Below are 127,384 nucleotides of genomic sequence, written 5' to 3' on the forward strand. Positions count from 1 at the left end.
TATCTATGCTGGCACTGAAGTACGTGTAACATGTCTGAGAAAAAAAAATTGGAATCGTAATACATAAATTATGAAAATATTAAAAGTATTTACTTTTATTTGTTTGCAAAATTTTTTTGTGCAGGATCTTGTGATCTGGAGATCTATGCACAGTATGGTCAAACATTGAATATTTTAAATAACATGAAAAAATTGATTGTCTGATATAGAGGTTAGGACTCTCAAAAACACATGTTACAACTTTTAAATAACTACATTTTTTTAAATTGAATGATGGGATTTTATTTTGATGATCCGAATTATTGGACATGATCTATTCTCTTTAAATTATTTATAAAATAAAAATATATATATAATTTGAAAACACTTAGTCATTGCATCAAATGATTAAAAATTAAATAATTTAAATAATATAAAAAAATTGACCACTTAATATATATGTTAAGATTTTCAAAATCACATAATTTTTAGATAAAAATTTAAAAATAATAGATCATGTCCAATAACTCATATCATTGATTCGGGACTCCATCTTTTAATTCCAAAAAGGGCATAACTTTTATAAGAGCTCCATCAGGTGTAACTTGATCTTGACCTATATTTTAACGATCTCTAACATATATATGTACGAAGTTGCTGTAAATTAAACAATAACAGTTGCATTAGTATAGTAAAATACATGGTAGAGCATATAAATTAGAAATTCATTTTATGGATCTTGAGCTACACATCTTAAAATATGAGTAGGTTGATATTCATTAGATTTTGATAATTATGTCATAATGAAATATACCATCATGCCATGCAACTCATCTTTTTTTACGCATGCTTGGTGTTTAAATTAAAAATCATAAAAATATATAAAATTTGATTTTTAAATATTTTTTTTAGTATAGATTATATCCAACCGTTTTGATCTTAAATTTGGATAGCCTATCATGGATTTGGAACTATGAATCTTGTTTTCAGCGAGTCAATATAAAGATGTTCAACACTCTCTTTCTATATATATATATATATATATATATATATATATGCTTAAGTGGATTTTCATTAAGACTTGGTCAAGTCTAGCTTGGATGATAAGAGTCCCATCTTAATGATCTGAGTCATTAAATGGGATCTATTATTTTAACTATTTATATATTAAAAATTATATGATTTGAAGATTCCTAACCTATACATCAATAGTAAAAAAAATAGCTACTGTTTCATATTGTACAAGCTGTTCAAACTTTTGACCACTTGATGCATGTGATATGAATTTTCAAATTATATAATTTTTTTATATAAATAATTTGAAAATAGTAAATCATATTTAATGATTAGATTATCAATGCGGGATCCCCCATCATCCAATATAGATCTGATTGGATTTAAATAGAGTTCACTCTGGTGTAGCCAAGTTAACCTCTCCCCGCTGTCTCTTATGCATGTACGTATGTGTGTGTGTGTGGCTATCATATATAGTCACCGGATTTTATCGTGGGAGAGATTCTAATTTTTTTTGGTTTTCGGACGCCGGTGGTCGTCGCCGGCCACCGATTTGGGACCCTTGGGATGGCGGTGCGCTCTCCTCCGGCTAGCGGCTATTCCTATGCCGGCCAATCACCGGTCAGTCAATCGTACGAGGGGACCATGCGGTCCCCTGTTTCAGTTTTTTTCACCCAGGGAGGCCACGGGAAGAAGTAGAAGAAGGAAGAAAAAAAAGAAAAAGAAAAGGAAAAAGGAAAAAGAAAAGAAAAAAAAAAGAAAAAGAAAAGAAAAAAAGAAAAAAAAATAAATAATAAAATAAAAATGAGAGAGAGTTTCTCTCTCTTCTTTCAATCTGAACCCTTACTTTCTCTCTCTAGAATTGGACTTTCTCTCTCTACTTTTTCTCTCTAAAATTTTCTCTCTCTAGATTGTTTCTCTCTCTCTTGATGGATTTCTCTCTCCAAAGTTATCCTTCTAAGATTAGTATAGTGAAAGGCTTCATTTTGATGATTTTGATTGAGTTTAGGGAAGAATCTGATTCTAAGTGAGGTTTTGATTTGAGATTTGTTTAGATTTAATTTTAAATTAAAATTAATATAAAAATATAATTTTTGGATAATAGGCACTGAAGAATCTCCTAGAAATTAGTCGATCTATTCATTCAGTACTCTGTGAAAGGTAAGTAATGAATCATCTTCTCGAGATATTTCATATTTATTCTGAAAATAAATAATTATTTTCTAAAATTATGCATGATTTATGAAATTATATTTTGAAAGAAATGTGCTTTTGAAATATTATGGTACGTCGATTATGCACATGTTCAGTGAAAAATTATGATATATTATGATACAAAAGTATTTTGATACAGATCGAATTTATGCTCTCAGCCTAACTATGTTTCAGTGGGCCCCGCCAATAGGGATTATACGTTGGTACTCAGTGGACCCTGCCAGTGGGGGTTGTACGCTAGTATTTAGTGGACCCTGCCAGTGGAGGTTGTGCGCTGGTGTTTGTGGATCCTGCCGGTGGGGGTTGTACGCTGGTATTCAGTGGACCCCGCCAATGGGGGTTAAACGTTGGTCATAGTCGAGGCTGTTGAGTTACGAGTGTTTTGAAATCGAATCGGATTTATAATTATATTATATGTGAATATTTGAAAAGATTGGATTTGTATAAAATCAGCATGAAATATATTTTTATGTTTATTTGCAGCATTGTTCTTAAAAATTATATAATATCTGAAATATCTAGTTGAGATATTTGTTACTTACTGGGCTTCTAGCTCATTACCTTTCTTTCTATTTTTCAGATTCAGATAATTAATTACGAGCGTAGGAAGAAATATTGGGACAGAGCTTTTAGAGGCGAGATTTAGCATTGTCAACTTCATTGAACTTAGATCTATTATTTTATTTTTAGTAAAATTTTATTGGATGTAAGATATTTGATTTAATTACTTGAATTAAAGTTGAATAATAATTATTTGAATTTATTCCGCTGTGATGCATTGATATCGTGATGAGATGCCTTGCATGCTTATGAAGAGAGTTCTTCATAAGTATGCGGCAGTTGCTGCGACCTCCTGCTCGCGATCTCGGGCCGGAGGCATGACAATTAATATGGTATCATAGCATAAGTGGATAAATTATGACACATAGAATTAGACATAGTATGAGTGTAGGTGGGTAAACATTAGAAATATTGGGACGTTAAAGTATGAGCATCATAATAAACCCATCCTAACAAATAGATAAATGAATCTAATAAGGTTTTACTACTACAAGGTTATCATGCCTCCCCGTAGAATGATAAGAACTACTCAAGGAATTGCAAGAGAGACATCACAACCACGAGATGGTAACACTCTCCATCTGACTAGTGGCACCCCTCAGGAGGAGGGAGTTGTAGATCCTAATGGGAGTACTTCGAGAGCACGTCAGGAACCAGATATGGCTCAGTTAATGCAAACCCTAATCAGGATGGTACAAACGCAACAACAAATACAGCAGCAAATGCTTGAACAACAGCAGATACAACGAGATACACAACAACATCAGCATCCACCACCACAACATGGAGAGCAACCAGTACAACGGAACAATATTTCAGAATTTAAAAAGCTTGCTCCTTCAGCTTTCAAGGGGACTACTGAACCTTTGGAGGCTGATAACTGGATAATGGAGATGGAAAAGGCCTTCGCTGTCCAAGAGCGTCTTGATGAAGAAAAGATTCGATATGCAGTTTATTTACTACAAGGAGAAGCATACAACTGGTGTCAATGACTACAGCGCAAGTATGAACAAGACGGCGAAATACTTACCTGGGAAAGATTTCGGATTGCATTCTACGATTAGTATTTTCCTCGGAGTATAAGGATCCAAAAAGAGCAAGAGTTTATTTATTTGAAGCAAAAGGGTATGAGTGTGACTGAATATGAAGCAAAATTTACAGAGTTAGCAAAAATTTGCTCCGAGATTAGTGGATGGTGAGCTAGAATGTGTTCACAAGTTTGAGATGGGACTGAGAACTGAGATTCGAAAATAAGTGGTTCCATATGAAGTGACAACTTATGCAGATGTGGTAAACAAAGCACTGATAATTGAAAGAGAAGTCAATGAAGAACGCATGGAAAGGGAAAGAAAGCAAAGAAAGAGAGCAAAATCAAATGATACACAAGGGCAGAATAATAAAAACATCAAAAGTTCAGCTAAGGGAGGAATAGATAATAAGACTCAACAGATTGATGGTGAGCAGTGCTCCAAATGTGGTAAAAATTATGCAGACAAGAATTGTCATTGGAATACAGGTGCTTGTTTCAAATGTGGTCAGATGGATCATAAAATTGCTAGCTGCCCGCTAAATACTGAAAATCAAGTTGGCCGAAGAACTTATGAAGGACAACATAAGGGTGGTGGACAGATTTCTAAAACCCAGGGAAGAGTTTATGCGTTTACTCAACAGAATGCACAGGCTTGCAATACAATGGTGACAGGTAAGAAAAATTTCGAGGATAAAATTTATTTTTAGGAGGAAAGAATGTAACATCCGGCCCATTGGGCCTTAAACCCAGCCCACAAAAAAAAAATGAAGAAGACTCCCGCAGGGAGTCTTCTTCTCCCGACCGGCTCCTAATCGGAGTCGGAAACCTCATCAGAGAGGAGTCAAACTCCTCTCCTCCGGTTCTATTTAAAGGGGAGACCCTTCTCCCTTCTTCCTACCAAAGAATCCTGGAGCGAAATGGCGAAGATCGTCGAAAATCATTCGCAGAAACCGTCACTGTGCCCGCCGCAATTCCTCGCCAGAGAGGTCGCCGGAGCTCGAGGTAAGCATGTGGTTCTCTTCCTCTTTTCTCTCCCTTCCTTTCCGTGCCGGTGTGCACACTCGTCGGTGATCGGAGTCGCCGGATTTTGTCGTGGGAGAGGTTTCGATTTTTTTTGATTTTCAGATGCCGGTGGTCGTCACCGGCCACCGATTTGGGACCCTTGGGATGGCGGTGCGCTCTCCTTCGACTACCGGCCATTCCTGTGCTGGTCGATTGTCGGTCGGCCAATCGTATGAGGGGACCATGCGGTCCCCTGTTTCAGTTTTTTTCACCCAGGGAGGCCACGGGAAGAAGTAGAAGAAGGAAGAAAAAAAAAGGAAAAAGGAAAAAGAAAAGAAAAAAAAAAGAAAAAGGGAAAAGAAAAGAAAAAAAGAAAAGAAAAGAAAGAAATAAATAAATAATAAAATAAAAATAAGAGAGAGTTTCTCTCTTCTTTCAGTCTGAACCCTTACTTTCTCTCTCTAAAATTGAACTTTCTCTCTCTACTTTCTCTCTCTAAAATTTTTCTTTCTAGATTGTTTCTCTCTCTTGATGGATTTCTCTCTCCAAAGTTATCCTTCTAAGATTAGCGCAGTGAAAGGCTTCATTTTGATGATTTTGATCGAGTTTAGGGAAGAATTTGATTCTAAGTGAGATTTTGATTTGAGATTTGTTTAGATTTAATTTTGAATTAAAATTAATATAAAAATATAATTTTGGATAATAGGTACTGAAGAATCTCCTAGAAGTTAGTCGATCTATTTATTCAATACTCTGTGAAAGGTAAGTAATGAATCATCTTCTTGAGATATTTCATATTTATTCTGAAAATAAATAATTATTCTCTAAAATTATGCATGATTTATGAAATTATGTTTTGAAAGAAAAGTGCTTTTGAAATATTATGGTACGTCGATTGTGCACATGTTCAGTGAAAAATTATGATATATTATGATATAAAAGTATTTTGATACAGATCGAATTTATGCTCTCAGCCTAACTATGTTTCAGTGGGCCCCGCCAATGGGGATTATACGTTGGTACTCAGTGGACCCTGCCGGTGGAGGTTGTGTGCTGGTATTTAGTGGACCCTGCCAGTGGAGGTTGTGCACTGGTGTTTGTGGACCCTATCAGTGGAGGTTGTGCGCTGGTATTCAGTGGACCCCGCCAATGGGGGTTAAACGTTGGTCATAGTTGAGGCTGTTGAATTACGAGTGTTTTGAAATCGAATCGGATTTATAATTATATTATATGTGAATATTTGAAAAAATTAGATTTATATAAAATCAGCATGAAATATATTTTTATGTTTATTTGCAGTATTGTTATTAAAAATTATATAATATCTGAAATATCTAGTTGAGATATTTGTTACTTACTGGGCTGTCTAGCTCATTATCTTTCTTTCTATTTTTCAGATTCAGATAATTAATTACGAGCGTGAGAAGAAATATTGGGACAGAGCTTTTAGAGGCGAGATTTAGCATTGTCAACTTCATTGAATTTAAATCTATTGTTTTATTTTTAGTAAAATTTTATTGGATGTAAGATATTTGATTTAATTACTTGAATTAAAGTTGAATAATAATTATTTGAATTTATTTCGCTGTGATGCATTGATATCGTGATGAGATGCCTTGCATGCTTATGGAGAGAGTTCTTCATAAGTATGCGGCGGTTGCTGCGACCTCCTGCTCGCGATCTCGGATCAGGGGCGTGACAATAGCCTTAGCTCCTCTACTCCCCCCCCAAAAAAGGCTGATTCTATGCTATTCTGAACTAATTATACGCCTCTCTATCAAGTTCTACAGGATCTCTATTGCATACTTGGGTTCTAATCCTTATCCTGCATGCATCCTTTCATCATGTGCAACTTTGTTTGCAGGATCTCTATTGCATACTTGGGTTCTAATCCTTATCCTGCATGCATCCTTTCATCATGTGCAACTTTGTTAGACTGCAATAAGTTTTCCTCACATCCATTGTCTGATCTTGGCTTATCTCTCTGCCCACAAACTTTCAAGTATTAGATTAAATGCCTTTGATATTGAGAGTTGAAAGAAGCTTAGCAGCTTGGAAAAGCAAACTTCTTTCCTATGAGGGTAGGCTCACTCTTGTGAATGCAGTTCTAAACACCCTCCCTAGTATTTCATATGTATCAGTTTATGAACTTCCAACATGGGAGTGACAAATATGGAAGAGCATTTCTTTGGAAAAGAGCATACTAATTATCGAAATTATCTTGCTCAATGAACTGGAAACCTAGGGTAGGCAGGTTGCCTTGGTAAAGAAGCAAATAACTTGTATGAGTTGGGCAATGACCAGGAATCAGAACCCTGCTGGAGGTCTTTCTTTTATGAAAATGAACCCTGTTGAAAGATTTGCTTAGAAATATGCAAACTTTGAGCATTGCAAAGCACAAGAAAGCAGCAGGGAAAGTGGTCGTAATCCATGCATGCAAAACTTAATTTTCCACTTCCGATAGCTACCTTTTCTGTTTCTATTTAGAAAAGAGATGATAGTGAGCTAAGCCAATGTGGATTTGTTTAGCCAAGAAGATGGGAGAGATCAAAGTGTGATTTCTTGTCGGGAGTCTGCTTTGTGACGTAAAGAGATGAATTAATGGTTCAACCTCCCAATTATTAAAGCAAGAACTGCTGCATGCGAAGATATTTGTTTCAAAGCGTCAATCTGCAAGAACATTTAAACACACTATAACATATATTCAAGGGATGACAAGATTTATGATTTCTAATTTAAACCCAATGAAGGCAAAATAGGCAAATGGATACTCGCTAGAGAAGGCCTTCATGTTCACAGCTGACATATGAGAGTTGATCCTTTTTCTTCTTGAATGATGGAATCTGCCTTCGGCGGCTCGATGGTTAGGATACCATCTCTATGATGAACTATGAATGATGTAACCCAATTTAGATTCACGAAAATGACCGCAATACGGCAAAATGGTAAGCCTAGACATTATCTTTGAATATATCGAAAAAATATAAGAATATCCAAATTCCTTTGGGGCAGGTCTTAGAACAAGAATATTGTTAAAGATCCTGCGCCAAAAACCGTCGTAGCATAGAAAACATGACACCGATTGAACTTTTCGTGCGGCAAGACAACATGATCTTGATATGTTTAACAGCAGTAAAAGGTACGTTCTTGCTCAAACTTTAATTATTACGGGTATTGATCAACAAGATATCCTGTCTCCTTCCCAATCAGTAAGCATCCATTGGACGTCATACGTGACATCATGTCTGGCAGTGAACATGGAGCCTCTTGCCGAGATAGAGAATCTTTCGGTCATATGCTCAACAGCTGTAAGGTCATTATAGATGGCAGTAACTTGAGATTTGTTTAATAAATTACAGCAGATTGTTAATGGTTAATTTAGCTCTGTTTGCCGGCTACCTCTCATAACTATTATTTAAGTTTTGGTGCAGTCCAAACATATTAGAAGGTTTGAGACAAAAATTAGACTTCAAAATTTCGCAGTCTCATTGAGCTGGAGATGATCCTCCTATTTCTGCTTGCTGAAAAAGTTTAAAAGTTGCCAACTTTCACCTTGTTCTTTTCCTTCATACATATCTCTGCCTTCTCGGGAACTCCGGCATAACAATGCTATTTTAGCTGTTTTCTGGATGCTAGTGTGCTTCTTTCCACAAAGCATGGCAAAGTTGCTGTCAGAGTGGGGTCCATCTTTTGCTATAAATAACCTTCTGAGGGCTTGGAGGTGAGGGTCTTTGAAGCTGTGATAGCAGGAGACAAGTAGTGCACCTTTAGATGTCTCATGGACCCTACTTGCAGCTTCAACAGCAGCAACTCCAGCAACTAGCCTACAATGAGGAAGGAGAGGATGAGAATGGCCTTAAGCTCACCCTTTCTCACATGGCTAAGATGGCCCCCTACCCCTCCACTTGCCTCCTCCCAACTTGGGATCATTCCTTCCCCCTATCTCTCCCACCACCACCCTTGGAGCTCACCAGGCGATGCAAGAAACCAAGGATCAATTCTGATACCATGACACCAAACCAAGTCAACAATGGCAAGCAATCCAACCCCCTCCGAAAGCTCCAATTCCGGGACCATGTTCAAAATTACAAGCAAAAATTTGGAGTCCTGGAGGCTCTTGAGGAGCCGGTGGAAGGTGAGCTTGTCGAGGAAGGCGGCATGCGCTTGGTGCAACTGCTCATATCTTGCGCCGAGGCCGTCGCCTGCCGTGACCGGGCTCAGGCCTCGACCTTGCTCCATGAACTGAAGGCCAATGCACTGGTGTTGGGCACCTCCTTCCAGCGCGTTGCTTCATGCTTCGTCCAGGGCTTGTCCGACCGCCTGGCGCTGGTGCAACCGCTCGGAGCCGTCGGCATTATCGGACCAGCAACGGTCCCCGCCACGGCCTCCGGCAGGAAGGAGGAGGCCCTCGCATTGGCCTACGAGCTGTGCCCCTACCTCCAGTTTGGGCACTTCGTGGCAAATGCCTCCATCTTGGAAGCCTTTGAGGGAGAGAATTTGGTCCACGTGGTGGACCTGGGAATGACCATGGGCCTGCCTCATGGCCATCAATGGCGAAAGCTTATCGACAGCCTCGCCGACCGAACCAGCCCCCGGCCCCGGCGCATCCGCATCACCGGCGTCGGTGCTCAGGGCGATCGACTTAAAGCCATTGGCAATGAGCTCGAGTTCTGCGCTCAGAAACTTGGAATAAACCTCGAGTTCTTTGTCATCGAGAGGAACTTGGAGAATTTCAGCCCTGAGGACTTGGAGCTGGAAGAAGGGGAGGTTCTGGTCGTCAATAGCATGCTCCAACTGCATTGTGTGGTGAAGGAGAGCCGAGGAGCTCTCAACTCGGTGCTCCAAATGATTCATGAACTATCGCCGAGGGTGTTAGTCTTGGTGGAGCAGGATGCGAGCCACAATGGGCCATTCTTTCTTGGGAGGTTCATGGAGGCACTGCACTACTACTCGGCCATCTTCGACTCACTGGATGCGATGCTGCCGAGGTATGACACGAAGCGTGCCAAGGTGGAGCAGTTCTACTTCGCAGAGGAGATCAAGAACATTGTGAGCTGCGAGGGGCCGGCGAGGGTGGAGAGGCATGAGAGGGTGGACCAGTGGCGTCGCAGGATGAGCCGGGCCGGTTTCCAGCCGGCGCCGATCAAGAGGATGGCTCAGGCCAAGCAGTGGCTGGACAAGGTTAGGGCCTGCGAGGGTTACACCATTGCTGAGGAGAAGGGCTGCTTGGTGCTTGGGTGGAAGTCCAAGCCTATCATTGCGGCTTCATGCTGGAAATGCTAGATCACAGACTCGCATGGCTTTGAAACCGGAGACCTTCTAGTATGTGAGAGCAGTAGAATGACAGTCTTAGCTTATAAGCAGCAAACTCTGCTTCAGTTGGAGAGACTGGAGTGTGAGAGAATAAAAGAGCTCCACTAGGGTTTGGGCTCGTTGTTGAAGGTCATGTTTGCCTGAACAGTTGGAATAAAAGACTGGCATTTGCTCTTTGGTTACCATAATTGCCATTTTCTCATCTTCTGACATCCATTATACTGAGGACAAGCTTTGGCGCGACACTTAGATTGCTCTATTGTGATCTGGACGTTGCAAGTTTAAGATAAGAAATAGTCTCTCAGCATGTGAGGATTAGGCTACGTATATCTAACCCTTTCCATGCTGGGATGCCTCTCCTCAAATCTTTTGTATTGGTTACCAGCTACATCTAGCTGGGTTTATGATGTAATCTTCGCTTTCCTAGCAAAGTGACTCAAATTTTCAGAGAAATTCAATACTTCATATGATCTAGTGCTATCGATGTTCCAGGGTAAATTGCATCATTGTTAAGATTGCAGTCAAGTTGGACATTTTCTGAATTGTTTTTGAATGAAGACATTTTCTGAGTTGTTGAAAAGTTGGTGGTGGCCATGGAGCAATAGGAACAAGAGAATAATCCAGGAAATGAAATAGTGGGGTCCACAGTGCGGTTGCTCACTGTTGAAAAGTTCAACAAACAAAAAAATCTAATAGAGAAGGACTTGGGATATTCCAAAAGGCATCACTTCATCTTCCATGGAAACAAGATTCTAGCATTGCTCCTCCAGGTCATTATCCTATGATTCCAAGATGTGACAACCAGTTTGGGGCTGTCTGGTGGACAATTGGTATTGTCATGGAGGTGAGATAAACAGATTCAGACGTACAATTCTATTCAGCCGAATGGAGATATAGCTGCCATGTGCAATGAAGATTTGGACGATGATATTTTCCATTGTTGTTCATTATTAGATGCCTTCAAAATTTTTTATATCCTATGGAAAGCAAACCAGCCAGCGAATTGTCTCGCGAGCTTTCATCATCATCACGAGTTTGCCTCAAATTTCATGCTGCCACAGAATATTCGTCAGGCCGTGTTTGCTGATTTTGTTGGAACGGTTTTTTCTCAGGCGCTAGTTTTTGGTTTCTGAATATTTCTATTTCATTGGGCTTAATCCCTCTCTTCTATCAAAAAAAAAAAAAAAAATGGACAGAGGCCAACATTTATGCCGACACGAGACAAGCATCTGCTGTCCTTAACCAGATTCACATATGAATATGGATCTCTAATTTTTAATGTTATGAAGAGAACATTAGAGTTTGGACTCTGCTTCATAGTTCAACTTCAATATTTTATTTCAGGGATAGAAATTTCTGTTGCTCTAGTAATTAACATTTTATTTACGGCTACATATATCAAATATGCCCATGATAATCAAACTTAAGTACCTCAAGATGTGGTCATCATCAGACTTTTGATTTTTTTTTTTTTTGTTTTTTAGATCCAACCATTTGTTTGAGTTAGTGAGCACTTTTGCAGCAACAAAGATATCCAATCTGAGAATTTTAGCGTATTAGATATGGTTTATTGTTCATACCAGGATAAAGAATGACAAAGATATCCCATATGAATTTCATATAAACCAAGTATGGTTATTGCTTGTATGTGAATAATCTTTGTTTTAGACATCAATTTCAAAAATCAAATGACATATTCATGTATATGCAAAAAGCAAATTACGCGTTAACATGAAGCGATCTGCGCGTGATTGAACTCTATCCGCTCCATTTGCATTGTTAAATTTGATGCCAAAATAATTTGTTTCATAAAGCCTAGGATAGGATTGAAAATGGATAGAATATGGATCAGATATCAATATATCCATATCCATATCATGTTTATATTTGGCAAATATGGATGCAGATTTAGACATCAATCGGATGCAAAGATTCATATCTTTAAATGGATATGGATGTATATCTATATTGACATTATAGATATAAATATAGATATAAATCAAATAGTTAAATTTTGAGATCTTAAAACCAAAAATATTATTAAATAGAAGGTACGTTAAGTTAGTAACATGTTAATATGATCATTTATTTTTTAAAAAATTTAATAAGTTATATATAGGTTTAAGCAGAATTACAAATAAAATTAGGTATCTGAAAATGAGTTGAATAGTTATCATCCATATCTATTTTTCTTTTAACAAATATGGATAGGAATACAAATAGTAATTGGATGCTCAATTTTATATCCATATTCAAATAAACTCAAATACAAAAATAGATCTAAATGAATATATTCTATTCAATCCGATTTTACCTAAAACCTAGGATCTGATGGCCAACAACTTGTTACAGGATTCCATCCAAGAGTTGTATCAGACTAAGGCCAACAGCTTCAAGCACTAATATCTATGACACTGCTTGATCAATATGGTGAGCTTGAAATGAGCAAGTTTCAAATACTCCCTTCAATCCCATGGTGACATATGTAGCATGACTTGACAATTGCATATAATGTTAAAAGAACAACAAGATAAATATTATAATAATGAATATAAAATTGGCAAGAAGCTTTCTGGATTATAAAACATGAAGACGATCTACTGGTTCTCTTCAATCATTAGAAAAGTAAATAATTAAGTGATAATCTTTTTGATATAAAGTCTTTTCAAGAATTAAAACTAAGAAAATCTATGCTTTGAAATAGAAATGATAAAAGAAAATTTACGTAGAGGAAATTCTAGTCCAAATGCAAGAGATTTACACTAGGGTAGAATTGCGATAGGAGTGGTAGAGATTTACCTTATTGCAATGCATTGGTAGCTATCTTTTTTGTTCTTCTTTTTATTTTTTGAGCGGGTAGCTTGGTATTAGATCTGAGCCTTGAGCCTTTTTTATAAGACATGGTCTTTTAATTAAGCCATATCTTTGAGCATAAGGCTCAGAGTCCGATCCCAAATTACCCACCAAAAAACTTCACAGAATAATCAATAGAGACAGAGAGGAGGGGCTCTGGTGGTTTAGAAGAGAGACGGGAAAGGAAATTTATAGGCAAAAAGAGCACAAGAAGATAGATGAAGGTGCATGCATGTATACAACTTAAGATTTTTCTAGATGATTTATGAAAGGCAAATAATTAATCATAGAGGATTCTCAAAATTTAGTGAAATAATTTCCTTCCAAAAGATAAAGGTGAGATGCATCTATACACCTTGGGATCTTATGGAAGGTTCATATAAGGAATACATAACGATGTAATATTTTTTCTAGATTTTGTGAAATAAACATCATAAAAATAAAGAAAAGCTAGTTGTGTCATTTGCCTACAATTTGAAGATGATGACTAGTCAACCACAAAATTTATTTTCAATCCCTTATAAGAATCTATAGAAATTACTATAAACAAGGCATGAATGCGTATAAAATGTATATCTATTATATATACTAAAAGTTTAAAACGGAGGCCGTACAATGCAACTCTTGTATGCTGCCATGTTGTAACTCTCACATGAAAGAAAAATCGCACACCCACGGAGATCGAAAGAATTTCTTAGGTTCCGATTGGAATTTTTCTCGGACATATAGGTTTTTGTGTGGGTTGTGACGGTGTGAGCGGACACTGTTCGGAAGAAGGATTTTAAAACTCTAGCTCTCCCTCTGGCGCCTCTAACCATGACGTCTGGACAGAAGTCAGTGGGGATGATGCATATGGACTTCATCACCTTTGATCCTTCAGTGGCGACCGCCAGTTTCTCTACAGTAGCTCCCTCCACGCTCGGCAAGCTGATGATCACAGAAAAGAAGTTAAAAAGGACCATCTTGATGCTGATCCAGAGCGACACCATCTCCACGATCAAGGCTTTCAACCCCACTAAGATCAAGCTATCCACAAAAATAGAAGAAGAAGGTCGCTTCATTCCCCCCCCTAATTTCCCTCATCCTCCTTTTTTGATCTTGTTAGCAATTTATTTCTTTCGTTGATCTTTTATGGAAGAATTGGGTTCCTTATATTGATATATTCATTTTCCTATTTCTTTTACAAGTGTCGCTTTAACCCTTTACTAATCTTGACCTCGAGCAACCGGTATCGTATGCTTAGTTATTGTAGAGCATCCATGAACTCGCTGCCACATCTGATCAGGTTTCCACTACTATAATTCTTCGATCTGAATAGTTTTTAGGGTTTTTGATCTAACTTATTTCTATTGTTTTATTTAGAAAAATTTCCAAAGATAGTTAGTGCCGTTCTTGACTCTTTTCAATCTCAAGATTTCATTATTTAATATTACATTAATTGGTGTTAAGATGTTAATTGCATCACGAGGGCCTTGGGAATGGAAGCATTCTTATTTCCGATTCTTTTTTTTAGTACCAATTTTTCATTTTAACTTTAAAATTAAAATTTTAATTATTTTTAAATATATATAAAATAGATATTAATAAATTAATAAAATAAAATATTTTTTTAACAAATTGCACCCTGTGTATGGCACAGATTTATAAGCTAGTTAGGGATTATATTTAGGACTATAAGTAGGCATTATGCCCCGATTTGAATCCGATCCAAAATTATTTTTAACCTTTGGGCTAAAAGTTTTATTTTAAAAAGTTTTGGCTCAAACCTAACTGGGCTAGTTTGAATTAGTCATTTGGGTCTAAAATAGGTCTAGCCCAAATCTGATTAAAATTTAATATTTCATAATGTTGCTTTATAAGTAAATAGGCTAGCTAAAAATTGTGTCCTCTTTTATAACATAAGAAGATGATACATGATATATCATTTTTAGTTAAAGCCATTCTAATTTGTCCTTTGCTTCCTCATCATTCTTGATAGATAACAATATATAAAAATAAATAGGTTTGGGTTTGAATTTTGGCTATGTTTCAAGCTCCGTTCGCACTCGAGCTTCGATCAAACTAATAATATACTCAAGCCCGGCCATACAGATAAATAAGCTCTATATTTAAGCTCAAATCTAGTTTAAACTTTTCAGATCTAGGATGTAACCCAACGGAAGTTGGCCTAGCTCGAGCTTATTTTCATCTCTAATTATTTTCATCTCTAATTATATCCTGAAAAATTCTTTTGTTGGTCATGGTATATATTATTAAAAATTTCTAGAAACAAAAAGGTCCTGCATTTCAGTGGTTGGAAAGGGATAATATTTGAAAGCAATATAAAGATGCTTGCTCGTGTAATAATTTACAAACTATTTTTCCATAGGACATGTAATTCATGATGGTGTTTTTAGGTATCAAGTAACTTGATCATGATATCATACCAATCCATCATCCAACAAATCCCTCCATCGGCTAGAAATATTATAGTTATAGTTCCTTTTAAGAAAAACTTGGGAGATTATAGTGAACAACTAGGAAGTCAAATTGGAATTACTTTTGCATTTCACATCCTCAGTGCCACCCTAATTCAAACTCAACCATATAACTCTCTCACACCCCATCATCATCCCCACCATAATTGGAAAATTCATCAATTTCGTTCGAATGAACTCCAATGTTGAACAATTGATAAAATGAAGCAATGGTCCAACAATTGGACGGTCAGGTTTCTTTCAATCAGTCACCCATCATCACGCAGAGAGTGGGAGAGGGGAAGAGAGAATGGATACTCTTGCTGTTCTCGGGAGGAGCCCCTGCGCTCTATCATCCAAAACCCTTCAATCTCGGAGCCACGGAGTCTCTTCGTTCCCCGGCGGCGCGCAAACCCTCTGCTTCCTCTCCCACCGCCACCTCGCTGCGCTCCCGCCGTCGCCGTTCCTCTCCCTCTCTTCCGGCCCCGCCCGCGCCAAAGCGGGCGACGGGAGGACCGTAACTGGCATCTTTCTTCCCCACCTCGTCGCCGCCATGGTGTGTCCATCCTTTCCTTTCTACGCCTTGGATTCGGTGAAAAATGGAAAGAAATCGATCTAGGAAGGAGTAAAATTCAAATTTTGTTGTTGTTTTTTATATTAAATTGTGAAAATCCACCTAGGAGCAACGCATGTTTTGCTTTTTCTCACAGCTTTGACGTTTTCTTCGATTTTTTTTTTTTTTTTTTTGGGTGCAGAAGGAGGTCGAGGAGACTTATATCATGGTAAAACCCGACGGTGTTCAACGTGGCCTGGTATGACTCTTCTTGTCGAGTTTTTAATGGAAGTTTTTGTTTTGCCTGATTTTAGTTAATTTCTGCTTTTATGTGAATATTTGGTTGGATGGATGTAGGTTGGAGAGATTATTTCTCGGTTCGAGAAGAAGGGATTTTTGCTGAAAGGCTTAAAGCTTTTCCAGTGCCCCAAGGAGTTAGCTGAGGTTTGCTTCCCAAACTGCTGCTGTCTTCACTGGTTTATAATAATTAAAAAAAAAAATCCTTGCTATATGAATAAAAGAATTATTATGTGTTCGTGTGGAAAATTACATTTACATGAAAGAATATGAAAAAAAAAAAAAAAGGTTATTCTTTAAACTGTTCTGGTGGAGCTGTTTGACTAAATATTAATGTGGCATTATAAAAAAGTGATGTTTAAGACACTTGTGTTGTTTCTGTGGTGTGAATCTCGCATCATCTTGTGATCATCTTTTGTGGAGAGAGAGAGTAGTCTGCCACTTTTCTTATTCATTTGGATGAATCATTTGTTGCTTGAAGGAATTTCACACTCGAGAAGCCAATTCTTAGCAAAGAGGATGGTCCAGAGTAATGGGCCTGTGAATTTTGTTGACCTAACTAAAGATAGAAGTGTAGGAATGGACAGAATGATTTTTAAAAGTTAGATGCATTAATATAGATAATGTAGATTCCCTACGATAAAATGAGTCGCTTCTGTTCTATTTCTCCTTATTTAGAAGCATTTGTTTCTTCCATTTGCTAAGATGTATTTGTATATTGAGAAATCAGTTTTGAAGGTTTCAAATGAAATTAGGAACAATATTTTCTTTTTTCTCCTTTTCTCCGTGTTTTCCCCCAATTGAAGAATAGATTATCATAGAATCAGACTATCCTTGCTGATCATATTCAAGAGTTGCATCATTTCTCCAATTTATTTTGTTAACAAAAATATAGTAACACATTTTTTTCTCTAGGATTGTGTACTTGTCTGACAGTTCTCAGTCTACAACATAAAATTCACTTTTAGCAGGAATTAAATGCAAACAGGATTTTCATGACATTAGTTTGGGACGAAGTAGGGTGATTGTTGTTGCTGTAATTGAGAATTAGTTAAGTTTGATGAGTAGTGCCTTCAATTCTATTGCTTTTCTAGCAAATTAACCTTGTAAACCTAAGCGATATGGGTGTGGTGGGGGAGGGGGGTTCATGTTGAAGGCCCAAGGATGAAGGAAAAGTTCAGGTTGAAGGCCAAGGATAAAAGTAAAGGTGCAAATATAGTAGAGGAATTTAATAGTTTTAGTATTTGGAGGTTTTATGGGTTGATTTTGATGTTTAGAAGTCTTTCTTTGCAAGTTTCAGGTATTGTTATGAGGAGATGGCATTATTTTGTATATCTGCTTATCTTTGTGCATGTAGTCACTTGCATATCTGTTCCTTATGAAAAGGAACTGAAGTACAGTAGACTAGTTATTTTCTGATGGTCTTTTCATGGACAGGAGCATTACAAGGATCTGAAGGACAAGTCTTTCTTTCCCAAGCTGATAGATTACATCACTTCTGGCCCTGTTGTTTGTATGGTATATTTCTTGGCATTTACCTCTACATACATATAAATATGGTATAGACATACATATGTATATGTATGTATCTCTCTCTCTCTCTCTCTCTCTCTATATATATATATATATATATATATATATATATATGCATGATGCATAGATAATGCAAATCATATTAATATGTTCACCTTTTCCTTCACTCTTTGTTTTCATGTTCCTTTGAATAATGAAAGGCTTGGGAGGGTGTTGGTGTTGTTGCATCAGCTCGTAAGCTTATAGGATCAACAAATCCTCTTCAAGCTGAACCAGGCACCATACGAGGTGATTTGGCAGTTCAAACCGGAAGGTTGTGTTCCTAAGCCCTTTTCCAATAAAATTATTCTCTAATGCACCAAAGTATTTCTTTATCATCTCGTTTTCCAAGCAAAGGGCTTTACAGTGACCTTTTGCAGGAATGTTGTTCATGGAAGTGATAGCCCTGAGAATGGCAAGCGTGAAATTGGTAAGCCATACAACACCTTTGGTAGGCATAATCATAAGATTGCCAATATCTTAGTGTTGAAAGCAAGCCCCATTAGTACTCATTTGTTCTTGTTTAGTTTTCTCATTCTATTTTTAAGGTGCTGGTGATTACTTCGTTCTATATTCTTAGAGAAGTAAATGCGAGGTTTGGTTGATTCCTTTCAATGAACGTAAATAGCAAACATGAATTATTAGCTAGAGTCCTTGTCTGTTAAACTCCAGATAGATTATTCTTTAATCACATATTGAGCTTGAGTTTTTGTTTCCAATCGCACGCACGCACGCACGCATATTCATGCGGTAAGTTGAGATATTCCATCTTTTGTTACCTGTCACTAAAGTCATCATCTGCTCAACCATCAACCACATCTGGAGGTTTTCTGTGACAGTCTTCAATTTTTGCTTCTGCTTCAAGGTTTTAAGTTCTGGCCAAAATGGGTCGATATCAACAGAGATCAAATCAAAACTAAATCCCAGTTTTGGGTTTCAATCAGTTTTGTCTTTTTCGGCTAGTTTCAGCGTGTTTCGGTCAAAACTGATTGGTTCCGGTCCAGATTCAGGGGTTTTAGCTTGTTTCAGCCAAAATTGGCTGAACCTGCCTACACGCACTTCTTTGGAATATTATTTTGTTGTTTAGTCATTTCTTTATTTACTCAAGTATAAGGGCTATATATAATATTAATTTTCAATTATTTTCTTTTGCTTTCTTGAGTTCATAGATGAAATAGATAATGAATATAACCGTGAAAGGGCCAACGCTTCCAAAAAAGGGCTCTTATTGTAGTCTGTTACATTGATATTTAAATAAACACTTATACCATTTGGCAAGGAACTGTTCATTTTAGACTGTCTATGAGCATGTACCACTGGACTATTTTCACCTTATACCAACAGTCAATCTAGCTAACCCAGGAAAAGTAATCAAGGAATTTGTCCACCACCATTTTTCCATGACCATAAGTAGAGTTCATGATGTTTGTCGAAAAGCCACAGAGCAAAAAGAAATTGGATGATGCATGTCATCTTTAAATGATTTCAAGGAAGGATATGTTGTATTCACATAATAAAAGAAAGAAAAAACATCTGGTGGGATGTATAACATGCTTAAAGATACAAAGGTTGGTCCATGGTCAATGAAGTCTGACTAAAATGACTTTGTGGTACTCACTATTAGCTAATCTTTGATATGCAAAGATTTAATCAAGTTGCTTAATTTCAAAGTCAAATGCAAGTTATCTCCAAATTAGGGAGGATAATCAGGTGCATGTGCTATATCTTGCTATGCCCGATTTTGAGTTGGTTATTACTTGGAATAATATGGTGAGCAATTGTATTTTTGTAGTTAGCCTTTTGGTTTCCCTGTCCTTTCCCTCCTCCAATGTCTGTCTGATTTTCCTCTTTCAAAATTTTTTTCTTGGTTTCTGGATGTTTTGCATGGACCTCCAAAAAGTTTCACCAATAAATTGGAAACACAAACAGTGGGCTATAGTTGACATGGCTGTGGTAAATTTCTAAAATAGAATACCTATAGCTGCAGTAAGTGAACTAGTGACTGAATTGAATTAGGAAATTTAGTTGACATTCATCCTAATGGTATGCTATTGAGTTATTCGCTGCAGTTGGTCATTATCTGTGAGATTTCTTTCATTGTCAAGCCTCTAACCTTGATTTCGTTCCTTTTTTACAGCCCTATGGTTCAATGAAGGTGAACTTTGTTCATGGGTACCCGTTCAAGCACGTTGGCTTAGAGAGTAATGTTCTATCTATTGCTTCAAGAAGCAATTTGTGGGGCTGATTAGCTCCATTCTTTAGGATCATTCTTTAAGGTCAGTTTATTCTTTACGGCATGGTTTCATGCAATTCCATTCTGCGGCTTGTATGAAGGAGGCTATAATGACCTCAATGAGGGCATGAGATAATAAGTCTTTCAATTCCATGCTGCTTCTGTATTAGCCTTATCATTGCATTACCTCGAGCAAGAGTTGAGGCAACGGAAACTATGAATTCCTCCTTTGAGGCAGCTTGGCCTCATCTTCACGCTGTGAAGGCACTGATATATGCTTGAATTATTTTTGAAGTTTTAACATTCATCGGCCTTTCACTTTGAACTTTCTCTGCATCACCATGTCTTTGCCATTCTGATCCATGAACTCTAATTAAGGCTTTTGAGGTAGATCAAGTTCTATCATGACGAGTACTTAATTTGAAACACCTCAGCAGTTTTAATTCCAATGCCTTTAGAATTTCAGCATGTCTAAACTGTTTTATTGTCATAGTAGATGGCGAAATAGAGGAAGGATGCTGAAGGCACTCTGCCTTGCTTTGTGTTGCCAGGAACAGTGATGTGGTTTACATTTTGTACTATGCATCACAGATAAATTGAAGCCACGTAAGCCAATGCAGATAATTTGAAGCAGTTGCATCCATGCCAGAGCATTTATCTCAAAAAATTTGTTGGTTAGGTTCAGTCTTTCATAGCTCAATAGCTCAGTAACTTTCCTTGAGCGGTGGAAAGTTTTACTTATGGTGCGCCGGATAATTTGAAGCAGTTTCATGCATGCCAGAGAATTCATTTTGAGATTTGATGTTGGTTAGGTTCAGGCTTTCATAGCTCAGTAACTTTCTTGATCTCTGGAAGGCATTACTAGCTATGTTTTAAAGCAACAGAAGGTAGTGTGAACAAGAGTAAGGCAAGAATTCCCTTTGCGTTTTGACAGGCTGCTGCTACTAATTGAGACGCTGTTAAATTGACATGAGTTAATAGCACTGCAGTGGCCATCAAAAACAAGTCTCAACAACACGTCGGGTGAGATATAGAGTGGCCAGGTACAATTTTAAGTCAATATTGAGGGACCGGAGAAGGCCATGGAGGCCAAGAGATGAGATAAAGAAAGCAGGAACAACAGAAGGGAGCCAAGGAGTGGCTGAGGGCCAACCATTAGGAGACTGGTGAAGCAGCAGGGCTGGAAACGTCCATGATTGCAGCACTTGTACAAACCGGTAAAACAGAGCACCAAAGAATACAGTATGACAAGTGGGGATCAAATCACTACCAATTTCTAAACAAGAAAATGATCAGAATAACATGGGAAAAGCAGGGAAATGGATGCTCAATTTGAAATGAGTGAACGGAATTCCAAATTCTTATTGGTGGATGTATAAAATTCTATGGAAAGCCATATAAGATGAAAGTGAGGGAGATCTTCCATATCTTTTGATATTTGCACTACAGTATGGGGTAAAAAAACCAAAACAAGTGATTCATTTTTAGCCCTTAACGAGAGGAAGGCATTCATGCGCACATTTTCAGCCTATGCATGGTTCAAGTGGTCAAATTCTCGTAAGTAGTGAAGTTGTTATTCATGGAAACATATCACCTCTGAAATTTGATTTGGATTGAACTAGTTTAGGAGCAACCAAGATATTTAACTGTTTGTTTAGGTTTAGCACTTTATTTACTGGACTAGTCAAGTTAATTTAAATTCAGTTCAGGATGAATTAAGTTGGGTTGAAAAAATGGAATGGAGAACCTCCCTACATATATGTAAAGTATGTCAGGTCTGGTCCGGCCATGGACAAATAGTTCATTTTGGTTCGGTTTGGATGTGGTTTTGTGATTTGCAATGGACCCTTTCTTATTGAAGTAGGTTACACTTCAAGTAGAACAAAAAATATATCCTTTTAATGATGATAGAATCTAAACCCAACAGCACTTTGATCTGCTTGTTAGCACTCTTGTATCAGCGAGAAATCTTGGTTTGAACCAGGACAGTGACATTTCCACACCATGCTTCTCATGTAATTAACATTATGAATTTTCTGTAAATCGAAGTCAAAACAGAATTTACTAATGAAATTAAATCTTGTTTGGTTTTGATTTACATAAGACATATTAATAGCACAGTCTAGCATCACCAGAGATACCAAAAACATAGAATGGTAACATTTCGGTTCTGAAACTATAAGGAGAGAACCATGACAAGGAATTTGATAAATGAAACAATCCAACAAAAAGTTCTTAATGCACTAACCTTTTTATATTAGAGTGAACAGTATTCTAAGCTCTTTCATATTAGACTGAACAATGTTGTAAACCATTATGTTTAGTGATAATCTGTGATTTACTCATTGTTCAGCATCAAGATTAGGCCAGCGTAATAATGCCTAAGGATTTATGGGGTTGTTTTATGTGCAATGGTAGCTTGATGTTTTCTGTGGTCAACCTTGTTACCCAAACCAAGATGAAGTCGGAAGTACAAGAGGATAATGAACTGTGTAGTGAGAGTAAAGATGCATGAGAATTTCAGGGGTTGTTAGACCCCTCCAAAACTTGATTTAATTATTGGGTAAGAACTTGCTTTTGGCTTGCCAAGAGGAGCTTAATTTTTAGTCCCTTAAACATCAATATAAGCACAAATTTATATAAGCTAGACAGCCCACAAAAATAAAGATGAAGGCAGTCCCAGATCCAGTTTTGTTCTCAGTCAATTTGTGCTCCATATTAAATCAAACACGATCTTGATTCTTGTCGTTTTGTAAACTCAAGTCTACTCCTAAAAATGTTACAAATATCACTGTCTTTGAAATCTGAATCCAGCAAGTGGCTAAGGAGAATGACAACAGACTACAACATTATACTGGCCATTTGTAAGTGCAGGTAAATAACAAAGCAACAGGCCACCGCCTATGTTACAAATAAAAAAAAAAAAGTCTTTTATTACCAATCTAATGAACAGACAACATGAGCTCATGCAGACCAATAACAGCAGTTCAATGTCCATCATTGCTTGCTTCTACTCGTTTTGGATTGACAGTGGATGGATTGTCGCCGCCATTCGAACAAGCGTTTCCAGCATTAGATGTCATCTCACACTTCTTGCCCTCGACCGATGACGCAAAAGCAAGGCGAGAACCATGTCTTAGCTTTTGAAGTGTAGCCTCTACAAACAGAGAAGACAAATCCAAAACCAAGTTGATCAGAAATAGCACTAAAAAAAGCCAGCAAAAGCTACCATATGGTTGCATACTTCTTTAAAGCAATATATTGGAAGAATGCAAGTGTGGACTGAATAATTATAGTTTCTACAGGACTTGTCTGTACATTGAAAATTCCAGAAGCATTTCAATCCAATGACGATTGAAACAGGAACAATCAATCAGGCTTCAAGCAGATTGCCTTTCTATCTATAAATATAAAAAAAGATGTAAACAGCCAAGAAGCAAACTGCACCCAAAGAGGAACATCCTCCATCCTATAAGTAGCAGCAAGCTATAGAATATGACAAAGCTTCCACATTCTCTCTTTTAATTGTGGAATGTCTGCTTGCCAGCAATTTTACAATATGAACTATTAGCTAATTGCGGGATTCGAAGCTAAATATGAATTCCAGATCCCACAATCTTTCCGATCGTCCAAACTAATTCCGGCATTCTAGAAATTATAATTAATTTACATTGCACTCGAGTTGATTGCAAGATTCTGGAGCCCGTAATTAGTTCAAATCATTTGCTCTACAGTCTCTATATAAAGACCCCGGCTTTTAAATAAAACACCCCATTTGGTTCATACAAAAGTACAAACAAGAGGAGTGCACGGGGAGATTTAAGAGGAAATCGTGCCCAATAGAAATCCAGGTATATAATTTCCAACGAACAAAATAAATGCAACTTGATAAGAAGCTAGAGGGTTCACATTAGCGATGAGGACAATTGGAAGGAAACAAGACAATTTGATGACCAAAGCAAAAATCTATCTCCACCATCATCAAGAAAAAAAAAAAAAGCAATAGATAGATTGATAGGTAGAAAGATAGAGCGAGAGATTGGTTACCGTAGATGGAGAGGGCATCGTCTTTGGGGAGTTTGGAGGGGGATCGTTCCGACTCCACGTGACGGAGAGGAGAACGCCGCCGCGTCCCAAGCATCGTCTCCTCCTCTTCCGGCTTTCACTCGCTATTATTCTTGAGCTTTTATAGCCCGTCGTCGAGGAAAAGAAGCGGCGGGAATTTGGACGAAAGAGCGGGAGATTTTTGATGAATTCGATGGATGGAATGATCGGTCTCGCCGGGCGACGCCTGGATTTTGGGGTTGGTTGGATGTCCCCGAGACTTGGAAATGGATATTATACCACCCAAGGACCCAATGGGCCCGGTTTAAGATTCGTAATTTGAACCCCAACTGACTTATTTCTTCAGATGGTAGGATAATTTGACGTGTTTAGCCCATTTAATAAACAGGCTAGGTTAGTTTGAGTTTGAGTTGATTAATCTATTAACTAGTGTTAATTTACTGATCTTTTTTCATCTAATTACTTGATCAATTTATAGAACATCTTATTGATGTGAGCTTAGCATCTAATTAAATCCATTATAAGGTTAAAGAAGCTGCATTTAATTATTAAACAAGCTGATCCAAAGCTTCCAGGTAAAAAAAAAAATCACTAAATCTAATTTTTACGGTCTATTTATGAAGTTTCTATCAGATCAAGGAAAAAAAAATATCAACCATACAATGCACGAAATTTGCAGCAAAGGATGTTAAACTGTATCAAAAGGTCATGATCAAAACTTGCTGTATCGACCAATATCGTCCCATACCGAATGCACCATATTGACATCAAATGGATGTATGATATTGTATCGATATCGAATTGATATGTGATAGCATATTCGATATATTGAACCTCACCATACTCTACTATATACCGATATTATAACAAGATAATATCGATATATGATCCGATACTGAGATAGCAAATGTTTATCAGGACTGTAGTTTGTATAAACTATGACTAAACTGGAATGAATGATGCAAAACCATGATCATTGACATTTGTCAGAAAACCTTTTTGACCTCAAGCAATGATTTTGAGGCAACAGCTTACATAAAGGGTGTTCTCCCATAAAACCTCTTCTCTCGTGCACCTCTCTTCAGAAGAGTTTTCCTCCTCTATTTAGAGAAATCACGGGGATAGCCTGCTCGAGCATCTGAACAAAATGGAGGAATTTCTCATTACGCATTCAAGCTGTGCTCTAATAAGGCAAGTAAAAACACTAGGATGGATTTTCCAAGCATCATGAAAAGGAACATGTATTAGCGAGAGAGAGGCAATAAACCTAAAAACTTAAATATTTGAGCATTTCCCACTCAAACCAAATTTTCCAGTTCCATACTAAACTACCGTGAACCAAAATCCAGAATGAATTGCGAATCATGATCTGAGATATTAATCGGGAAAAAAAAAATGCTACTAAGCATGTAATCTGCATCAGTTTATACTGTCGACAACATAAATACTACCATAATTGAGATAACCAAAAGTAGGTTGATCATTGGACATGAAAAAAAAAAAAGAATCATATAGAAACCAAAAGAAAATTCTCTGCAACAGATGTAATAACATTTATGAAGAATAATTCAGTTTAGATTATACAAGAGGAACTTTCATGAATCACCCCAGACTTTAATATAACGTCACATATACAACAGATGAATCGCTGCAGTAAATACTCTCCGACCGAAGATAGTCAATTTGGAGATTTTGATAGCGTTCTTATACAATATTTTGAATTTTAAATTGTACACCAGTCATATTCCCTCTTTCTTCTAAACATTTGTCTCAAGAAGCCACGTCTCCGTGCTTTGCCAACTGAAACATTTCATGGAGGGGAAAAAAGGTTACATAGTCTGCATTCGAGGAAAACCAAACTTAAACCTAGAGGCATGCCATGCAAGAATTAGACATCTGCCATCAGCAGTACATGGCTAAGAGAATTCAGAAAACCAGGCATCTCGAATATGGTAGAGCACATAACATATACATGCATGAGCAACTGGAATTTTTATAATGAATTATGACCTTGCAATGAAACTATTTTGTATATACAAAAAAAAAAAAAAAAAAAAAAAAAAAAAAAAGAGGGGCAAATGTAACCATTTTTGGAAGCAACAGTGCTGCGTGATAATCAAAACACCTTTTAGTCTTCCAGCCCTGAAGAGAGCTTCTTCTGCAATGGGTCTCCATTGTTCTGCACAGGAGTAGTTGATGCCCAGCCCTACACTAAGTCCTCTTAAAAGCTGCATTGTTTTTAGAACGGAAAAAAGCTCCTCCGGAAAATTCTATAATCCACAGATAAAGTAACATCAGAACTCCCACATTTATGTACAAGGCACGAAGGTTGCAAACTAAAATTATATCATAAGAATGCAGGAACCAACCATTAGGTGGTTGTCCAATGATGGTACATGCACATTAAATGGACCTCATAGAATGACTAAAATGGTTAGAGGGGCATTACACATGTCAACCACAGCAATGTACTCACTTTACCTAGAAAATGACAATGATTTGAAGTAAAACAAAACTAAATCATGATCACTATTATCCTCTATGGACATTTTAATTGTTGTTCATCATAATATTTGATGTGAATCCTCTATATAAACAGGCAAACTTGAGTTTCTAATTGATAGAATTTGGTTTTGAATCATCCAGAAAAGATTGTAGTGCCTCTTTCTCACGCACACCCTCACTGACACACACATTAATCCAACTTTGGATTTGGGTTTATGTCATCATGACCAAAAACATTTTGAATTTAAATAAACTGAACATGAGTTTCTAGTTGATGGGATTTGAGATCATATCTGTCAAATGGGATAATAGGTCCACCGTTGAATGTCTATGGTAGATTTCTTGTTTTAAAAGACTCTAGTGGTAGACAAGTGGACATGGGGGCAGCCTAGCACCTAGGTGCCAGGTGGGCACCTAGAGGCCAATACAGCCCAAAAACGAAAGATTATGAAAAGAAATAATGATAGACAAAAAAGATCATAAGAAATCAAATAAGATGTAGTAAGACAATAGTAAGTATTGTTGAGAGGCTATGCCCATCCTTCATTTCAAAAAAGGAAAAAGTCAATGATAAGTATTATCATGGGAACATCTGATATTACTTTATATATCAATCTTGTCCTCCACACTCAATAATGATGCAAAATGTTCAGGCAGGCATCTGGGTGGCGCAGGCTTGGTAAGAAATCTAGGAAGCAAAGGAACTCAAATTTTAATTCAATGATCAATACTTATAGTTATCTTTGTTTTTATATACTTGACTTTTACAAGTCATATATTGATCTTAGGGGTCAAATTGCCATTGTGTTCTGTTCCAAGGGTCCTTTCATCAAGACTGTTTTGCTCAAGAATTTTTTGAGAAAAAAGAAGCAGGGAGGGAAAGTTGTTCCATCTGGAATTGCTAATTCCAGTTCTTGTGGGGTCAACATTTCTTAGCATTAGCAAAAATTTGCCAGAACACATTAGGGACCCTGGAATAAACAACGTAGCCATAAATAGGAGAAACCCATAACTAACCAGCTAAAATTATTATTTTATGAATGACCATGTTTGATTGGAAAAGTTAATTCCTCATTATTCCCATTTTCAAAAGCTTTTCAGCATAAAGCCTATTCAATCCTTATGCTCAGACCAAACTCAGCCTAAGTCTTTTCAGTGTTTCTTGTAGATGATTGGACTTAGATCACAATGCGGGCTTTTTACAGAGATTGAGAACTTATCAGTGTAAGAAGGGCAAGTGGAACTCTAGGGTCTATTGTTCTAAAATGCAGTGCATGAGGCTTCGTATGCATCCCTTGACCTCACCTCATTGCCTGTATATGGTTATTATATATATGGTCATACCATTTACGGACCGAAATTAGCATTATATGGCCATATATGTGACTAAATTAGCATTCTACAGCTGAATATATGGCTAGCCTAGTATTAGAGTACCATATATGCGGCCCTCTCTCACATGGACCACAGCAGAAAGAACATGTTCAAAACTGATGGTCAGGTTGGATGTGGGTTTCAATCATGTTTTAACTATTGCTATTAGTAAGTACCAACTAGTAAACTAATTGTTAGTTGATATTACTTATCCAAAAATATATATTATTATTATTGTGGTCTTTTATTGTACTTAATGTGTTAGACTTATTTTTATATACTTAAAGAAGATGAACTGCATATACAGGCATCAAGCCTCAACATATGGATGGTCCCTTGACCGCCTGTACCGTAACGACCATTTGAAACACTACAAGGGCCCTAATCTACATATATACGGTAGGGCATCCAACCTCCCCATCCCAATCCATAGTTTGTGAAGCCTACCGATATTAATATTAGGCAGAAAAACAGAGGATAAGAAGGACAAGAAAAAGAAAGAATATAAAGAAGAAAAGAAAATTTATTATGACTTCTTTGCTGTCAGAACCACTTGTGAAACCGCAATTTTATGGGCTCATTGTGATTATTGTTTCCAATCAAAGCCTAGATGTTTTGCTCCTGCTTTTTCAAAAGGGCTTTCCAGGCAGCATTTATGTTTGGTGTTAGGTAAACAAATTATTGCAGAGGCACTTTTTAGCGAGGAGGGGGAGAAAGAAAATGAAATAATACCTATGGGCAGTGATGGTGACCATAAATGCTTGTAGCAGTTTCGAATCTAACATGTTCTAAACCTGACCCAAAATGGAAATGGATTTACAAGTCAGATACAGAGCCAACTCTTCACACATCTTGGATCAAGGCAACTCCAGCTTAGCTTGGTTCTAGTTGGAATTATATGGACCTTACCATCTTAGAATATAGATCAGTATGAAGTCTATTTGGTTTCTAAAGGGTTGGATGCAAGTTTCGAACATTTTGCAAGTCAAGTTAAACAATGGGATCTAGATTAGGGAATCAAACCAAATAGTAGGTTCAAGTTTTTGGTTTCGATTGGGTTATGATGAGTTGGACTACATCTGGATCTGCTAATTCTCTTGCAACCCCAGTGAGCAACCCAATGAATGTACTCACAAACAAGCTGATTTCATTTCTAAGAAACAAAGCAGTAGCTACAAACAAAGATAAGCCAAAATTTTCTTAGTTTCTCCTAAAAGCTGCTTTTAACTTGTAAGAAACATTTCACACTGTGCATTATAACACATGGTATTTCTACAAGAAACACTCTTTTGTTCTAAAATTAGTAGAAGGATTTATTTTTAAAGCAGTCCATAGGATGCATTTATGTCTTAATTTAGGAAAATCATACGCACTACATATTGTTACATAGCCATAACATCAAGATAATTTAAAAAAAAATTATCAATGAAGTACAAAAGAAGAAAAAAATAAATGGATGGCAATTTTTTGAAAAAAAATGTTAATGTAGATAGCACTGAAAATAACCACACACCTGGACAGCGACTTTATTTAAGGAAGAACCTTCGCAAAATGGTGAAATCATAGTTACTCCTGGTGGAAGTTTAGTATCAAACATTCTTACAGCTAATTCAAACAGTTCCTTTTCTTCATCAGCACATGTACTCAATGTTTCTATTCCCAGCTCCCTAAAAAATGATGTTAACTAGTAGGCCTCACAGTTATAAAAAGAAAATTGAATTTCATTCAGCAATTAATAATATCTCACGGGATAATAAATTTATATATGTAAACTATGAAAACATAACAAAATCAACTTGCAGTTAGTGTTTGATGTTGCATAAACATCTTAGAATCTCCCTGCATGCAACTAGGAGAATTAAGTACAGTACTTGTAACTCTGTGTAGCCCTTGAAGGGTCTTTGTCAGCAAGTGCAAGAACAAGATTTGCATATCCAAGCCTCAAGTCATCAGGAAGTTGCTTCACTTGCCCATAATCGAGTAAAGAAACCTAACACAAAATAATAAGGCAACACAGTTTTCAGAAATACATTGAGGTCCAGACATCAGCAAGGAAATTTATTGGATGTAAAAGCGTAAGAGACAACTGCAAGTAAGAAATGAGAGATTAGATGTGCAATTTTTTTCAATACAGTATTAGTAGCATACTTGCCTCTGAGTCCTTGCAGATAAGGATATTTCCTGGATGTGGATCTGCATGGAAGAAACCATCCCTCAAGATCATTTGACCATATGCTAGTGTCAGATTTTTCAAGATTTTCCTGCATCAACACAAACACAGAGAAGGAAATCAGGGCATTATTCTTACGGAACTAATCAATATGGTCTGTACAAGAATGTAAAGAAATTTTCACAATCAAGTTATGTACAAACTGAAAAAGAGGAAATTGTAAGAATAAGCGCAACCAGTTTCTTCTCTCTCTGTTTTGTTTTAGTGAAGAGGAAGCCCAACCAATTTATAATTGACAGGTAACTAAATAATGGATCATAGGACCTCAATTAGCAAGATATTTTAGTAATAATTGTTGTTCATAGAAAAAGAAAAAGATCTGGAATTATAGACATGCATAATTTGGAAAATATAGAAATTGAGTGCCCTATTTACCCAGTAGTAATATGCTTTCATGTATTATTAATTAGAAAACAAGAATATTGAATCTTGGGCACCTGCAACTTTCACCGGATAATAATACTATTTGAAAGGGCACAAGTATAATCATAGGTAAGGTCATGCATTTGCCCAGAGACTTAAAATTGAAGGAAATGAGGCATCATACTCTCAAGGATGATCTAGGGGCTTACTGCTTTGCCACCGCTGCAAGCTTACCACGAGGATCTATGCCCCTTTTTGCTATTTCATCACCAAGATTCATTATAGGGATTCCATTTATAAACTCCATTACTACGACATTCCTAATATAGCAAAGCAACATTAGAAATGTTATTCATTGGAAATTTAAATAAAATGATGCTCCATCATCAACTGCAAAGACCAGTGAATGAATAAATAAATAATGTTCACTAATGCATCCTAAATAATGCATCATAATATTAAAATACAGATAAAATGCAAGAGCCCTCATGTGTGACATGACAAGATCACCATAAATCAGGCATCAAGAATTAAAAAAAGTAGGCTAAGAGCATGTCACAAGAAATTAACTTTAATGATACTGCCAATCTGCCATACCAGAACCAAGATAGTGGCAATTAAGCATGAAGAATTCTGTAACATGACTCTATAGGATAAGGTGGGAAGAAAACATAAGATAGACATTAGCAAAGTAAAGATTTCTATGAACATAGGAAGTGCTCCAACATAAAGGAACTCAGTCCATAATCACGAATCTGTACATGAAATAAAATTTAAGTAATGAGGGCAAACTAGACTATAAAACCACTAACCAAGCTGTCTATCATATACTAGTATTCAAGGGAATTCAAAAATCATGCTCGATAAGAAGGATCAGGCTACTTCCTCCAACTGAATATACATGATATAGATTTTCATTGGATGAATCAGCTACTCAGAATTTACATGCACATAGAACCTCTAATGACTTATCTTTATGTGAATAAAAGAAAAACAAGGAGAAAGAACTAGTTCATAAGACCAATAATCCTGCTGTTCTGTACTGACTAGTGTCATAGGGAATTCAAAACATCATGCATCACTTGAAAAAGAGCAGGCTGCTGCTTCCAACCAAAAATCTAACTAGAGTTAGGATATGAAAGGTAATCTCTTAAGACATTTTACTTGCATATTAAAAATGGAACAGCAACAAGCCAACCCAGACGTATATGGGCAAATAGTCTGATGCTCGGTTTATCTCACTGCATTACTGCACTATAGTTGTACATCAGTCATCAGTCATTAAGTTTGTAATGTATGAGTTGGCATAACTAACAGCTCCAGATCCACAGGAAATAAAATTGACAATATTCCAAATGGCAGGAGTAGCATTGCATTAGGGATAAGAAGCAACTGGAGAAAAAATTAAATGGCAACAGCTGGAGCTTGGTACAAACCTCTCCTGATAGCAAAATGATGTTACAGTAGTTTATAGGGTAGACCTAGGCTTATAACTGAGATCTCAAGAAATCTAAACAGCATGGCAAGAGAAACCTAAGACCTTTTACTTATGCTTTAAAATTGTAAGAATGAGTAACCCCACTATGATGCTTATGTGCTAATCACATCATGCTCAATTTATCTCATCTCAGTCATGCACCACAGTTGTACCTTGATATTTCAGAATGCAAGTTTATATGTTTGAGTTGGATAAGTTATACAGCTCCAGATACAACAGGAAACTAATTGACAATATTTGAATCAGCTAGAGTAGCCACTGAGGAGCGATAAGGAGCAATGAAGGAAAGAAGTTGTGCAGCAACATCTGAAGTTTAGTGTAAATGTGTAATCCTCTATGAATACTGAAATGATATTACTGTCATTTATAGCATTGGCCAGATTCCTCCACTTAGGTTGCCAAGAAGGTCTCAGGATATCTAAATGGTAAAATTAGAGAGATCATGATGAGGACATTCTCTTTTGCCCAAAATTCACCTTGACACTTCTGCACAAGCTCCAAACTACCAATGACTTCTTCATTATATCTACCAAAGCACATCTTATCACAAGTTTTAAGGAGCATATAGAAAGAAGTTATATAAGGCATTAATCCCTAACAAAGACAGTGCCCAAACTTCAATTTCTTTACAACAGAAAGATTTTTAAAAAATTTAAAAAAGGGTAAAAAAACATGAGTTACAGGAGACAAGTGTTAGTTTCTTCGCTGAATGTACTTAGTTTCTTTGCTGAATGTTGATTAGGATCTAATGTTGCAATCTCATTATGTGCACAAATCACGAGAAAGATCTCCAAAAGGTGCCGTACTGTCATTTAAAGTGACCTAGATGTGCACAAATCATAAGAAGCATCTATATTTCATGCATCATACCTGGTCACCATGTCACGAATTACATGTGGCACCAAAACAGGAACCTTTTTGTTGTTAGCATGAAATGAATGTCGGATTCTTTCCATGGCCTCGGCTTCTCGCAGAAAATCAAATTCATATCCAACCTTTGAAAGCAGATAAAGGCCAAAAAAATGAGAAACAATGGCTAAGAGCAGCAAGCAAATTCAGTAGAATTAGATCAAATAACTATTAAATTAAAATGTCCAAGATACTCGATCTTCTATCAACAATGCTACATAAGGAATATGGTGGAATGAAATACTAGAAAAATGTAACTGCACATGTTCAAAAACACTATGCAATGAATTGACAATTCGGTAACTACCAATACCTTTAAACATCATAAAGTTACCCAAGCAAATGTTCCTTTAATTAGGGAAGTAATAGTCACATTAACAGCCTATGTGTGCCTACACATCAAATCTTCTTGAACTATGAGTCTGACCCCTGATCCTAAGGACAACTATTCAATGTATTCGTTGTTTCCAGTTCTTACAGCCACAACCATGTTTTCACATCCATCTACATCAGTATGTGTGCAATTATCCGTGGTTTTCCCTGCAGTCGTTCAACCATTACAATCTGTTGTTAGTCTGTTAACATGGTTGCATGTCTGCATCTAGTTTTTAACATGAGACTTAGAGAAAGACTTGTAATCCAAAATTTATTTAGATTAGTTGAGAACTATGTTTATATAGTTAAAAAAACATGGCTGCAAATTACAACAAGGCAATTGAAATAGGTCTGTGATTAAAAGACTATCTTAATGTCTTAGTTGCAGTTCTTCGTTATTTCTTACAAACTCATGTGCGCAGATGCATGTCAAGTGTCAGCATAATATGACAGCTGCAAATATTCTAAATGAGTACAATGTGTCATTTAAAAGACCCCAGCTACCAAGCACTAAATACACACAAGCCAGGAGTAGGATTTAGCATCAATAAAAATAGCACTATAGAAAATTTAGACTATACTGCTAGTAGTGTCATGATCCCACACATTGAGGCTTTAGACCTTTGGTTTGGTCTGGACACAAACTAGTCATGCCTGGATTCCCTAGGTCCAATATAACTACAGAAAAAGGAAGCGTATCTTATGAGTCAGCAATTGCTTGATCCATAACTCATATTACATGTTCTCCAAAAACAATTTAAAGATGTAATGATATGATCTAAAATATTGCAAGTATGTAGCATTTCAAAATATAAACGCCAACATAATGATAAACCGATCAGCAGTTCTTTTTATTAGTCAGATATAATGACAGAAATTGATTGATATGCAGATAGAAGTTCTTAGCATAAGAAATACACAGTTGAAATGCAGTAAAGGAACAGTAAACACCTGCTTCTCGACCTCTTTGGTGAGAGAAAATAGATCAAATTTGATGTCTGTCTTTTGCAAAAACAAGACAAATGCTTGCACATTGTGGATATCAATCATCATCAGCTGTTGAACTCCAGGATGTTGCACCTAGAAATCTTCATAGAAGTTAATGAAGTACACATGCATCAAATATTTAAAGAAAAGAAATATTTAAACTAATCCTTACCTTAACAGCAACATCAGTCTTTTCACATCTCAGTCTTGCCCGATGAACCTAAAATTACAGATAAAGGAAACCAAAATAACATTTCGATATATGAACTATGTTGACTGGTGAAATCAAGATTCAGAAAACATACATATGATAAAGAAAAAATTAGAGAATAAATAAGAAGAATTTTAAAGAGATGTAGTTGAATGTGACCAGGTTTTCTTTTTTATTGCAATTAAAATTTTAAGGAAAAGTGAAAATGATCCACTAGTTTGTTTTGGAAAATGATATTGGCCAAAATAAAAGTGGGGGCATGACCTTTCAAAAGAAATAAAAATAGCCCATACTCTGTTAACAAGCAAATAACAGATGGTTCACAGCTATAAAACTGACAATCTTGGTTTACCTGCCCAAATCATGTTTAACTACAATTGGCCGAATAGTCCATTGCTTAAGAACGATAAGAGCAAGCAAGAAAGAAAGCTTAGGCAGTCTAAGAGCTGTGTATCCCATGCTCCTCTCTCACACCTTCCCCTTTCCATAGAGCTTCCCAACACCAGAAGGATCTAACTCACTCTAAAGCTGTATATCCCATTGTTCGCTCACTTGGCCCAACCCCACTCCCCCCCCCCCACCAAAACCCCAACCACAAAAAAAAAAAAAGGAAAAAAAGAACTCCACCCAACCACACGCACCCATCTACCCCAAAATTCAACCCTATTTGCATGTTAAAGCCCTTAGATCCATATCTTCCACCACTGCTTCCTCCACTACATCCAAATGCAGGTTGCCATAAATGCTGGGAAAGTACAGCTGCAGCTGTTGCAACTGCCCAAGAAGAACAAGCACATTTTTACAGGTAAAACCTGTCACCACCACCTCAACTACAGTTAAGCATAGCTAGCCATAAAACTTAGGAGGCTACAGCTGCAAACAGGAACCTGCTTTCGTTTTGCTTTTTTTTCTTTTCTTTGTTGAGACTCAATTAGGTTAACAAGTTGGATTTAGGCTCATATAAAATCAACGAGTTTGGTTTCAGGACTACTTGACCTGACTGAATTTCACTGAACTTGACCAAATGCTACACTTAAACAACAAACAAGTCTACATACTTTATTTTTGAATGATTCTTAAGTCCTAAGAAACTCCATGAAGTGTTTAAATTAAACTTAAACAGAATTTGTTTCAGAAGCAAATTTGGCAAAGATAATCAAAAGTCCAGCTGCAACTGAAAATCTGAATCATTTGAAATTTTAGCAGATCGGAACAAATGGCAATATCAAAATTTGAGACATGTGGTAAGAAATGATGGAAACCAAAAGGATATTCTGAAAATAACATGTAACAAATGGTGGAAGCAGTGTTGAATGCAATACTTGTCTTATGTCTTGAGAAACAAACTCAACATTCTGAGGCTTATCCTTTCTCCTTATCGCCTTTCAATTTTGGCCTTTTACCTTCTTTTTTCCTTTGTTTGACCTCCTAATATTTCACTCCTACTTAAGGATGCTGATTGCAATATTTTTAGTTATTGTACTCTGCTTCTAGTCGTCATAATATTTAGTTAGCTTCTCAACATATTCAATAAAATGTCAATTCATTACTAATTTGATGATATATACTAGGATTTAGACATAACTCAGAAAAAGTGGACTGCCAGCTAATCGAGGTGTAATTAAAAGTATGCAAAAGGAAATTACAGAAAGAAAATTGCATGTAGCAAAATTGGAGCAAAAAGGATGACTGTATGACCATAATTATTAAGCTTCTTCAAATTTTAAGAGTTTTGTGAAATGTTAAAAAGGAACCTGTGCAATTGAAGCAGATCCAATGGGCTCAGCATCAAAGCTTTCAAACATTTTGGTAAAAGTCTGCCCCAACTCCTTCTCCAATATACTGCAGACCACTTCAAATGGGGTTACAGGAGCCTTGTCACATAAAGTAACTAGTCTTCTTACCCAAGCAGCTGGGGCCAAATCAGGTTTCCCCAGAATTTGAGCAGCCTGATGAAAATCCCATATTGTTGAACATTGATTGCTAGAGAAATTGCTTTCACACAAAGAAGCATACTTGTAACAACGAAAACATACTCTAAATATCAGTTTCATAAAGATGAGAAATAACAATTTGAAGTAGACCTGGAATGCAGAAAAGTTAAAATCATAAAATCTGCATGGAAAAGTAGCTATATGGGAAAAAGGAATATTTCATCATAAATACCTCTTTTGTGGCATTCTGTATTGCAGGAAATTAAATTGAAAACTCAATTGAACAAGGATTTATGTGATATGCAGTCTGCCGGTGGCCCGGTGCATATATGGTTTCATATGCAATTCATGTTTTTTTAAAAAAATATTTCAAATAATAAAATATATAAATAGTTAAAAAATAGAAATAAAATCAGAAAATTCAGCAATAAAATAAGCAAGTAAGTATGCATATTCTAACTTATTTGAGATTTTTTAGTGCATATTCAAACTTCCAACATAACATCACACATTAACATAATAAAAATGATAATACTATCCTATGAAATATAGACCATGCTCAAACTTGCAACAAAGAGTAACCAATATGTTGCAAAAACAAATATTAGAAATCTATGACAAAGTTTCAACTTTGAAAAACATACTTCACAAACAAAAGTGACAAAATGCAGGTCTAGACCAAAGTTTAGACTTTGACGTATGTATTTCATAAACAAAAGTGACAAAGCATATAGTACTTCAGGTATGCAGGCACATATGGAGTATAGGGGTGCAAATGCATTCACATATGCAGCCACCCCGGCATATGGGGCCTAGCACATAAAGTAATCTCAATTGGCCTGTACAGTCCGATCCAAGAGCCAACTCCGCATATGTGGCCACATACAGCTTTTCAGCACAGTATTTACTACCTGGAAACTGAATTTTCAAAGAGAAGTATTTTTATCACTTTTGCAGAAAAAACAAAGCTAGGTAAAGAAGAATTACATCTCAAGGAGCATTCTTTTGAGTCAGATTTTAAATGAAATTCTCCCCAAATTTATTAGAGAAAGAGAGAGATTGATGAAAATCATGAAAATATGTTCCAAAATTATAGTCATCGTTCATTATGAAATAGTAGAAATACCAAACAGAGATAGAAAAGATAAGATGAAGAAAAAACTTATTGATGATACAACAAAAGGTAAGCAATCCCTAGATAGATTTATTTTCACTATCATCCGTTACCTACACAAATTATCAAAAAAGAAAAACAAATCTACCTCTCAAAAGTCGTTATTTCTTTCATTATTCTCATTAGGCAACATCAAGCAATCATAAGATAACATATTAAAGAACTGAAAACTAGAAAACAAATCCAAAAACCTTCAACTAAAAGCATAAGAACATTACCAAAGTCCACCCAGAACATCGATACAAAGAAAATAAAACACCCGACTTTAATCCAATCCCACTAAAAAAAACCCACTCTTTAATAGACTACCTTGAGAAAGAGCCCACCGAGGTCGGAGCAGAGGGAATACATCTTATCCGCAGCGAGCTCGTGCTGCCTCTCCCACATTGCTTCCCTCTTCTCCGCATCCTTCACGAATCCCGCCCGAAACTGGCAAACCTGGGAAACCCCAGCGACCCAAAAAAACGTTCAAAGATCCCAGCTTTCGCTCACACAGCAACGACGGACGGAGAAAGCCATACGCACACAGACACATAGAGAAAGAGAGAGACCTTGTAGGTGGTGTAGATGTCGGCGGCGCGGATCCAGAACTGGAACGAGCGGTGCCAAGGGGTGAGGTGGGCGGTGAGGTTTTCTTGGAACTCTCGAAGCCCGGGAGAAAGCATTTCGAGATGACGGAGACGAAGGAGATTAGAGTTTTGTATGGTTCTTGATCGATGGAATATAATATCGGGTTTACGTTTGTTTTGGTAATAATATTGGGTTTCGTGGTTGAGAAATGCAGAGAGTGCGAGTGGAGTTTGGGTTGGGGACCAAGGAGATGGCTGCTGTTCCTTTTTTTTTTTTTTTTTTTTTTGCCCCTTCCTCCAAAAGTTGCAGGGTTTTTCCCAAATGAAGGCTTTTTTTTTTCAAAAGTTGCTGGGTTTTCCCAAATGAAGGCAAAGAGGTACCTTGTGACGGAAAAGGGATTAGCAACAAGCATCCCTTCCGAGTGGGGAGTGTCCCAATTCAGATTACTTTTGGAGGAGATAAAAACACCGTTTTAAGCTCAAAAAGCACTTCCGATGACATACATGGATGTTTGATTTTTGAGAAATCTCACACCTAGGTTCTGTTTGGTTCATGAAAAATATTTTTTTTGATTAGAATATTTTTTTCACTAAAATTAATTAATAAAAATATGATGCCTACAAAATAATTTGATATATTTGGTTTATCATTAAAAAATAATATATTTTAAAATATCTTATATTTGATTGTACATTTATTTTTTTTTTTAAATTATAAAAATTATTAATTATATTTTAAATAAAAAAATATTTTTATCTAATTATATATATATATTTTTAAAAAATATTTTTGAAAATAAAAATATCTCAATTTTTTGCTCATGAAAAAACTAAAATCATATTAATTTTTTTTCTAATAAAATTTAAAAATTTTATCTATGTGAAAAATACTATTTTACATTTTCTCTGCTCTAAAAATTTCAATCAAATAATAAAAATTTCTTCATTTTTCTATAGACTATACTTTTCACTTTCTCTTCTCGCAAACCAAATAAGTCTATAGTGAAATCTATATAGATTTTTGTTAGAATGAGTTTGGTTTTCTTGAAAAATAAGGTATATTGAAGCATTGCTGTTTGAAAATTTTGATTTTATACCCAAATATTCTCTCTATACTCGCGAAAATGCAATATTGCTTTTAACATTTGTTCTATGGTGTGGATTAAAGGAAGCATGTTTAGGATATATGATGATTATCTCATGGCAATTAAATGCAAGTAGCATGATAATATTATGCGAAAATATAGATCTAGTTAGCAGCAAACAGAATCCAAGGAAAATGATTTGTTTGGTTTGGCCTATAGCATTGTCATGGGTCCCACAATGTCCTTATGTTATAAAATAACTAGAGAGACATTCTCTTTGCCCTAAATTCACCATGCTTCTCGTCCATAACCTTTTAGCTACCATGGCTCCATCATATTTGGTAAATCTCGTATCATCATATTTTTAAGCAGCATCTATGATCGGCTATGTAAGGCATTATGATCCTACACAACACAAGGTCTTTTAGCCATGAGCCACAAATTTTCAAGTCTATGTTTCTGTATCAGATGGTTGCCAATGAGGAGATATTTCTATTTGATTACATAAGAAATATTTCGTTCTTGATGGATGTAACTCAAAGATAGTTGATAAAGACATTGCTGCTTATCAACCGGCAAACTCCAAATTTGATTGTTCCCAGATTCTCTTCTATACTTGTGATGTGATGTTCATGTGATGGCAAGCAGACGTTCATGTGATGGCAAGAAGACATTTTTGATGGGGCCTTCAGCACTACAGAATTACTCACCAAGATCTCATCTATTTATCTCTCCTATGTCTTAGACATGTATAACATTTGGCTGTTTTTGCCACCCGAGTTCAATTTGTCACTTCAAACTCTAATCCAACTCAACCCCATCTAGTTTAAGTTGGATTGGCTTGGATGATCTCGAATCAAAAATTTGGTCGGAGTGGCTCCAAATCTAACCTCATCAGTACTTTCATGAGGTGCGTCTTCAAGTAAAAGATAGCCTTTGATGTAAAAATGGATCACTTATTAGCTCTTTTTGCCATGTAAGAGGACCTTGGTCATTTCAGCCTCTAAACCATGTACCAAATGTTCGGGCATCGTTGGAGGTGATGTAAATTACATTCATATGCCTGAAATGTTTCATGCGATGCACTGGCTTTTTAGCCATCATCTATGGAGCTGTAAGTATGAGATAAAATGGTAGCACATGGATGTCCTTTGAGCAGAGACCTCATGGGCCATTTACTTGGCACACTGCCAACAACCCCACATTCCATGAGCAGTGGCCTTATCCGTGCATATCAGCATTTAATTATGAGTGTCTACAGCTTGAACAACCATCATGCAGATTTGAGTACGTAAAGTATGCCATTGGCCAACCAAGCTCATTTCAAGTAAAAACATAGCTCATTGGCTCTCCTTTCTTGCAAAAAAGTTGTTTTGCTTGGATATTCCTCATCGATTCGTACAGGGTTGGTGTTTGATTGAGAGTTAATCATACAACAATTGCAGCTTGCGGTGGACCATACCTGCGATGAAAAAGCCACCAATTCATGATTTGCATGATTAAGTTCAAGGAAATCCTCCATCTACTCTGAATCATATTACTAGGTAGAGAAGAAGCATGACTAAGTGGCTCACCTTATATCTTGCATTCCATAAACTCCTAGTATTAGGCATTATTGCCTCTTTGATCTGATCTTGCATTGCTCCATTGATTCACCATTTCCTCGATCTTTTGTCGCATATCTCCCATGTAACAAAATTTTGAAAGATGGTGTTCCTAGCAATATGGTTTAGCACAAGACCGATCTTATGTTGGGTCCGGTGCTTCTAATAGCCGTTGGTGCCTATAGATTCTCTCTCCTGTTTGTCTTAATGTCGTGTCAGCTTTTCAGGCGGCCCTACATGGTGGAGTCTTTCAGGTTAAGGCCCATGGAGAAAGATACAAATAATGGTCCCAAGACATCCTAAGGTGAGTTACTTGTAAGTAAACCCAGTCCCTGGCAAAAGCAGGATCAGTAGGGAAAGCCCCATTCTTGTTTCAAATGTTAGTTCCACTGCATTGTGCCACCAGAAGGAACAGTTACGGATCTAAATGTGGAATTATAACACTAATATTGCTACTAATAACGATGGGCATACTGAACAAATTTGTACTAAAGAGAGAGAAAAAAAAAAAAAAATCATAGATGGTATCATGTCAAGATTATTGCAATAAGCAAGACATTAATTGTAATCCTGCTTCCACTAGTACTAATTTTGCCAAAAACAATTTATCATGATTATCTATATAAAAAATTCTTATTGTATAGTGGGGAAGTATTAGATTTTGATTAAAAATTTAAGATAACTGACTTCATAGACGGAAACTTTGACGATTACAAAGTCCATGATTTTAAATCATGGTCATTATTTTACATTGACAAGCTCATCAAACCATGAAGAATGAGTAATCCTTCAGATTTTTTTTTTTCCTCAAAGCACTCAAATAAGGTTCCATTGACATCCAACTTTATAGAGAAATAATCATACAAACTCAACAAAGTTTCTATCAATGATGGCAATTCCAACCTAACCGTGGCATGCTTAATGTAACAATGTCAAATGGCTCCCTCCCGTTTCATCAAAAAAAAAAAAGAAAACACCCAAAGGCGACAGTGACATGAAAGAAGTTTCTTAAGAGAGAAAAAAAAAAAAAGACTTGCGTGGAGAGATCATTAGGACTGCCGGATTGGTTAAAAGTCATTTTGTTCATACGGAACCTTCCAACATCGTCAAAAATTCTCAAAAAATAATGCAAGTTGTAGGCCGCTCATAAACACGACAGATGCTACAGCTTAGATAAGTTGTTTTCTCCGTTTTCGTCGATAGCCTTTCCCCTCACGCTACCTCAAAGTCATGGCAGTATCCCCACGCTGCCACCCATCGCTGGCCGGCCCACCATTGTCACACCTAAGTCTTGATGGCAACTACATCATAAAAATGTTTTGGAACGCCGGCCGTTTGGTTCGGGGAGAAGAATGGACCCCAAGCCTCTAAACTCTAATTTCTACTCTATTTAAGGGTGCATTTGTTTCACGATTGGAATAGATATCAGAATGACCATAGTCCTTGAACGTGTTTGGCTCATTATCAAAATTAGAATTAGAATCATAATGAAATTTGAATAATCGGAGAGAATAGAAATTACATTTTACGAGATTAGAATATTTCGATTCCTACTTAAATCAGAATGAAAATACGACTTCCTCCAAATCCAAACAACTAGCATATGAGTTATTCAAATCCACTCCCGATCCAGAGTCGAACTCTCTCTCCAACTAAACATGTCCCAAATACCATTTTGATTTTGGCCACGATCTAAAGGAGTCGAGGGATATGACCATTCTATTTTCTATTCTAATCTATTTCGACTCCGGCCATGAATCAAACATGCCCTTGTTTTCTTCCATGCCCTCCATCAGTAGGGTTACCATTAGAGAAAGTCATTTATGAGCAAGATATATTTGGCCCAAAAGTATAGCTCGACGGGAACTCGCTCTATCGAGTAGTATTAACATCTGCAATCAAAATATAAGCAAGCCAAGCTTGAGATTTGCTGCTCATCTTTAGTCTAATTTAGATCAAAATATAAATATAACAGTCTGTTATTGTATTATTCTAATTATAATTTACATAGATCTAGTTTACATCTAATCATGCTAACATGTTCTGTTTGAATATTAAGAAGATAAAGCAAGCTGTCTGATTAAGTTCTGAAGATGGAGATTACCTTGAATTATGTTTTTGAAACCTTGGAGGACCTCATACTCTCACCAGTTGCTTAAAGTAGATTCCTCCTTTTTCTTTTGATGAAATTAAAGTAGATTTTCTTGACCAGCTCAAGTTTGGCTTGAAACTAAATAAGCTAAGCTCAGCTTGGCTCAAATTTTATTCAGCTAGCGTTCAAGCCCAGCTCAATCATAATTCAAGCCAGGCTAGAGAATGGCCTGGCTTACTCAGCCTCTGATCATTTGCTTGCACCCCACTCTGTCACCATATGATAATAACAAAGGACAGGCTGCATTAAGAACCATGGGGACAACTTCATCTTTTATAGTTTGTTTAATCCTCTTGATTTGGCATGTTTCAGCCTTAGACCCTAATAAACATCTCCTTTTAGTAAAATAGATGGATCAGACCCTAAAAGCAGGACAAGGTTATGGTATCATGCTACTTTGGAAGGAGCTAAAGTAAGAAATTGCATAAGATTTGAGGAAGAATATAGGCCCAACAAGCACATGCCAAAAGTTATAAACTAATCAATCACAAGCATTAAAATCCAGCATTGTAGGGATCTCAAGACCCTTCAATAACATAAGAATGATAAAAAAAAATTAATATATATAGAAAAGGTAGAAACAAGAGAGTGATAAACTAACTATCGAAGTCCACACATTGGAAAAGTCCTAGTCAGGCTTAATTCTGCAGTTTATCCTCCAAAGAGCCTTCTTAACTGTGGGTCCATTAAGAGCTTTCTGGATTTGCTTTTATATGGGAGTCAATCATGAATCCTATTAGATGTTTTGTAGACAGAGGCACCAAGCATAAGTAAAATGATGGTGTGGTTTGATAAATGCATAGAGCCAGCTAAGTATTCTCTTGATACTGTCAACTTAAAACTAAAGGTAAAGGTGAAAAGAGAAAGGAAGAAAAAATGGAGGCTGATAAGGTTAGTTTTCCAGAATGGAATATTGCTTAGAGGAAAACAATGCTCCGTAACTTTCACCTAAGAAAGATTGGATGGTTCTTTCTTGCTTTCTTTTTCCTTAAATAATTCTAAAGCCCCAGATTCTTCAAAGAGCACATGAAGGAAGGTATAGCATCCTTATCTGAAAGATTATTGACAGTTACACTGGACAAAAGAAGTCCAACTCCTTTGAATGGAAAGGTCCTTTGAGACCAAGTTGGTAAACCAAAAAGAAGTGCAGGATAACATCTTTGATCTTTATCAAAGAAGCTAATATTTGATGTCTATAAGCTAGCCACGGATCAATTTAAACCTTAAAATAACAAAAACAGAGAAAAGATATGATCAAAACTAGTGAAAAGAAATAACAAAACCCAAGTCCTCCATCAGTCAATCCCTTCCAACTCCAATGTTATAAGGGACTGTATCATGTCTCTATCTACAAAAGAATGATTTGCCTCTCATCTATAGTTACAGAAGTTGTGAAATAAGAGAAACATAAATGACACCAAAAAGAAAAAGAAAAAGAATTAAAAGTAATCAATCTTCAACAATTTACCCAAGTCCTCTGCTCTCTCGTGTTTCTTTTCGAATTCTACATTCTCTGCACTGATGTGATGAATCGAATCGAACCAAATACAGCTCCTCTCCCGGCTACCATGGAAGAACGCCAGTGTTGGGATCACCAAAAGCCCTCAACACCCAATCCCTAAGCCCAGTGTCATCAACCTCGCAAAACCGGCTCGGCCAATCCGAAGGCTCCACAGCCTTTGTCCCCAATCCAGGTGCCCGGTCCTTGGAACCAACATTCTCCTCATCCTGCCAATCGGCGACATAGGTCGCCACCCTCCTGTAGAACTTCTCCTTGAACACCTCCCATGCCTGATACTTGTAGTGGTTGATCACCATGACTCCCCTATCCATGTTCACATACCTCATCCCATCTTTCAAATGGAAATGATGCACAACATTGATCAAAGAAGGATTCAGTGCCTCCGGACGAACAATTGACTTATGCCGCTCAGGGGTGTTCATCCTGCAAGTGTACCCCACAATTACACCCTCCTGCGGTATCGTCTTCCTCCCTGAAGGTCCAAAGCTATGGCAAGCAGTCCGTAGCTCCCCGACCCGTGGCTTGCGTGAGTAATTCCGGAGCACATCATGCAGCATGACATCGGTCGGAAGGTGCAAGAATTCATCAACATCGATGAATCCAACCCATTCACAATGATCACGGGCACGGAGTGCGCAATGCGCGAATCCTGCCTCCTGTGTCTTGATCCAGGGCCATGGGTGGCGCGTCACATTGTAATTCGAAGAGGATGCCATTGATTCAATCACCTGCTCGATGCCGTCATCGCTGTTGTTGTCATAGATGAACCACCTCTGAACCCCAATTCGTGAGTGGTAAACGATCCATTCTCGGAGGAATCGAGCTTGGTTCCGGACCATTGTGCACACACACATAGAAAGCTCCTTCTTTCTCCGGCGTCGGCGGGACAAGATGGTATCGGGGCGGGCGACCGAGGGGAGGGTGATGCTGCCACGGCCCTTGGACTTGACAGAGACCAATGGGGGGTCATGGTTGGATCGGCGGCGGTGGCGGAGGCGGAGGACGACGCTGAGCGGGGTCTTGCAGCGAATTATCTCCTGAGCGGCGGAGAGGGCGGCGGAGGTGAGGAGGTACCTGGGCTTGAAGAAGTTCCACCCAAAGATACACTCATAGCGGGAGGGGTCAGAGAGGCGGGCGGGGCGGAGGTTGAGGCCTTTGGCGAAGACAATGGTGGAATTGTCTCGGGGATCGAAGACGGCGGCGTAGGCGAGGTGGTCCCAGGGGCGCGGGCGGACGGGAGGGAGGTCGAGGGAGGTGGAGAGGGAGATGGAGAAGCCGCCGGGGGCGAGGGGGCAGCGGACGAGGAGGGGATCGGGAGAGGATGAAGAGATTGGGGGGAGGCGGAGGTCGGGGCGGCCGCCGCCGCCGGCGGGGGAGGAAGGGTAGTAGAGGCAGAGGAGGTCGGAAATGGGGAGCGAGGAGGGGGATTTGAGGAAGAGGAGGACTTGGTCGGGGAAGGAGATGGCTTCTTGGATCTGGAGGGAAGGGAGGGTGGCAGCGGGGTCTCGCCGGGGAAGAGGGAGCTCGCCGGAGACGGCGTTCATGGCGGGGGACGGCCACGTGGAGATCAGCACCGGGCGGAATGAGACTGTCGGAATCCAGAGCAAGATTTGCCATTAAGAACTTCATAAGTAGCTCGACTCGTTACAGAATTCACAGAAAAGGAAAGAAGGGTCAAATTTGAGATTTTTCAAGGAAAAAATTGTATTTTGAAATCAAATTGTGGGGGAAGAACTGCCAAAATTTAAATCTAAATCTAATTCGAGCATTGGAACTATTCTCAAAATTTTAAATTTTAGATTATCCAAAGCAAAAAAAAAAAAAGAAAAGGAAATGGATCTAGATCCATCTAAAACTTTATAGAGAAATAAATGACACACAGCACCACAGGTTGCAATCAGTTCACCATAAAGAACCATTAATTCTTGAAGACAATAATTTACGGATTCCAAAAAAAAAGTCCCATACTTTATTTGGTTTCCATTTCCTAAATTTCTCGAATCTACATTGGATGGAGCTGGGAGTACCTCCAAAAAGGCGGAAGGTGGAGAAGGCGACGGCGGCGAAGAGGGCGAAGCGGAGGAAAACGAAGAGGGCAAACGAGAAGGAGGCGCTGGACGGGGGCAGCGCCCGGGATGGACCCCTCCACGCCGCCTCTTCCCTTCTCCTCCTTTCCTTCATGGCCTCCTCCCTCTCCCTACTTCCGGCGGCGGCGGCGGCGGAGGAGCACCAGATCCGTCCCTTTCCCCTCTTTCCCCCAGTTCATATCCCCAATCCCCTCAACCTTCCAGTAGATAGCGAGAGAAACAGAACAATATCGAGGAGCGTCGAGGCTTTTGGATTTTTAGAGAGCGAGAGAGTAGGAGACCAAGATGGAGTGGTGTCGGTTTACAAGCGGTGGTTATAAGAAGGTGATGGAAGAGACTGGGTGAAGGCGGAACGCAGGATCTGGATTCGTTTGTATGAAATCTTTTGAGAATTCTAACACGAATCCATCCATAAATCTATTTGGCTTCATACAATTCACCCTCGCCCCCTTCACTAGCCTCTAATCTTCGTATCGTTTTTTTTTTTCCCGTTTCACCTTTATCACACGTAATCGGAGCGGTGTTTGCTTTTTGGGTCCAGTTCGAAAAAGCCTTTTATTACCTCTCGGAAATCTCGTCGGGACCACGCGTTTCCCTACAGGGAAACGACCGTCTGATTCTTTTCTCTTACTTAAATTAAGAGTTTCAGTCCTTGAATTGGGCATGGATTATGGGCGACATGTGATTCCCTCTCCGTTTCACGTTCAGTACATTGTCTTTGTTTTTTTTTTTTTTTTTTTTTGTTCTGGACGATGCCTTGAGTTCCGCCGCATTCATGGCTAAGTCTCACAACATTCACAGTCCATGGCCCACCATCCATCCACTTCGTCAAATGGGAAGCTTTCTGTAATCCAACGGCCGTGATAAAACCAGACCAGCGGGACAAAATAATAAAAGCTTCCACCGATCGGACGGTGCTTAGGGGGGCGTGGTGGCCCATCTCGAAGAAACGAGTAATGCCTGACACCTAGAGCCGTGCACAATTCTTGCGGTTATTCTGTGGGTCCCAGAGGGACAGCCTAGAATCGTGCGGCTGCATGGCCGGCATCCCTTGTGGGGCCCAGCGCACGCAAGTTTCGGTGGAACAGTTCATGGGTCTACCAAGCTTCAACTTAAAAATTTTACCTTTTTGTTGATTATTTCTACCTACCGTCGCTGTTTCACCGACATGTGGGCCCTGGATGTGGTGCCCACGTCGGAGAGTGGGTGTCCGTTAGGGTGCGGTAACTGTTGTGGCAATTATTACTACGTATTTGTTGGACAACTGAATGGGTTGTTATGGGCTTGGGCCCGATAGATTTCTACTGGTCTGGAGTCGGGCTTCTCCAAGCCGTGTCACTTCTCATAAACCCCAAACTCTCCTCCATGACCTTCGCATAAACCCTAACCCCGTTTTCTGGAACCCCAATCCCCATATCCTGAAGTAATTTTTGATCTTCTTCTGATTAGTTTTTTTGCTACGTTATCTCTCCTTTATGAGTAATTTTTTATTCTCTGGAATCTTTTCTCTGAAGTAATTTTGATTTTCTACGGATTAATTGTTTTTGCTGCTTAGTTTCCCGTTTTTGAGTATTAGATTTCGATCGCATCCATCTTTCTTGCCAGTTTATGGATTTTACTTTGATGATTGAAGCGGATTATCTAACATAGTGGAGATGGCAGGTGTAGAGATCGGTGGAACATCCAAATCGAAGCCTCTCCCCATGTGTGCTTGGCAAACAGTTTTTCGGCGCCTCCACACCTCCGCCCAGCCTCCCCGTCTCACTAGATTCTCTCTCCATCCCCCTAAATCCGTAAGCTCGCTCTCTCTCTCGCCCTTATTTTTTCATAACATTACTCGGAATAATCGAAAAGGCTGCTTATTTCATCAAAAAGAGCGAAAGATCCGTTTTTGAAGGAAAAGAAAATGGAATTTTTGGTATTTTTCGCTGTGCTCACCTATTTGAGCGTGAATTGATTGTAGTCAACCGGCAGGGTTTATCCTGTTTAATTCATAATGGGAACATTGTTATATGTGTTTTCTGTATTCTTGTAATGAGAATAATGTATGATGATATAGAGTATGATAATGTATAGGTTGAGTGGAGGTAAGCAAATTGTCTTTGGTTTCCATGGTAGATTCTGTTGTTGATTATATTTTAAGTTGGATTACTCCAATGTCCCTTAACTTATTTTGGACCTTTCTTTCAGGTAGAGGTGGAATTCTCTGATGGCAGTGTATTTAATCTTTCAGCAGAGTTTCTTAGAGTATATAGCCCTGCTGTTGACAGCAAAATTAGGTCAATCAATGGTGAAAAGGTAACTGTATGGTTTAATGATACCGGTATATGGCCATCATCATGTAGTAACGCCTCTTTAGAATGGCTATATAGTGTTGTTTAAACTTTTCTTTTACCATCTGTAGTAAGAACCTATGGGTTAAACATCTGGTTAAAAAGTTGTTTTTCTGTTGAAATTGAATTTTTGTTTTGTATCTATTTAATTGCATTCTAGATTGTGAGAGGTCCTTATATAACCACATCTAAAAAGGCTCTTACAACAACTTCCTTTAAATTTCATTGAAAAAATAGAAGAAAACTGCTGTCTTATTACAACTTCTTCACTTTTCTTTATGAGGTCAGACCTTACATTGCCTGATTTACTTTTGCTTCAATTTGTATTTTTTATCCCTTCACGTGTAAGATAATTTAATTGCTACTTCTGTAAGGGAGGAGAAAAAGGAATCTTTCAATCTAGTTTCCTTTGTCTTGCTTTCTACATCGGTCAGAACATAAACTACCATAGACACAACCATCTATATACTCTTCTCGTCACCAAACTTGAAGATATTGATTCTTTTGCTTAATTTTTTTTTTCTTTTAATGGACCGATTTTGTCTCAATCTCTGTTAATGCTTCTGGAGTGTATATGTAAGATTATTAAGCAAACCTCAGGGGAACACTCAAGGAGCATGTGGAGTAAATGGAATACTTATTACCTGTATGACACAACTTAGTTGATATGCAGTAGAAGTAATTTTTTTTTTGTAAATATACAATGATTATCAATAATCTACCAACCCAACATACAGAAGAACAACAAAGTGAATGTGTTTTATGCATTTACACTACTATAATTCACTATATTATTTTATTTCAGACCTCTTGTGAATTTGAGGTTGATCACAAACAAATTGTTTACTACAAGAAAGACAAGCTGATGATAAATTATTTATAGTAGATGGATAGAGAAAGATAGAGTGCTAAATGCTAATGGGGTACAATGACAGCGAAAGAGCAAGGATAACTATTATGATTATAACTATAGGAAGAATCCACACTCTCTATCTTTCTGTTGAAGTATAACAGAAACTTATAAATGATTGTTAAATTCTAATCAGCAGAAATTGTGGTACTAATATTTTCCTCAGTCTGGGATTTCAAGGTCTATAACAGTGGTTACTTGTTGATGTTGCACAGTATGCTGTCTTGCTCAAGTTTCTCTTTGAAAGAAGTATAGGCTTTTGCATGTATGGTACCAAATATTTCTCATCAGAGATTAGTAACATTTATTGCTCACAAGGCGTACTTTCAGTATAGTTCAATGTGTATGACTCTAGTAATTGTGACAAAACAATAGGTCTCCTTTTTAATTTCTATTTCTTTGATGCATAGAAGTCTATGAGGTCAATGGAATTTTTAGATTAATTCTATTTATCATGAAGCACTATGCGCTTTCAATATTACTCGAAAATGAACATAATCATGTGCCACCTTGCAAGTGGTTCTTCTGAACCTATTTTGTTTAGAATATCCACATCCTTTCCTCTTTTTGTTAGGTTTTGTAGTGCTAAAAATATTTTTGCCTTTTGAACTTATCTACTTTCTCATATCCTATTCTTTTTCTTGTTTCTCCATTGCTTCTTAGGTCTATCTCTTGCCGATCAACTCAGCCTAGGCTTAAATTATGTAGAAATTTTTGGGATCTAGTACTGTTAACTGAATGACATTTGTGATATAAACAAGCTGTTCAATGCGTTCACTTTATAAACTGAATCAGTTGATGAAAACTGTAATGTTGTTCAAATGGTCAAAGATGACAATATTTTCTATCCAATTAAAAGACTAAACATCTGGTGAGTGGCCTTGATTATGCTTAATATCATTTAAGTTCCACTCATTTTGTATTGTAGTTGATTCCTTTTTCTTGAACCAGGTGATATCTGGACGACGACATGTTGGTATCATGTCAGCAGAACCTGTAGGAAACTACGGGGTCAAGTAATGCCTATACTCATTTTAACAAACACATTCCTCTATTTGATTTTCCTTGTGACTCCAGTTATTTTTCCAGGATAGCTTTTGATGACTTACACAAGACTGGAATCTACACATGGGATTACTTTTATCATTTGGGTTCCAACAAGTTTACCCTCATGCGAGACTACATTAAAACCCTGAAAAAGCATGGCCTTAGCCGGGATCCCCGGAGAAGGAAATGATGGGGAATTTGTCAGTAATGCGTCAGTGACAGAGGATAATGTGAACAAGGCAGAGAATATGGATGAGGCTTCTGGCTGTATTGAAATTTCATAGTCAAAGTCTAATAATGTTACCAAGGTATAGGAATTTTGCCTTGTGATCTTGTTATAACCTATGCTTGCTCTAGTTTTGCAAGCAGTTGATGTAATTTGATTTCTGTATTGGCTATGCAGAGACTGAGAAAGGTGTGCAGCTGAATTGATTGAGAGGGCTGTTGATCTAGTACTTCTGGAAGCTTTGCATTTAAAGTCAAGGTAACGTTTCTAATCATGGACAAGCTTTTGATGCAGACTTATGAAGTTCTTGTACTTATCAATGAGATGCACTCAATTACAAGACCTCAAAAAGTTTTCAATCTGAGTTTATTATGTTAGCAACGCCATTATGGACTCAGTATTGGGGCTCATGTATCTTTGTTCAAGAAACAGCTGCTAAGAGGCAAGTTGGCTGGAGCCCATTAGGGCGTATTATATTTCTGAGATCTTTCAAGTGAGAAGGAAGTTGCAACTGCAGTTTGATCTATCATGTTAAATAAATCAACCAAGCTGTTCTAGGAAATTACATCATATAAAAATTCATTTGGATCTATGAATTTCCTCTGGAGGCATTTAGAGAAGTGTGGCTGGTGGACCCTCAGGTTCATAAGATACTATGAGAATCTATGTTATCGGTCTTTATACTACAGTTGAGTTCTTATCATTTTTTTTTTATAAAAATTATATTTTGATAATGTTTATGTGGTTGCGGGCAACTATGTTGCATGTGCATATTGCATGCATGCATGTATGTGTGTTTTTTTGTGCGTGCGTGAAGCTCAATTCTTCAAGAACGTTTTTATTATTGTGAAATTAATTATTGTTGCCTTATCATACTGTATTCAAGAAATTCAAGTCTAGCTACTAGAGGACGAAGGAAGATGTTGGATGTGTTTGCCTCGTACTTTTTAGGATAAATTACAGGGTCCACAGCTCATACAAAAGTTTTTCCAAAGAATTTTTCCAAATTTTATGTTTCTTTTGTATAACACGGAAGGACAAATACTAGAACTTTTTTCTTTGGTAATGACCTTATAATCTTTTTCAGGTGTGGACCTTTTTTCTTTGCATTATATAAAGAGTTTACCATCCATTCCCTACTAGACCATGAGGTCCACTGCATGATTAGCCTTTTATTCTCCATGCCATCAAAATCCCAGTGATGATGGAATTGTATGTTGAGTTGATACTTTATCAGTTTTGATTGCTTTAATATTCATTTGTTTTGGCATCGTCTGAAATCCACTTGCTTTTGGGAGCTGGGACCAAGGTCTTTAACAGCTCTTTTGTTGTTAGACATTGACAATTTTGTTCCATTGAGACGTCTGAGACCGAAATGATGGCCACCAACTGTTTGAGGCTGAAATTATGGCCACCAATTGAGAAAAAAAGGGCATGTGCTTGTTGGCTGTCTAGCTAAGACTCTCCGTACCTGTGGGCTTCTCTTGATGTGACTTAGATATGGATGCTTGGACATTGTCTCCGAGATGGTATGAACTCGGACAAATTTTGTTTAGGTTCTAGCTGATAAAATGTTAGACATTGAGAGAATAATTGAGAGATGGTAGCCTCGGCAACTTTCATTTAGAAGCCTTATAACCATATCCATATTGGTAGTAGTAATTGGGAGATTCCATACAGAAACTTCGATAATATTAGTATGAAATCTGGTGGTCAAGTCTTTGGTGGAGGCGGCGGACATCTGGTGGGTGAGGCAGCACCGAGGATGTAACAGGCTGCCGAAGTTGTGGAATTATCTAATCACGGATTTAGGGAGGACAGTAAGGGTGGCAAAAAATGATTTGATCTGTTCCGTCAATCTGATTCATTTTAAATAGATTTAGATTTATATTAAATAGATTTGGATCATAAATAGATTGATCTGTTTAATAATTGAATCAGATTCAGATTTCAGACAGTTAATCCGTTTAATCCATTAATAAATGAATTGGGTCGGATTGGATCGGATTATAATCCGTTTAATGTGTGGCAGTTAGATCCTTCGGGACTTTAGGGGTTTTGAGTTCCGGGTTTGATCATTTAGTGGTTTTGTTGTTCGCCACTTCGGTCTCCTTTCATTTTTTCATCCCATCTCGTTTTCGACTCTCAATGCTTTAGGATTTTCTCCTTCGGTCATTCACAGTTCCACTCCTTCGGTGGCTGTCAGCGGATACTTTCATCTGCTTCGATGCTTCTACCATTCCTCGATTTCTTTCCTCCTTTCATTTTTTTCCTTCGGTCCTTGAGAGGAGGTACTTCATCGGCACTCAATGGATTTATTATCTACGTCATTTTTTTTTCCTTTTTCTGTTTCAGTGGTCAGTGCCTTCTTCTGCAATGGCCATCATCGAGGGGATTTATGCGGTTGTGTCGCTTGGTGCTTTGGCCATTTGAGATTTAGGATTTTTCTCTCTCTTTTTTTCGATGGCCAGTATTTTTTTCCCTAATGACCGGCATCAAGGGGGCTTGTGCAATTGTGTTGTTTGGTGTCTCGACGGTTCGAGATTAAGGATTTTTCTCTCTTTTTCTCTTTCGATGGTCAGTGCCTTCTTCCCCAACAGCCATTATCGAAGGGGCTTGTGCGATTGTGCTATTTGGTACCTTGGCCGCTCGAGATCTAGGATTTTTGTCCCTTTTCCTTTTTCGGTGGTTGGTGCTTTTTTTTCCCCAACGGCCGTCGCTGAGGAGGGTTGGTCGCTCAAGATCTTGAATTTTTTTTCTCTTTTTTTCCTTTCGTACTTTCTTAATCTTTCCGAGATATATTTTTTCATTTTTTCTTCTCATTAGTTTTGTATTCTGTTTTGTATTCTTTTGAGTTTTGATTTTTATTTTTTATGCGAAATGTCAAAATGTATAGGGATTTGTTTTAAGATTTGTATAGAGAGGCTATGATGATTTTGGAATATCTTTTTTTACTAATTCAACTATTTTTAATAGCAATAATCTTGGATGGTTTTTTTCTACAGGCAATCGATTGTTGTTGTTTTGATTTACTTATAGATGAAATACTAAATCTGAACCTCCTCTTTCTCTTCCCTTCTTTGATGTTCTAACTGTTAAACGGGTTGGATTGCGTCGGTTAAATAGATTGTTTATCTAATAAATAGGTTAAACGATAAATAGGTTAAACGGATTGGGTCGATCGGTTAAATAGATTAATTATTTAATAAACAGATTAAATGGATCAGGATGGAAAATCTGTTTATTAAACGAGTCAGATTCAGATTTGAAAATTTGATCTGTTTAATAAATAGGTCGGATTCAGATTTGATATTTTCTGATTCGATTCGTATCTAATCCGATCAGATTGCCACCCCTAGAAGATGACGTTGATGCTATATTTTGATGTCTTTGAGCTGACAAGGCTGCCACTACTGTGGCAGCGAGGAGCAAGAATCGAACATATTGCCGAATCGCTTCAAACCATCAACTAAGCTGGGCTTGTGGATCTTGAATCCATATCCTCTCTCTCTCTCTCTCTCTAATTGAAATACTATTATACCCTAGTAAAATTCTTTGTACACCACCTGCAATGTAAAAAATCTGACGTGGAGCAGCACACCATCTCGCATGATTAATTCACATGGCGCCCTTATGGCTCGATGTGATCGGACGTCTGCAGGTGCAAAAAAAATGGAGACGGTGTGCTGTTCCATCGCTGAATACATTTAATACATGTCATAATCAGTTTTTCAAATTGAACATGATGAAAATGCCCTTTCTTTTCAAGACGATATTTTTACTATTTGCCGTTTGATTGAATATTTCGAATGATGCTCTTCTTTTTTTTCTTCCTCATTTTATTGAACTTCTATCTATCTAAGAAAAAATTTTTCAGTGATGGAACAGTGCACCGTCTTCATTTTCTTTACGTGTGCGAACGTTCGATCACATCGAGCCACAAGGACACCACATGGACCACTCACGTGAGGCAATGCACTCCATGTCAAATTTTCTACACCTACGTATAAAGAATTTCGCTTATACCCTAAAGTGTCATTGTTAAGCTAATCCTTAAGCTTTAACCAGAATATTGAGTCATTTACCTTGTGTGACTTTGGACATGTGACAACAAAGTCTTGCCTGTCACAATGACCATATTGATGAGCTTTGGAAAACAAATGCTTGCACTCCACATGGGACATTAAGGGCATGTTTGATCGGAGACACTAAGGGAATGAAAATAGTAGTTGGAAAAGGTTCCATTCTCATTCCAAACAAATAAAAATGCTTCAATTCTCCAATCCATTCCCAACTCGCACCTAATATTTAAATCTCTTTTCAATTTTAATTTCAATCATGAATCAAATCGAACATAATCAATTTAATTTTTTTTTCTAATTCATTTCAATTTTAATTTCAAAAGAATAAAATACACCGTAGATTGAGAGGAGGAAATCCACTGCATGAGGATGTTGGTCCCACTAATAAAGCCTCCGGTTAAAATATTTCTACTGAAACTTTCAAAATATTGAACTTCCATGTTTCATCACCTTAGCATGCTATAAACTTTTTCAATATTTTTCATTCATTTTTTTTTAAGATGTTAGAACGAGATAATCTTCGCATTCTACATTGTACCTGCCCTCTCTTATATTTTACTCAAAGGCAATTTCACATAGACAACATTTTTCAAATACTTTTTCTTCCATATGAAGATTTTCTATTGCCTAGGATTTGGATTTGAAGAAAGATCTAAATAAAATGGGATCAATGTTTGTGAACTCAAACTCAATTACATCTATGAGATTGGACATCAAAATTACAAAAATAAGTAGCATAAAGATCAGCTCCAGCACCACTGCACATGTAGAACCACTGCAGAGTCTCCTCCCAAAAAGATAAGAGTGGTGTGACTCCAATTCAGTAAAGAAGTTCTCCTTCAGGAAGTTCCCAATTGTCTTCTTCTTCCTCTTTCTTTTTCTTTGGTGCTTCTTGCTTATTTTTTGGAGTAGTTTTTGGCCGAAAACGTCTACCAACATGCAAGAGAAAAAAAATAGGATGCTCCGATCAGCAGCATTACAAAAAGACCCAACAGAATGTTGAGATTGCTTACAAAGACAAACAAATTAGCAGAATCTTATTTACATTCATCTTGGATAATTAATATGATCCAACAATTTAGTTGTAAAATCCAAGAAATAGTGCAATCCACCCATCCATCTGAAAGAAATGGATTGACAAATAATTAAATCCACTTACCTACATGAAAGGGAGAAATTTCAAGACAATCGCAACTCCCTAAATTTCACCAAAGAAGAATTTTCCTTCCTTTCTGAAGGCGGAAGAATTCTAAGAATCCATCTTTGAGTTCATCATTACCATTTCACAACAATAACATTTTCATTATATAATTTGAATAAGAACTAAAATCCACACTTCTACCAGAAAGACATGGCTCACAATGGGCATGGACCCCCTTACAACAATAAATGAGAAAAACCAAAACAATCCCAAAAAACCCAGCACATCCAAAGAAGACATAAATGGCCGAGAAAATATTATAAGCCAATTAAAATTTCACTATGGATAGAGATACCAAAAATAGCGTAAGAAATTTCTTTGAATGAAGAATACAAGAACTCAGATAAACTTTATTTTAAGTTATTCATAAGCAATTCAAAACCCACCTGCCCATCTAAAAAGAATTGAAGAATAAAACAACCACCCAGAAAAATCCTAAAACCTGACCAACATGCAAAAAAGTAACAGGGGACCAAGAAAATTATCAAAACGGAATTCTAGTTTCAATCTGGAATACTGACAACAGAAGTGATAAAAATCTCTTTTTCGAATGAAAAACCAAGAGCTTAAAGAAACCAACTTTAATTTAATCGGGATCTATTCATATCAACAACATGTTTAGTAATAAAAACCCACCCATCTGAATAAATTCACATGAAGAAATTGAATCCCTTAACAAAAGGGAAAGGGAAAACCAAGAATCCCTAAATCCTAAAACCTCGCCAACATTACGAAAGACCGGATAACCAAGAGAATTATAGTTACCAATTCCTAATCTCAATCTGGAATAAATAAAAATCACCATAGAGCAATAAAATCCACCTCCACAAAAACTAAATCCGTAAGCAAATGAAAAAGGGAAAAACCTAGAGGATTCCTAAACCCTAAAATTTCATTCAGATAAACTCGAAAAATATAATTACCAAAACCCTTTCTACCATAAAATGCAGTAAAAACTCCATTTTCAGTGCAGAACCGAGAACCCGAACAATCTCGGAATCAAATGGGGAAAAAAAAAATCAGAAGAAAAGGGGAGCAAACCTCTTTCGATTCCTCCGGGCGGCATCCCGGGCCTTGCGCTTCGTCTTCTCGTGCTTATTCTCGAACCACCTCCGCCGCTTGCACTCCTGGACGACGCCGGCCTTCATGACCTCTCGCCGGAACCTCCTTAGAAGCACCTCCTCGGGCTCGTCGTCGCCGACCACCACCTGGACGTTGTAGTAGCCCGCCTTGTAGAACATCACGTTGGCCCAAGCCAGAGAAGGGAAGCAGCTCCTCAAAACTCCCCCGGCCTCTGGCGCCGCCTCCATGGGAGAAGGAAGGAGCGGGATATGGATGGAAATCGGGAGGAACCCGTCCTCTCTGCTCGTCGAGAGCTTCCGCCATGGGAGATTGGTGATGGGAGAAGGATAGAAAGATGATGTTTCTTTCTTGCTGGGGAGGGGAAGGGAGGGTAAGAAGGAGAGGAGGTTGTGAAGAGAAACTGGCATGGTGGCGGTCAGGCATGGGTTTCATTTTATCATATATTTAAATTTAATATAATTAATCTATTTAAATTTGATTTAATTATTTTAAACTTTTTTAATTTTTTTAAAATTTTTATTTTTATCCTAAATTTCGACCCGTTGCAATTAAATCTTTAAACTTTTATAATATTACAATTTCTCTCCAAGTATTATTTTTATCTCACAACGGCGATAAAAATTTCTAATGATATCATGTGATACTTGATGGAAGCTGGTGTAGAATCTTAAACACTTTCTTCCTCATTTTTTTCTTTTACTTAGAGTTTTTATTTCTAATTTCATCACTTTCTCTCTACTGCACATTTTCTAAAACTCCATCACCTTCTACACCACCATTGAAACCTCCATCTATACGATCACTATCTCCAAATCCTTCTCTATGGAGACTGCAACCACTATCAAGACTGCTTCCATCACCATCTTTTTTATCAAATATTGAAAAATTTGATCTTTGAAGCCACAAAGATCTTAGTTGTCTCTTTTTTTTATTTACATTTGCTTAGGAAATTGTGTTATTGATAGGATTTCTGGATTTATAATGATTCGAATTTTTGGTTCATTTGATCTATAACGAATCTTATAAACTCACAAAACTAATCTTGAAGAATCTAAATTTTAAAAGAAGCTAAGAAGAAGATGAGAACAATCAATTCTAATTTTTCATGCTTTATTCTCTCATCTTTTTCTCCTCAGATGGGTCATGATCTAAAAAGATGAAGAAAAAATAATAAAATAAAAAGTAAAATCCATAGCTAGAAGGAAAAAATTAGAAAGAAGGAGAAATTTAGAATTCCATGCCAGTTAATTCTATATAACATCAATTTTTAGTATCTCACATAATAGTACTTGGTATTTCCATCACGATCGTCGGACGGAAATAGTACTCGAGAGAGAAATTATAACATTATAAAAGTTTGAAGATTTGATTGCAACAAATCGAAGTTCAGGATAAAAATAAAAATTTTCAAAAAATTTAAAATTTTTTAAATAATTATGCCTTCAAATTTTAAATTTATTTAATTCGAACTCTACCCATAAATTTTATTTGATTATAGTGATGAAACTATCATGGGATGTTCTCTCCTGCATCATCCTATTTTACCGTATAAACAGGTCATATGATATTATGAGATAATTTCATCATACCTACATGGAATTCATAGCAAGTATTCGAATCAAATAAATTTTAAAGTTAGACGGATTGGTTGTACTAGGTTAAAGTTAAGAAGAAAATTTAAAATTTAAAAATAATTTAAGATTTTTATATATAATTATAAGATAAACTTTCAATTTTGTCATGCTTCTTCTAATATCTATCTTAAAGAAAAAAATAGAATATTAGAAACTTTTACTAATAGAGCCTTGTGCGGTGATTAAAACAGGAACGATATTTTCTTTCTTTCTCATTTTAAAAGCATATTTTTTTATTGATATATAATCTCATATAATCAAATGGTGATAATACTAAGAAAATTAATTATTAAGTAAATTAATATATATCTCCAAAAAAATCAAAACATAATTTATAGAATATAAAATTCATTGATTTGAAATATATGGATAGATGATAGATACTTAGTAAATTAGTCATCTAATAGTTCAATACAAATCTTTAAGTAAATTGATATATAGTTTTCAAAACATCATATTCATAAATCTATCCTATACTTTAAAGCGCGTCCTTCCACTCTCCTTGCGTGCCATGTGGCATGCAACATGTTAGAACTGATTGTGCACATACGTCAGATGCGGGAGGATTACATATTTTTTTTATCTTTTCTTCGATGCACTTTGGACTCTCTCAATTTTTTTTCTATCGAATCATTCCTGAGCCCTCTCCAACCTTCTCTACCTCTCCTACAAATATTTTTCTTCCCACAGATCTCGATTTTTTTTTTTTGCTTGGAATCCTTCCAGATTTCTTATCGCGGCCTACTGCCAGTCACCATCATCACCTTTCTCCCCATCATCACCGACATCAGTCATCCCTTTCGATCTCCCTCAGGTGATTTTCTTTTCACATATCTTCGAAAAAGAGAGACCGACGTCCTCCCTACTCTCCCATCGGTCTCCACCATCGCTCTACCGATCCTCACCGGCGCCGAACTTCCCCCTCCAATCTCCTGCAGGTGCTCTCCTTCCCACAGATTTTTATTTTTTTTTGCTTGGAACCCTTCCAGATCCCTCATAGTGGGTTGGACATGATCGATGGAGATGTGGGGGCAGGCCGCGGCGGCTGACAGAGCCGTGAGAGGGGGGAGGGACACGGCCGGCAGAGATCATACAGTCCAGCGTTGCCCCTACCCTCGCGGCTCCACCAGCTATGCCTTCCCTCCCTCATGGCTCTATCGACCACCGCACCTTGCCCCCATGGCTCCGTCGGTCGCACCTCATCTCCTGCAAAGTGCGGATGACATCCTAGTATACATTATATGACTAGGTGATACATACTTATCAATTCTTTGGTATATACAACAAGCTTTTTTTATACACATTTAGCAGTAATCCAATATGCATTTATAAGAAAAAAAATATTCTAAAAATTATGTATCAATTTACCTTGAGGTACATACCGGATCCTATTGATGTATATCAAAGAAGCTACGGTGTGTATAAAAATGTCGACAAGTAGGTATCACCCAACCATGTACAACATGATATTCTAAAAATTATATATCTATTTATTTGAAAATATATATTGAATTGCTAAATGATTAATTTATTAAGTATATATCAGCTGATCATATACTGTATACTTATAAATATCATATTCTAAAAATTATGTATTAATTTATCTATATATATGTATATTAGCTTGCTAGATAGTTAATTTATATGTATTGATAAATTATATTTTAAAAATAAAAAAAAATATCATATGTAATTTTTTTTATTTATTTTATCACATAATTGATGACTTTATTGATGGAAGAAATTTCTGACTTTTAGACTTTTGTTTTAACACGAGCATTAGAAGAAACATGGTAAAATAAATTTTTTTTAATGCCCATCTTATATGGATAAATAAAAAAATTATGTATTTGATTTTTTTATATAAAAAAATTAATAATTTTTATTTTAATAATATTGTATATGGATGATAATACGGTCCATGCTATTTTCTGTGCATGTTTGACCCTCGAAGCACTTTTTGTTGTTAGTGAGGGTGATTTGGGACATGAACGTATAAGCCCTTGGGTCCCCTCATGTCCTCTTCTTTCTTTTGCGTCTTAATTAAACGGTATGGCAATTTGCCCGTCTGGAGGAATTGTTTCACTTTTCTTATCGTACTCTTGTTTCCTGCAATAAAGATGCTTTAGTTTCAAAACTTCTCTGAAACATCAAATAAAAAAAAAAAAAAGGGAAAAAAACTTTTTTTTCTGGAACCGCATGAACAAAATGATGCCCCAGGAAACAAAACCATCAGTCTCAAAATTATAGAAGCAAGGAATCAAATAAGAATTAAAGTAATTACAAGGCCATTTTAGCTAACTTAGAATGCTAAATTTATTAATTTGTGATTGAGCACGGATAGATCTCAATCCATGCGGGACAGCGGGAGTCTCTCCATGGGATTCTGCCAACTGTATATTTGGAATCAAGATACCTGATAGATGAGTACCACAATAATTATTTATATTTTAATAAAATATTTATTAATAATTTTTTGAATAAATATTTATCTTAATTAGAACTATCAAAATGGGCTTGATCCACAGGATCGGCCCGATCCGACCCAACCAACCCTGTAAATGGAATGGGTTGGACTGCCATATGAATAGCCCAAATAACAATCGGACCTGTTTGACCGTCCCACATCAGCCCAAGGGCTAATATGGATTGGCCGGACTAGTCTGAATGGACCATAAAAATTTTTTAAAAAAATTATTTATTTTTTAATCTTTGACTCCTGAGCCCCACTGTCCCACATCGTCCGCCGCTGTTGCAGACCAGCAGGATGACCGCCTCCGTCGATTCCTTTCTCTTTCATCTCCCAGCTCTACAGATCTCCCTCCTCCTTCTCATCGCTGATGCCGCTGCCTCCAACCTCCGAGTCCGATCACGAATCAAGATATGCTGGTCTCCTCCTCCCTTCTGCTGATGGACGTCCCTCCATCCAACCTCCAAACGATCCCCTTCCTCTTTCGGACCCCTCCCTTCCGCCGACGGACGCCCCTCCATCCAACCTCCGAGTGAACCTCCTCCTCCTCTGCATCGTCGGCGCCACCACCTCTGAGTCAAATCCAGCCGCAGCTCTTTCTTCTTCTCAGGCTCTCTCGATCTCTCCATTCTTCGAGTTAGATCCACGCTTCTCCTCGGGCTCTCTCAGTTTCTCTCCATTCTTCAGGCTCGACCGCTCGAGGCACCACCACCTTTGAGTCAAATCTGTCTGTGGCTCCTCCTTTTCGGGCTCTCTCGATCTCTCCACTCTTTGAGTTAGATCCGTGCCGCCTCCGGCCTCCTCTCAGGCTCTTTCGGTCTCTCTCTACTCTTCAGGCTCGATCGTTCGAGGCTTTATTCCTCTCGGACTCTCTGTCTCTCTTTTTTTCACTTTTCACTCTTCAGTCATTTAAGATTCAAGATCTATGGATTGACCCGATCTGACCCACTGCCTTTAAAAGATTGAGCTGGACTAACTATATTGTGTTTCATTTTTTTTGACTTGGCCTAGTCCGGTCACATTAAATTTTAGATTTTTATGAGCCGGATCGGATCGAATCAGCCCATTTTGATAGTACAAATCTTAATATGAAAAGTCACTGCCCAGATAAGTTTTCAATAGCTCTGTTTCCCATAATAGCAGCCCTATTTTTTTAATTAATAATAACAATTCTTCAAGATTAATGCTATTTCTACCGGATCTAATCTAATTAGAGAATGATGGCCTTCTTAGACATCACAAAAGATAATTTAGTTATTATAGCAAATCAATTAATGCATGACACCTATAGAAACTCAACGGAAGGAAGACTGATTGAAAATAGGGATAAGCGTAGAGAAACCCTAATTTACATCTACAAAATAATTTTATTATGAGCTTTTTACTAAAAACTTTTTATATTTTTCATTTCATGTAATTTATATTTTCTTATGCCTAAAACAATATTACTTGAATTTTCCAAAAAAATAAAAAAAATCAAAATAGTACATCAATCTAATCATCATACCAGACTTAAACTTTTAACTTTAAATAGGATTTCAATTAAATTACAAAATTGGAAAATGTTTTAATAACATTGGGTAGGGGCCGAGCGAACGCGTACCCCCGCTCCCTCAGAGTGCAGTGAGGGCCGCTACCCCGGGCAATGGGCCTCTGTGATCACCCATCGACACCGTCCAGGTAAGTATGGCCCACGTTTTAACCTTTCTTATTATATAGTCGCTCGCGCAAGCGGGCCCCACTTGGCTACCCGATGTGGGACTAAAAACAACACCACTCCACCCGCAGATACGGCCTTTATTTGTGATTTGCAGCTCCCGACGTCCAACGGTTTGATGAATGCATTCCTGTTAGCTTAACCCCTGGATTAAGACTCTTGCAGAACATAGAAGTAATTCCAGTACATAAATTCAGAAGAAATTTACAGTGAAGTATGTAGTATAACCTGAATCCAACAAGCCGAAAAAGAAAGGTAGGCATAGTGTGGTAAATCAGACAGACAGTTTAATCCCCTTTTTTTTTCTTTTCTTTTTTCTTTTTTTTTTTTTTACTTCTACAAAAGTGGGACTCACATTTCAGAGTTCATTATGCTGTAATAAATTAAAGCCACACCTTTTCAATCATGTTATGGAGTGTGCCAGTTGCTCACTGCTAAAAACTTTAATAGCCATAGAGGAGACACCACCTTTCAACGATCAGTTTCTTTAATTTTATTTACCTTCAAAAATTTGGATCACTGATGCATGCATTACACATACCAGATATGTCAGCATGATCGGTGACGCCATCATCCACAAGAATTCACCGCACTTCTTTATCAAGATACTACAGTGGTGACATAATTTCTTCTAAGCATGGATATGATAACCACTAGTTTCTCAAAACAAAAAATTAAAAAAAAAATGAATTTTGTTATTTTCTGCAAAATCAATCAGTACATTAGATGATTGTTGGGAAAAGAACATGAGAGATTACATACTGTATATAAAAATGTATTGTAGTACATCCTGAACTAAACTACACAAACATGGACCAAACTCTATACTATCTCTTCTTTGGCAGATTCCATGCATCCTTTAGCTTTCTAAATATGTAATATCATAGATTGTGACTAAAACAGGCAATAATATGTAACCTGCTCTCAATGGACAAATGATGGTTCTGAACTCAAATTTTGTTTGAAACAAAACAGGCAGCAATGTGGAACAACATTGATACATGTTTTACATTCATATACATTAAAATGACTCAGTGGTGCATGTTTTACATTAAGCAAGGAAAAAAAGACAGAAAATACAACTGCAGCAACAGTTTGTCTTTGCAGCGCTTACATCACATATAATAAAGAACTTTCTGAAAAAAAAGTTGACATACTGGAAGTAGATCAACAGTGGATGGAGTTTTCTTGGTTAAGATGGACAGATGAGATGCAAATTTGCAGTCACACATATACCATGTATATTTATGCTTCCGCTTCCTGCTACAATACAATGTAACCCTTGAAAATATATGTGCAAAGCAGGCACAACCAGTAATGTATCTAAGGACTAAAATAAAGTCAAAACTGGCTGACTCATAGCTAATAACCAAAATCAACTGCTGAGATCTTTAGAAAAATGATGAGGACCAAATTGCGTGACAAAAGTGGAAATTGTCCAAATCTTAAATGAAATCAACTCTCCATATACAGCAAAATATTCAGCAACAAATCTTTCAGGGTGAAGAGCTTAGCTTCCTCTAACCTTGAAATGATTATACATAGATCTCGCAGTTCAACTGATCTAGTCATTCTCCCTTCTTCATGTGATAATCTTTCCTGAGCCATTTATGCCATAAATCTGGCTGGACACCATGTGTTGTATAGGTTACACGATCATTATCCAAGATTTCAATCGTCAGAAGCTATTTCAACATCATAGATGTGCTTATCATGAAACTTATGAGAATTTCCACCAGTATCTGAAACTCCAGCATAAGTTTTTTTGTTTCTGGCCCTCTTTGAAGCTTCCCCTTTATGGGTTGAAAGGACCATGGAGATCACAGCTAAGAAGCCTAACACTGAAAAAGCCCAAAGTCCAACCATCCAAATCCTTAGAGACTTACCACCATTATTTGACCTATATATAGATGACATATTTGATCCAACGAATGGAACAGGGATTTTTCTTGTTATATGCAAGTTCTCATTGTTCCCTTCATGTCTTTGTCTAAATGATATGCCCTCATCTCCTATTAATTGATTTGAATTACCAATAGCATTTGAAGGAGGACAATTCCTTCGCTTATGGTGCAGATAGAGAGCCCTGTTCAGTGCTTTTCCGCATTCAATACTAAGGAGATCCCTTTGAAGGATATTTTCATCTTCCTTGGAAAGAGTAGAAGGATCAGGAGGTTCAGGAAACTTAGCCCAGCATGTGTTTACCATGTCAACATCCCTCCAATCAGCCTTGTCAAAACTCCAGTTCCCAACATCAAATCTCAGCCCATAATGGAACACCTTGTATTTGACTCCTGGTTCTGGGACGTAACCTGGATATATTAATATGTCCCGCTTTACAATATGCCTTAAATTTAACTGCATGAAAAGAGCATCAGTTGATGTCATTCAGAAGATCTAAGTGGGCTTTCAGATAAAATTACTGTTGACAACTGATACTACATCAATAAGGGCTAACATAAATGCATCATGTCAAGGATATAAGCATAAACATTCAACGACTCTTGGACATATTTGGACATTTAAGAATTTGGCAGTGGAAAGTGTATGAAGAAACAGATATGCAGTTTTGAATTAAGATAAGCATCTTCCTTTTTCTTTCAAATCTTGCCCACAAATATATCTCAGCTCAGCGACGAATGAAAAGGAATTTCATTAAAGACAGGGAAAGGCCTAATGGTACATAACAATGGAAAGTTGAAGATATGCAGCAGTTGAAAGTTTAAATTTATATTCAATCATGGAACAGAAAAAATGTAGGAAAAAAACTACTTAAGTGTATATAACGTTTAATAAGAGTGTCATTACAAACAGGAAAAGAAGCTACTCCCAAATCTTTACACATTATCTGGACAAATAATACTGTATTGTAATAAAGTAGGCGAAACAACCTTTTCATTTTCTTTATATTGACGACTTGATCTCGAAGTTCATCACTCAAGGACAAAAAATCAGTCAAATTCATCTCTAAAAAAATCTATATTTCACCATTTTCTACAATTAATAGTTCATCTTCCACGTTTTAAAGGTCCAGGCTTACAGGTCATTACGGCAACTTTCACTTCTTCAAGATATTTATTTGGACAAGTAGAGTTATTATTATTATTATTTATGTTTACCTTTTTCTCCTCTTCTGTATTATTTTGGATGGACTATTTTGATTGGTTTGGCCTGTTTGACATAGAGTAGCTCAAAATTTGGTATAGTTTACTTCATTAACTTTTTTAATTTTGTTTCAAATTGATTTGCTCTTTCTTTTTTGAGTATTAATAGTCTTTTGTTTGTTTTAGGTCCTCAAGGGTAGGCTATATATTTCTTATTTTGTTGTAATTTTCGTACTAAGTTTTGAAGTTGTTTTTAAGTGGATTTTTGAGCTCTATTATGAGTAAGATTATAAAGGTCTTATGTTGAGTTTAAATTGGATTAGAAGAGTTCTAAATGCATTAGGATCTTGATTTGGAAAGGCTTTAAGGTATTTTATATTGGATCTTATGGAATTATGAATTTACTGTTTTCTTGGAAAGTCTTTAGTTATCTTTTGCTGGAAAAGTGGATATATTTGATAAAATGGAATTTCTTGTTTGGCAAGGAATATATTTTTTGGTCCACCACAGGTAAGTTGGCAGTCTTTTTATGAGTAGGAAATGTTGATATCAGGTTGTTTGAGTGTCTACAAAATGTGAAACCATAAGGAGTGATGAATTATGTATAGCTTATGTATTTTATTGAATGAAATAACTGCTTTATGAGGATCTACACTCTATCATCATCTCTCTCCTTTATACTTCTGTTCTTTGTGAACCTTTCTTTTCTCATCCTCTACTTTTGCTCTTTTTCTTGCTGTTTGTCTATAGAAAGAAAAAAGATAAATGTGCAGATCTGCTCAAATCTGGATTGACGCGTAAGCATTTCAACTATCTGAAGGTTCACCTAAGTACAACTTTTCCTAAAGCAACTTAAAACTAGATAACGTTGTCTGCCTTTGATAAAAGAATAAGAGGTAGAGAAGGAAGAAGTATAAATATTAAAGGTAATAAAATGTAACTCTGTTTCTCTCTCTCCCATGCGTGCATGCTTGCTCGTGCAAAACATTGGAAATTCTTAATCATCCTTTTTTTTTCCTGATTTTACTTCTTTTGACAATGCTATTTTTGTAAATTCTGACGCTCTCACCTGAAGAACACCACTAGGTTCAGTCATATTCTGAAGCATCTGAAGCACATCCAAAGTGTTTGATGCATCCTAACATCGGGGAATTTGCACATATGGATTTTTTTTAGGGAGCACTTAAGTTTCTAAGAAAAAATTGCAGCAATAATCCTCTTAATTATAAACCATATTATGCACCATTAAGAAGGTAGTAATACGAGAATCTAAGAATATTCTGATCAAAAGGTATGGCATTATTTGTTCTAATGCAAGTCTGAATAAATCATTGCAAAATAGTTGCTGGGATGAAGCAAGAAAAGGCCTAGGCATCAAGAAAGGAAATGCAAAAAATTTTATGGGTTATTTTGAAGTCTGCATCACATCATATACATGAACAAAATGTTCTCCATGGATTGGTGTAACCGTGTCACTTTGTGTGCTTTTGGCCGCAAGCATGCACATTCAATATCCTGTGCATTAAGAAATCCAAGTGCAGACATGCCCTTCTGAACTGTCAATAATTAGGACAACAGTATTGAATAATGAACAATATATTCCTACCTCAGCTGCACCAAAGGAGTAACCATACATCTCACTAATCCAACCAGCTGCATATATGTCACCAGTGAAATTTGTTGCATAATGAGCTTTGTCAGCTCTAACCTCCTCCGTCTTGTGCAGCCACAGTAAAGCAAACTTCCTCAGGTCATCTATGTGCATTATTATGACTCCGCCAACCTTGTCACAAGTTGAGGGATTGCGAGTATGTATCTTTGCAAGCTCATTGTCACATCCAATAAGGTATCTGAGTAAAAGAAATGAAAGAACAGCAATGAGAACAGGTAGACAACATAATGAACTCTATTTTATTTTTTTTAAATAAAATATCCTCCTCTTACTCATAGGGAGTTGAAACAGGATGGCCACGTTGTACACCATACTCCCATGGTGTAATGGGACCCCTCATTATCATATCAGCATCCAAAATAACTATGAACTCTGCATCGGTCTCCACATGGTTAACCCAGTGAAGAACAGCTGCAGGTTTATTGATAGCTGGATACCTAACATGGTAAAGAAGTATGCAGATTATCATAATAGCATATGCATGATACAACAACCCTTTGATAAAGCAACCAAATCCACTGGGTAGAAGAACACCACGTTGACAAAAGCATTTGATTTAAGTGAATTAGTCTATACCAAAGCCAGAGTAATGGTCTATCATAAAAATTTAACATTCACTTCAGGAATTTGGCTGGCATAAGACTAGAACACTAAACATTTGCAGATCAATTTTCATACTAGAAAGGAGTGACCCACATAGATATTATGATATCCTGTACAGTTCATAGGCTTTCAAAATGAATCTGTGGATTTGTTTAATAGAGTTGTTAGAAATTCACAGATGTTGTATTAAACAGTACTGCTTCAGTGAAAGAAAGAGAATTTATTTGTTCGCAGTCTGACAGAGTTTCCATGGAAAATGCCATGAAGGTATTTGACTGATTCAGGTGAATACATACATATGTAAGTACATTTTATATGAAATTTGAGAACTAGAATTTAGATGACTATTTCTGCACTCATTTGTTGCATATGTAGGCAAGTACCAAAATAAATGATTTTTGGTTTTCAAGCATTTTTAGTGGTTTAGTCATGATCAATGGAGTGGATCACCATGTTCAATGGTTTGTCATCAAGTTTTAATCATCAAATTTCTGATCAAAGATTTTTAGTGTCCAGTCAACATACTAGTATTGGATTGATATTCAAAATTCTCTAATCTCTCTTGTGCATGAAATAATCTGCACAAGACAAAACAAAAAAAAAAAAGTCCAGTTGCTTCCCGATACAATAGACAGCACTAACAAAGGAACACGAACAGATATAAGTTCTATCACAAATATAGTAAATGTATCACATGTCAGAAAAAAAGGACCATGTACTATTTTAACACTTCAGGGAACAGATGATTTCTAATCAAGATATACAGATTATCATCACAGAACAAACATTGTGGCAGTGCTTACAGGCTAAAAGACCAGTTTTCAGGAATAATTACTGCTACATGCCTACATTGTCTTTTCCATTTTATGCTGAGATAGTTGCTCATGTTTTCATCTCAGAAATGCCAACGATCTTATCATGCAATTTGCTGTTGGTTGTGAGTCTATTCACTTTACATGATTCGAATCAGAAATTTTAAGAAATAAGGTTCTATTTAGCAAACACTCTGAAATGCTTGACTAAATAACAGGTTTTTAAGCTTAAGATCCCCAATGGTGTGAATGGTAGGTTACCAATCCCCTGTCAGTGGATGTCGGCTCATTGATGGAACATAATGTGTGGGAGCCAGGTCATGGCCCTTGTACCGCTTCAAGTCTTCGTCAGTACAACTGAGAAGGCGTGTGATATTACCAGGCTGACCGCTCAAATGAAAGCTATGGATAAGGCCTACTGTTTGCCAATCAAAATACGGTGAACATTCAGTGGAGAAAAGGGTATGAATTTTTGGGTGTGCCCTTCCTGATTCATCTGAGAGTTGTTTTGGCTCAATTATCTCATGGTGCATCTGATGTTGATTTAGGAGCTTTGGCTTGGTAAGCTCTGAAAATCTCTTACTTCTTAAAAAACTTAAGTACTTTGACCACTTTGGCTTGGGACACCCCATTGATGCATGGTGCAACAGAAGACCTTCATTCAAAGTGTTAATGCATTCTATGCTCAAAAATAAGCCCCGCCTTTTGTTCGGATCAGATTCCATCATCTCAACCTGCACACTAGTAACCGTCACAATTGTTGATGGGGCATGGTATTGTCAGTTTAAAAATGGTGCATAAGCTCCATGAATTGGGAACAGAAAATAATTCGGAAGAAATGATTTTTACACTTAAGGCATAAAGTTGCAAATACAAATATAATGTTGTGATACAATTTCAATGTGATTCCTACCTCTCTAGGATAAGGGGGTGAAGCGAAAAGACGGTTGCAATCATAGACAATGGGATCCTCATGATGCTCTAACTTACTGAAAGACCATGTCCCAACTTGAAATGGTAGGCCATAGTGCATGAGAATTGGCTCAGTACCAGGTCTTGGAATATAACCTGGATAGATCATCAAATCATCATTTATCTTGTGGTGAAGGCCTACCTGTTCAAGCAGATCATGAAATGAAAAGAAAGTAAATTATGTCAAGGAAAATACATCCCAACAAAAAAGCAACATTATATGGTGGCTCAAAGATTCTTTGAAACAATAACAACTTATCTTACTTCTGCAGCACCAAATGAATATCCATACATCTCACTGATCCAACCCTTGCCATAAATGTCACCTGTTATATTGGTTCCCCAATGGGCCCGATCCTCCCGTACTTCTTCTGTCTTTGAAAGCCACATAGGTGCTAATGCCCTTAAATCATCAATATGCATAGCTAAAAGCCCACCAACCTTGTCACATAATTCTGGATGCTTTGTGTGCAATTTTGCAAGAATATTATTGCATCCCCTTAAATAACTAATTAAAAGAGAATTGGATAAATGTCAATGAAGGATCAATAAGAGAGTGATAAAATTAACAAATCAAATACATAATAAATTAAAAAAAATTATAAAGAAAAACAGTTTGCATTGATCATTAGGTGTTAAAAGCCCCATGAAAAGTGTAGGGATCTACCAACTAGTATCATTGTAGCAGTTGCAGAAATAAGCAGGTAGGGGATCAAAGAAAATTTGGATATATGAAGATGATGAGTGCTGCATATCTCATTCATAAATTACTGGTCTTAGCAATTGTTTCCTCTATAATAACTAGAGAAGATAAAATGTTTTTCAGCAACTGTCAGTGACAATAGCAAAGGATAAAATCCAAATAAAATATCTTTCAGTGACTATAAGTGACAATAGCAAAGGATAAAATCCAAAATCAAAAATTTGATGGTAAAAATATGGAAACTAATAGGATTGTCGTGGAGATGACCTACCGACCAGAACGACCCTTCTCCTTAAAATGCATCCAGGATGACAGCGGAATCGCACCGGACACAAACATCGGCCTGGGGCCTCGACCCTGTGCCCACCTGAAGCCACCAACTCCTTTATCCACATGTGTAAAGCCCGCAACTAACATCCACGACTAACAACTTTGATTTGTAAGTTAGTGGAGAATCTGCTATCCTAACAAACTGCCAAAGCATGGCCTAAAGGCCTAAAGGATCAGGCCTAACGGCCCAAAGATTCCGACTAAACTGCCTATGACTCCACCTTTATATAAAAAGGTACCAAAGGGACCCTCAGGTAAGCAAGCTCTGTCATGCCCCAAATCCGAGACATAATACGGCCATGCTATCGAGGAATGCTATCCTCGATAACACGAAGCCAATCAATCATAATCAACTAAAATCCATCACAAATAAAATATGATAAAAGATTCAATTCCATCATTCATCAAGTAATTAAACCAAAATTGATTCAGAGCGACTAAATCCAAAATCAAATACCAAACTCCTGTCTCAAAATTCATAAATACTTTAACTACAAATCTATGATCATCAAATAAACTAAGTTTCAGCTACAAAATATTCAAGCTTACTACGCAAATCTCCAAGTCTGAATCCTTCATTGGTCCTAACCTTATTCCTCTATAAAAAAAAAATATGAGCTACACTAGCTCAGTAAGTAGAACCTACGCTTCTTTACCGGATTAAGCATAAGTTTTTTCATGACAATGTAATATTTAAAAAATAACAAATATTACAAAATAAATTATTTTATAAAGTATATAATAAAAAGAGTCATAAAGACAATCATTCATACATAAATCATGAACATTTCATAAACATGATTCGTAAATCATTTTTGTCATGTGTCCATATCATGTTTCAAAATCTTGCTCATAAATATTCATGCTATGGTCACTTTATACTCGTGACAAGATCAATGTTTTTAATCGACAGAGTTCTTATTTCGTATGCCAACTTTATACCTGCTAGCAGGATCTGTATTCTTATGGATGTCAGCTCTAAGTGTCGACCTTCCCATAGGAATTCATTCATAGCTATTTGAAAGCTTTCAAAATCTTTATTTTTTTTCTTAAAATATACATATACATAGATAGAAAAATAATAAAATTCATATTTCATAAACATACTATTTTCATAAATATATTCATGAAATCAATGGTCATAATAAAACATGCTTTTTTATATCTCATATACCGATCCTTATTTTATGAAAATCATGATTTCATCTGCAAGAGGTCACATGCATAGAAAATATGAAAATTTAAAAATAAATAAGAAACATAATATCCACTTACCTTATTCGTCCTAGATCTTCTTTTGTTAGAAAAATCAAATAATCCTATTAAAAATATTAGATCATAATCAATTTTTCTTTAATTAATTAAATAATATTAAAGAAAAGACTGTTGATTAGATGATCAGTTCGATGGACCATCCAAGCATCAAAGTGGCTTGGGGTCTTCTTATCGAATCAGCACAAGTCCCTAAAAGAGGAAGATATGACTCGATACTGGAGTCCCTAGGTGTTCTAAGAGAGAAAGTGGGTGAAGAGAGAGAAAATAGAGAGATAAAGTGGAGAGAGAATCTTCATATTCCTCAAAAAAAAATCTATGATCAAGATTATCAGAGATCATATCAGGATGACTCAATAGGGGTTAACAATGATTGGATGCTATGAATTTCTAGCAAGGGATGGGCTGGAATCCGACAAACTACAAAGCTATCAAAGCGATTTTGGATCTCTTTGAAAAGATTATCTTAGATTCATATTGGAGTCCAAGGATTAGATAGAAAGAAAAAGAAAGAGAGTAGAGAGTGACAAAAGAGAGAGAGAGAGAGAAATCCCTTCTCTCTCTTTTTCTTCTCTTTTTTTTTTTTTCTTCTCTTCTCTTCTCTTCTCTTCTCGTCTTCTTTTCTTCTTCCTTTTCTTTGGCTGAGCAAGGGATAACGTTGGCGGCTGGTAGCTCATGCTCCGACGGAGTGCGACGGCACGATCGAAGATCCAGCAGCAGCAATCGATGGCGGTGGGGCAGGAGACGGCCGGCGGTAATAATCGGCTGGCGAGAAATCAAAAAGCAGAAAAACATGAGACCAAGCGGATTTTTCTTTTTCTTTTTCTTGATTGTGGCCGTTGGCCGTTCATCGATGACTATGGTCTCACCATGGAGGGTCGTGGGGAGGCTGAGGTACCTGCCTAGGGTCTGGCTTTAAGGGTCAGCGACACCAATGGCCAAAAAAAGCAAACAAATGCCAAAAAAATAGGAGATTCTTTCTTTGTGGTTTTCTGACGAAACCTATAGCCGACGACAGTGCCAAACGCCATGGGAAGGGAAAGAGAGAGAGGAGGAAGGATCGGGCTCTTACCTTGGCTCCGATGGCATCTCCAGTTTCGATTTCCGACGAGCACAAAGATGGTAGGCCGCGGCTTCAATGGGAGGAAGCAAGGAGAAAGAAAAGAGAAGGCTGATGCTTGTGGTGGCTCGAAGGTGGGTTTGGCACTCTTAAATGGAGGTGGAAGGTAGGGATTTCCTAGCCTCCGATGGCCTCTAAAAGTCCAAGTTTGATCGGGAGTGTTGAGGAAGAGAAGACTCCCATCAGGAGTCCTCTTCCAAGCCCTTTTTCTTTTGGTTTTGGGGTGGGACTTGGGTTGATTTTTAATGGACTGGTCCAATTGGACCAGGCCATCACAAGCTCAACTAGAAAGGGAGAATGGCACTCCTCTCTCTCGCCATTCTTCTCTTTTCCTCTATCATTCTTAAGCTCTGGCTAACATAAGCATCGGAGGGTCCTCCGCCGGAAATCCTCCGACAAGTGCGGATTTTCCTCGCAGGTTCCCTCCAGCATTTCAATCCCCGGATGGCTTCCAACCCCCAGCCACACCAGCATCGGGCCAGAGACTTGCAAGTTGCAGCAACAAGGATCAACTTACAAATCTCCTACAATTATCACGTTGGATATATCTAATAACGATATGCATGATATAGCTTTTTACCAATGACATTAAATTTAGTCCACAAGTAAAATTCTGATTACTTATATCATGAGCTAAGTTCAGGCTTGGCAAATAAAGAAATTCCATGACAAGCAGAAATACCAGTCTATTTAATGACAAGAAGATTCTAATAAAACATAATAGAAGAAACTACAAGCACTGACTTATATCAATGATAAAAAAGACAAACCCCACCAATGATTAGAAATTAGGAATCTTCCTCAGATTTAGTAGCTTAGATTCATTTAACAAAGATAATAACTAATTCTTCCTTTTCCTCATTACATGGTGTGAATCTGATATGTCAACAAAATGATCATGAAGTGACTATTCATACCCATAATATGCTGCAACTGGTTTGCCTTTCTCTGCGCCAAGTTCCCAAGGAATTATAGGACCTCGAATGATCATATCTGCATCTAAGATTACAACCCAATCAACATCATTTGAATCTTTGCTATGTTTAAGCCAATGAACAATCCCTGCTGGCTTATTGATAGCAGGGTACCTGAAAGCAACAAGGGACAATGCTGAGAGCTTGTTAAACACTGACCCTAGAAGAAGCTTCTGAGACATAATAGCTCTAGCCAAGGAGGAAGATGAAAGCTATTCCTCTGATTATGGAAAAGAAGGCAAAGAAATCAAGGGATCAACTTAAATGCAAAATGTAATGCTTTAAGGTAGCAAAGCAAATGCATAGTGAGCAACATACAGATGCTTGATGGCTGGGACAAAAAAGTCAGTTCAAGATGTTGTGGACTCATGACAAATAAATAAGGCAACTTTTCATAAGATCATCAGAAGCAGAGAAAATAAAATAAATTACAGGTAAGATGAGACCAATCAGATGAAAAGGCAACAGCTTTTTTTTTTTGTGGGGGGGGGGGAGGTGGTGTGGTTGCAAAAATAAAAAATTCAACAATATAATACCACTGAACACAATACATTTTGATTTTGTATGATAGTAAACTAGCAGCATATTAAACCTATATACAATCTGCCAAAAATGTCTTCATGTATATGGGGTAGAAAATAGGTCCCCTAGAATAATCTTTTTGACCTTTTGCACACTAGGAACTTTAATATCCAAAGAATATTTTTGACCAAAGCTAACATAAATGTTAAAGACCTAAAACTTCCTGTTTGAACCCAAACAATAAATTGTGCGAGAACTCTACAACAATATAGATTCACAAGATCAAGTTACCAACATTATGGCCATACACAGCATCATACATCACCCTTAGCCACTTCGCTGTATCAGCAGGATCAGTCTCATGTAAGCTGTACATCTTGAGGACTTTGTGATACTCTGTTTACATATTTCTGAATTCAGAAAGGTGTTTAGTGGCTAGTGCTAGTCCTGGTTATGTAATGTCATTGTCTTTTGGAGAACTCATACACCAATAGGAAACTTAATATTCTATTGGTTGGTTCAACTAGATAAGCCTTCAAAAACATCACTTAAATTATTCAAGAGTCATGAATGAAGAAAAGTCAATGCTATGAAGTTGTCAGTGAAAGCCACTGCAACATAACATACATCAATATGCAATAGAAATTATTCCTACATGTAGTTCCAATTTTCCATATTGTGCCATTCGAAATGAACTTCTTTCATTTGGGTGACCAGCCTAGGGCTAATTATTCTACAGTAAGAAAAGCACTGTATCATGTAAATGCTGTAAACTTTATAGTACAATACAAACAATGTGTTTGAAGTTTGTCCTAATCAGCCTGTTAGCATATCAGTATAAAGGAAAATTCTATATCAAATGTTCATGCAGTCATGATCATACACTGTTATACTATTAGAGTCTTCTAGATTTGTGGTAGATTTATCCAAGCAGAGAAATATAGAAGGATCAGCATTGTGTTTTCTCTTACTCAAAACTTACATAATTGAAGAAAAGTCCATACACTTCAGTTGTCTGGCTGCCATGTTAATTTAATTGTGAGACTTTCCTGCAGTGGACTGACTTCACACAAATGGCATAATCTATTATTTATAATGAGAACTCCTGGAGTTGGGCATCTGAAGCCACACTCCAAGAGACCTCTGCATGGTGCCTTGTTTTTGTTTCCCTTTTTGGGGGTACAGAAGGATCTCTCTCCCCCTCCCTCACACCTCTTCTTGGAAAAGCATGTTCTACAACTAGTGTGCTTTAAACTGAATGACAAAGATGAGTCTGTCATTCTTAGACCCACACTTTTCGTCATTTCTTTGCTCAATGCATAAACTATGGAATTGATATTTTTGGGTCTTTTCCTAGTTTCATTTTAAGTTAAAAGAGAACTTTCCTATAGCCAGTGAGTCCAACCTTTTCATAGTTATTCTGAAGTCAGGCTTGAATTTGCAAAATAATAAGAACATCAGAAGCATTTAGGTGTTTGGTTCCAAGAAATTGGGGTGTATTTTTTCCAGTTTTTTTTTTTCAATCTTTTGGTATCATTTTATGGTTGTTTCAGACCAAAAGTTTCCAAACCATGCACTTAAACTCTCAAAAGAGAAAAACATACTCCAAAATTCTGTTTTATAAAAATTCCCAATCTTATTTCCTTCAATTATTATCTATTCTCTTTTTTATTTTGCTACCGTTTTCTAGTTGGAGCTGCTAAAATTGGAGCCAAGACCATTGTAACCAACAATCATTTGACTCTACTAAAACCAAAACCAAAATCAAGGTTTCAAACCTTGAACATGATAAATGTTTAAGATTGATCTTCCAATGGAGCATGAATGTCCAATGGTGAAACATTTCATGTATTAGTCAGTCATGTAATACATACATGATATGTTTATAAAAGGATCTCTAGATCTTCACAATCTGATATTGATGACCAATCATGGTTAGCTAGTACTATTTTTTTATTAATTTTTTTTTCTTCTTCACTAGTTTATATAGGTCCTATTAAAAGTTGGATGAATTTATATAGGTCCTACTTTCTTATAGGTCAAATTAGAAGATTTTTGAAGTTATTGAAGAGTTTATAATCATCCAGACAATGTCCCACATGAATCTTTTTTTTTTCTTTTGCCTCCCTTTAGAAAGAATTAGGTTATTTGTAGTAGGAAAGACTTATAAGTGTCCTATGATGGTTTTTAGGGTTATTTTAATAAAGTAGACAAGTTGATGTAGTGTTCAAGTTTGCTGATAATTTTTTAAGACTTCTAGTTCAAATTGAAAATATGATAAGATAAAAAGAGAAAGAGAATGAGTTTTGAGAGAGATGATAAATCTTATGCCATTATTCCAACTTGTTATGAGGTGCAGGTGCATGGAAAGTATGGTGGAATGCATTATATACTATGATTAATAGGAATATTCAAATATATCTATTCACCTCCGATTCAGAAAGGAATATCTTAATGGCCTTAAAAGTCTATCATGAAACTTGGTGGATTAAGAAAAGGCCAAGAACTGTGCAAGGATGAAACAGAAAGAAGAGAATGATTTCTGCGAAGATAATTCCAATTTCTTTTGTGATGTGAAGCATGGAAGTAATGGTGGAATACACAACATAATATGACTCAAATGAAAATTAACAGAAGTATATTCAACCCCTGCATCAACAAGGAAGATCTTAATGATCATAGAAAACTATGCATGAACCATGGTGATTTATAAATTCCTTAAATTATGTGGATACCGAATTGTCCCCACAAATGGTAAGGTGGAGGCTGTGGCAAAGCTTAAAGAATAGGGACGTAGAGAACTGCGCATTGGATCTCACATAAATATCCGAGACAACAAAATTTTACAGAATCAAGTGGGCAATTTGCGATAAGAATGATAAAAATAAAACAAAATTGCTCAAGAAATCAAGTAAATGACAGGCATGGTTTAAAGGGAGATGCATTGACTTCAGCATTCCAACAAAAGAAAACAAAAAACTAATCTGCACCGATAATGTCGATTCGAAAGCACATAAAAAACCATATCTTGGTGAGTAATAAAGAATAGGACTTGGCCCAGAAGGAAAGACGCATAAATTTCTTAGAACAAGCTCCACAAAATTCAGAAGAACCCACACACACCTCATATGAAAGTCATAGTGTTGAATCAGTCAAGCTATCCTCAGGTGCTATCTAGTTATACAAAACACTCGTTGACACAAAATTTCATTACAGAAAACCAACTTTACTAGGAATCAAGTCCTGCCCATGTTCCCAAGTAGCACCATTTGATGTGATTCCAACAAAGTTCTCAACATTTTCATGATTCAACACCAAATGCAATCAAAACAACCAACTATTCTAACAAAAAAAAAAAAAAAGGACAACAAGAAGGAAAGCAAGCGGATGCTCACCAATCGCCGGTCTTGGGGTGCCGGCTCATGGAGGGAACCTTGAAGGTGGGGGCAAGGCCCATTCCCCGGTACTGGCGGAGCTGCTCGTCGGTGCAGCTGAGGAGGCGGGTTATGGGGCCCGGCTGGCGAGCTTTGCGGAAGCTGTGGACCAGCCCAACCGTCTGCCAGTCGAAGTAGTCTTCGCATTCCACCGAGAACAGCGTGTGAATCCTCCATGGCGCTTTCTGCCCCTCCTCCTCCGCCGCCGCCACCAACAGCGCCGCTCCCAGCGCCACCAGCACCCCCACCACTGCCGCCGCTGCCCTTATTCTCGCCATCAGAGCCGATGTGGGGATTGGGATGGAGATCTAAAAATTCATGTCTTTTGGGGGAGCAGGCGAGAAAGTTTCGGTCGACCGTAATTTATACATATTATATGTATATAAAAGGAAGAGGACGAGAACTGAGTTTGTTTTAAGTTTTTATAATGAAGATTTTAGGGGAGAAGTGTGATTTTAAAGGGCCCGCAGTCAGGGGCTTTTGAATTTTTTTTTTTCCACATTTTGATGCGCTTAAAGACCCAAAATATTTCAATTTTTTTAATTATTTATGATTAATTTAAAAAATAAATATCAAAATAATGATAAATTTAAATTATTTATGAAAATACTAGACAATACTAGGAACTAGATGGATCCAAAAATTAATCGTCCTTTGATAGGATGACTCTATAAGTCGCCTTGCGACTCTATAATTTATAAATCATCTTTTCTGTGACCGCCAGCTAGAAGACAGATAGACCAGAGAATGAATCGTCTTTTGATAGGACAATTATATAATTTATAAGTCATCCTTTCTGTATTAAGTTAATATTTTTATTTATTTTATTTTTTATTAATTTTAAAATATGAATGTAAATAAGTAAATATCTTCATATTTAAAATTAATAAAAATATCAAAAAAATTAAAACCTTTCAAAATAAGAAGTCAAAATTTAAATTTTAGTTTAAATTTTTTTCAAATTCGAAACTTTTAAAATTTTTCTTCTTCAAAACAAATAGGTTAAAGGATCTCAAAATTTATTAAAAATTATTTTATGACTCACTAACATTCAAGAATTAATTATTGTTAATTTTGATTTCAAAAAAATACATATTTTATATAGCTCTCTATATAAGTGCTAGTTTTCTGATTTAAAAAATTTTCAGGATCCGTAACATCAGATAGTCACAAATTGTGCCCAACTGACTTCACCAATTTGAATTATAAACTACTTTGAATTAAACTTATCTTGTCAAAATTTGTTGAAGCCAGTTGGGCATAATTTATGATTTTCTATCGTTACGAATCCTGAAAATTTTTTAAGTCAGAAAACTAGCACCTGTATGGAGGACTATATAAAATATATATTTTTTTAAAATTAAAATTAATGGTAATTGATCATTGGATGTTAGTGAGTCACAAAATGATTTTTAACCTATTCGTTCTGAAGAAGGAAAGTTTTAAAAGTTTCGGGTTTGAAAAAAATTTGAATTAAAATCCAAGTTTTGACTTCTTATTCTCAAATATTTTAATTTTTTTGATATTTTTGTTGATTCCAACTAGAGGGTATTTACTTATTTACATTTATGTTTTAAAATTTATGTAAATAAGACACAAAAATGATGACTGACTTATAGATTATAAAGTCACTCTATCAAAGCGCAACTCATTTTCTGGTCCATCTGATCTCTAGCTGGTGGTCAGATTGGTGAGTTGGCAAAGAAAGAATGAATTTTTTTTTAACAGTATTTTTATAAATAATTGGAACTCGATATTATTTTAATAATTTTTTTAAAATTAATCATAAATAGATAAAAAATCCGTCGTCCTAGATACAGCTCATGGAATGTAATATCTCTAAACTTGGAGAAATTATACCCCACAATGCTTGCACTATTTGACTGCACATGCAATCAATCATAGCCATCCGAGCTTGTGATTCTCGTTCATCAAGTGCTCATCTAGGTGTATTGTTATAGAAATAAGTGACTGTAATTATCTGTATGCATCACAGAATAGGATATAATTTGTCCTAAAATTGAATCCCTATCTTTTTTATTTTATTTCTTTTTTGTTTTCCTGCTTTTATGAGAGGTTGAAGGGCTCCATAACAAAATTGTGCTCGCCTTGACTTAGCCTATGGACAGTTGCTTGCCAGATCATGAGGTAGGACCATTTCTCAGAGCAGGAGGGATTATGATAAAAGACATATAAATGCTCGGTCAAGAGATTAAGTTAAGCTGGAAACTCTTCAAAGCTGAATTCTTCCAATCCGATATTGATATAGGCCAAACGATAAATCATCAAAATAATCACGTATTCGATAGCAACTGAAAATTAAACTAAAATAACGAGAGGAGTAAAATAAGTATCAACATTCAAGTTAAAAATGAATTAATGGAAAATGTTCTAATACATTTAGTCCATGGAAGCGTCAAACCCAAGCGAAGTTTCAAAATTTATTCTCCAATAAATCTAAGAAAGTCTATTAGGACTATATAACAGATAGTAATTCTATCATCTATCATCTTTCTTACAATGGAAATGATTTAATAAGAAACTCCTTGCCTCTTGGTCTAAGACGAGCAGAACTTCATATGTTTATGCTAATCACCCTGCCAGCGAGCATCCTATGCTTTTATATATATATATATTCACCTAAGAAAGCATGTTTATGCTAGTTCTCTACCAGACGAGACTTCTAATATAAGAAGAGAGATGAAGTCAAGGAATTCAGGATCTCTCTCCACCCCCTCCATCTCCGCTCTCAACCTCAACCAAAACTCCATCATTACGCCCACCTCCACCACAATGCATTGCCAGATGAGCGCCGGCAGCTGCCTCGACTCATGTTGGGACCTGAACTCAATCAGAACTGCCTCCTCGAAGCCTCTCTGTCGCTCTCGGGTTTATTTATAGTTGCTGCAGCTACTTTAACCGTGCATGGTGGATGAGCTGAGGTCGAGGAGGGAACAGTGAGGCAGAGTCCAACCATGCATGGCCATGGAGGTGCCACCTGCAATGAGGTGAGAGAAGAACAAGCCATGACCTTCCAAAAAAGTGAGTTGCACTGCATGGATTGGGTCGCCATATTGATTTATATCGCTTGCTTTGATCGGCAAGAGCTAGCTGAATTGATCCATGGGAGGGTGGAGGAGGACTAGCTCTTCTACAAAGACATTTTTTTCTTCTTCTTGTTCATTTCCTCAATTAACTATCAACCTTCAGTAGTATGTGATATTTTTTCTCCATTTTAATAATATATTTGGGTGGGGTTTTCCCATCTTTTTCATATATACAAGAAAAGCATGGATTTAAATGCCGATTAGCCAGGCAAAACATGCACAAATGCATGATTTATGTTGTGCCAGTGCCTCATCGGCATCTCTTATTGGCACGGCATCAGCTACTTGATGTAATACCAGCTCAAACCAAGCATAACAAGCATGATTAACATGGCAACTACCTTGCCGATGCCATGTCTGAACAACACAACCATGCAATACTAAAATTCTTATCCTTCCTTTTTTCTTAATGTCACAACTGGTGATTATAATGCTGTCATTTATTGTACACGCAGGAGGTTGTTTCCTTTCCAATATCATCTATGTTATGTTGCCACTATGCTTTGCAGACCAACTTCTTTTCTAGAGAAAGGGAGTTAAATTTTTGGTTAATGTAGAGCTGTAGTTTGTTTTGTGTAAAATATATAGTTTCTATTCCGATTCTAATATATAAATATTATATTGCCAAAGATGTTAAGCTCCTTTGATCAATAAGTGCTTGGCATCTAGAGAGATAGGAATAGTGTTGTTCCACATTGCAACGCTTGCTATACCAAACCACACAACCTGATACCGAGCATAACGTACCATACTAGTAAGGTATCGATAAAGTACAGTTGCTTGGTATAGCACTATAGCAACTCATGGTACAGCAATTGTCTCATCTCCAGCAGCAAACCATGTCGAAATGGGAGTATACTCTGCCGACAGATACCATATAGGTAAGCTGCTGGCACAGTACCTCATAGCGGTACAGCAGACCTAGCTATATCATGTTCGAGAATTGTAAAATATAGAAAAGAGCAAACAATGTGCATAACAAAACATCTTTCATTCTTGCTTCAAGTTGTCATGGATATATACACCAATTGGAAGTTGCAGGTTACTTTCCAGTGATACTTGCTCACAAATGCGGTGAAACAAAAGTATATGTGAACTCAAGAAATTGGCTATATCAGTTACTGATGTGCTCATCTAATGGACAAGATGGCCTCTATTTTTCTGCAACAGAGTTGCATGTATTTTTGTCAATCAGATAAGCTCATGGTTTTCAAGTCCAGCCTCTTTGTAGAAAATTATGTTTTCAATGATTCATATTACTTCAAAGTTCGAATGGAAAATTTATCGAAAAAATTAAATGTAACATCTGTCTAGCGACTTATTATGATACAAGGTGAGAGATGCTGATATATTCTTGCAAAGAAAATTGATCTTTGAATGCATGGTTAGAAATTCCAAAGAATAAATTAACAAGGAACACCTAAATGACTTTTCCTTTACATATTGAATGGTAGAACTAATATTATTCTAAAATCAGCCACTACTTTTAGTTATCTGACAAGAAATATTAATGTAGATTATAGAAATACACCTGTGCATTTACATGTAGATGCTTGTGAATCTGTAAAAGCATAATAAGCATAGCTGGGTTCTCATGAAGTGCAATGTACAATCTATGCAGTAAAATAACATTTAAGTCACTGTCATTTTCAAGGGTTAAAGATGCAGATTGCAGAATAATCCTTACATATATCAAGTATACATTATCATAGTTTTATCTGGAATACATGCGTGCCCTAGTTAAGTGGTAGCACCATATCCTTTGATCAGGATGCTGATGGTACATTGCTAATCCCCTAACAGAGGAACCATATAGTAACATATGGATGAGCAATATCCTTCTTCAGCAGTGTTTGATTTGAAGAAAAGATATTCAAAGTGTGATTAGGCAAAAAGACATTCATCTACAATAGGGTAATCTGCTGAGTCATACAAATAATCGCAGTTAAACTCCAAGCTGTCATACCAGTTACCATGAACTTCTATCGCTGACGTCGAATCATTGTACTGAAAAATCTCCATGTTATTCAGCCCTACATTCTCAAAGCAGCCAATGCCCTGAAGAGAACACAACTGCAACTGTTCAGGCAAAGATACCAGATCTGTCTCATTTGTAAGGCTCAATTGTAGTGGTGGAGGTATCCAACCACTACATGTTTGATCATTGTAGTGATCTTTTTGGTTTGTTGATCCATCTTTTCCGCATGTTGCTCCAAAGTCTTGAGTATTGCTTAGACCACTATAGTCTTGAGTATTGCTTAGACCACTATCAACTTGAACAGAGACAGGGTTAGTCATAAAAGGCACTGGTGATATAGGTTTAATGTGGCTGCTTTTCTGATTTGTATGAACTGGTTTTAGTTCTGAAACACTACACATATCATCCTCAGTGTTGCATGTGACTGAGATGACTGATGGAGGGGTATGAACATGATCAGCAAAAACCTGATGTTCTTGGTCAGGCTTCGGCAGACATGAGTAGTCCTCTAACAAACTACAACGTTTGTGGTTATGTTTTGGATACTGCATAAATTGCATTACTGGAATACCTCCATTCCATGATTGGTGCCTTGATATGGCAGGCTCCAGTGGCTTCATGTCAACAATTGGCATCATCTCTTTGAAAGAAAGCAGTACTCCTAACTGAGACACACTGTTGACCTTCTGAGAGTCAGAAACATCACTTAATAAAGCTTGTTTACTATCCATAACTTGCAAAGACACAACATTCTTAAAGTCATCTGCACAGCCATCTGGGACGATCACTTGAGCTGGGATTTTTTGATTTGTGTAGATGTATTTTGAAGATGCACCATTTTGCTGCATTTGGGTTGAGCTATGCAGGTCAAAGTTTGCTGTGACATCCTTGGAGCTGAAATCAGATTGCATATTTCCACCAAAATTTCTTCCCTCATTCTGCTTCTGTAATCTACTCAAGTAGAGACGATATTTCTGCATAGTGAATATGCTAAAAGTACTTCATTAACTATTTCAGAAAAGAAGATGAAGACAACTTCTCAAATTAAGAAACCTATCAAAGTATTTGAAGTCATTCCAGTCAAGCAGAATGTAAGTCATAAAGTACTCAGACCACTAGCTAATGCCCAGATTAGATGTTAGATATTATCAGAAATATAGTAACAAAGAGGAAAAAATGTATATTTGCATTAAGAAATGTACAGAATCTCTTTCCTCATACTATGATGGTTGAAATGTGATTCAAATCTCATGAGCAAATATTGTCTCTGAATTGCATGACAGTGTATCACCTTATATCTCATATTGCTTGCAGTGATTATTTGATGCCATTTCTTGATCATAGACTTAGGTTTTCCCTTTTCTTCTCTTAATGCTAATATTTTAATAATCAAAATTTTAAAGCTGAACTTCCACTGGAGTGATAAACATGTATCGATTATGAGTTTCTCTGCTCTTCTACTTACCGTGATTTATTGCTATCTTTATGTCTAATATACTAAGTAGCTCATAGACTCCTTAACAATGTCCTATACAACCACCAGTTATCAGTATCTATTGGGTAAACTTTGATCTGAGGTTCACTGCAAGTCTGAGGGAGGTGTCAATAATATGGATGATATATGTGATCGAATTTAGTTCTATTTTATATTTAAATACACTCTATAATGATTCATATATTGCATTCTTGTTTATATGTCCTGAATTGTTGCTTGAAAGCTGACATATTTGGGTTAAGATATTAAACTGATGTCAGCTAAAGCTGGCTGGGAAAAACTAAACATAAATGTTGAAAATAAGCATACACGTTGGACTGGTCAGATGGGATCTCAGACTTTGGCTTGTGCACTTATTAAACCTGGATCAGAGCTCAAAGAAACCTGCTTATGGACTAACATATCACAGATTAAGCTCATCCTTAGTTTTGTCATATTGAAGATAACAAAGTCCAGTTAGTCTCAAATTACTTCCATAAGTACAGTTTGCTTTTGATTCTAATGCTGAGCCCAAGGAATACTTGAAAAAGGATTTATATGATGCCCATTATATTGAGCAAGTTCCTGCATATTAATTATTGAAATTTTTATATGACACTCAGGTTTTCCTCTAGCCAAACCTGTGTTGAAAAATTTGCTTGATTCTAAATCTCATTGGAACACAATATTATATTGCTTTAAACCTTCCCAAAACTCATAAAGCATAAATTTAAACAGGATAAAACGTGTGCCAATATTTATGAAATGAATAAAAGGCTAAAAATAAGCATAGCATATTTACAAAGTTTATTTGGCCCAATTGGTTAGTTTCACCAAAAACTCCAAAATTGGACCAGGTTTTGGAAAGGTCTTAAGCTGAAACCAAAACATTTTATTATCAACTTTGAAGTTTCAGGTGGAACTTTAAATCATTTTTCAAGTATTTGGGCGAGCTTTCCTATATAAGCCACATGAGCACATAATTTACCTCTCTACCTCTATGTCATTGCATTGGATCTGTTCAGTGATTTAGAGTTTCTGGTGCTCCTAAACAGGAAAAGCAGTTTAGAAAACCGCTGTGAAAAATCATGTGCAGCCAGTTTGACAATTCTTTCTGAATATTTAGGAATAGACATTGAGAAAGATCTTACCTGTAGGTGGCTGGCAACATTTTCCCTTGTTAATCCAGGAACATTCATCAAGTCAAGTATTTTCTTCGGACCAACTTCTGCAAGTACAGGTAAATAATCATGACTAGCAAAGATCATTGAATGAAAGATTAGAAAGCAGGTCACAAAGATACAAACAAACATTTTCAGTTGATAAAGAAACTATCCAAAAGCAATTATAGAATCTTGAATTCTACTCTGCACAGTCTTCAAGTTAAAGAAAATGGAGAGTTATTGAGAGGGCCATAGAAGTTTGCTAGCTGATACTTACTATCAAATCCTATTTGGTTTACAGCATTCACAAATTTCTGATGAAGATCGACAGACCAAACCACTCTAGCTTTCTTAACAGTCGCAGGGTCAGTAAATTCTTGATCAGCATGTTCTTTATTGTCCACATCTTTCCTTTTTCTCATAGAGTTCATATCAGTTCCATTTAAGACATGCCTGTCTTCAAAATCCTCAAATTCATTTCTTATTTGAATATCCTCATTGATATCATGACCTTCAATCTCCTTCACTTCCTGCATTTTCTTTCTATAAACATGTTGCCATATATTTTTTAGCTCCTTCATTCTCACAGGCTTAAGAAGGTAATCGCAGGCACCATGTTGAACACCTTTCATTACCCTACTTGTTTCCCCATCGATGGACATCACTGCAAACATTTGCAAATATGATCACTGAGACTTAATGTACATATGAGTCAGATGGCTTAGGAAACTAAAGTGAAAAAGCAACAAGGCATTCTATGGTCAGAAAGCTATAAATTTGGATATAGATAACTAACTGATGACAGGTAAGTCCATCTCTAGCCCAACATGTTCAAGAAGCTTGAAACCATCCATGTCAGGCATATTGACATCACTAATTACAATGTCAAAATGATCTTTTCTTTCACGAAGCATCTCCAAAGCAAATCTTGCTAAGCCACATGTTGTAACTGCAGTGCGCATGAAAAATTTGAAAAAATTGCATCATTACCCATATTGCAAAAAACAAAATGAAAATCCAAAGAAAAATTGATGTTGATGTTTCAAGATGAACAAAAGATAGAGATCAAAGTGTAAACAAAGTGCACCACTCACTAAATGAAGCCTATATTGGATTCTAGTATGTGATTCTACATAATATATACCTAAATATCTTAAGCTTAAAAAAAATATACATAGAATTAAGTAATAAAAAACATCTTGAGAAAATTTAGCAACAAGATTGAACAATGATTCCATGACTAGATACTGTAAGTTTTGGAGGAATAAAAGGTAAAGAATTTTATACTGGCAGTGTAAAGTACAGGAGGTCCTATCATAAACTAAGAAGGACAAAGAGATCCTTCCTATAGGAAGATCAGAGAACATATTTCTATCACAAGCAGAAATTTGAACAATTTGTTATAACTTTTTTGGGCACAATGTCTCATATAAAGATCATATTAGTCAATATAAATTGAAATATGTTTATATGTAAGTTAAAATACTAAAGCTGATCAAAATTCTTTATAAAAGCCTTTTCTTTTTCTTTATTGATTTTTTGAAAATGTGAGATTAGTAGGTTCCTCTAGCTAATCCAAAATAGAAATGTATTGATCCAGAAAAATCACCGAACTCGATGTAGATCACTTTGGCGACTATAGGTTGGGCTAGATAGGATCCAGGAGCAAGATCCACTATATTGGTAAGCCAAATTACAAGCCAAATTTCTGGAGGCCATAACTTAGTCATACAATATCCGATTTCAAGGAGTTTTTCTTTAAAAAAAAAAAATCAGGCAGTTTTTCTACGACATGATGCGATCCCATTAACAGGGTGGTGCCCCAATCGATCAAGCCCAAATTTTCTTGTCTGGGGCTTAAAATGAACCAGTCAAATCAAAAATTTTTCTTTGATGTAAGATTTTGACTGTACATAGCTTCCAATTTGAGAAGAATCTGACGGAGCGACAGAAGACAGAATTAATATAAAAATCGAGATCTATCTCCTGAAGAGTTTTATCTTTTCTAGATTATTTCTACTAGATATATTTATTTTAGATAAAAAAGTTCCACTAGAACTAGGAAGTTCATTCCAACCCAAATTGTTCAAGATGGAAGTCTATCTAGAAGTTAGTAATAGGAATCTGATCCGAATTGTATAAGACCGACTTTACTATTATAAATAAAAGATACGTGCCTCATTTTTAATCAATAAATAAAGAGAAAGAAAAAAGGACTTGAGCCTACTTTCGAAAATTCTCTATCTTCTTCTATATTTCTTTTGAAAGATTCGAGTTGAGCAAGTTGAAAGAAATATTTTTTTCTCTTCAATCAGATCATATATATCAATGATAGTGCTGGCAAACTACTAGTTAAGTGCTATAGACACTTCCAAAGAATGCTTTGAAGCGCTAGCATATACATCAAGTCCAACAACCAAAGTTTCGTAAAGCCACTTGAATTATTTGATGTCGTATTCTTGTAGGTCTGTTAATTTAGAGTTCACTCTAATTTGAAAGAATTAAGCATACATATAGTAAGTTGCATTAAAAACACTCTGCAAAAAATTTAACTTCTTGATGCTAGACTTTCCAAATTGCCATCCAGTAAAGTTATCATATTCAACGGTGTAGGAACATACTGGATGAAGATAGAATGATTCATCTTAATCCTCCAGTTGCATAAATCTTTTAGTAAGAAATTTTACAGACATAACCAAGAGTTTTCAGTCAATTCGTGACCAATCTGTTTCACTGAGCAGTAAAATGAAGAATAATCACTAACATTCTCACTGGTTCGTTGCAGCAAGCCATGCATAAATGTGGTGACAGACTCGCACCATCCACTTGAATGAATGTTGAAGTATTAGTTATGTAACAAAGCACTGATTCTACAATTAAATGAGGGGAAAAGATTATCAAACTAACTTGGTTTACTATGATACATGTACACATAATCATGGACCTTCTTCAATGTTCATAGCTACAAAGATATGTGCTTCTTCCAAATCATGTATGTTAGGATTTGACGCCTCGAGATTCAGCCCACATTGAGCCCACAGCGAGGTTCGCGGCGAAAAACGAAGTCCAACGAGACCAAGATCACCTGAAACGGAGCTCGGATGGAGGAGATACGAGCTTTTGAAGTCGGCACGAGAATCGAGGTGGTGGAGGACCGTCGGCGACCGGCGGCGGGCGGCAGCGGTGCGGCCACAGGCGGCGGCCCGCGGGACGCGCGACCCAGGCCCGCGCGGGACGCGCGACCCAGGCCCGCGCGGGACGTGCAACCCAGGCCCGCGCCCCTTGCCCCGGTCCACCATGGATCGGGCGGTTCACGGTGGGGCCTGTGGACCGCGTGGGCATTTTCCACGCGTTTCTCACGGTCCACGATACTATTCCGTGGACCGGAGCGTGATCAAACGGCCCAGAGAGATCCCGGTCTTGATCCGATGGTTCAGGGGGGACTCCTAATCTCTCTCTAATCAAGTTTAAACCCTGTTTAACCCTTTAAAAGGGTCCTGTGATGAATTAGAGAGGTGTGGTTGGGTTTTCTCGGTGCCGTACGAATCCGAGAAGAGAGAGAGAGGCGAGAGCGCTGTGAAAGAAGGAGCAGGAGGCTCCTGGACAGCGGTCGCCAGGCTCTTCAGGGGTTCAGGGGGTCTCCAAGAGAGAGAGAGCTTTTGTGAGGGGAACTTCAGATGAGAGAGAATTGGGTGTACAAGGGTTGAGGGTGAAGTCTCCTCTTGTAAAATTTCTTTTTCATAGTGAAGTTTGCATGCCCCGTGGAGGCGAGCCCTTTTGTGGCTGATCCACGTATTTTGATTGTTTTTTCTTTTGTTTTATTTCTTCTTTCTTCCTGCTGCATCGCGTGGTACTGAAAGAATCTTGGGAGGTGGTGTCCTGGCCAGACATCCACCCAACAAGTGGTATCAGAGCAGGTTGGTACAAGGACGCAGATTGCAGTGGTGGTGAGCAAGACTGAAGATGGAGAAAACAGGAACAATCAAGATGGAGATCAACAAGTTCAATGGTAAGAGCAATTTCTCCTTGTGGCAGGCAAGGGTGAAGGACGTGCTCATCCAACAGGGGTTGATCGATTCTCTCTTGTGCGATGAGAAACCGACCACCATGGAGGTGCGGGATTGGAAACGGGTACAGATGCAGGCGGTGAGTACCATCCGCATGTACCTAGCGGATGAGGTGGTGATCCATGTGCTGAGCGAGACTTCCCCGACCGTACTGTGGTCGAAGCTCGAGGAGTTGTACATGGCGAAGTCTCTCACCAACACACTTTTCCTCTGGAGGCAGTTTTACCAACTGCAGATGACTGAGGGACAGAGCGTGTAGGAGCATCTCAGCCACTTCCAGAAGATTCTCACCGACCTCCTTAGCGTTGGCGAGAACGTTGAGGAGAAGACCAGGCAGGGCGTTGGTTTTGCTGGCGTCGCTTCCTTCTTCGTACGAGTCCTTGGTGACTGCTCTTCTAGTGGGGAAGAGCACTATCAAGATGGACGAGGTCACCGCGGCAATACTCCAGAACGAGGTTCTCAGGAGGGAGAACCCAACTTCGAGCTCAGGTGTCGATAGCTCAGCTTTGGTGGCTTCTGAAGGTGCAGGAGGCGGTAGACGGAGCGACAGGAGATCGCATCGAGGGCGGTCCAAGTCCAGGAGAGACTTGAGCAAAACCAGGTGTTGCCGGTGTGAGGAGTTGGGGCATCTAGCCAGAGATTGCCCTCAACTAAAAAATCGGATGGTGGCTGCTGTAGCGACGGCCGGCAGTGATTCAGATGGAGATATCCTGGAGATATCTGACGAGGTATCTACTTCTTTCCATCAGTGGATATTAGATTCTGCATGCCCCTATCATGTGTGTTGCAGAAAGGAGCAGTTTGACTCCTTGGAGAACAATGAGAGCACTGTATATCTGCCGGATGGATCGAGCTGTGCGATCAGAGGCATTGGGACGGTCAGCTGGAGGACACATGACGGTGCAGTGAGGAGATTGGGGGAGGTCCGATACATATCCGATTTCAGGCGGAATCTTATCTCACTTAGCAGACTGGATTTGAGAGGCTACAGGACGATAGCTGGTGGAGGAATCCTGAGGGTGATACGCGGCGATAGGATTGTGCTGGAGGGGAAGAAGGGGAGCAGAGGACATTATTACCTCGCAGGGAGCCCAGTGCGAGGTGGAGCATCGGGAGCCAGGTGGAGCCCAGAGCGAGGTGGAGCTCCAGGAGGCGGATCGGGCACGAGACAGGAGACTCGGGAGGACGAGAGGCGACGTCGCAAGGTGAGATTCCTATTACCGCAGGATGATGCCCCGAGCAAGTCTCAGATTAGGAGGAGCACAGCATACGACGGAGATGGGATCGAGCAGCCTGGCTCGACTCCCATGTTTGCCCATCCATGATCAGCAGGCGATTGCCCCAGGGCATAGGGGCGAGGAGATCCAGAAGCTCTCGGAGTTTGGAGGAGGCCGAATATCGAGTCGAGATGGAGATTGTTAGGATTTGATGCCTCAAGATTCAGCCCACATTGAGCCCACAGCGAGGTTCGCGGTGAAAAATGGAGTCCAACGAGATCAAGATCACCTGAAACGGAGCTCGGATGGAGGAGATACGAGCTTTTGAAGTCGGCACGAGAATCGAGGCAGTGGAGGACCGTCGGCGACCGGCGGCGGGCGGCAGTGGTGCGGCCGCAGGAGGCGGCGCGCGGGACACGCGACCCAGGCCCACGCAGGACGCGCGACCCAGGCCCGCGGCCCTCTTGCCCCGGTCCATCATGGACCGAATGGTCCACGGTGGGACCTGTGGACCGCGTGGGCTTTTCCCACGCATTTCTCGAGGTCCACGGTACTATTCCGTGGATCGGAGCGCGATCGGACGGCCCAGAGAGATCCCGGTGTTGATCCGACGGTCCAGGGGGACTCCTAATCCCTCTCTAATCAAGTTTAAACCCTGTTTAACCCTTTAAAAGGGTCCTGTGACGAAACAGATAGGTGTGGTTGGGTTTTCTCGGCGCCGTACGAATCCGAGAAGAGAGAGAGAGGCGAGAGCGCTGTGAGAGAAGGAACAGGAGGCTCCTGGACAGCGGTCGCCAGGCTCTTCAGGGGTTCAGGGGGTCTTCAAGAGAGAGAGAGAGCTTTTGTGAGGGAAACTTCAGATGAGAGAGAATTGGGTGTACAAAGGTTGAGGGTGAGGTCTCCTTTTGTAAATTTTTTTTTTTCATAGTGAAGTTTGCATGTCCCGTGGAGACGAGCCCTTTTGTGGCTGATCCACGTATTTTGATTATTTTTTCTTTTGTTTTGTTTCTTCTTTCTTCCTGCTACATCACGTGGTACTGAAAGGATCTTGGGAGGTGGTGTCCTGACCAGACATCCATCCAACAATATATAAAGAGCTCTTTTCAACCCCAAGAAATCAACGATAAGCTTATGAATTCTATTAAATATTTGTTTGAAGTCTTCAACAAAGTGGTAACGTGAAACACAATAGAAAGTATGTATTCACACACCAACTTGCATAAGTATATATTCCCATCTAAACGGAAAGTAGCATATTTTAAAATATAACTTCCCTAAAGCTTCTTCCATAAAATGTAATATAAAATAATATCCACTCGACATTGACATGTAAAAAAGATAAAGAAAGGGCCTCGGGGTTAACCCATTACCATGTCCTAAGACCAAGTATTCCTTTGCAAGAGAGAAATCATATGACGCATATATGAAGTATTATTTGTATGTTGCTTAGCAACTAAATAAATTCCTCGGCAATAACATGAGATTTTCATTTTCCTGCCCTGTTTCCTAAACTTCAACAAAAGAGTGTGGAACAAGGTACAGTAACACTTCAAATTGTTACCATCTCAATTTAACTAATATTCAATCACAAGATGGTGAATTAATTTAGTCTCCCTCTGTACCCACTACAAGAGGTTCATAAACTCCAAAGTCCTAGCCTTTCAGAAAGCCAGTTTAATTAACATCTTGATAACCCATGAGAATCTCTCACTTCCAGACTGTGTGTTGAGAAACATGCTTCAACCCCATCAACTTTACATGAACAGAATGAAGAACCATAAAACAAAATCTATAAAATCCTCCAACTCTAGCATCCAATCAGAGCATGCACAAGGTGCCATATCTCAGTATGCATAAATAAATTAGACACAATACAAATGAGAAAAAACCACAAGGTATTTGAAGCAAGAACTCCCTCACCTAACTAAAAAGTTCTGATAGCAAATACTCAAACCAGCAACAAAATCCATCCTCTAGCTGGAAAAATACCAAAAACAAGAGAAAACTATTCCTAACCACCTATATGTTTGAATAAAAGCGATAAATATCATACAAAAGCTCCCATTTTTTGGAACTGCCCAAACTGACCCTATCAAGCAGAGAAAAGAGAAAGCAAGTAGAAGGAACCCATCAAAGTTGGGGCCAAACTACCTTCGTAGGAGCACTTTCGGAGCATCTTTTCCAGAATTTTTAACCAGGTTGGATCATCATCAACTACAAGAACTCGAAGACCAACCGGAAAAGCTTCGGTTCGAGAAGAAGCTGAGAGGTTCTCCATGGATATGGGCTGGTCCTCCTTAGGAGAAGAGAGCCAAGTGCTATGGGTTTTGGTCTAGGAGAAGGTCTTGGGAAGTGGAAGGAAAAGGAGGCTGGGGGGTGGGGTTCTTTGGGTGGCAACTTCTCCAATAAGCGCCCTGGTTTTGAGTGAAGAGAGGTTGTTAAAGTAGGGGCGGGTATTCCCAACGGATATTGGCGCCCTTTGGTTAAGTTTAATTGTCCGGTTGGTCAAGTTGCTTTTAGCATTTCCATAAAATAAAATTACAATAGACCAGCATTGTTATTGCATGCGCATAGAAGTTTGGTGAGAAGCTCAAAAATATCACGGAGCTTTCTAATGACAATCTATAACATGATCCATGCTTTTATTTTTTTAATGTACGAAGGTGGTACGAATAAAATCGAGACCTTGTGGAAAAAGGAGTTTCTAGTTGCGGTTTCATTTTTCAGACTAAGAATGCGCAAGTTGTTTTAAAAGCTATTTCAAGCAGTTGTAATGAAGTTAAACTAAAATTAAGATACTTGTATTCTTTCTTTCTTTTTTTTTTTTTTATAATAATAGTGGTTAGTAAAGGTAAGGACCCTTATTTCATAATAAACTATTGATAAATTATTTTAAAATACTTGATCCCTTGCTTTCATCTTCTGCCCCTTCAAAATTCTCTCCACCTTTAGCAGGACCATTCAGTCAACTAATTCTCCTTTCCTCTTTCCTTTTATTTTAAGCCACTCATCCATTAAAGCCCTCCTGTTAGTCTATTAACACAATCTTTCCCCTTTCTTTGGTTGTGCATGCTTCGTTTTCGTCTCATTGGTACACGATAGCATGTTCATTAACAATATTATTCGCCCAACATTTTGCGGCAAAAATACTTGTTCTAACTAGCTTTTTAGAAGAGAAACATATAAATATCTCCAATGACGACATTATATTAGAAAAAAAAAGGGAAACCAGCTCTTCGATCCAGACACGTGCTCCTCTTGTCTTCTGTTAACTAAGATTTTCCAGGGACCCAAAATTTTACCAGGGAATTTGGAATGTTATATGCCAAAGTGTCCATGTGGAAAGCTGCTTATAGAAATCATAAAGTATTGTAAGTGGAGGGATGGAATGTCTATTTCTTAAATCAGCACTCATAAAATCCATTACTTGGTGGATTCCCTCATAATTCAAAGCATTTGATTGATGTACTTGTGGTAGAAAGCTCAATTCCTGTTTATTATTCACAAATGAATGGCCTCCAACACACACATTTTAGTGGACAGACCATAAGATCCTATAAGATTGCAGGGAGTCCAGACACCACGAAGCTTTCTAACCAATGAACTTGGTAGATTCTTCTTTATCTACTCCCTTTAATTTTCATCATGCTAAAAACATCATTATGAACCAGCTTAATGTTGGTTTTTTTGTCCTTTTCTTTGGTGACTGAGTCATATCGCAAGGCATATTTATCCACAGACCCCAAACATTGGTTATGGGGTCTAACACAATTGTTTTACCGGCTATCTTTTTAATGAAATGACACACAATCTCAGTATATTATGTGCCAGATTATGATAGGAGCTCAACCAATATGGTCCATGACTAAGCTTAGCTTATTATGCAATACTGCAATCAGTTATCAAGTAGTTGAAACATGGCAGGATTAATTCTCGAAGCTTTAGTGATGAAGTGACAAAGCCACAGTGTTTGCCTTTTTAGTGTGGGACTAAAAAGGAATGCCCACTATCATGTAACTTTGATTAAACAAAACATTATGCTATGGTTGGGGGGCAAAGGGATAGAGGAGAAGAAATCATGTTGCTTATCTAAAAGTCTAGCTTCCTTTAAAATAACTAAAAGCAAGAATACTTCTTTACCCGTTTGGTACTTTCACGTGGGAATGCATCACCTTTAAAGTGGTGTGGAAGTGATTGAATAATTTATACCCACCCTGGACCATGAGCACCATGGATAAATTGTATGGAAATTTCCCAAGTGAAAGCCATTCAAAGAATATGCCAATGCTTAATGCTCAACAACCATTAATCTAAGGAGAGTTGCCTCTCATCGAAAAGCCACGAAATGGATTGGCCGAAAAGAATTGTTTAAATTAGCCATGGTATGGAAGAACTCATCTTTTTGATGGTCCAAATTTGGAAAATTTATCAACGAGTCCAAAGGAAATATATCGAATTGAGTTAAATACAAGAAGATAACTACCTTAAAACTTCCCCTAACTTTTAAGAGTGATTAGTTAATTCATTGACACCTTTGAAACAAACATCTGGGGAACCAAGGAAGACTTCATTGTACTACTAACAGAGGCCACCAATATGTTTACAATCTTATGACTAATCAATAGCTGCTTATTATATTGTTCGACATACCGACCTCAAGGGATTTAAAATAATGCCCCCTCAATCAATTCATTCATCCTAAAAGGCATTTAGTTACTGCTGAAGAATACTGTGTTGCAGTGATCAGTTGCTTGCAGATCAAACTCTGGGAACTGCCATTGTTCTATATTACTGGAGTTCACTTCAAATAGGTGATGGAAAGGTTTCTAGTCATCACTGTTTTTTTTTTTTTTTTCCTTTTTTTTCCTCTGAGGAAAAAATAGCCATCACTGCTTTCAAATTCCAAATGTTTGTGGTGAGCTTTTGCTCACCACACAAGTGTTCGATGCTGATGGAATGATATCCACAGAGATGGGCAAGGCATGACAGCCATCTCGTCTCCCCATAAGTGGAGCAATTTTAGTGTGGTGCTGCCACTAAAAATGGGTCATTAACTAGACTCCGCAAACCACTATATTGTTTCTCTTCCTATCAGTGGAATTCCAAGCAAATGTCATCATAGTTTCCAGGAATTTTACAAGTGATTAACTCCATTAAGATGCAAGTACAACTGCACCAATCAAATGCGATAGCAATCACCCAATCATTGTTCCAGTGGGTCCTCGAGGTTTAGAGGCACCACTTTCATATAAATGAAATGCCACCCAAGATTGTGATCATATAAATTTTGTATGTCATCTGTCTCACTAATCGTTGAGATGCAAATACAACCTGCTAGAACATTACATTTGGAGACAAGGATCGAAGAGGATTCTCACCTGATCTTTTGGAGAGACCATGTTCCTAACGATGATGATAACGATGGCAATGATGAATAAGGAAATAGAAATACTTCATGTGCTCATCCAATTCATAATCATACATCGTTTAGTTTCCAAAAAATTTAGCATAGATTGGTTGGACTCTATTCTTGTTTTTCAAATCCAAATGGAATGATTAATTTCCAAGGGGCCGGGTAGCTCGATTTAACCCAAGCTAAAGGGATCTATATCATTTACACATACTACATAATATTATATATAAAGTATATAATATACAATATATTTTTTTCATATGTATCCAAGAAAACTACGTATATTGCTTTTAACATACTCACTCCTTGAAACTTGATATTTATAATCATTACTTTAATATTTATATATCTGCATATGCAACCCTGTAGTTAAAATATGGTCTAACAACATCAAAGGCTAGATTCCGATAAAAAAAAAAAAAAAAACTCTCAAGCTATAGCTGACACATTTATAATCAGGTTAGAAATGTAAACTCATATCCAACCTATTCATTTTGCATAAACCCAAACTCACCCACTAACCAAAGCTTTCATTCATCAGTCATATCGCAGCTAAAAAAATAAAGCAAAACATGGTATGCGAAATGAATATGATCACAATGCATTTTCTAGAGGATCACAATGAAAGCTCACCATCTCCACCACAAGGCATTTTCTAGAGGATCAGGCTGAGATGAAGCAAATATTCATCCAGAGTCAGGAAAAACAAAATTCCAGAGTACTAGGTTCTCAGGATAGAAAATAAAAGAACTGCGACTAATAACCCAACTAATATGATCATTTGGGAGGTCCTGATCATCGCGGAAATTTATAGTTGGGATTATTTTAAGAATAGTTTGATTGAAATTGGATCCTATGATCTAAAGATCTGCACATTAAGTGTTGGTTCTGGTGCTTTGTGAAATTCAAATTGACAGGTATCTCCTTTTTGAAGGTTGTTTGCCTTGGAGAAATCTTCCCAACCACCAGTGAAGCCAACAAACTTGAGGCTCTCATGGTACAGGACAGGCCACAATCGCATGCATGGATCCCGAAGCGTGACCACCTTCCTTTCATATCTCTTTTTCCCCAGGCGGAATGGCAATCTGTCAGGCAACTCCTGAACAAGTAGCAAGGAGAAACAATCACCACTAGGGAGCAAACCAACTCATGAATATCAGCTGTGCCAAGGTGTTGCAACCAACAATAATCTGACTACGATAGCCATGAGTACGTCAACTTAGCAATTGGAAAGGTTTTACATAAGGGAAAGAAATGGAAGTTTAAATGTCTTAACCTATGGAAATTATAAAAAAAAAAAACAAGTGTCTTTAGATGTCATTTAACATTGTCTGCATTTTGGGTAATTATAATGACAAGTGCAATAAAGAATATAAGATGGAGATCTTGGACAAATAATACAGTCGGCAAGTGTTCTTGCTAGCATAAGGCAGTGCTTGGAAACGAGCCAACAAAATTTCACTGGGACTAAACCTAAGTAGGGAGCCCTTTTCCCATCTACGTGGGTCATTCTATGCCTGCCCTACTGCTGCCTGACCTATGCTTGTTTTAAACTGATTTGGCTTCTCTGCAGTTATCCGCATTTGCTATCTACATCCCTCTTTTTCCATGTGAGCCTCTGACTCTGCATTGGTCTCTGAGGACTCGAAGCCCATGATGCATTTCATGCTTCCATGCACTTTAGCTTCTTCAGTGTACAATTTGAATCTAAAAATGGTAGTCCTAACTAGGTTCTAACATCAGGATGTCCTTGAAGAGATCCAGCTCTTCTTAAATATTAGAGATTTTCTATGTTGCCTTTAGAGGTTCTAACTTCTAATACCGGATACCCTTGCAGAGGTTTTGCCCTTGTTAATTACTTAGAGATTTGGTAATGTTGCCTTTAGAATAGCATGTGAAGTGCTATGGTCTGTTTACTCTCAAATGGGTCCTACACCCAACTCTACAGCTGCCTGACTGGCTACTTTCTTGAACTCATCCAACCAAGTTTCTCTCTCTCTCTCTCTCTCTCGCCCCCTCCCCTCTTGTGGTTCTAAGGCTGACCAATGATTGCCTGATCTAGCCAAATTCTGCTGCTCATTCAGCCAATCATAGTCAATGTGTGTCTTTGTCACTATTCGTTCCCCAATCTCGTCTCTCCTGATAGGTTTAATTGTAAATCCACCATTATCTATTTTGCCTCTTCTAAATCGAGGGTTGAGACTGATATTTAAAATAAAAATAAAGGTACTAAAGCCAAATCAAAATGACCTCTTTGAGTTCTTACCCACAAATTCTTATTTCTATTTCTATAAGGCTTTATGTTCCCCACAGAAGGTTCATGTTCTTACTCCTAGTTTAACATGGCTGACTTCAAAATTCTCTGTATCTCTGATTCAAATAAGACTTTCTTTTCTCCAAGAAATGACTGGAAAAAACGAATACAACTGCTAAAACATGTCACTCAAAGCAAAAAAGAAGACTCTTCATCAAGTACATAAATTTGTTTTAGAATCTCAGCTGTGAGGTCTAACCACCTGGAAGTGCTAAATTTTTGTAATTTGCTGATGCAATATATTTAAGATAACTTAAAACATCTTCCAGACTAATTAACATGATTTCTTCAAAACAATAAGTCTTCCTCCATGATGCACAAACTTAGAAAGCAAGAATCACCATAGTACGTTGTTGAACCGATCGCCAAATCTAGATTTCATTCCCTCCACAAAACACCCCCTCCCAGGCCTCCCCCAGCGGCACCATTGAGAATATGTCAATATGACAAGCCACATACCATGGGTGTTGCTAGCAGAAGTTTCAGATTCAAGGGCTCAGTTCAAAAACTTCGATTTTTACTGTGATTCTTTTCATATGGAAGCCATTCTAATACAAATGCAGGTTCAAGCCAAAAAGGGAACTTCATCTATTACATGAAAAATGCCACCCTAAACTCTTAATATTTTGATATTAATTTATTTTCTATTAATAAATGTGAATTATGTAGGGGAATGTTTGCATTCTCTTTTTAATTCAAAATTTTGGAATTAGTTTTGATTGTTAGAAACCACCAGTAGCTTTTCATTTCTGCAAATTTTCTTTGGTTCGGAATATATTGACTGTTAGAGTCCAGTATTTTAAAGCCTTTCAAACTCTTGAAATGCGAGGACTTCAGTTTTTGGATGAGTAGTGTCTGATCACGGCCTCACATGAAACAGAGGATTGTTTAATAATAATTATATTTCATATTCAGAGTCATTGATTTGTTTTTATTCTCGTTTTCAGAATTTTGATAAAATGATGCATCATTTCCTGATGGGTGTCACTGTTAGTTGGTTTTGGAATCCCATAGATGCTAACATCTGATCAGACGCATGTCGATATTTTATATATTTTGAGACTCCCTCTTTTACCATAACTTGGCAATCATATCTTCACCTCTTTCTCCCTTTCCATTTCTCTTTTAAGAACATTTGTTCACTGCATATTATGTTTCTTAAGAGCACATGGGTGACTAGAGACTGTCACTTCAAAGTTCGCCAACCTTTGCTCATGCATGCAAGGCTAGCCTGAGGCAGGTAGGTGTAGCCAAGCATATGAATCCTGTGCACCTCAAGGGGCTCAATCCGCTTTAGGATAGCATCCAAAACATGCCTTCATTACCTATTTCCTATTATTTATTTATTTATCTATCCATAAATCTGCTGATTTAAATTTACTTAAACACTTGTTTCTTTTTTTATTATTTGCTGATTTAGTATGCGTTAGATAAATCCTATATGTCCCGGAATTTTATATTGTTTGTTCCATTTTTCCAGCATACAGTGGCCTAGAAACAAAGAGATTGTTCAACTGTTCGACCTTTACCAGGATCTCACTGGAAATATGGTTACCATGCAACTGCCAGCATGACACTATAAATGGCTTCTTGAAGGTAGGATAGCAGTTGGATAATATAAACAGAAGCATACTGCATAGAGAAAGAACAAAACTGTTCCACCAAATTGACAATTGTCACAAAACAAATTTGCTAGAATCAGAATTTCATTGTCTAATGGGAGCATGTGAGTGCATGCGTTTGTGCTTGTGTGCTCGTGCATGCACCTATGTGTCTGTTTCTTTGTTTCTACTAAAGTTCTCATTTCAGTGTCAGCAAGTATAAGATATTGATGAATAATTGGAGAGACTTAGCCAAAAGTTTCTCATATTTTAATTAATTGAATGCTAAGCATGGTACAATGTGTTGGAGAGCTACTCACAAGCCAAGACCAAGCATTTACAGATATGGAAAATCTTATGTTGCCATAATTTAGGGTTGGAAGGTCAACAGGATCCACGATTTCAGTTTTCACAGCTTTCAAACATTTCCCTTCTGAATATGTAGTAACATTTTCCTCATCAACTTGTAGGAATGAATGAAGCACGACTCCTGAAAATTCATTTTCAAGTTACTCGAAGATTAGAGATAGCAATAATTTTAGAGACAAGACATTCTTTGAAAAAATAGAGCTAAGACTATGAATTAAAGACTAACCAGAGTCTTTCATAATATCAAGATCTTTATGGAAAGCAGGCAAATTAATCATGCTCTGAGAGGCATTTCCATCAGCTCCAGGTGGGGCATTTTCTGCAAGAAGGTTATTTAACAGTTAATGCAACAGATCAGAAAGGTAAAATTCATTAGAACAATAGAGTTCATCAACATATAATCTTGGTTGATGCACAAGATACTGACCCATTTTCCCTCCAGACTGAGTATCTTCAGGGAACGACCTCAGATTTTTCATGTCATCATTTATGGAATTCATGACGAGTGCATTGACAGGTATATCATGGTTATTTTCAGAACAAGATCCATATTTTCTTTTTGTAGCCGCTTTATCAGCTTGCAATACAGTAGCATCCTTTTTATTATAACACAAATCAGTAAAAGCATCTCGACACACTCCAAGTTTATCCATTGAATCTTCATCAACATCATAACATATCCCTTCCTCTGAATGATTCTTGCATAGAAACTCCTTTGACGTACTCAGATTTACATGATCATTCTCAGTGTAATTTGTATTTGAAGCCTGAGATACTGAGAAGCTGTTCTCAGTGATCTTTACTGAATCAACTTTACCATAAGTTATTCCAGGTTCAGACAAGTCGATTGCATTGGTTTTGTGCATTCCCCCTTTTCCCATCTGATCTTTTTCTGTTCCATTTGGTCCTTCTGTGAAGTCTATCATTGATTCAGTAAGAGGATGGGTAATGATGGCTGAACTAGACTCACACCGAGTTTTGGCCCTAGCTTCACTACAGTCAGCTATTGATGTTCCCTTGGGGCTAATATTAGATAGGTTATGAGCAGAATCTTCACCTGCTTGCGGCATCCTTGTAGAATTTTCATCATTTAAGTGGCATATTGTTTCAGTGCGGTTCACTCTGGACTCAATTTGCAGCATTGAGCTGTTATTGTGATGAGACTTATCACTTGGACTTATACCCTCTCCCACACCTTTTGCAATGCAGTTGCTTTCAGCTATTGTAATGCCAGACAAATCACAAGGACCAGCTCTTACAATCCTTTCTTTTGTCAGTGAATCATCGTCAACAAAGTATTGCTTCTCTTCTGATGCTTTACAGCTGCTGTGATTCTTATTTGAACACAAATTATCAGGAAATAATTCATCTATTTTCTTCCTTTTACGGATAACTTTTTTACTCTTCTCACAGAAATGTAGCCTTTCACAGGAGCTAGTAGCAAAAATCTGGGCAGAAATGACTCTCTTGCTAACATGTTTGAATATCAAAAGTTCACCTACTTTGATGACATGATCCAACACAAAATTCCTCCATCCATGAGCAAAGGCCAAGGAGCCATGTACTAAAGCTATTTTCACCCTCCAACGTTGTCCAAACGAATTTTGAAGGCAAATATTCTGATCAATCAAGCCTCCTAATGCCGGAGCAAATTTTGGTGGTATAAACTGCAAATATTGTTTCAACTATTAACTTAAGAAGAGTAAAATATAGAAATTAGACTTCATTCAAAACAAAATAATAGAATTTAGACAGTTAAGATGTTCTCTAGTCAGGATTGCCAAACAGACTGAAACAAGATGATAGGCATGTAATAATGATCTGAAAGAATAAAAAATTGATAGAACCTGATAACGTTTTAGCATTGATAGCTCTGAAATGAATAACTAAACTACCAATTAACCATGTAATAGACAACCTCCTTGAGCTTATGGTCATAACCAAGTGAAAAGAAAACACAAATGGAATTTCCGTAATCATCAAAATCCCAAAAAAAAATGGGGGCACAAACCGGGCACAAAGCAACCTCACAGTATGGAATTCCGGTAATCGCAAACTTAAGCCAAACATTAGCCTATCCTACTTGACATATAACATTTCACATGCAGAAGAAGTAAGCATCTAAAGCGTTAATTCCTTTTTCTACTTCATTGGGGCAGCCTTTTTGCTAGTATTATCAATCAAAGAAATAGCAACAACCAAAGGGACAAATGAAAACATACATTACTTAGTAGGAAAATATATTTCTAAAACAAGGATCACTCAACCAATCTTTTCTTTCCTGCACACTTACCAAAAAAGAACAAAATAAAATCAACACAAAAAGAGCAAGTAATGTGGCATCAACTCATAAATTTAGCCAAAACAACACCCACCAAACCTTTTCTTTAGCCCTGAGTAAAACAATACCACATAGCAAAACCTTCTTTTCCTTAGCACCCACCAAAAATACAAAACAAACAACACGAGAAAAAAAAAAAGCAAGCAATGTAGCATTAACTGAGAGGAAAAATAGAAATAGTAAAAGAGAAGATGTAAGAAGTGTTATCGTACCAACAATTCAGTGAAATCACCAAGCATGATCTTAAAAAAGGACAATGCAATGGTAGTAGTAGTAGGAGGAGTAGGAGGAAGAGCAGCAGGAGGAGACAATGAAGAAGAAGAGGCATTGTCTCCATGAGTCCTCAAACACTTGTTGCTGTAGTCCATGCACATTAGTTTCTGCTTCTTTGGGCTCTGCATCCTCTTCTTCCGTGCTTTCCCAACCTCCTCATTTCCCTTCCTCCCCACTCCCTTTCCTTCCCTAGAATCCCTCCAAAACTTCTCTAAAAGAATCTCCCTCCTCTGAGCTCTCCTCCACTCTTTCCTCCTCCTCTCCTCCTCCTCCTCCTGCAACCATGGCTTCGGCGGCATTGCTCGGTGAAGAGAGAATGCGATCGCTGCAGCTTCCCCCCACGCGCATTGCGCGCTCCGATTCCGAGGCGCGCTCTGTAGCGTTGCGCGTCGTTCACGAAGCAGAAGCAGGCACGGGCTCTTCTTACGCTTCGTCTCTCGTCTCTCGTCTCCACCAACTTTCTTTCCCTCTCCGTGACCGCCTGCTTTTTTATTATTATTATTATTATTATCATTTTGGGCCCCCTGGTGCTGAGCTCCTCGAGTGGAACGAACATAGCCTCAATGATCCGGTCAAACATGACTCATGGTGCATCATGGCTTAACCTGGATTGCCACAATCCAAACCCCACTAACCCTAATTAATAACTAAATTAATTAGCAAATATGTTATGCATATTTTGTACTGCAGAGAGCTATATAGCTCGTGATGGCCACCACTTCAATAGATCCCTCTTTTAATGGCTGCTATACATACAATGAGTCACATCAAACTACATGTTAATGTATATATTATTTGATAATTATTCATCTTTATGATTCAAAAATACGATAAACATAAAAATATATATAATTTTATTATAATAAATTCCAGTTTTTAATAATTTTGAATTTTTTTTATTAATATTTTTATATTACATGAGTAAAATGTATGTACAATATTTATGAATAGTTACTATATATGTTTATATTTATCTATTGTATTTATCGGTTCATTTTATTTTCTTTAGTCGGTATATGTTATTGGATTATTAACTTATGTTATTGTTGGGGAATACCCACCGACCGACTTACGGTCGAAGGGGCCGACTGGCCGACCGACCGACTGGCAGACTCCGACGGCCGACCGACCGACTGGCCGACCCCGACGGACGACTCTGACTGGCCGACTCCGACGGCCGACCGACCGACTGGCCGACCCCGACGGCCGACTCCGACGGCCGACCGACCGACTGGCCGACCCCGACGGACGACTCCGACTGGCCGACCGACCGACTGGCCGACTCCGACGGCCGACCGACCGACTGGCCGACCCCGACGGACGACTCCGACTGGCCGACCGACCGACTGGCCGACTCCGACGGCCGACCGACCGACTGGCCGACTCCGATGGCCGACCGACCGACTGGCCGACTCCGACGGCCGACCGACCGACTGGCCGACCCCGACGGACGACTCCGACCGACCGACTGGCCGACCGACCAGGAAGTCTGATGGCCGACTCACTCGCCGACCAACGGAGGGCCCCGACGCCACTCAGCTGGCCACCGACCTAGGGTCGGTCGACTCCTCCGATCGCCGTACAGCCGTCAGAGCTTGTCAGTCCTGACAGCCGCATGCGGCACGGCTATCTAGGGACATTGTCCCGCCGAGGGCATTGTCAACCCTAGTGATTTGACAGCCGCACGGCGACGTGACACTTTCACGGCGACTCTGACAGTCCACAGTGAGTTGACAGTTCCTCACTTGTCCGCGTCATTAATGACGGCGCCATACCGTGCTCCACTATATAAATCGAGGAAGGCAACAGTGCAAGGGATCGATCCGCCCGTCTCTCTCACATACGCAGGCTCGCTCCTCCCCCTCACTCTCTCTTTCTCAGAGCTCTCTGTCTGCATTTCACTGTTGCCCAGTCACCTCTCTGACTTGACCGTCGGAGGGTCCCCGACCGGAGCCGCCTCCGGTCAGTGCGGACTTCCTTTTGCAGGTGCACGCTCCCCGACGATCGGGCGACGAGGCGATTGGCCGCAACAGATTGGCGCGCCAGGAAGGGGACAGCATGACTAGGACAATAGCTCAACGATCGAGAGTCACTGGGTCGGCCAGGCGCTCTTCCCGCCGGGAAGAGGCCTCTCCACCACCACCGGCGGCGGAGCCTAGCTCTCCGTGCCTTGCAGTGACCACGGAGGCCCAGATTGCGGCCATCGTACGGCAGATGACCGTACTGACCGACGCAGTCAAGAGCCTCCAGCAGCAACCGGCGGCCCGACCTATGCCTTCCAGGAGCAGCCGCCGACGACCGCGCCGATCCTTGTCGCCTCCATGCAAGCGCCCCCAACAGCACTCCCATGGAGAAGAGGAGAGACGACCATGGCGCGACGACCGACGGTCCCAGCGGCCCTCCCCTTCCCCGTTGGAACGGGCAAGGAAGGAGAAACGGCCGCGCACACCGTCGGCCTCTCTTTCAGAATCTTCCAGAGACTCCACTCCTGGGGTCTCCCAGCATCGACGAGCGGACGACTACGAGCGACGGTTTGAGGAAATCGACCGCCGACTCGCCCAGTTGCAGATGGACGCCCAGAAGTCTTCGAACGACGTCGACTTCCAGACCGCCCAACCTCTCTCCCGACTGATCCTCGACGAACCGATCCCCAGTCGGTTTAAGATGCCGCACGTGGAGTCTTACGACGGCTCCACCGACCCAATCGACCATCTGGAAAGCTACAAAGCTCTCATGACGATCCATGGGGCAACCGACGCTCTTTTTTGCATCGGCTTCCCCGCCACACTCCGCAAGGCTGCCAGGGCCTGGTACTCCGGTCTCCGATCGGGAAGTATCCATTCCTTCGGACAGCTCGAGCACTCGATCGTGGCCCATTTCAGCACCAGCCGAAAGCCGCCGCGAGCGTCGGACAATCTTTTCTCCCTCAAGCAGAGAGAAAATGAGACTCTACGATACTTCGTGACGCGATTCAACGCGGCCACGCTTGAGGTCCGGGACCTCAACGAAGACATGGCTGTCTCAGCCATGAAGCGGGGCCTGAGGGCGTCCCGATTCACCTACTCTCTGGACAAGACCCTCCCCCGGACATACGCCGAACTGCTGGAGCGCGCGTACAAGTACATGCGCGCGGACGAAGGAGCTTCCGACCGGCGCCTGACTTAAGGCACGGGCCGAAAAGAAAAATGGAAGAAAGGTCGGGAACCCGCCGAACCAAGCAGGCTCCCGACCGATAGTCGGGTCTCGCCACCCCGACGAATCCAAAAGTCACCCTGATGATGGAGTCCGAGACCGACGCATCGCAGGTATGACTCCTACACCCCTCTCCCCGCTCCTCGTGCGCAGATCCCGATAGAGATCGAAGGAGCGAAGAATCTACGACGGCCTCGGCCTCTGAAGGCAAAAGGCTCCGACCAACATGGCCGATCGTCGATCGCCGAATCAACGGCTCGATCACTGATCGCCGAACCGACGGCCTCGGCCTTTGAAGGCAAAAAGGCTCCGACCAACACGGTCGATCGTCGATCGCCGAATCAACGGCTCGATCATCGATCGCCGAAATCGACGGCCTCGGCCTTTGAAGGCAAAAAGGCTTCGACCAACACGGTCGATCGTCGATCGCCGAATCAACGGCTCGATCACCGATCGCCGAACCGACGGCCTCGGCCTCTGAAGGCAAAAGGCTCCAACCAACATGGCCGATCGTCGATCGCCGAATCAACGGCTCGATCACCGATCGCCGAACCGACGGCCTCGGCCTCTGAAGGCAAAAGGCTCCGACCAACATGGCCGATCGTCGATCGTCGAATCAACGGCTCGATCATCGATCGCCGAAATCGACGGCCTCGGCCTCTGAAGGCAAAAGGCTCCAACCAACATGGCCGATCGTCGATCGCCGAATCAACGGCTCGATCACTGATCGCCGAACCGACAGCCTCGGCCTCTGAAGGCAAAAGGCTCCGACCAACATGGCCGATCGTCGATCGCCGAATCAATGGCTCGATCACCGATCGCCGAACCGACGGCCTCGGCCTCTGAAGGCAAAAGGCTCCGACCAACATGGCCGATCGTCGATCGTCGAATCAACGGCTCGATCATCGATCGCCGAAATCGACGGCCTCGGCCTCTGAAGGCAAAAGGCTCCGACCAACATGGCCGATCGTCGATCGCCGAATCAACGGCTCGATCACTGATCGCCGAACCGACGGCCTCGGCCTTTGAAGGCAAAAAGGCTCCGACCAACACGGTCGATCGTCGATCGCCGAATCAACGGCTCGATCATCGATCGCCGAAATCGACGGCCTCGGCCTTTGAAGGCAAAAAGGCTTCGACCAACACGGTCGATCGTCGATCGCCGAATCAACGGCTCGATCACCGATCGCCGAACCGACGGCCTCGGCCTCTGAAGGCAAAAGGCTCCAACCAACATGGCCGATCGTCGATCGCCGAATCAACGGCTCGATCATCGATCGCCGAAATCGACGGCCTCGGCCTCTGAAGGCAAAAGGCTCCGACCAACATGGCCGATCGTCGATCGCCGAATCAACGGCTCGATCACTGATCGCCGAACCGACGGCCTCGGCCTTTGAAGGCAAAAAGGCTCCGACCAACACGGTCGATCGTCGATCGCCGAATCAACGGCTCGATCATCGATCGCCGAAATCGACGGCCTCGGCCTTTGAAGGCAAAAAGGCTTCGACCAACACGGCCGATCGTCGATCGCCGAATCAACGGCTCGATCACCGATCGCCGAACCGACGGCCTCGGCCTCTGAAGGCAAAAGGCTCCAACCAACATGGCCAATCGTCGATCGCCGAATCAACGGCTCGATCACCGATCGCCGAACCGACGGCCTCGGCCTCTGAAGGCAAAAGGCTCCGACCAACATGGCCGATTGTCGATCGCCGAATCAACGGCTCGATCACCGATCACCGAACCGACGGCCTCGGCCTCTGAAGGCAAAAGGCTCCGACCAACATGGCCGATCGTCGATTGCCGAATCAACGGCTCGACCACCGATCGCCGAAATCGACGGCCTCAGCCTCTGAAGGCAAAAGGCCCCGACCAGCATGGCCGATCGTCGATCGTCGAATCAACGGCTCGATCGTCGATCGCCGAAATCGACGGCCTCGGCCTCTGAAGGCAAAGGGCTTCGACTAATGCGGCTGGCTAACTTGCCGACTTAGCTTCGACTAAGAAAGGCAAAATGCCAAGACGACCGCAGTCGTATTCGCGACATACCGATCTGGTCACGACCGATCGAAGGATATTCGGCTTGCCACCGTTTATCATACATCCCGATGCATACGTCCGACCAAGGGCTGGACAATGGATATTCGACTTGCCATCGTTATCCTATCCGAATACGTCGGATGCTACTCGACTATCAGATTCTGCAGAATGATCGTGTCGACGAGCAACGTTCGAAGGTTGGCCGACCTCCGATCCGACGTGCATGCTCGACCTACAGTCGGGACGACCGATATTGGATCGTTCGCTGATGTGATCGCCAGAGTCGGGGCAAGAAAAGGCGGAAAACCACTCCTTTCGTCCGAAGTCGTCGCCCACGTGTTCACGCGAGCCAACACGACATCGGGCTCAGGAGTGGAGGGGGGCAACTGTTGGAGAATACCCACCGACCGACTTACGGTCGAAGGGGCCGACTGGCCGACCGACCGACTGGCCGACTCCGACGGCCGACCGACCGACTGGCCGACCCCGACGGACGACTCTGACTGGCCGACCGACCGACTGGCCGACCCCGACGGACGACTCCGACTGGCCGACCGACCGACTGGCCGACTCCGACGGCCAACCGACCGACTGGCCGACCCCGACGGACGACTCCGACGGCCGACCGACCGACTGGCCGACTCCGATGGCCGACCGACCGACTGGCCGACTCCGACGGCCGACCGACCGACTGACCGACCCCGACGGACGACTCCGACCGACCGACTAGCCGACCGACCAGGAAGTCTGATGGCCGACTCACTCGCCGACCAACGGAGGGCCCCGACGCCACTCAGCTGGCCACCGACCTAGGGTCGGTCGACTCCTCCGATCGCCGTACAGCCGTCAGAGCTTGTCAGTCCTGACAGCCGCATGCGGCACGGCTATCTAGGGACATTGTCCCGCCGAGGGCATTGTCAACCCTAGTGATTTGACAGCCGCACGGCGACGTGACACTTTCACGGCGACTCTGACAGTCCACAGTGAGTTGACAGTTCCTCACTTGTCCGCGCCATTAATGACGGCGCCATACCGTGCTCCACTATATAAATCGAGGAAGGCAACAGTGCAAGGGATCGATCCGCCCGTCTCTCTCACATACGCAGGCTCGCTCCTCCCCCTCACTCTCTCTTTCTCAGAGCTCTCTGTCTGCATTTCACTGTTGCCCAGTCACCTCTCTGACTTGACCGTCGGAGGGTCCCCGACCGGAGCCGCCTCCGGTCAGTGCGGACTTCCTTTTGCAGGTGCACGCTCCCCGACGATCGGGCGACGAGGCGATTGGCCGCAACAGTTATCATGCTTGGTAATATTAGTTATCTTAAAAGGTATAAAAAATTACGAATGCTGAGATTTTATTATTTATTTATCCCTTGGGGTGATGTGAAATAGAAAAAAAATGTTGTTTATCTACTTTTTACTCAAAATTAACGTATTCTTCTGCTTTGTATAAATATAGAAGAATTGAATTGATAAAGTGCCCAGTATGAAAACACATAAAACTGAATCAAGTATGCCCAAACTTGGAAAGGTTCCAAAAGATTTGGTATGTATAATATCACAACTGATTTAGTCAAACTGTAATTAATTCCTAATGAACTTCACGACACGCATTAAAAAATTATAACTTGATGATCTGGTATATATAACTTGTACATAATAGACCACAAGCTATATAAAATCATGAATACTTCAAAAGATGACACTATATACAAGTAATTGTTATTTCAATAAGCAAATGCAATCACCTTCAGAAAATGAAATCCATGTCATAGAACGGCTAAATTGCACTAAGCAAAAAGCATCACATAAACACCTAAATTGCAATAATCAAAATGTAAATCAATACAATAAAATATAAAAAAATATATGATGGGCAACCATACCATAACAATCGCATCGTGCAAGATAAAAATGATCACCATTAGAATAAAAGATTAATCAATATTAACAAAATAGAATGGAGGATTCAAATATTGGAGGTACACAAGTTACATCTTGATGAGAAAAAATAAGGATTAAACATGGTGAGAACTTGAATCTGGCCATGAAAAAATCTAATTAAAGAGACGCAGTGAGAGATACAGAAGAGGTAACCTGAATTTGGATTTGATGACGGCATATAAGAAAATCCAAAGTGCTTAATTACTTTGATTCAAATCTTTCTACCAATTAACTGTAACACCCGGCCCATTTGGGCTTTGGACCAGGCCTAAAAATCAGAGAAGCCCACAAAAAAAAAAAAAAGAGAAAAAAAATCAGGAAGAAGACTCCCAACGAGTCCCATTTGGAACAGGAGTCCTAGGACCGCCGGAGATCCTAGGGCTCTCTATAAATAGGTCCTCCCCCTCCCTAAGACCCTCCATCGATCTTCCTCCCTCTCCTTTCTCCTTGATTTCTTCCATTGAAGCCGTGACCTTCCGTACTCGTGCTCGTCGGAAATTGAAGCTGACAATGCTACTGAAGCTTGAGGTAAGCCCTTCTCCTCCTTCTTTTCTTCCTTCTCCTCCTTTCCATGGCTGCATGCACCCTCGTCGGCCTTCGGGATCGCCGAAAAATCCATGAAAAGGGTGAATCCTGTTTTACTCTGTTTCGATCGAGCCCTTTCCTCTCTTTTTCGGCCACCGACGCCGTCGGTTGTGGCGTCTCATCCCTAGGATAGGACCCTCATCCCTTTATCTCTCTTTTCTGAAGGTATTGGCTGCCGGTAACCGGCCAATGATCGAAAAACAAAAAAAAAGTGGCGGTCCTCTATTTTTTTTATCTCTTTTTGGTTTCTCGCAGGCCGAACCTTAGCACCGGCCATCCCTTGCTCCACCTCCGCCTCCACTTGTTGCCGGATATCCGGTCATGCCGCCACCCTTCATCGAAGCTGAGCCACCAAACCCCCTCAGTCCGTCCTCCGTTCGATCGGGAAGAGAAAGAAGAAAAGAAAGAAAAAGAAGAAAAGAAAAGGAAAAAGAATAAGAAAAAGAAAAAAAAGGAAAAGAAAAAGAGAAAGAGAAAAAGAAAAATAGAAAAAAAAAAGAAAGAAAGAATTTGCTCTCTCTTCTCTCTCTCCTTTCTCTCTACCTTCTCTCTCTCCTCTCTCTACCTTCTCTCTCCATCTTCTCTCTTTAAATTCTCTCTCTAGATCTTTCTCTCTCTTTATGGATTTTATCTCTCTAGAGTCTTTCTCTTTCTCTTTGATTGCATCACAGATCCTAGGATAAACTTGAGATGAAAATAAAATGATCTGAGATTGCTCCGAAATTTATACAGTAGATCTGATCCCAGCCTGATCTTATTCAAAATTTATAACAATTGATTCATATTGAGTCACCCTGATAGGACCTTTGATGATCCCGACCATGATTGCCTCGTCTGAAAGATATAAAAATTTTCTCTCTCTTCATGAATTTTCTCTCTTTAGAAGTCTTATGGACTAATGAAGGGTCTAGATACTTAGACGAATCTTAATTTTGGATAATCCTAGGAGAAATTCTGGATTTGTGTTATTAAAATCGATTATCGATAATTTTCTCCATATATGATTTTTATATTTGATTAGGATCATGAAGAGATATGATTGTCTGCATAAGATGTCAAGTGAAATATTTTGTTAGAGAAATTCATAAATTAAAGAAGAACATTGATTTCTGTATTTGGATTAGTCATCGGTAAATGTAAGAATCTATGTACATGATCACTATTATATATGTTATTTTACTGTTGATCTTGCATCATTGGTTTTGCATCGTTGGATTTGAGATCGATGAATTTATTATATCTGAGATACTATTATTTGATTTTGAGCATGAGTATATTATGTCAATATATATGTATCAGAGATTGATGGCATGATTATATATATATGACATATCTAAATTGATCATAATGCAAGTTGGAATTGATTTGATAAAACCAACACATAATGATTAAATAAAAAGAAAAAGATATATGGCATAGACTAGCCTTGTCATGTGGAACAGTCAGGCTAGAGTTTATGCCTGGGACAGTCCGTCAGGATCTTATGCTTGGGACGGCCCCCACTGGCTTACAGATGGATCAGCCGGCCAGGAGCTCATGCCTGGGATAGCCCACCCGGAGCTTATGCCTGGGACAGCCTCTCACGGGCTTTCATACGTGGGACAGCCGGTCAGAAGCTCATCTTGGGACAGCCTTGAAAGGCTTTTTAAGTGGAAGTTGATTCGGATGATGACTGAGGTATAGACTTGGTTAGTCCAGAGCCAGAAAGAAAATGTTAAAAATCATGTGATTATGAAAAGAGAAATGAAAGATAAGACATGAAATAATTGTTGAACAAAAATATTTCACCTGTTAACATATGATAATGCATCTATTTTAACAAGACAAAAAATTTATGGATGCTTGCATTATTCTAGATATTGAACATCGAATTTTATATTTTATTTTTTATCCTTATTTTCAGATTATATTACTATATCAGTGTGATATGAGAATTCTTATTGAGCTGTAAAGCTCACACCCCTTCATCTTTCTTTTTCTTCTCAGAGATACAGGATGCTCATGATTGGCTATGGTTTAGATTACGGGTGAGCAGATGTATAGATAGAGTGTCATAGTATCTGATCAGAGGATTGAAAAAATTTAATTTGTAATTATGCAAGATTTTATGAATTATTATTGAAATTAATTATTATGGAGGTTAAGATTGTAATGATTTATTTTGGTCTTGCATATTCTTTAGGACTTGTTCTAAGGAGTATGCGGCCATCACGTATCTGATCTGGATGTTGGATTCGGGGCATGGCATTAACTTTCTTGTTCTCATTGTAGCAAAATAAAACAGAATTCTTTTGGTAGCATTAGTTGTTGCACCTAGATGGTTATAATAGAACGTCATTTGATACATCCAATGGTTGAAACAATTCTCTCATTAATTGTATAATATTTGGCCCCATTATTAATTTTATGATAAATCATAGTAACCAATAAAATAAAGGCTATTGATGGTGTCACGCTTCCGATCTGAGATTGTGAATCGAGGGTCATGGCAACCGCCGCATACTCATAGAAAACTCTTTCCATAAGCATGCAAGGCATCTTATCATGCTATCCTAAAACAACAGCGGAATAATTAGTCAATAATTTAAATCCAAAACATAACGATCTAAATTTTTTCTTTAATATCTTAATAAATTCAACAATAATTCATAGGCCTTATACCAAATTCAATAAGACTTTCAACCGAAAATAAAAGTATAGAGATTCTGCTTCTGATTACTCTTCCATTCATATCTTGTATCATCTTAATTCCTTAACATCTGTAAAAACAGTAAAATAGGAGGTAATGAGCTAGACAGCCCAGTAAGCAATGATCACTTCTCAACAGATTTTATCAGGCATTTAAGTAAATAATTATTTATAGAAAATAAGTATATAGAGTTCATCAATTCGAAATCAATTTCAATTATGCAACATGATTCATGCCAAATTCATTTCTTTTTCGAAAATTTAAGTTTCTTTCCAGATTTCAATTTCTTTCGTTCTTAAATTCTTTTCGTCAACCATGAGTTATGACCACATTTTTTCTGTGGCAGGGTCATAACACCGCGTATCTTCTTGCGGTGAGCTGCGAATCATCTGGTAGCAAAGTCCTTCGGAACCGCTGGTCTCTCTGGCGGTCTGTCGCTGGTCTCTCTGACGACATAAATCCTCAGGATAAATCAATTGCCAACGTATATACCCCCATTGACAGGGTCCTTTACATAGTCAGGTTGTCAATTCATAATGTTTCTTATATCAAAATTCTTCATAAATTATATTTCATATTCTAATTTCGATAATAAAACATATAATCATGTAGTATCGAAATCAATCATTATAATGCATTATGGAATCAATATGTTCAATCATGCTTCATCATAACATTTCAAATAAGATATTTTCATAACAAAATACCATTCATCCAATTCATGCATCGTCTCACAAATCATGTCAGAAAAATACATTATAATTTATCGATAAATCTAAAAAAATAAAATATTACTTACCTCGAACGCATTCTAATAAATCTACATAATTTTATAAATTCTTCTTCCAAAAATTCTGTTCGTAGATCATATCGCGATATCCCATGATCAAACATCCACAATCCTATACAGAATCAATTTCAATAATTAGAAAGAATACGAATACCATATTTCAACGATTTAGATTGGGTCCGATCATCTAATTTTATCTAATCAAAATTTAATTAGGACCTAAATGATCCAAAGTTTGACTATCAGATCAAATCGGAGTCGAAGTGATAGGACCGAGTTTCTTCATCAATTTCATAAAATCAAGTAGAGAGAGACAATTAGAGGAGAGAGAATTCATGAGGTACAATTCGAATTGATCAGGTAACACAATCCAACATTACGATTGGTCCAATATCTCGAGTGGTGAAATCAATATGATCAAATCAAGTCATGGCTAGATTGGGATCATGGATGATCAAATCTAAAGATTCATGGTCTGATCAAAGTGGGCGCCAGTACGCTGTCCGACAATCATGGATCAGGGTTCTTCATTAGAATCAGATCAGAATTATTAAAAAAAATTTTTTTATTCACTAACCTTTTTAGAGAGAGAATCAATCAAGAGAGAGAATATTTTAGAGAGAGAAAATTCTAGAGAGAGAAAATTTTAGAGAGAAAATTAATCTTGAATTCTTCAGACAATATGATTCAACAAATCTGATCGATCAGATCAAATCATGCTGAAATTATCATGTGAATAATTTAATAAAATTATAGAAATTAAAATCTAAAAATATCTAATTTGATCAAAGTGGGTGTCGGTGTACCGTCCGACGATCACAGATCAAAAATCTGTCACGAAGATCATTTAAATTCATCATCATTCTTCTCATAATTCTAGAAATCTTAAGAGAGAGAAATAATCTAGAGGAAGGATTCTAGAGAGAGAAAATAGAGAGAGAAAGTCCAATTCTAGAGAGAGAAAATACTAGTTCAGGCTGAAGAGAGAGGAAAGAGAGAGAAACTCTCTTTCTCATATTTTATTATTTATCTCATTATTTATTTATTTATTTATTTATTTTTTCTTTCTTCTTTTTTTTCTTCACGGAAAAGAGAGGAGAGAAAATCTTGTTTATTATTATTATATTATTTTTCTTCTTCTTTTTCTCTTTTTTTTTCTTTTTCTTTTTTTTTTCTTTTCCTTCTTTTTCTTTTCTTCTTCTTTTCTTTTCCTTCTTCTTCTTTTCTTTTTCTTTTTCTTCCTTCTTTTCCTTCTTTTTCTTTTCTTTTTCTTTTCTTTTCCTTCTTCTTCTTCTTTCTTCTTCGGACTCTTCCCTGGCCAAAACAGGAGACCGGCAAGTCCCCTCCTTGGAGTTTCGACCGACGGCGCAGCCGGCGTGGGGCGGCCGTCGGCAGGAGGGAGGGCGACTCACCACCCGAATGAGCCCATACCGGTGGCCGGCGACGACCACCGGCACCCAAAAAAAATCAAAAGAAATCGAACCCCTTTTTCATGAAAATCTGACGACTTTGGTCGTCGGTGAACATGCATACTGACATAGGAAGGAAAGGGGAGGAGGCTTACCTCCGACGCCGGCGAGACTTTTCCGACGAGCAATTGGACGGGCACAGGTCGGTCTTCCGCGGTGGATTTTTCGACGATTGCCGTCGACTGGGCTTAAGATCTTTGATGGAAGGGAGAGAGGAGGGTTCTCCTCCTTAAATAGGGCCGGAGGGAGCTCTTTCCGACTCCGATTGGGAGCGGACGGAGGAGGAAGAAGACTCCCAAAGGGAGTCTTCTCCCCTATTTTTTTTTTCTTTTTTTTTTCATTTTGGGCTTTGGTGGGCTGGGATTCTTACATGGGCTGGGGCCATCACATTCTTCTTCTCTAAAAAAAATTTCGTCCTCGAAATTTTTTTTGCTTGAGTCTTCATAGTTTCCTACTTGAATCTCATCCATAAATATTTCAATATTCTAATTCTTGATTTAAATTCATTCTTAAATCATTTCATAAGAAAAAAATCGGTACATCAATTATCGATCTGAAATGAAACCATTCATTTTTCTTATTTATCAAAATAAACATCTCAAAGATTTTCAATGTTTCAAGATTTTGAAATTATGATCTCATTTCTTATAAAAATTAATGTTCAATATCTCATGACTCAAATTAAAATCAAATCTATCTCCTGTGAATAGAAGAAGGTCAATGTCTCTATTCTTGCATAAGAACTTCATTTATCATCATCATTCATATTTTTTTTATTTATTTCAAAAATATTAACCACTCTTAATTTCAACCTATCATAAGATAGGAAAACATACTTTCGTAAATTATACTATGACATCTTAATCAATCAAAATTCAAAAATATTTTCTCTTATTCGTACTTTCAAAAGTTGAAGATTTATCATTTCAATCTCATTCTCGAACTTTTGATATTTTAATTCTCGATACAACTTCATCATTAAGTCATTTCATAAAGATCAATATCACCATTGTTGATTGAATCAATATCACTATTTCTAGTCATCAAAATTTTCTTACTCAAACCCTCAAACTCTTAAATATTCTAATTCTTGAAGCAAATTTTATCATTAAGTCATTCCATAATAAAAATCAATAACTCAAAAATTGATCTAAATCAAAACTATATTTTTCTTATAATCAAAATCAATGTCTCTATTCTAAGTAAGTATATCAATTTTTTTATCTAAACATTAACAACTCTTAATTAATCGATTCATTATCAAATTAAATTATAAATAACTCCAATCCATCTTTTGTAGAACAATCATCAATATCAATAGATAACCTCAATCTTTTTCATTTAGTCAGAGAAATAATAATGATCAAAAGAGTTCAAACTTCAAATTTTATTATACCTGGAGATAAATATTTGAGTATAATAATCTAAGATCAAAATCATTATTCGATAAATAATCTCAAATTTTTCTAATAAATAGAGAATTATAAAATTTAATTCTAGGATAGAAAAAATTTATCTCTAAATATTCTAAATCTAAAATCAAAAATCAAAGGTCCACTCATCCTAGAATTAGGATGCTAATTATTTTTGTAGCATAGTAGGTGGAAGCACTACTTTTAAAAATCACATTAGGATATCTAAAATAATTCAAAATTTTAAAATATTATTCTTTCTAATATCAATAAATTTTTTGTATCAAACCATATCATCTATCATAATTCTTTAACTCAAAGGGTCAACATTCCTGACTTACTCAAAGTAATCCAGATTACCATGCTTCCGCTGCGCACTCTGATCTAACAATCAAAATTTCTTAGGTTCACCAAAAAAAATTTGATCAAATTATTTTTTATCTTATCAATAGAAAAGATCTAAAATTTTAAATTTCAATTGAAGTCAAAGATTAACTTTCGATTCTCATTCATACTTTTACTGGTGTACAATAATCTTGATTAACCCTTGAGTCCAATATCATATTTAAACCATCATATAGATTTACTATAATCAATATGAATCAAATCTTAATTCTCATATCAATTCAATTCGATAATTTTCAAACCAAAAATCTTATAAGTCAAATCAATGAAAAAAATCCTTCGATGCTCCACCAAATTTGGACATAATCAGAATATATAAGAATTTCAAATCATTATTTTTTTTTCTAAAATTTCTATCATCAGGATCTTCAATATCTATCAAATATCCTTTCATAACAATCATACAAGCTTCAAAAAATCAAATCTCCATTTAATAGTAGATTCAATTAGGGACCTCGTTAACAAAAGCAAAGGAACTCCATATCAATTCTAAATCCAAAATTTTAAATTATAAATTCACATGGATCCCTTAATCTGAAATAAATATAAATCAGATCTTTTATCTTAATCTAAAGATATCAATTTTTCATTAACAACCTCAACAATAATATCAGAAAATCTCTTGATCAACTTAGATACGAAATCTTTAAATTGAAATTTCATACACATCATGTAGTCTCCAAGAGACATAATAAGATCATTATCTAGATCTAAGGATGATGATTAAAGATTCCAGTACGATGAATATTCTACAATCTCATAATAATTTCATCAATAAGAAATAGGTTTCTTTGCAATATCCTCAAATATGCATTCATCCTAATATGCCACTTTATATATAATCCACATACCAAATTCAATTTCGATAAATATTCAATCAAGCATCATAAAAGATTTTTCTTAGTCCATCCTGGAACAATATTTTATCGTCAAATCTTTATCTTGCCAATAATAGTCAACTTCTCAACTAGAAGTAATATCATAGTATTATTCTCACATCGAATTTGAACTTACGATTCACTTGAATAACCAATGATCAAATTAATAACCATAATGCACAATAAAATTTTATGTCAATCCTTTTGTGATTACTTTCGATCAAGATCTAACTAATCATATCATGATCAATAGATATCCATCATATTTCAAACTATATGTCATAATCTCTTTGATCCTTTATACATAATCTCAATGTTTAATCAAAATTTATAAATATTTCTCCCACTACAATCATCAAAGATCTACACTATAATGTCCTGGTGTCTATCCACTTACACCCATTCTATATCTGATTCTATGTTTCATAATTCATCCACTTATGCTCTGATACCATATAATTGTCACGCCCCGATCCGAGATTGTGAATCGAGGGTCATGGCAACCGCCGCATACTCATAGAAAACTCTTCCATAAGCATGCAAGGCATCTTTCATACTATCTAAAACAACAGCGAATAATTAGTCAATAATTTAAATCAAAATATAATGACTAAATTTTCTTTAATATCTCAATAAATTCAACAATGATTCATAGTCCTTACATCAAATTCAATAAGACTTCAACCGAAAATAAAAGTATAAGAGATTCTGCTTCTGATCACTCTTCCATTCATATCTTGTATCATCTTAATTCTTCAACATCTGTAAAAATAGTAAAATAGGAGGTAATGAGCTAGACAGCCCAGTAAGCAATGATCACTTCTCAACAGATTTCATCAGGCATTTAAGTAAATAATATTTATAGAAAATAAGCATATAAAGTTTATCAATTCGAAATCAATTTCAATTATGCAATAATTCATGCCAAATTCATTTTTTTCAAAATTCAAGTTTCTTTTCAGTTTTAATTTCTTTCGTTCTTAATTCTTTTCGTCAACCATGAGCTATGACCATATTTTTCCTGTGGCAGGGTATAACACCGCGTATCTTCTTGCGGTGAGCTGCGAATCATCTGGCAGCAAAGTCCTTCGAAACGCTGGTCTCTCTGGCGGTTTGTCGCTGGTCTCTCTGGCGACGTAAACCCTCAGGACAAATCAATTGCCAACGTATATGCCCCCATTGGCAGGGTCCTTTACATAGTCAGGTTGTCAATTCATATTTTCTTATATCATAATTCTTCATAAATCATATTTCATATTCTAATTTCGATAATAAAATATATAATCATGTAGTATCGAAATCAATCAATATAATGCATCATGAAATCAATATGTTCAATCATGCTTCATCATAACATTTCAAATAAGATATTTTCATAACAAAATATCATTCATCCAATTCATGCATCGTTTCACAAATCATGTCAGAAAAATACATTATAATTTATCGATAAATCTAAAAAAGTGAAACATTACTTACTCGAACGCATTCCAATAAATCCACATAATTCTATAAATTTTTCTTCCAAAAATTCTGTTCGTAATCATATCGCGATATCCCATGATCAAACATCCACAATCCTATACAGAATCAATTTCAATAATTAGAAAGAATACGAATACCATATTTCAACGGTTTAGATTGGATCCGATCATCTAATTTTATCTAATCAAAATCTAATTAGGACCTAAACGATCAAAGTTTGACTATCAGATCAAATCGGATTCGAAGTGATAGGACCGAGAGTTTCTTCATCGATTTCATAAAATCAAGTAGAGAGAGACAATTAGAGGAAAGAGAATTATGAGGTACAATTCGAATTGATCAGGTGACACAATTCATATTACGATTGGTCCAATATCTCGATTGATGAAATCAACATGATCAAATCAAATCATGGCTAGATCGAAAATCATGGATGATCAAATCTAAAGATTCATGTCTAATCAAGTGGGTGCCAGTATGCTTCTGACAATCATGGATCAGGATTCTTCATTAGAATCAGATCAATTATTAAAAAAATTTTTTCATTCACTAACCTTTTTAGAGAGAGAATCAATCAAGAGAGAGAATATTTAGAGAGAAAAATTTAGAGAGAGAAAACTCATCTTGAATTCTTCAGACAATATGATTCAACAAATCCGATCGATCAGATCAAATCATGCTGAAATTATCATGTGGATAATTTAAAAAATCATAAAAATAAAATCTAAAAATACCTGATCTGATCAAAGTGGATGTCGGTATACCGTCCGACGATCACAGATCAAAAATCCATCACGAGGATCATTTAAATTCATCATCATTCTTCTCAAAATTCTAAATCTTAGGAGAGAGAAATAATCTAGAGGAGATTAGAGAGAGAAAGTAGAGAGAGAAAGTCAATTCTAGAGAGAGAAAATACTAGTTCAGCTGAAGAGAGAGAAGAGAGAGAAACTCTCTTTCTCATATTTTATTATTTATTATTATTTTTATTTTATTTTTTTTTCTTTCTTTTTTTTTCTTCACGAAGAGAGAGGAGAAAAATCCTATTTATTATTATTATATTATTATTTTTTTTTTTCTTCTTTTTTCTCTTTTTTTTTCTTTTTTTTTTTTCTTCTTTTCTTTTTCTTTTCTTCTTCTTTTCTTCTTTTTTTCTTTTTCTTTTCTTTTCCTTCTTCTTCTTCTTCTTCGGGCTCTTCCTGGCCGAAACAGGGGACCCAAGTCCCCTCCTTGGAGTTCCGACCGGCGGCGCAGCCGGCGTGGGGCGACCGTCGGCAGGAGGGGGCGACTCGCGCCGAATGAGCCCAACCGATGGCCGACGACGACCACCGGCACCCAAAAAAATCAAAAGAAATCGAACCCCTTTTTCATGAAAATCTGACGACTCTGGTCGCCGGTGAACATGCATACTGATACGGAAAGGAAGGGGGAGAAGAGAGGAAGGGGAGGAGGCTTACCTCCGACGCCGGCGAGCTTTTCCGGTGAGCAATTGGACAGGCACAGGTCGATCTTCTGCGGTGGATTTTTCGGCGATTGCCGCCGACTGGGCTTAATCTTTGGTGGAAGAGAGAGGAGGGTTCTCCTCCTTAAATAGGCCGGAGGGAGCTCTTTCTGACTCCGATTGGGAGCCGGCGAGAGGAGGAAGAAGCCTGTTTTCTTTTCTTTTTTTTTTTTTGTTTTGGGCTTTGGTGGGCTGGGATTCTTACATGGGCTGGGCCATCACAATGGGCTAATTAAAGGCAAAAATAATTTACCCATCAATTTCATAACTAACCTCCAAATTAATTATATAAAACAATTCTTATAAAAAAGACCAAAAACATGTTAAACATTTCTGAAAGGATGACCAAAATTTGTCCAAGAAAACCATAATGTTAGCCCCCACCTTCAACACCTGTTAAACGTTGGCATAATTGATTAAACGTATAGTCCACCACCAAGAATCAAAGTATTTCATTCAATCCATTCAAATTAAATAAGCTTTCTTTGGAGTTGCTTCAAGGTCTCAGTCTCCATGGTTTGTCCAACACGACTCTTAAGGTCCAATCATTTTTATATCATGGGTTTGAAATTTTAAACCCAATTTGCTTGCAAAAATTGGTTTGCCTCGTCTCACTTCATTTATATAATTAATCATGGATTGGGCTCCAAACAAGTTAGTTGGAATCTTTCGGCAAAATCAATGCATTTGAAACATTGGTCAGTGGATTATCATCAGCAAAATGATGATTTTGATTGTGAAAAATCTCAAACTGAGCCAAACCTGATCTCTAACTCACAATATAACTTGGACCTGACTTGATCGCTTCAACTGGTGTATAAATTGGGTTAGATTGGAGCTTTGCTTTTGAAGTATAGATTGGTCAAAAATTTTAGAGAATATGCTGCATTTCGAGTTGGGTCGACTTATGACTATTACATCCAACTCATAGTCCAGTCATTCACATCTTTAATTCGAATCTAACCACAGTGAAATTATCTTTATATACAATAATTAGGTTTGCACATGAGAGATAAGAGAGAAAGAAAGAGCAAAGGTTTGAAGGTGGCCCCGGAGGCCAAATGGTTGGGTGAAATGGAGGAAAGAAGGGTCTTCTAGGCATGAGAGTGGGCTTAACATGTCATATAAGTGACACATTTGACATTCCTGAATTCACCGTGCTCAGTTGGAAATTTGAAATCAGCTAAGATACTCTATTAAAATATGATTTAGTTTATAATTATTATATAAATTTGCCCAAAATTTAAATATAAATCTAAATTAGTTTTCCTGTTATACAAATTAGTTAATAAATATAAACTTTCTCAGCCTGCCTAAAAGACCAGCAAATGGTCCAATTCCAGCCGCCCAAGAAGTCACTGGAACGGTCTCCACCACTCTATCTCAAGTGGGCCCGCCAGCTTTGTCCAATTTGGAACTATTCAATCTAGAGTTATTGTTATCATTTCTGGAAACTAGACTGCCCCCCTCTCTTCCTTCCCTTGCAGTCCTGGTTTTGTTTGATGCTTTTTTTTTTTCACCACCCTCCATCATTATCACCTTACATCCATCATTTGGATCAGAACGGCAGCCAATAAAGTTGCCAACCCTTTCTTTCTTCCTCCTCCTCCTCTACCCAAGCTTTATCTATTATCATCTCTATATCTTCTTTTTTGTTCTCCAAGAAGCCCCTAACAAGGCCTGAAATCATGTTCCAGAGCCAGCTTGCCAGGTCCTCTTCCTTTAGAGGATCTCTCAAGGCCCTTGAAGCTGATATACACCATGCCAACACCCTGTAACCTCTCTCTCTGTCTCTCTTTGTTGGCTTATTGCTGTTTATTTGAATTCTGTTGTTTATTTGGTCTAACTTTGACCTCAGTTTTGGAAAGCAACTACTGTTTGTTTTGATGTGCTGTTAGTTTGTTTTTCTTTGAGTATTTTTCTTGTTTGATTGTGGATTTTTTAAGATGATGGATTGAGATGGATGGATGTTTGATTATGATGGGATGGTGGGATTTTTCAGGGCAGATACTATTCATAGAGCTTATGGTGGTGCATGCCTTCAGATGAAGCTATCTTACAGCCCTCTGGCACCATTCTTTCTTTTCCTAATCCAGTGGATGGATTGTACTTGTTCTTATTCCCTCCCAAGTTATCTTGGCCTTCTCCACATTCTTGTCTGCAAGGTGTGTTTAGTAAATTTCACATATAGAAGTAGGATTTTGTGTGAAATTGTTCTGTTTCTATATATTGATCTTTGGATGATCAGGTGAAATTTTGTTTTTTTTTTTTTCTTTCTGCGATCAATAAATTGTTTAATTGGAATGATTCAGGTTTATACTGATGGAAAGACTACAATATCTACATTTGAAAGGAGGGCCAGCCTTAGGCAGTTTTATGGTCCTTTTTCAACTCTTCCTCCTAGTTTTCATTGGTGCATTTATGGGTCTGTTTTTTGTTGTATAGCTGAATGCATAGCTTTCTTTTCAAATTAAAATTGCAGCTGTTATATATCCTTCACTTCAGCAACTTGAAAGTTTCTTGATGGAGAAAGATGAGTCTCAGGAGAGAGGTCGATGTAAAGAGATAATGGGCAGGAAGAGGATGGAAGAGTGGAGGAAACTTTCTGATAAGGATATGGAGAGAGAGGATGAATGTGGAATTTGTATGGAGATTGGTACCAAGATGGTCCTGCCTAACTGCAACCATGCAATGTGCATAAACTGCTATCGTGACTGGTGACCACCTACCTAAGTGCCAATTAATTATACATTTGCTTTTCATTTTTGGTTTGATTGATGTTTGTTACTTTCTTATACTATCTCGTATTGATGTTATTTCAAATCCACAGGAATACAAGATCGCAGTCCTGCCCATTTTGCAGGGGAAGCCTGAAAAGAGTTCGTTCAAGAGACCTCTGGGTGCTTACAAGTAATGGTGATGTGGTTGACACTGTGACTTTAGAAAAGCAAAATGTGAGGCACTTCTATCACTATATAGATAGTTTGCCTCTCACAGTTCCAGACAGCCTTTTCCTGGTCTATTATGATTACCTAGTCTAATCTATAGATGCAGGGAGAGTGATGTACAGACTTTGCGAAAGCCGACCATCATGTAGAATGAGTCTGGTGAGGAAAAGTTCCTTCAATTTCAATGGCACTTTTCCCAATTGTGCAGTAGGATATCCTTTTCAATGTTTTTCAGAATTGTTGTATATTTTAAGTTTCAAGGTCCTGTCCAGTTGTTACTTATTGCCGATGGTTGGCAAGACTATACAAAAAGGAAAAGAAATGAAGTTCACTCACTCATGTGCTGCAAATTTTAGCAGTACGGTTGGATGATTTGTGCAATTCCTTTTCTGATTTATTTAACTTGTCAAAGCTTCTCAAAAGATATGCTCTTGACAGTTTTGACCTGTTTAATGTACACTTATTTTTGTTGGTCTGAATTCTATAATCTTGACAGATTGTCATGTCAAATAACAAAATAACCAAATCACTTGGGATGTGAAATGAGTATATGTTTGATCAGTGGTTATTTAAAATTTGTGAAATTATTATCTAAAGATATATTTATTATGCTATAATCTCATAGGGCATGCTTGAAACTGAAGTGACTGAGATGTGGCTGCATTTTCTGCTGTCAACAATCATTAGAAGCAATGGCAGCTGTATATTTATTATACATCTGCTAGAGAGTTTTATTTATGCATTGGTTATGCTATTAAATCTCATGATTATTCTCTCCATCTTTGCCAAATAATGACAGGAGATCTCTGCAGTTCTGTTCAGTTTCTCTTCTTTCTGTGGATGCTAATTTTGCAGTCTAGAACAGTCCACAAGTTCTGGTCCTCTTTTTGGTTTGCACCATTTTAAATTGTTGTAATAGGTAGCTGTGTAGAGGCTGAGTGCTTATGAGCTTCTCTTACATGAAATTTTCTCTGTAAGGGCACAGTGAATTCGAGTGAACTGACCCTAACACAAATTGACATACTTAAGGAAGCTTCTTATAAGTATATAAATGGCAAAATTGCACAGGCATGAGGGTCATCTTCCATGTGCTTACAAAATGTAAATGATGCATATGACTGCATAATATTTCACACATTAAACATATATAAGAGTTTTTGGTGAGGATAGTTGAATGAATAAGACATCGTCATCGTGCTAATCCTAGTAAAAACTTTTTGTTTGAAACTCAATCTTATGACAGTTGGGTGAAAGATAAATTCAATTCAGATATCTAAGTAACTTTTCTTGCATAGATTGTTTGAAAGAAAGCTTAGCAATCAAATAGTTATTTTGAAAAATGGTTAATTTTTTAAGAAGTTTAGTATGAAGTTTAAGGCAGGCATGATTCTAGTGTAGGTCAAAGGTTTTGTGATTTTGCTTGTTGTGGTGGTCTAATCCCATATCGGCATATTATATTTGTTAAATATGAATATGGACAAGATGGTTATAACCTACTAGATTTCTGCTCATGTAGCAAGTCAATCAATTTGAGATCACAACTTATAAATATGTCAAACTTTTTAATTGCGTAAAAATTCATAATATCTTAGAATTGTACTTTAATTAGGTGATCTAATTTGTCCCAATACTCAATGTGACTCAGTTTTCTTACCATCAATTAGAACACTTGGAATACAATTGATTTTTGGTAACTGTAACAGAACTTTTTTAAATAAGAAAATGGGAAAAGAAAAATCTTTGATTGTAGAAGATCATATTGCTAAACAGCATGCCGAGATGTTGATGG

The 127,384-nt window shown here is 38.0% G+C and overlaps 10 protein-coding genes and 1 long non-coding RNA gene across 30 annotated transcripts; 4 read left to right on the forward strand and 7 right to left on the reverse strand.

Annotated features, from left to right (window-relative positions):
• The first annotated feature begins 8,532 nt into the window (after positions 1-8,532).
• On the forward strand, positions 8,533-10,619 carry LOC105053310 (GRAS family protein RAD1). Its single transcript, XM_010934410.4, has one exon. The coding sequence runs from the start codon at positions 8,573-8,575 to the stop codon at positions 10,082-10,084; it is 1,512 nt and encodes a 503-aa protein (XP_010932712.1). The 5' UTR covers positions 8,533-8,572; the 3' UTR covers positions 10,085-10,619.
• A 5,027-nt stretch (positions 10,620-15,646) lies between these two features.
• LOC105053002 (nucleoside diphosphate kinase 2, chloroplastic) lies at positions 15,647-21,899 on the forward strand. 10 transcript variants are annotated; one of them, XM_073244634.1, is made up of 8 exons: positions 15,647-15,979; positions 16,179-16,235; positions 16,334-16,420; positions 17,711-17,791; positions 18,007-18,094; positions 18,226-18,275; positions 19,983-20,121; positions 20,572-21,899. In XM_073244634.1, the coding sequence occupies exons 1-7, from the start codon at positions 15,734-15,736 to the stop codon at positions 20,088-20,090; spliced, it is 717 nt and encodes a 238-aa protein (XP_073100735.1). In that variant the 5' UTR covers positions 15,647-15,733; the 3' UTR covers positions 20,091-20,121; positions 20,572-21,899. The 10 variants fall into 10 exon arrangements, 6 of the variants coding, with proteins under 6 accessions (XP_073100735.1, XP_073100734.1, XP_073100736.1 ...); XM_073244633.1 differs by having other exon boundaries at positions 20,575-21,899; XM_073244635.1 differs by having other exon boundaries at positions 20,670-21,899.
• Positions 21,900-22,796: 897 nt separating this feature from the next.
• Positions 22,797-24,682, reverse strand: LOC140851916 (uncharacterized). Its single transcript, XR_012134674.1, has 2 exons — positions 24,126-24,682; positions 22,797-23,235 (listed from the first exon to the last, which is right to left on the reverse strand). It is a non-coding gene; the product is annotated as an uncharacterized lncRNA (long non-coding RNA).
• Positions 24,683-25,672: 990 nt separating this feature from the next.
• On the reverse strand, positions 25,673-38,646 carry LOC105053001 (uncharacterized). 6 transcript variants are annotated; one of them, XM_073244077.1, is made up of 12 exons: positions 38,255-38,609; positions 38,013-38,141; positions 36,350-36,610; positions 34,557-34,604; positions 34,349-34,477; positions 32,984-33,108; positions 30,825-30,935; positions 30,175-30,283; positions 29,894-30,012; positions 29,536-29,689; positions 26,229-26,413; positions 25,673-25,943 (listed from the first exon to the last, which is right to left on the reverse strand). In XM_073244077.1, exons 1-12 carry the CDS (start codon positions 38,366-38,368, stop codon positions 25,901-25,903), a joined length of 1,527 nt encoding a protein of 508 aa, XP_073100178.1. In that variant the 5' UTR covers positions 38,369-38,609; the 3' UTR covers positions 25,673-25,900. The 6 variants fall into 6 exon arrangements, 5 of the variants coding, with proteins under 5 accessions (XP_073100178.1, XP_019709009.2, XP_073100179.1 ...); XM_019853450.3 differs by having other exon boundaries at positions 36,350-36,544; positions 38,255-38,574; XM_073244078.1 differs by having other exon boundaries at positions 26,269-26,413; positions 38,255-38,573.
• A 5,755-nt stretch (positions 38,647-44,401) lies between these two features.
• On the reverse strand, positions 44,402-47,264 carry LOC105053000 (glycosyltransferase family 92 protein Os08g0121900). Its single transcript, XM_010933996.4, has 2 exons — positions 46,663-47,264; positions 44,402-46,223 (listed from the first exon to the last, which is right to left on the reverse strand). Exons 1-2 carry the CDS (start codon positions 46,814-46,816, stop codon positions 44,677-44,679), a joined length of 1,701 nt encoding a protein of 566 aa, XP_010932298.1. The 5' UTR covers positions 46,817-47,264; the 3' UTR covers positions 44,402-44,676.
• Positions 47,265-47,922: 658 nt separating this feature from the next.
• LOC105052999 (uncharacterized) lies at positions 47,923-52,001 on the forward strand. 3 transcript variants are annotated; one of them, XM_010933994.4, is made up of 6 exons: positions 47,923-48,201; positions 48,385-48,515; positions 48,913-49,020; positions 50,917-50,981; positions 51,055-51,320; positions 51,416-52,001. In XM_010933994.4, the coding sequence occupies exons 1-5, from the start codon at positions 48,198-48,200 to the stop codon at positions 51,200-51,202; spliced, it is 456 nt and encodes a 151-aa protein (XP_010932296.1). In that variant the 5' UTR covers positions 47,923-48,197; the 3' UTR covers positions 51,203-51,320; positions 51,416-52,001. The 3 variants fall into 3 exon arrangements, with proteins under 3 accessions (XP_010932296.1, XP_010932297.1, XP_029122814.1); XM_010933995.4 differs by having other exon boundaries at positions 47,985-48,145; XM_029266981.2 differs by lacking the exon at positions 47,923-48,201 and having other exon boundaries at positions 48,378-48,515.
• A 3,972-nt stretch (positions 52,002-55,973) lies between these two features.
• LOC105052998 (uncharacterized) lies at positions 55,974-58,029 on the reverse strand. Its single transcript, XM_010933992.3, has 2 exons — positions 57,563-58,029; positions 55,974-56,249 (listed from the first exon to the last, which is right to left on the reverse strand). Exons 1-2 carry the CDS (start codon positions 58,009-58,011, stop codon positions 56,141-56,143), a joined length of 558 nt encoding a protein of 185 aa, XP_010932294.1. The 5' UTR covers positions 58,012-58,029; the 3' UTR covers positions 55,974-56,140.
• Positions 58,030-64,364: 6,335 nt separating this feature from the next.
• On the reverse strand, positions 64,365-79,306 carry LOC105052997 (peptidyl serine alpha-galactosyltransferase). Of its 2 annotated transcripts, XM_073244437.1 has the most exons (9): positions 78,905-79,122; positions 75,102-75,207; positions 74,931-75,012; positions 70,853-71,096; positions 70,530-70,730; positions 69,878-70,350; positions 68,474-68,638; positions 68,136-68,379; positions 64,365-65,783 (listed from the first exon to the last, which is right to left on the reverse strand). In XM_073244437.1, exons 3-9 carry the CDS (start codon positions 75,002-75,004, stop codon positions 65,097-65,099), a joined length of 2,088 nt encoding a protein of 695 aa, XP_073100538.1. In that variant the 5' UTR covers positions 75,005-75,012; positions 75,102-75,207; positions 78,905-79,122; the 3' UTR covers positions 64,365-65,096. The 2 variants fall into 2 exon arrangements, with proteins under 2 accessions (XP_073100538.1, XP_010932293.1); XM_010933991.4 differs by lacking the exon at positions 75,102-75,207 and having other exon boundaries at positions 74,931-75,101; positions 78,905-79,306.
• Positions 79,307-83,669: 4,363 nt separating this feature from the next.
• LOC105052996 (two-component response regulator ORR26) lies at positions 83,670-94,393 on the reverse strand. Of its 2 annotated transcripts, XM_010933990.4 has the most exons (5): positions 94,101-94,392; positions 87,462-87,614; positions 86,943-87,329; positions 86,654-86,730; positions 83,670-85,002 (listed from the first exon to the last, which is right to left on the reverse strand). In XM_010933990.4, exons 1-5 carry the CDS (start codon positions 94,225-94,227, stop codon positions 83,935-83,937), a joined length of 1,812 nt encoding a protein of 603 aa, XP_010932292.1. In that variant the 5' UTR covers positions 94,228-94,392; the 3' UTR covers positions 83,670-83,934. The 2 variants fall into 2 exon arrangements, with proteins under 2 accessions (XP_010932292.1, XP_073100094.1); XM_073243993.1 differs by lacking the exon at positions 87,462-87,614 and having other exon boundaries at positions 94,101-94,393.
• Positions 94,394-97,953: 3,560 nt separating this feature from the next.
• LOC105052995 (B3 domain-containing protein Os01g0905400-like) lies at positions 97,954-104,705 on the reverse strand. Its single transcript, XM_010933989.4, has 5 exons — positions 104,200-104,705; positions 102,074-103,313; positions 101,873-101,965; positions 101,598-101,767; positions 97,954-98,461 (listed from the first exon to the last, which is right to left on the reverse strand). Exons 1-5 carry the CDS (start codon positions 104,557-104,559, stop codon positions 98,216-98,218), a joined length of 2,109 nt encoding a protein of 702 aa, XP_010932291.1. The 5' UTR covers positions 104,560-104,705; the 3' UTR covers positions 97,954-98,215.
• A 19,492-nt stretch (positions 104,706-124,197) lies between these two features.
• LOC140852132 (E3 ubiquitin-protein ligase AIRP2-like) lies at positions 124,198-125,976 on the forward strand. 2 transcript variants are annotated; one of them, XM_073245060.1, is made up of 6 exons: positions 124,198-124,421; positions 124,650-124,812; positions 124,960-125,026; positions 125,130-125,364; positions 125,478-125,601; positions 125,696-125,976. In XM_073245060.1, exons 1-6 carry the CDS (start codon positions 124,336-124,338, stop codon positions 125,708-125,710), a joined length of 690 nt encoding a protein of 229 aa, XP_073101161.1. In that variant the 5' UTR covers positions 124,198-124,335; the 3' UTR covers positions 125,711-125,976. The 2 variants fall into 2 exon arrangements, with proteins under 2 accessions (XP_073101161.1, XP_073101160.1); XM_073245059.1 differs by having other exon boundaries at positions 124,199-124,421; positions 125,478-125,976.
• The last annotated feature ends 1,408 nt before the right edge of the window (positions 125,977-127,384 follow it).

Source organism: Elaeis guineensis, chromosome 10 (genome assembly GCF_000442705.2).
Source record: "Elaeis guineensis isolate ETL-2024a chromosome 10, EG11, whole genome shotgun sequence".
Lineage (NCBI taxonomy): Eukaryota > Viridiplantae > Streptophyta > Magnoliopsida > Arecales > Arecaceae > Elaeis > Elaeis guineensis.

Bases quoted from the DNA above. Each gene is read 5' to 3' on its own strand.
- LOC105052999 (XM_029266981.2), top strand. From the start codon at position 48,378: ATGGCAGGTGTAGAGATCGGTGGAACATCCAAATCGAAGCCTCTCCCC. The intron at 49,021-50,916 runs GTAACTGTATGG...TTCTTGAACCAG, and splicing joins GGTCAATCAATGGTGAAAAG to GTGATATCTGGACGACGACA. The intron at 50,982-51,054 runs GTAATGCCTATA...TTATTTTTCCAG, and splicing joins GTAGGAAACTACGGGGTCAA to GATAGCTTTTGATGACTTAC.
- LOC105052997 (XM_010933991.4), bottom strand. From the start codon at position 79,221: ATGGCGAGAATAAGGGCAGCGGCGGCAGTGGTGGGGGTGCTGGTGGCG. The intron at 70,731-70,852 runs GTAAGATAAGTT...CTGCTTGAACAG, and splicing joins ATTCATTTGGTGCTGCAGAA to GTAGGCCTTCACCACAAGAT. The intron at 68,380-68,473 runs GTAAGAGGAGGA...TCTTTTACTCAG, and splicing joins CCTGTTTCAACTCCCTATGA to ATACCTTATTGGATGTGACA.
- LOC105052995 (XM_010933989.4), bottom strand. From the start codon at position 104,559: ATGCCGCCGAAGCCATGGTTGCAGGAGGAGGAGGAGGAGAGGAGGAGG. The intron at 101,966-102,073 runs GTCAGTATCTTG...ACCTTCTTGCAG, and splicing joins TCAGTCTGGAGGGAAAATGG to AAAATGCCCCACCTGGAGCT. The intron at 101,768-101,872 runs GTTAGTCTTTAA...ATGAATTTTCAG, and splicing joins TGATATTATGAAAGACTCTG to GAGTCGTGCTTCATTCATTC.
- LOC105053002 (XM_073244634.1), top strand. From the start codon at position 15,734: ATGGATACTCTTGCTGTTCTCGGGAGGAGCCCCTGCGCTCTATCATCC. The intron at 16,236-16,333 runs GTATGACTCTTC...GGATGGATGTAG, and splicing joins ACGGTGTTCAACGTGGCCTG to GTTGGAGAGATTATTTCTCG. The intron at 18,276-19,982 runs GTAAGCCATACA...CCTTTTTTACAG, and splicing joins GAATGGCAAGCGTGAAATTG to CCCTATGGTTCAATGAAGGT.
- LOC105053310 (XM_010934410.4), top strand. From the start codon at position 8,573: ATGTCTCATGGACCCTACTTGCAGCTTCAACAGCAGCAACTCCAGCAA.
- LOC105053001 (XM_073244077.1), bottom strand. From the start codon at position 38,368: ATGCTTTCTCCCGGGCTTCGAGAGTTCCAAGAAAACCTCACCGCCCAC. The intron at 30,284-30,824 runs GTAAGCCCCTAG...GTGTTGATGCAG, and splicing joins CTTGCAGCGGTGGCAAAGCA to GAAAATCTTGAAAAATCTGA. The intron at 25,944-26,228 runs GTTACATTTGCC...GAAATGTTTCAG, and splicing joins CACTGTTGCTTCCAAAAATG to TTGGCAAAGCACGGAGACGT.
- LOC105053000 (XM_010933996.4), bottom strand. From the start codon at position 46,816: ATGAAGGAAAGGAGGAGAAGGGAAGAGGCGGCGTGGAGGGGTCCATCC. The intron at 46,224-46,662 runs GTACTCCCAGCT...GGATTCCGACAG, and splicing joins CACCTTCCGCCTTTTTGGAG to TCTCATTCCGCCCGGTGCTG.
- LOC140852132 (XM_073245059.1), top strand. From the start codon at position 124,336: ATGTTCCAGAGCCAGCTTGCCAGGTCCTCTTCCTTTAGAGGATCTCTC. The intron at 124,422-124,649 runs GTAACCTCTCTC...GGGATTTTTCAG, and splicing joins ATACACCATGCCAACACCCT to GGCAGATACTATTCATAGAG. The intron at 124,813-124,959 runs GTGTGTTTAGTA...GGAATGATTCAG, and splicing joins TCCACATTCTTGTCTGCAAG to GTTTATACTGATGGAAAGAC.
- LOC105052998 (XM_010933992.3), bottom strand. From the start codon at position 58,011: ATGCCAGTTTCTCTTCACAACCTCCTCTCCTTCTTACCCTCCCTTCCC. The intron at 56,250-57,562 runs GTTTGCTCCCCT...GCATGTTGGTAG, and splicing joins GCCCGGAGGAATCGAAAGAG to ACGTTTTCGGCCAAAAACTA.
- LOC105052996 (XM_010933990.4), bottom strand. From the start codon at position 94,227: ATGGAGAACCTCTCAGCTTCTTCTCGAACCGAAGCTTTTCCGGTTGGT. The intron at 86,731-86,942 runs GTAAGTATCAGC...CTGTACTTGCAG, and splicing joins AAACCAAATAGGATTTGATA to AAGTTGGTCCGAAGAAAATA. The intron at 85,003-86,653 runs GTAAGATCTTTC...TTCACTATGCAG, and splicing joins ATGTTGCCAGCCACCTACAG to AAATATCGTCTCTACTTGAG.